The sequence below is a fragment of the Pipra filicauda genome, unplaced genomic scaffold (assembly GCF_003945595.2).
Source record: "Pipra filicauda isolate LSUMZ 115617 unplaced genomic scaffold, ASM394559v2 scaffold167_size3244652_pilon, whole genome shotgun sequence".
Taxonomy (NCBI): domain Eukaryota; kingdom Metazoa; phylum Chordata; class Aves; order Passeriformes; family Pipridae; genus Pipra; species Pipra filicauda.
The window spans coordinates 166,284-310,164 of record NW_024104184.1 but is presented as its reverse complement, the minus strand read 5'-3'; the positions used below and the strand labels follow the sequence as shown (position 1 = coordinate 310,164).

Genomic DNA, 143,881 nt, shown 5'->3' with positions numbered 1-143,881 from the left:
GAAACTTGTGTTACATCTATAAATAGTTCAGTGTTTTTCAACACTGGAAAAAAGAGTTCCACTGGGGTGGGGGAAATAATAATACTGTCATTTGTCACAGAAATACAAACTGGCAAAACTGAATTTAATTAGGTTTGAGATGTTCTTTGTTTTAAATGGACAACCACTGTGAACAAAGCTTTGAAGAACTGAGCCCCACATCAACTTACTCTGTACTTTGATTTATGCAATCTTTTGTCCAAATAGTCTTAAAAGAAGGAGCAGACAACAAGAAAGCCTATCATTCAGAAAAGACAGCAACACCATGCTTATTTCTTAAATGGCAAAGTAGATGTCAGAGTAGTTGGGAGTACTGTTTTACCTAAAAACATCATAATTCCCACAAAAATCAGGACAGAAAAACTGTAACATGGAAGATTGCCAAAGACTGTCATTAGATCTGATCTGAATACCTTCAGGTCTTCTAACCCTCCCACATTTCCTAAAGACTTCCCATAGATATTTTTGGAAATCCCAAAGGAAGCCAAGAGAGACGTTGCCCAAATCCTGCAACTTAGGTAATACTGAGGTAAGCAGGTAAGTTGTGATGTTACCTCAAGCACACAAACACAGTGAGTTTGTCCTCCTAGGGCTTACAAAAGAGAGGGTGCAGGGATGGAGAGCACAGATCTTGTGTCTTGATATTTGATCTTTCCCTTACTCATTCTCCATGCATGAGCATTACAGCTAGAGTTGCCTACGCTGCTAAATATTGTAAAGGTATTTGCATATAGGTTTGAAGAGGTTTCTGCTTCATATTTGCTTGTTTCCTGCCCCAACTTTCAGAGCAGTCACATTTCCAGGGTCTTTGTATCAGTGTCACCTGTCCTACGAGGGAATTGAGTGGCCCAGTGACATCGCAAGTTGAACCTGCACTACTTATATGTACTCTACAGCTCATTGCTGCCTGTACTCAAAATAACCAGATGAAAGTGAGCTCAACTATGCCAATGTATGTAGCAGCTACACATCTGGCTGAACTGGAACAGCTGCCTTAGGTGTGGCATGCTCTAACGTGCTCCTGGACCGATGTACCCTGAGCACCCAGCCAGCTCAAACACTGGAGACAACCTATCAGCTGCAGGGGTGTCTGACAGACCTGCTGCACACTCCAAGAAGGAGGCAGAAGATCGTGGATGAGTCACTCCAAAACTTTCTTGGAGATGCTGGGAGATCCCAGGATGCCAAGATGCTTTTACCAAGATGCTCTGACCAGACTGGTGGAAATGTGAGGATGCCTGGGTTCCCATCCAAGCATCTGCTAAGTGTCTCTCAGTCACCGTACAGAAGAGCAGTGAGCACAGTATCTACCTTCACCTAATGTTATACTTCAAAACCTAACATTACATTCCTCAGTTGTGGGATGTCTTAGAAAATCCATTCAGCTCACAGATGGGAGTCAACAACGGAAGGGAATTCCAAGGTATTAAGTATATATACTGAAGGAAAATGGACTATTCAATGATCAAATATAAAATGATAAGCTTTATCAGTAGCCAGCCACTTCCTCAGGTAGCGCTTTGGATGTTGGAGGTAATGAAGTATAAAATCCCCCTGCATTACATCACCTACTTTCCCCACCACTACTTCTACTGCAGGCTCACTATCATCCTAACAGCAAAACTTAGAAAACTTCCTGTATTCTAAACAAAGGGTTCTTTTGCCATTACCTTGACAACAATTCAATGTTTATTCTGTATTTGGCAGTTTGCAGCAGGTTCTGTAACCCCAGCCTAAATCAATTCTGAACTGCAAGGAAACATGTGACCAGAAAAACAGAAGAAGAGAGGATTCTTCTCAACCTGCAAGTGCAGGTCAGAAGTAAGAATACTTCAGTAACTTCTAAGAGTCCCACTTCTAAGAGGAAAGCAAATCACAAGGGAATACAGCAAGGAAATCAATTCTTTAATACACCCTGAAGCTGAAAAACTAATCAAAAAATATAAAACAATTACTAATCCAATTAAAAAGATGGTTATTACAACTATCTCCTCATTTGTAAATAATTTGAAAAATCAGGAAAAAAGTTTTCCAGGTAATCCCACCATCATACTTCTCTACATTTAATTTCTTTCTTGTGAGATTTGTTATCAAGTAAAGAACTTTCTCCCTCTCCCATCTCCAGTCTCATTTTTCTTATACCTTCTCCTTGCTACCCTTGTCTCTCTCTTTCCCAGAAATTGCTGAGAAAAGTATCAACGTTTTATTTATTTACAGACAGAAGATATGTTTTATCTCAGTAAAAAAATTACTTTGTAGTCAGCCATCCACTAAATATTTTCTCCTCATTGCCATAGATTTTTCCTGTTTTTTGAAACAAAAATACACCACTCCTATGAAATCCAGGGATGAAGCGGAAAGAAACCCATAGGAAAGGAACAAGGCTGTCACAGCTTTTTATCAGCTGGAACAGATCATCCAGCTAGAAAGGGAAAGTCACATTCCAGCAGGCTGGAGGGACACACATCTAAAATGCGTCTTGCTTATAGAACAGATTAGAATATAGAACTTTTATGGATGCAATAAAGGATACAGGTAGCCACTGCAGATCCAGGAGCTACCCTGACTTTAAATGATAGTCACTACTCTTGATTTGCTATTTTAGGAAAATAAATGCTAATGTTCAAAATCACTGCTACTAGCTATTATCAGTCATCCTTCACTTCTGCCCCACTTAACACGTCACATAAGGACTGGGGATACAATCCTGCAGCTTGCCGTATCATGCCATCTTTCTAAACAGGTCCCTCATCATTTTTTCCCAAGCCTCTGCAGCCTTTGAGCCACTGCTTTCTCTCCCCTCACTGTAGCATGGGATGCATGAGCGAAGTGCAAGTGCCCAAGGTCCCCAGGAATGCCAGTGTGCAAAAGCCCTGCAGCTACGGGACAGGCTGAAACACCTCCTTGTACAAGGAAGGAGGGAAGTGAGGATTATCCACCCATCCATTTTTATCATCTCCTAATTGTATAACCCACGGGGATCCCTACCACACTTGCCTGCAGGAAGGTGTTTCCCTGGGAAGGAGGCCATGAAGAGCAGTTTGGGTGCTAACTGACCCTTGTTGGTCCTAAGAGGAAGTCCTCAGAGGCAGCCAGAAGTACCACTCCCAAAAGAACCAGCCACCCTGCAGATCTGCCCCCCAAAGCATCATCTGCCCTGATGCCCAAAGGCAGGGGCACAAGGCTAGGGTGCACCCTGACGCTGCCAAGGTGCCCGGCCCACATCCTGAGTGGCCAGAGATGCCCCTGTGCTTACAAGGATGCCTTTCCACTCAGTTTTCCTTTTTCCCTTTAATCTCAAATCTTCACAAACATTAAGTAATCTCCCTAGTGCCTTGTATCTCAGGCACACCTGTGGCCTCACCTTCATCAGAAGGGCTGCACCAAAGTATTGCATCATCTGTTACACTTGTATGGAGAAGGCACAGACCTGGAGATTCAGGATCATTAGCATAATGACTTTTAAATTAGAATCATAATGAAGATCCTTTACCAAGCTCCGAAAAAAAATTCCCAAAGTTGATTGCAACACAAACGACCTCTATGTTAATTTCTATTTGCTGATAGTCAATAACCTCACTGAATGCCACTGGAGATTAAAAGCTAAAGAAATGTAAAAGACGATACTTGAGCTTGCACGCCCTCAAAAATGCTTGGGTGTCTATCCCTCACTGTCTGAGGTGCACCACCTTCCCAAAATTGTATATTGTATGTTGCATAATGATATTTTACATTTATCTGGACCACTCAAAAGGTGTAGCATCCAGTCAGGTTGGGCTTTGTCTGCACCGTTGATTTAGGCTGGGTTCCCAGAGGAGTTTGCACACACATCTATTGTATCCCACTGAGCTGTCACTGATGATAAGTGGGACTACTTGTGGCAGCACAGCCAAGCAGGTGCCAGCAGCGTTTGCAATGTGATACCCAGGAAAACTTGTGCAACATTTGTGCAAAGCTGAGGTTCCTACCAGCCTTTATCCCAGCCCTGGCGGGTACTGCAGTATAATTTGCACAAGCAAATGCAATGTGACTTGAGCAACGTTTTACTCATTTTTGATCAAATAAATCCCAACTTAACAGTCTCGTGAACAACAAGTAATCGTATTTAACCATCCTGTCAGTTTACGCCACGTATTTATTAATAACACTAAGAAATCGCAGACTGATTGACTCTCAACCACCTGTTTTAGAAGCCCAGCGTAAGATCTTGGAAAGCAAGGGCAGGATTTCAGTAGGGTCCAGATTTCACCCCAGCTGTTGAAACAATAACAATGACACAATGTGTAGGCATGGGAATATAAGGTCAAGCTCTGCCTTTCTGTAGGAAGGTCTTGAAGGTACACCAGAAAAACGAGAATGTGCCTTTTTAAGGAACGATTGGAGCACCTGTGGATTACTTTCATGCAAAAAGGGTCCGGTTTGTTCACTCAGACAGCTCTGCACAGACACTCAGAGAAATTCACTTCAAAAGAGACTGACTTCAAAAGCTCCTTCCCAACCCAAAGCAAAATGCTAATATACACACCACCCACACTCCTCCCTCCTCCGCCTAGGTTGTTTCCTGACTGGCTGTGGGGGCACAGCCGACAGGTATCCCAACGGGTACTGCAGCACCAGGGCAAGGGCAGAGCCACACACGCCTCGAGCCTGCCCCAGCAGCCCACCATCCCATGGAACTTCTGACAGTGCTGACATGAAACTTCTGATGGTTTTATGAAGCCTATTAGCTCCATTTGCTTGGTCTTCATGATTCTTAAATTTTGTTTATATGCAGAAGGACATGCTTATTTGAATAATCCCCAAGTCAGATGAAAGACTGCTGGATTTAGCCACGTATCAGTGTCTCAAATTCAACTGTGTAGCACTGCACACATTCACCTGCTTCTGCAGCACCACACATCGCTAGTTGGAAGTAAGATTTTTATAGCACCAGTGTTACTTCCGACTTATAGACAGATCAAATTCCCCAAGTTCATAAAGAGTTCTAGTCCTTCCCTGACCTAAGAGCAGCTGTGAGTAGGGGAGGACTTTGTGTTTGTCTGGGTTGAGAGGTTAATGGCTACTGCATAGACACATTTTTTTCAGTTAACTGGCAGGTCAGTTTAGCAGATGATTTGCAGGTGTTTTGCAACACTTAGAGATAACCCTGTGGAGTACTTCTGTCTGAGCTTCTTCTCTTTTTTTTTTAAACTGCATCAGATAAACCAGAGAAAGCAGACAGGTGAGACTTTCATGGACTAATCACACAACGCCAAACCCTGCCCCTTCAATTTCCACACAGCAAACTTCTCCAAAAAAAAGGTCAAATGTAGTTCAGTGTTTGTCAAAGTTATTTTAAAATCTTAGCCATAAAAAGCTTTTAACCTTACAAATATCTCAAGACACACAGCAGACAGTACCATTTCGATGAACATCACAGCAGAGTTTCAAAGTTCACACTTGCACAAAACATGAAAATTATGCTGGAATTACCAATCTTCTGCATAAGAAAACAGCTCTTCATTCCTACCTGAGACTTCACCCACTTCAATTGCATATATTATTACACTGAGAAAGGAATAGTTCATGTTACCAAGTTTTCTGTTCTAAACATATGCTTCACCTCATCTAATGAAACAACTTTTCCAAGCTTTGTGCTCCAAGATGAATTCTTATCTTCTGCTACTAGATAAAGAGCTACTGGTTCAAACAGACAGTGACCACACAATCACCTGTACCTTAATCCAAATGTTCTTCTTCAAGGTCACAAGCCTAACGTCTATTTTTCCTGCAAGTCCTCACAGAACATAGAAACAGCATTTATGAGCTACCTTACCACATAAGCTGCCCCCCAGCATTTTGGAAGAACCAGAAGTGGCTTGTCAGGAGATACAATGCAGCAAAATCAGTCAGCTCAGTCAATATCAGTTTTATTTTTCTGAAGCAAAAAGGACCTCAAGCCCGTAAGCACAAGGGAGAGTGCAGTTCACTCTTCCGAGGCCTTGCTGCACGCTGTGGCTACTCACAGTAAAACAAGCACTGCTGGGATTATGCCACAGTTTGATTATTATTTTTCTAAATAGAACCATCCAAAAAGAAGCATTTCCCCAAGTGTCATGTTATCTACCTAGTACTTCGAGCTTTTTTTTCTTTCCAAAAATAACACAAATATTAGTTTTAGTTTGCAGAGAGAGGCAGCAAGGAACATATCTGGTTAAACCTTTGAAAGTCAACAGAAATATGGGATCAAGTCCACAGTAAACTTTATAGAGTGTCACCTGCAGAGGAAATTACTCATTGCATGATTGATGCCACAATTAGAGGCATAAAAAGTAATTCCATGATAAACAAGCAACTGAGCAGAAAAGGAATAATATCCTAAGAGCATGTGCTCAGATAAAAGTATATACTGGATGATACCGAACAATCTTCACGCACACAGAAACACAAATTCTTCAACGAAATTAACAGCACAGTATCGCTCCCTCTCCCCTCCTCTCCCTCCCCGCAACAGCCCTGATTTTGGGGCTGCATTTGGCCAGTATCTGCCCCTAGTGCCACTAAAACAACTCCAGTGCAATTAGCCATGTTACACAGCTATCACACAGCCATAACTCATTGCTTTCAGAGCTGCCATTTCCCATAGGAGTGCGGGTCAGCAATGCAAACTAGCACAGCTCCACCAATGTCACATCCATCCAGGCCACACCAGATCTGGCCCGAGGTCTAAGGATCTTCCAGCCAAACCTCCGGGTACACACAAGGGAGTAAATGTGTTTTGTTGCTGAAAAAGCAAACATATCAAATGTCAACTTTTTTTTTAGATGCAAGAAAAGAGGGAGGGGAGATGGCATTAGAGATGGCATTCCCTACATCTCTGCAAGTTACATCATTTACTACCTTTATGGAACCACATCAGAAAAGCTGCAGCCAAGGTACCCCCTCAGCTGAGGGAGTATGTACCCTGCCATGCACACTTTTATTTATTTACCCTTGTGATCCATGTTTACTAAACAACTTCAATGAGCCACTTCAATCCACAGCACATGGGCTTGATACATTTTTGTGGTTCCCCTCCAAAACTTTCACATATTAACTGCTGCTTCAGGAAACCAAAAGCTGCACACTAATCTGCAAGTGGGTTATTTCTGCCCATGCCCCCATACTGGTCTGACGAGCAGAATAACGTGCTCAAACGCTTGCTTACCTGAGACTGACACTTTCATAAGGGCTTCCAGGGGTCTGTTGTTGTCCAGATCGCGACTGAGTTTGAGTTCCCCGGTGGCAGAGTCCAAAAGGAGCAAGTTTAATTCATTGCCTTGCACAAAGGTGTAAGCCAAGCTGTCAGACACATCGGGATCATGAGCTGGGATCTTGCCAATCACACCAGAGGGAAAGCTGTTGGACTTGTTGGTCACATAGTTATTGAAGAGGATCTGGAAGTCCTGCAGCATGGGTGGGTTATCATTCTGGTCCAGGAGGCGGATGTGCACTGTTGCTCGGCTCACAAGAGGGGCTGAAGTGGCCTGCACCACAATAACGTACTCTGTCCGGCTCTCATAATCCAGGTCCATTAGGGCTGTGAGGTCTCCATTGAGCAAGTCCAGTTGAAAGACCTCAGGGATGTTCCCCTCTACAATCTGGTACATGATTTGAGCATTGGTCCCCTCGTCAGGATCAGCTGCACTGATCCGTGCTACAATAGAGCCCACAGGGCTGTTCTCCTCCACAAAGATGTCAAATTCATCCTTCTCAAAGACAGGGGGGTTGTCGTTGATGTCCAGCACAGTCACCTGGATATCCACAGAGGCTTTCAGTGGTGGGCTGCCCCTGTCCACAGCAAAGGCCCGCAGGCTGTAGACAGCCACGTTCTCACGGTCCAGCTTGCGCAGTGTGCGTATCACTCCAGAAGTGGGTTCAATGTAGAAGTCTCCATCTCCATCATCACCACCTTGGAACGTGTAGAGGAGACGTCCATTGAGGCCTGAGTCACGGTCGGTGGCAGACAGCTGCAGGACACTGGTGGACAGTGGTACATCCTCAAAAACCGAGCCTTGGTAGCGGTCGCGCAGGAAGCGGGGTGCATTGTCATTGGCATCCAGGATGAGGATCTCAACGTACGTGGTGTCTGATTTCTGTGGGATGCCATTGTCATGGGCTGTAATGGCCAACGTGTAGGAGGCCTGGTCCTCATAGTCCAGCTCCATCAAGGTGGTGATGGTGCCTGTGTCAGGGTCAATGCGGAACTGGGGGATGTTATCGTCCAAAATATAAGTGATTCTTGCGTTCTCCCCCGTGTCTTCATCAGTGGCACTGATGGTGACAATGGAGGTGCCAATGGGCTTGTCCTCGCTGACACTCACTGTGTAGTGGGAGCTCTGGAAGACTGGGCGGTGTGTGTTGGCATCTGTGACATTGATGAAGACCTGGACAGTGTCAAAGCGAGTGCCATCAGAGGCAGTGACTGTGAGCACATACTGCCTTTCTTGCTTGTAATCCAGGGGCAAGGCCAGTGTGATCAGCCCCCCTCCACTCTGACTGGTGATGGCAAAACGGTTTCTGGTGTTGCCACTGGTGATCTGGTAAGTTACAACGCTGTTAACGTCTCTGTCCACTGCTGTCAGGGTCAAGACACTGCTGCCCACAGCTGCATCCTCGTTCAGTCTGAGGTGATACACCTTCTCAGTGAAGGTGGGGTTGTTGTCGTTCACATCCAGGACAGTGATGGACACACTGGCTGAGGAAGTCATGACTGGTATGCCATGGTCCCTGGCCTCCACCCCAAAGTGATAGTTCTCCACAGTCTCTCGGTCCAGCTCTGCAGCCACAGTGATCCACCCTGTGCTGTTGTTGATTTGAAAAGGGAACGCAGAGTCACCTGCTATGGGGGCACCTCCGGTGGATGGTGCCATCTCTATGAGTTTGTACTCCAAGCGGGCATTCTCTCCAGAGTCAGCATCCACAGCCTGGATGTGCAGCACCGAGTAGCCCAGCGGAACATTCTCCAGCACTGTAGCCTGGAATGGAGTGCTCACAAAGATGGGGGCATTGTCATTCACGTCCACAACCTGCACTGACACCATGCCACTGGAGTTAATCAAAGGAGGTCTGCCCCCATCCTGGGCTTTGATACGGAGTGTGTACTCCCGAATAGTCTCGTAATCCAGAGGGTTGATCAGGTCAATGGCGCCAGAGAAAGAGTGAATATAGAACTGGCCTTTCAGGTTGCCACTCACAATGCTATAGTGCACCTGGGCATTGCTGCCCCGGTCCCGATCTGTGGCCTGTACCTGCAGTATCTGGCTGTTCACTGGGGCATCCTCTGGCACCTGGACCAGATAGCGCTTCTCACTGAACTGAGGGTAGTTGTCATTCTCATCCTCTACAGTGATGTGCACCATAGCCGTGGCACTGCGTGGTCCTGGATCCTTGCCCTGGTCATTGGCTTCCACCACCAGGTGGTACTCAGAGACCTCCTCACGGTCCACTGGGGCTCGAGTCCTCACAACCCCAGAACGTGGGTCAATCTCAAAGACCCCATCACCAGCTCCTGGCTCCAGCAGGCGGTAAAGCATGTTGGCGTTGGCTGGGGCATCACCATCGGTGGCGCGAATGGTCAGCACCTCGTAACCCACCTCCAGGTTCTCTCGGATGCTTTCCCGGTACTCAGGCTGCTCAAACACTGGTTCATGGTCATTGGTGTCACTCACGGTCACTGTCAGGTAGGTGGTGGCCGAGCGGCGACGCGGGGAACCGTGGTCGGAGGCGGTCACCTTCAGCACGTGGGTGTCTTTCGTCTCCCGGTCCAGGCTGCGGGCAGTGACCACACTGCCTGTCTCGGTGTCGATGGAGAAGTAGTCGTTGGAGCGCTCGTCAAAGAGCGCCTCCATGGAGTACGCCAGCCTGCCGGCTTCCCCCTCGTCGGGGTCCTGGGCCCGCAGCACGATGACCGCCGTGCCGGCCGGCTCGTTCTCGGGGATGGAGACCTGGTAGCTGGGCAGCTGGAACTGCGGGGGGCTGTTAAGGCTCCGCACCCGCCGCGCTCCCCGCCGCCCGCCGCCCTCCTCGCCCGGCAGCGGGGCGCAGCCGGCGGCGGCCCCGCGGGGCTCGTTGGCCGCCCGGTGCCGGGCGCGGCGCGGGCAGGGGCCGCTGCCGCCGCGGGGCCCGCGGGGCTCGGCGGGCGGAGCGCGGCGCGGCGCGGTCCCCGCCGCCCTCAGGCGCCCGGCGGGCGGCAGCGCCGGAGGCTCGGCGGCGGCGGCGGGACGCCTCGCGGCCCCCGCGGGCAGGTGGAGCGGCGGGGCGGCGCGGGGCGGCCGCGGGTCCCTGCCGCCCGCTGACGCCAGGGCGCAGAGCAACGCGGCCCAGGACACGCAGGCGGCGGCGGACAGCAGCCGCGGCATCTCCGGAGCTCAGCGGGCAGCGGGGCCGGGCAGCGGGCTGCCGCACAATCCATCCACCCGCCGGGTCGCCCGCCCGCCCGCATCCATCAGCCGCCGCCCTGGCCCCCCCGCCGCCCTCGCCGTCCGGGCACCACCGGCCCCGAGCCCCGCGCCCCGTCCCGGTCCGTGGGCAGCAGGCTGGAGAGCTCCAACTTTTCCACCTTAAACTTTGAAGTGAGTTCAAAATGGCTCCTCTCCTCCTCCTCCTCCTCCCGCCGCCGCTCCCCAGAGAGCGATTAGCATAAACCTGCTGCTCCTCTCCTTCGCCAAAAAGGAAAAAAGAAAATCAAACACCGCGGTCCCCCCCGCGGCGGAGCCGGCCGGCGAGCTGCGCGGGCCCGCGTGGCTGCGCGACACGGCAGAGCCGCTGCGCCTCGTCCGTCCCGTCCCTTCCCGTCCTGTCCCGTCCCGTCCCGCTTCAGCCTCCCGGCTCAGCTCGGCTCCGCTGAGCAGCGCAGGCTGCGCGGAGCGCGGCGGGCGCTGCCCGGGGCGGGGTTTCCTGCCGGCCCCGCCCGGCCCCTCCCGGGCGGCGGCAGCGGGGGCCGGGCCGAGTTCGGCCCCGCGGGGCTCCGGCCCCGCCGCCCGGCGCCTCTCGGCGGCCGGGGGAGCCTCCCGCCCCGGCGGAGCAGGTATCGCCTCGGCGGCCCCGCTGTCCCCCGCGAACGGCGCTCCGCGGGATGGGAGCCGCGGGAAGGCGCGGGCGGCGACTCGCGGCCGCTTCCCCACGCAGCAGCCACCTGTCGTCTCCGACCCGTCGTCCAGAACAAAGTTAAACCGAATTTTATTTTACCTTACTTTCTTAAATTCTCGCTATGGAGGGCGGAGGGGGGAAGTGACACTACTTTCCAGGGCAAAGTGAGCATCATGTTGGGGCCTGAGGTGGGGCTGCTGGTACCCTGACGCAGAATCTGCTGCCGCGCTCACGCCTTGCTCTGAACCACGCAAAGCAGTCGGTAGGATCTGGAGCCCTGAGTTAAAGATTTCTTTGGGGCAATTGCAGATAACGATAAACACGATGCAAACTTCTGTGGGAAGAAGCAAAGCCTACCTCCGCGTGAAAATGTTGCACTGGTGATTATAATGTCAATTCTACGAATTTATGCTCAGTACTTGATGTCGTGCTGCTTTTCCCTGGACGATACCAGCACCTCAGCGATGCGCACGAGCTGCGTCCGCATCCCCGCGGCTGCAGTGGCCCCTGGTGGGTGCGGCGGGAAGGGCGCGGGCAACGCATCCCGTGCTCCTGGGCCAAGGCCGCGGGAGATGATGCGGAAAACCCGCTTTCGGTGCTCACCCTACCTACCGTCGGTGGCAAAGACCGATGCTAATCTACAGAGATCCCGTGTACAAGAGCTTTACGTAGGAAGAAAACCAGGGATGGCGAGCAATGAGGAGCCCAGGGTTGCCGACTGGGATTTTGCAAAACTTTGTTACTTGTAGGAGCTGGGAGGCAACTTTTAGAGCAATCTGTTACTGTCAGTTCAGGCTCTTCAGCACTTACAAGACTATGAACAAAACAGATTCTTTCATCGGCTGTCATCCCTGGAACTGCATTATTTCACGGGAAAGGAAAAAAAAAACAACCAACCACCTGGATTATTGCCAGTATGTCTGTCAGGAGGAAAAAGAGCTTTATAAATTGGAGTTTTGGAAGATGTTTAACTGATTCAGCTTTACTCAATTAGAGATTTTTTAAATGGAATTTAGAGGCTTACTTGGCTTTTCAAATCCTCTGATGAAAATGATCACTCATGAAAAGAAAGAGGAAAGAAATAAGTTAAAAAAATTAAACATAACCTTCCTTTTATCAAGTTTGAGTGGTGGTAGTGATCTGCTTTATGCTCCAGAAACCAAGCAACTCACTCGATATAATGTGGGATCTGCATAAGAAAACCCTACTTTAAGTCCACACTTTTCTTGTTTCACTCTACATTTTCTTGCTGCCATGCTTAATGCCCAGGATTTGAAAAATAAGCTCTTATTATAAAACAATTTTTTTTTGGCTTTCCAAAAGTGAGATCCAAGTACATGTTTCAAGAGGGTTTATTAGATAAAATAGATCTGCAAGAAAAGACAATTTAAACTTTTTTCTTTCCATTTTATTGCAATAAGAGGCAACACCTATGAGTTGAGAAGATATTGTAAAAGCTTCTGTATAAACTAGTTAAATGCATGATTAGACAAAATCCTCCATGTTTTCTCTGTTTGTATGACTTGCCTTCTGTTTTCAGTTAATTTTGTCTTGTGATGTTTCCCTGTTTTTTCATTAAATGTATAATCCCTATTGTTCCTCACATGCATTACACCATTTGTCATATTATTTTACCAAAAAAATAGATTTCAAATGCCAAATGGTGAATACCGTATTGAACCCTGACTTGTTGCCCTAGAGAGAAGAATGGCTTATTTAACACGTTGGCAACTCAAATCATTTTCAGTGGTGAAATGTCTCATGCCTGTTCCCAGATCACTCCATACAGAAATGGGGGTTGGTGCTAGATCAGAAGTCAGGGCTGGTGGGATCTGTTTCTGTTGCTGCTTCTGTGTGTCCAGAAGAGTTGGAGAAGGCAATAGTGAAACAGAACGTTTGGTAAAGGCAGCTCAAGGTGGGGAGAAAAAACAGAATTAGATCTTTCTCTTGTTTTAACTGGCAAGTTTTTAGTGAAGGCCGGTCCTTCTAAGAAAATCAGATGCTCCCTTTGCATCTGATTCTGCAGATTTTCTGATATAAGCTGCCCTTTTGTATAAAAGAAATCACACTGACATCACCATGATGAGCAACATCCATAAAAAAATGCAGTGGGTGAGGTTTTGCCTGACCCTTTGTTTCCTTAGAACCAATTGATGACATACTCATTTCACAGTTCAAAAAATGCTCTGTTTCAACTTGTCCAGGAGAGAAATATGTCAAGTTTCTTTACAAAGTGAATTTAAAACAAAACTGAGAAGCTAAACCAAAAAAGGATAGTGCTGTTGCCCAGGTCCATTCAGTGCTCAGCTTAAAAAAAAAAATAATTTAACTGTAAGGGATTTTCTTAAAACATGAAGTTTACCAGATCAGGGGAGAGATCAAGAATCATTCCTTAACTGGAACTCTTCTGAGAGATCCATAGCCCAGAGGAAGACAAATGCCAAGCTGGGGTTGCCTGCATCTAGATTCAATAATATTTTTAAGGTTGGGAATAAAGTGATTCAGTGTAAAATCCATCCCTGTGGAGGAGGTGGTTCTATGGAAGGATACAGAGCTTTGCTCATCTTGGCACACCAGTACTTTGAGGAAAGACTTGAAAATTCACATTCAGTAATGCTGTGTTACAAATAGTTGTGGTTTTTTGTTTGGTTGGTTTTGGTTTTGGTGTTTTGTTTTGTTGTTGTTTTTTTTTTGGTAAGAATAAGAATGGTGAAAAGTTTTTTGTCATTGGAATTGTGAACTGTATGCAGAAAGGTGATATGCAATGTGTGCCCCACCCCTCCAACCACACCCTTGCTTAGAGAGAGAAGGAGAAAGTGTATCCTCAAATTTAGGCACCCGTGTAACACAAACTGTATCTTGTGCAAGATCTCTATATAATAGGGTTAACATAAATTGATACATGTAACACATATTCATAACTGCGTGTATTTACTTCACAAAGGCACCAGTGATCTATTCCTGCTGAAGTAATGCTTTGAGCAAATAACCTGAGAAACCACAACACACAGCAGTAAAGCAGCCTTCAACCATACTTTATTCCTCAATCTTCCTATTTTCTAGCATCTGGAAAGAAAATGTATGTTTTGTGCCACATATTAGAAGTGAACATTAGGTTTTGGAGGGAAACATTGTTTATTACCCATGATTTCAAATAAACTGATAGCATATTAGACATGAAAAAAAAAAACAAACACCCACCCCCCCACCCCCCCACCCCAAAACCCAAACCAAAATCAAATAACAAACAACCTGTGCTGATTGCTTTTACATCCCACCCCCAAGGCTGAGCCTCTTCATTGTCTTGGACCGCCCATCAGCAGAGATCAGTCTTTCTTGATATCAGACAAAGCCTAATCAAAAAAGAAAAGGGCAAACTAAGAGAAATTCCTCACTTTTGAAGGTTCCCCCTGCCCATGGCAGGAGGCAGATGGGAGCCCTGGGCTGCCACCAGCTGAGTCACCCCTGGATCTCTGGGGAAGGGCACAACAGAGAGGACCTTCATCTGCCCAAAACCCCCGCAGGAGACCTCATCTCGCTACAATGTGCAAACTAGTCTGAGGACAGGAGATGAGAGTATCATTCTAGTGAATTTAAATTGGATAAGTCCAAGATTTTAAACACCTTCTCCAATCATTACAGAAAGGAAGCATGATAAGTTGCTCTGTGAACAGGCGTTTGGACTTCCAGTCCCCATACGAACCTGTTCCATGTCCAGCCCAAGAAAGGTCAAATAAGCAAAAGTAATTTATTTTTCTACATTTCATTTGAGTTTATTTTAGGAATAGAAGAATTAGTTCAAGCTCCATAAAGTGAAATTTGATCCTCCACCTATTGCAGGAACCACATGGGTTTGGAAGCATTTCAGAAAATACTTTTATTGCTAACATTCATATTCTTTAAGCCAAGAATGGGTTTCAAAATGCTGGGAACCTTATTGCAGGAATTATGTTCAAGGTTTCTTGGCTGTATGTAGCTTCTCTTTTCAGAAAGAGAAGAAACAATTTAGAGCTCTCTGTGATTTTGTTGTAGCGAATCATACTGTTGCTTCTTTTAAAATCCTCAGTGGAGACAGCAGCGATTCAGCGATTCAGTGTTGGAACTTGTTTATTTCCTTAGATTTCATACCATCCATTTATTATTTACCCTAAGGAGCTCAGCTCCACCCTACGCAAACACTGCCTGTGAATTTCCTCACTCTAAATTGGTTTGGATATTTTTTTCCCTCCTCACTTAAGTTAGCTAAAGGCTCCACTAGTTACAACATGCAAATAGACAAACCAATAGAAGAGCAAATTGCATGCCCAAAAATTGCACGGTGGCCAAGAGCAAATAAAAGCTGAATATGGCTTGATTGTTATTTATGAGAAAAGTGATGTAGAGACTAATGCATCAGAAATGTAGTTTTACAAAATAACAAGCTCTGTAACACACACTGTAACAAACTAGTATGAAAAATGTGAGACTAATGATCCAGTTCAAGTAAGCAGAGTAGAAAGCCAAGGTCTACAGATTCATATGATTTTCTTTACTTTTCATATCTCTACTATACATTAACAGAGGTACTGAGTGAAGAAAAAAACCTTGAAATTATCTTTTACTCTTTGTTTTACAGGACTTGCCCTTTCTCTCTCACAGGGTCTCACCTTGTGATGTATAGTCTCACCTTATGATGTACAAAAAAAAAAAAAAATCTGCTCTTGTGGCTTTGCCCAAGAGTTTTCTGAAAGTTTGCTGTCAGCCCATCAAAATAAAGGTGCAGTAGGATAGGTTTCATGCTTTGCCAGTTCCTGTTATTTTTTTCAGGGGATTAGGGGACTAAGTAATAAGGAGAAAGTACAAAATGGAAACACTAGCTTGGTAGACACTCTAGTTTGACTAAATGATTGGAGTGGGCTGGATTCTAACATGTTGCAAACACCCCAATGTAGTCACCACGGAGCAGTTACTGACGGTGCTACAAGAACCGCAAGGAGCAAGGAGATGACTCAGAGGATTAGCAGATTAAGTAGCAGAGTTCAAGTACTGATAGAGATGTTTCTGGCTGTGGAGAAGTCTTCTGCAGGACTGCACAGTACGTTCACGAGGTAGGCATGCTCTGCATTTACATGGGAGTATGGGGATAATGTTCTTGTAGCACCATCAATAACTGCTCCTTGGTGACTACATTGGGGTGTTTGCAACATGATATTAGCATCCAGCCTGCTCCAATTTCTCCCCTAGTAATTCCTTCACACTCTCTACTCTTTAGACACCCATTTCATATTGAAACATTGTTTTCCAGGGATTTTAATACCCCAAAATATTTTTTTTCTGCAATGAACTAATAGTTTCTGAATCTTTTATGGTTTACATGGAGACAGGATTAGGCTTTCTCTTCCAGTCACCATTACTTTGTCCTTATCAGCACCAAGCATCATTTGCCATTATATTGCCCTCTCTCTCAGGACCAAGAGATTCTTCTTCAGAAGCCGATTGGATTTGATGTCATTGGATTCAACAGTCCTGGCTATTTTTGTAACATCTGTGCACCCAGTCACCTTTCTGTTCAGCTCCTTCCTGGCAGTAGGGCCTTGTAGCCTGTTTCTCATGGGCTTGCCATGGGCTCCTTGGACACAACAACATTTGCAGAGGAAAAGCATTGAGGGAAAATCTTTCAACTGCTAATCAAAGAGTATTCAAAGAGCTTCTGATGGATGGGCATAAAGGTGTAGTGAAAGCAAAAATGCTGTGAGTTTGGTCTAAGCTGTTCCTTTTCTAGAAATTCAATTACATTCAAAGACAAGGTATTTCAGACTCCTATGGGAGGAAGCACACAGCTCTAATGAAACACTTGCAGGCAGGGGATTAGTTGACCTGTTGGAAAATACAGATATTAACTGAAATGCTTAATGGGGGAATATGAAGTCAGTGTAACAGGTTGTTCAGATAACGGTAGAGTTTGAGGCTTTTTGGCAGTCCAAGCAAAAGAAGGTGAAGTAGGTGTTCAGCATCTCTCTTAGTCACTGTATTTTTTGTATGTGAGGTATTATGGCTATCATTATTTCCTCCCCTTTCTTAGTTTTTTTCATACTGAGAGTTTGATGGAAAGATACAGGCATGGTTTCTAATCCTAGACTGGAGGCACACTGTACACCACAATCTTTTCATCTTTTTTCAAGAGGTCTAGGACTAGTAATTTTTTTTCTCACAGATGCATTTTATAGCATATTTCTAAGTGTTCATCAGCTTGGCACCTCTGAATGTGGAAAAATAGAAAGTGTTTGAAAACCCAATATACCAAACTACTTTAAAAAGCCTCACTAAGACTGTGATGGGCCCCAGTTTAGGCTCTCTCTGGCTCTGGGATGGGTACACAGAGACACCATGTCATCCTGCAAACACTCAGAGGGTTCAGGTCCAAGTGCTGTGCAGGACTGGTGCATTGCACCACTGTTGTGCTCCCAGGCTGAGCTTTGCCCTGTGCCAGCTCACCCCCTTGGTCAGCTCATGCCAGGCTGTGCTTAGCACAGCCCTTCGGACTAGGTCCAGGGAGAAATTTTGTTGGGATTTCCTTGTGTGTGTTGGGAAAGGTAGAAGAGCTGTTCTCTGGGAGCAAGACAAGGCCTTAGTGCCAAAGAATGGCCCCTGCCCTGATTTATTTCCCAGTCTAAACAAAGCGAAAGATAGAACATATTGCATTTTCAAAATCCAGTATTTTAAATGTTTGCTTTTCTGCTGCTCTTCTAGCTACTGAGCACCAAGGCTCTTCTGGGGAAAATCGTTGTCTTGCCTCTCCAGTAGCTTTCACCAGGCTCACTACTAATTAACAGAGTACATCTCTGGTTGCTGGATTTCTTCAGAGATCACTCAATGTTGTTTCATAAAAGAGAGGAAGAGCGTTTGCACTCTTAATGACTTTAGTTGTCATCACTTGTCAGCTTTGTGTGCTGAGGTCTCTGTTAGGTAGCGTAATTATCATTATATTTAAATAGAGGTAATTATAATCTGGGAAACAGTCCAAATTCTGCTTTTTAAGTAAAATTGGTGGAGCCTATTTGCAGCAACTGGAGCCCCTCAGCACACAGCAGCCTCACTGGCAGCACCACAGTGGCTGTGGGAGGATGTACCATGTCAATACGAGGGACCCACCTTCCTGCTCAGGTACAGCCACGGGTTATTTCTTGTTCTATCTGGCATTCCCAAGAACACCCTTATCTTCAGATATTCTAGTCTGAAAGCTGTATTCAGGAAAAGGGACAAAAATAATTGTTGGTTACACAGGCTGGGAAATGGGAAGCCCATTAGGCTGTCAGGCATATACTCTCTCTCTGCTGCTGCTGCCAGGCTGATTTTCCCTGTACCAACAGACATGGGTCTCACAATCCTCAGACGAACAAGAATCATACAAGGTGGTTTCCACAGAGTAGCTTTGGTTTCAAATCCCACCATCACTCATGCCACAGCAATGGTTCCACAGGGCTCTGCAGAGCCAAACAGCACCATGACCACCCTGCCTGCTTCTCCTCGGTAGTTTGGTAGTTTAGGGGTTACAGTGGTAGTGCTGGGTTGGCAGTTAGACTTGATGGTCTAAAAGGTCTCTTCCAACATTATTGATTCTATGAATCTATGATTCCAGACCTGAGCTACAGCTATAAATGTCATCTTGATGATTTTATTGTCCTCGGGGCACAAAAACATTTTCAGGTGAAAAAAATCCTCTGGGAATATCTCTAATCATAGCAGCATCAACCCTAGCTGCTGTCTCTACAGCTAGTTGCACCTTCTGCTGTGTCATGTTAGAGAAATGCAGGGTGTTCTTGAGTTTTGCAGACCGTGGGAGAAACACTGGGTCTCTCTTCTACTCGGAGAGCATTGCTCTAACATTAGAAAGTGCTGATCTCCATTTCCCCCCAATAGTGCAAAAAATGAAATATTTTCTGAACTATGAGGATGCTAAGAGACTTGGAAATAAAAGTATTCCCACACTTATCACTGAAGAAAAAGTTTGTCAAAATTAGCTTATTCTGAAAATTCTAACCAACAAACCATGCTGTCAGCACAGACCAGGGCAGAGAAGAGTCCTGGGTCCATGGGACCATAGTGCTGGGATGCTGGACTTCTCATGGGCAGATATCACTGGATGCTAATGGTTTGCTTCTTAGGAAAGGGGATGAAGGGAAGCCTTTTGTCTTCCTGTTTGGAAGAAGCAATTCTCATATTCTCTCTTGGCTTTCTTACCCAACCGCATGTTATATATACACTCTGCAGAAGCCAGAGATGTGTGAATAGTAAGGGTGCTGAAGGCATATAGCCCTGTACCTGTGTTTTACTATAATATAACCAAGACTGCTTCCTGTCCTAATCCATGATCTCCACCCGCTGTACGGATGGAGGCAAGGCTCTCTTGGAAAGGCCTTGCCTTTTTCATATGCTGTAGCTTTCGATCAGATGGTTTGTTCATCCCCAAGGCAGCATTTTTCTAAAACACAGAAGGGGCCAACCTTGCTGATGCATTGGGTAGGAACTTGGTGGCTATTAGGGTACATTCGATGAAATATCTCTCATCTCTACAACATTGTTCTCCTGGTTCTGTGCAGTGGAGGGATGTGCTCTTCATCAGGTTTTATGCTCATTACTTTGCAGAGTGTCTCTTTGCCTCATTTTCACTGCTACTTCTGGTGAATGACAATTTGGTTTGGATGAGGTTATGCAAGACTTTTTGTCCAAGCCACAATACCGATTGTGTCTGCCATGAATGTTGGAAGTAAAATCTCTACTTCTCTACCTGCCCTGTTATACTGACCTAGCTAATGGACCCAAATTCATTCTGATCCAGAAAATTCTCTCAAGTAATGGGAATAACTGAAAGTGGAATTTGGCCTACTGTGCACAGGATCTGCCTCAGGACAGGATTACTGGGCCAGTGATGTGCCCTCACTGCAAAGCAAGCTATTAGTGTCCCCCTGGGCTGCACTAGGCAAAGTATTGCCAGGAGGTGGATGGAGGGGATCCTTCCCCTCTGCTTAGCACTGGGGAGCCCACACCAGGAGTGCTGAGTCCAGTTCTGCACTCCCCAGTACAAGAGAGTTATGGACAACAGTGAAGGGCCATGGAGATGATGAAAGGGCTGGAGCATCTCTCCTCTGAAGAAAGGCTGAGAGATTTGGGACTGTTCAGCCTGGAGAAGAGAAAGCTCAGAGGGATCTTATCAGTGTATACAGATACCTGATGGGAGGGAGCAGGATGGAGCTGGGCTCTTCTCAGTGATGCCCAGTGACAGAACCAGAGGCAATGGGCACAAACTGAAGCAGGAGGTTCCCTCTGAACATAAAAAAAAAACATTTTCACTGTGAGAGTGAATGACCACTGGCACAGACTGCCCATGGAGGTTGTGGAGTCACCATCCCTGGAGATACTCAAAGGCTGTCTGGCCATGGGCCTGGGCAAACAGCTGTAGATGGCCCTTTTTGAGCAGGGGCTCGGACCAGATACCTCCGAGGTCCCTTCCAACCTCAACCATTCTGTGTTTCAAAACCGGACAGTGAACAGTAGAAAAAGAGCAGCATAAAACAGGGCAAGGAAGATAGAGTGAGGAAAATTACTGAGGCGGAACAGAGGAGAGGGATGGGACTGCCAGCAGGCATCACCAGTTAGCATTCCCTCTCTTCTGACCCCATTTGAAACTAATCTCTCTTAGGGCTTAATGAGATATATGCTGCAGTGGAAAGTGGCTGCAAAGTGGAAAATCACAATGCTCTCACAGCTTGGCAGGCTTCCTACCTGGTACTGAACCTCTCATGATGGTTGTAGTCAACCTGTGCCAAGCCATTCCCATCCACCTGCAACGCTGACCTAGTGAAACCTGGAAGTGCCAGAAGAGGCACCCAGTATCAGCCCTGTGCCCATATTTCATAACCTAGATACAGAGGTTTCCTTTGAATGTGCAGATATGATGGCAGAGTGATCCAAGAAACATGGCTCCTAATCAAGCATTTTTCTGTGGTTTTCTCTCTCCCCTGGAATCTGAATCCTGCAATTGGGACTGCTTTGGGGCAAGAGCTTGCAGCGCTGCAGTGGTTCATCAGAAGCAGATGGCACATCAGATGCACAGTTCTAAATGAACTAGTGGTGTTCATTTAGATCTTTGTATTATCTGTTGACAGTTTTGCTAATTGAGATATGCTGGGATGTGGTAGCCACAGCTGCCATGATGTCTGCCTGCAGGTCTGAACCCAGTTTCTTTGCTTGGGTTGGATTGCCTCTGTATTGCCATAAGTAGCAGTGTCATTGCAAGGGTTTATTTAATTCCCATCAGCTTATCTAAAAACCATACAGACTTGTCCTCTTTCTCTTGGTGCTACCAGAGGCTGGCCACGCAGTGAAGACCATGCCTGCAGCTCCCAAGGGTATTCCAGAATTAAGGTAAGATTTGCATGCTATACAGGCTTCTTAAGTACACATATTATGGGAATTTGTTGCAGTTTCTCAGTGTAGCACTTGTTGTACACTATGGACGTAATAATGGAAAAGATTTTAGCCTTCTTTCACATTTAGTTGAAGCTTTTCTGGCTAGCTGTCTCCATTCCTATTATAGAACCTGTAGATAAACAGCTCCTGCTCAGATTTGAAATGTCATCTAGTGGGAGATAATATGTGCTCCAGCAAATGCCTGGTAGCCTTTGATGTTTTTCCTCAAATGTGTTAGGTACTAGATATGAGGGATACATAAAAGCCAAGAACAGACAGACCAAAGGGCTTCCTGGCTGGTTACCCTGTCTGGCAGTGGCCAGTAACAGGCCCTGCAGGCAGAGTGAAAGGAGATGACATGCAGGTGCTGGTGCTTCATGAAAGTGCTTGCAGACTGCAACTATTTGTGGTCCAAAGACTTCCTATCCAGAAATAGCACCTTTGTTTTTAATAGTGCCAAATGGATTTTTCTTCCATAAATTTGGCTGATTGTTTTCTGAACTGTGTAAACTTTGGCATCCTCCCACAAACTGCTGTGAAGCTCCAGCACATGTTGTGTGAGAAACCTTCCCTGCAGAGTCTGCCACCTGCTTGGGGTCTCAAACATGCTCAGACAATGCACTCTACTCCCTTTCTTCATCCTGCTCAAAACTTCATTCGCAGCCATCACAGTCCCCCCTCAATTATTTGTTTTCCAGTTTAATGGCTGCAAATTTTTTTTCTGTAACTGATTTTCACATTATACATGCCTCGAAATGGAGGCTTAGAACTATGCATCATGTTTTGATTTGCAATAGTTTGTTCAGGTTTTATCTCTGCATTTTAGAAGTTAGAATTGGGTTTGCTAAGAGGTTTGACTTAAACTTCTCTCTCTTATCTGCAAATTTCACCTTTCATTTTACTGTCCAGCTTCTGTGTATTCTGAAACCCTTCTGCAACTGCTGAACTAACTTTCGTCCTTATTGCTTTGGACAGCTGCGTACAGTTGACCGGCTTCACCCATTGTCCCAGAAGGTCTATTATTCACCTTCTTTTGCAGATTTTATAGAAACTGGTTGCTCAGAGCAGTTGCAGCATATGTCAGTGTAGGACTCCAGCTGGGATTCTCCTTCCCTGTGAATAATGCTGGTGTATTCCTGTTTTTTGCCAATTGCTTGCTCACATGAAGATGTTCCCTCTTAATCCGTGGCAGCTACTTTACAAGCTGCTGTTGAAGGATTTCTCCAATGTCTTTTGAAAATGGAATTGATTGTATCTGTTGGATTTTGCTCATCTGTTGACACCAGCTTGCTGATGCTTTCGAAGAAATCAAACAGATATGTGAGTCATGACTGCTGACGCTAACTGTGATGAATATATCATATTCACATATCCACACGACCAATCCTTTCCAATAGTTTCTTGATGCGACTGTGGAATGGGGAAAAAAAGTGGAGTCCCTGGGTAGGAACAGCTTAGAGTGCTTTTTGTGTTTATACATATATTCTTATCCAAAAATACTGCCTGCCTCCCACCAAAGAAAAACTGGGAATCATGCAATTCATCTTCCAGCCACCAGGTAGAGGCAAAAGCCATTGCAAAACAGCTACCCTGGTGATAATACAACTATTTCCAAAATAGTGGTCTGATTGACATCAAAAGAAAGCTTCTGACCAATCTGTCTTCATGGTTCTTAAAATAGGTCTGGCCAAATTCAAATATAAAAATTAATTTTGAATCTTCTTAGCTCTATAGTCAATTAGTTAATTAGAAAGCTGTTGCAGACAATCAGTATGAAGCACACTCTAATTATCCTTTTCTACCTAACATATAAAAAATTAATAATGGTAGAGTTACTCTACCTTCTAAGACAATGGTAACAACAGTAGAGCAGTAGAGTAACCGGTCTCTCAAAGAGCATCCAGTGAAATTCTTTAGAAAGAGTTCCATTTTTTCTTTTTCTTTTCCTTTTTTTTTTTGGTAGGAAAATGTAATAATGTTAAGTGTTTTCTAAATCACAGATTTTTCAAGTCTGGCCTTGCAAAAAGAGTCATTAAAAAGGGGCCAAATACTAATGCCAATACTCAAAGGTATTAAACATTAAATATGCACAACAGTATCTATGTTGTATTCATGGTGTTTTCATGAGTTTTGATCAGTTTTACTTACACAGAGCAGAAACATAAACAAATGTAATTCAATGGACAACTGAGGACAAAATTTACACGTATCTTTTATTTTCTGTAGAGGAGCAGCATCAATCCTGGTCTTTCAAAGATATAAATCTTTTCTGAATCTTATACTGCAGCTGTGACTATTATTTACATTGCAACAGCTCACTGAAGCCCCTCATGTGGATCAGGACCCCATTACACCACAGACTATGCTTATAATTCATGTCTGTCTTGGTGGAGCAGGTCTGTAGATGTTCAGCTCTCCCCAGTAGTTTCAGCATAAAGAACTGCTTGTTCACCAGTCAAAAAAAACCCCAAAACAACAAAAAACCCCAACCAAAACCCAAAAGAAGCAGCAAAACAAAAACTCAAACCACAAAAAAACCCCCAAACCTAGAGGGTGTAAATGCAAGCCCAGTCTCACATCTGAAGGGTGCTGTAGGACAACCTGGGATGGGGATGTGGGTCATGGAGATGTGACTACGCCAGCCAGGTGCTGCTGTGGGAGATTCCAGCGTGGCTACACAACACCCTTCCTGCCAGCCAACACAGCAGGCGGCACTGGGAAATGTACAAGGCTTGACAGCACGCTGGTGGCACTCAGCAGGATGACACTGCTATTGAAAAGCAGTTTATGGGTTTCTTTTCACACCATTTCCCTGCCACCACAGATCCCTAAGAGCATGGGGTCTGGCACTTACTGACATCTGGTCACTTCTCTGAACCACGGTGTTTTGGTCGGAAGCCCTGGGGCTGTGCCTTTAAATACATCTTATTCCATTTGCTGATGATCACTCTGACCATGTCTTGCAGGGTGAGACCAGGGTCAGTCCTTCCAGTGTCCTCACTGTGATGTGTTACAACAGTGATTTACTCTGTTGAAACTGTTTTTTCTTAATCTGAGAGCTACACAAGAAGACCAGAAACTTCTTTTTTCTCTGATTACTTAACAGGAACAAACCAGAGAAGGGTAGGATGATCCAGCACTTTTAGGCTTTGATCAAAGAAGATACAGGCCTAATCTGTCTTCACAGAAGAAGGAGAGGGGTGAACACATGATGATGAGGAGGAGGACAAGGAGCAAGAGCTGCTGATGAGTAGAAGCCATTTTTGGGAGAGCCTGGGAGGCAGAGGAGAGTTCTCAAGGTCCTTGACAGCTGAGGAGTGAGGTGAAGCAGTGGGAGCCGGTGAGGTTGGTCCTGGCTCCCAGGGAATTTCAGCAATGAGGTTTTGAGGGATGGGGTCCTGGAGTAAGGGTGGTAGAATAATAGTGATGTACAGAAAAGGCAGACTGGAGGAAGGATCAGAATTTTTTTTTTTAGCTTTTCTGAAACTTTGAAATTTCAGCTAAGTGATAGAAAAGATTGATTGTGCACATAATCCTTTAGACATAAATCATTGACCAAGTCTGGTCAATGAAAACTCCTCTCAAAATAGAAGCTTAGAAGACAAGAGAGTCCTTTCTGAACCTCATGACTCAACAGAAGAGTCTCTTTGACTGTTTTTGTCCTCTATGCTGCAAATAATCAAGTGTACCTTGCCATCAAATCTTGTTAAACAATTGTCACATTTACTATCAAACTTTGTTAAATTGCTGTTTTATATCAAGAAAAATTTATAGCAATAAAACTTCTTTGTTACAAGTGAAGTGCATCACTCCATCTGCAACAAGGTGTGCCTAAGATCCTCACTGGTACTTATAAATAAAGTGCATGTTCTCACATTACAAGCCTGTGTTGCCCAGTCCAAAAATCAGCATGGATTTTATTTCTGTGCCCATTTTGCTGTAAGAGCAGGTGGTGTTGAAGATGTCAGAGTGATGGAGGAGGAAAGCTGAAGGGAACTGGGCTCTCCTCCCTTGGTACACACAATTAAAGAGAACAAATATTTGTCATTAACTTGTGACTCTTCCAACCTGTTTATAAAGAAGATTTATACTTCTTGAAGAACTGTGTAATTAAGTGCTACTAATCCTCCGAACTTCTACTGTAGTAGGATCACGTTAGTTTTGGGGAGAGATGCAGCATGTCAGATTCTGTTCCCACAAGTACCTTATGAAATGAGTTGCAAAGTATTTCATATGACTTGCAAGAAGCGTCAAAGGAACCCAGATCCCTGGAATTTAAATACAGTGTGATCTGCTGCCTAAGGAAAACACTGTGCTCTGCTAGCTAGATCCGAGCTCCTTCAGCATCAGAAAACTGACACAGGCTTCAAATAACTGTCCCTAATCCTCCTGCTGCCTCTGTGTGAGTGCCCAGGTTTGCCTGCCTTGGGACATCTCCGCATCATGGGTAGAGGAGAGAACCTGTGGTTCCACCTTCAAAATTATGGCACTGGGTGAAGCTAATACCCACCTCACAATGGAATCAAATCTGCTGCAGAATATGCCCATGGGAGATATGAGCATGGTGGGTTTGACCAGTGCTGCTAGGCAGAAGAAACACTGGAGGGAGATCGGGGATGGTTGAATACAATATTTGTCAGTCTGTGATGATATTTAACCACTCTCCATAAGCTTCAGGTACCTATGCTCTTCTTAACCCTTTTCTTACAGGAGGCAGGGTGAGAGGAAGGAAAATTTTCTAACCAAAAGATGAAAGGATGTGTGTAGGCCATTCCATGACCACTAACACTAGGTATGAGCTGAGTCTGTGAGAAGCTGTTGGCCCAGCTTCATGCTGTTCCTGCCATGGCTCAGGGCAAGACAAACACAGCCAGGTGGCTTAGTGATTTCCTTGTGGTGCCAGCCCTACGCAGTAAGCAGGTGAAGCTCCTGAAGTCTAAGACTGTTCTCAAGCTCCTGCCCATACCCACATTCTCCACACAGTAGAGAGACAACCTCTTCCAGGACAGGTGTGGGAATGGCAAAAAACTTCTGGCAGCAGCTGCAACTGATGCCAGGTGCCTGCAAAAGCTGTTTGCAAAACTTGCACACTCTATTTCTTCTTTTTTTCCTCCACAGATGGTTTTATCTTGCTCTCTATTGGATTTTGAAACAAGTCCTGAGTTTTTCCTTTCAGTAGAAAGGCTTTCTGTGGGGAAGGCAAGGCAGCTGTGCCGGCTGAGCGGGTGAGTAAGAGCAGAGCCACAGGCATGATCTTCTCAAGAGGCTCTCCACTTGCCCAAGAGGGCATGACCCGAGTCCCTGACATCCTGTTTTCAGATAAATCCTGCTGAGAGGTGACTCAGGCAGAGTTTCTGCCTTAAAACATGCAAAGATCACAAATGGAAGCCTGGAAGAGCTGTAGCTCTGGAAGGGCTTTTGGCTGAACTATGTCCCTGTGAGCATCGGGTCTGTGGAAACAACATATCTGTGCAAGCCTCTAGCATGCTGAGCTGGATCAGATGCTGTTCAGCATCTCTCAGCCCGGCAGCTTACCATGGCAAACAGTTAATAGCCTACATATGACAGCTGGTGGGAGGGTCAGGAACGTGACATCTTGGGGGATGCACAGCCACCAGACACTGCTGGATGGGCCCTCTGCGGATCTGTATTCCCCCTCTGCCACATCTTATCTACTATAGCCTTACCTAACTTCAGATATTGGTCTTCAAGGAAGGTTTTCAGGCCCCTTCCATTGTAAAATGAGGGAAGTGTTCACTCCCGGGGTATAGGTCACTTCATCCCAGTGCAGGTCAGCTGGCTTGCAGAAAGGAAATTGCTCTTAACTCCAGTGAGGAGAGATGCCAGCACATCAGGTACCAGTCATCCAGGCAGAGCTGAGTAAAGCAAAATGATGTTACTTCATCTATGCTGGGTTTTTGGAACTGCCAGCATGTGTGGGGACTACAACTCCCCCCTCAACTCCACCATAAACGGTTACCTCCTCCATTGTGGTGGCACAATGATTTGAGGTCTTTTCACCTGTACTTTGTGATGGTGGAGCTTTGAGATGGACAAAAGTCTCATTTCTTCAACTTTAATCTTCTCTGGAGATAGGAGCTCAGAGAGAGAGGAAATGGTACCTCTTTGCCTGTTAGGGAAGAGCTAGCTAAAGCCACCTGCAGTGAGGAGCAGAAAAAAGAGGAAACATTTCAGAAAGGATTTTGAGCCTGACATAGACCCAAATGAGGCCAGTGCTTGTCTGTAGAAGCTGAAAAACTGTGGGATATAGGTAGGACCTAAGAAGATATTGGAACTGTTGTTTTATGCTGACTGAACAGACTGGAACAAGAAATGCCATGCCTGTGTCTGGAAGCAATTACAGACACAGATAGAACAAAATAGAGGCTGTCACCCAGGTGTTCTCTGGAAATTTCCATGGCATGCTGGGATTGTCAGTGTTAAATCAGAGAGGACTATCTGTAAAGGCTAAGCTAGAGATAGCCAGGCTTAGACCCACAGTCCCTCTGGCTTTCTTGGTGAACAGAAACAGCCATCACCTCCTGCCTGCTGGGTCCTCCCTGAAGCCTGCTGCTGTGGCAGGCTGCAAAATATGGGAGTAGAAGTCTTGGACAACATCCTATAGGGCTAGTTTTGCCTAGAAAACCGCCATTTTCTATGCCAAGTAAACCAAAGCACTGGGCATAAATGTCCCACTATCCAAAGTCATCTACAAACGGCTGCACATGGTGGTGTCACAGCCTCTCACCATGAGCTCGGTGTACATGTCCAGTGGTGCACTGCTGGGACCTGCTGAAGACTGAGCAGGTTGCAAAGTGTTGATGAGGGGCAGGGCAGGGCAGGGACAGGCCCTCGCCTGCTGCTGCCCTGGTGCCTGGCAGGGTCCCTTGGCGCTCCTCCTCACTGGTCCTTGCCATCCTGCCAGCCTGTCATGTGCCTGTGAGCAGTCTCCCTGGAAGAAAATCTGTTTTCTTTGCTGTTGAGACCTGCTCTCATTTGAATTATTTTAGCACTGCCGGAATAAAAATAAAATAATTGGGATGGAAGACTTAATCTTTTCAGTTATATTTCAGCCCTGACACAAGTTGGCTGAGTTTCAGTGAACTGATTTATACCAAATACTGCTCTACCATATCCACAGTTTATCTACAAGAATGAAAATAACTGTCAGCAAGCAGGTTTAAGCTCATACAGGAGCTGCTGGAAGGAGCTCTGTGTGTGTTGCCCTTCAGGGTCAGGGCTTCAGACTGGACTGCAGGAGAGTGTGTTTGCTGTGTCCAAGGCCTCTCTTCCTGTGGTTGTCTCAGTGACTCATCTTGTCAGTACGTCACAGGCGCTGTTTCAGCTCAGGGTTCAAAACCCAGCTTATATCACATCCATTTCTGCAAGGACAAGGTGGTACCATCTTCAGTTGTGTGACTCAGCACCCTGGTGGAAGTACCTTATCTGGCTGACTTGAAGGAGAGAACTAAATCTCAACTGATGATGAAAAAAGACTTTCTCCACCTCGTTAAAAAGAATTTAAATTCTTAATGAACTCTCAGTTAATTATAACCTGAGAATCCAAGTAGCATCTCTCACTGGAGCTTACTGAGCACAGCAACTGAGCCTCTAGCAAGGCACATAGTATATAACACATACTATGGTTTAGACTGTGCATGTCCACATCTTAAATCTTGATTGTGAGGGCTCAGTGGCAGAGCCAGGAAGACGCCAGCACAAGAGAATGGCAGCCCTGCACAGTGAAACACAACCTGACATGTGCTGTGCCATGAAATCCCACAAATGATCAGAGATGTGAGCTCAGCCACGTCTTCCAATAAATCTTTTATAGTACTCAGTCAAACCTTATACCTGGCTGACTCTAGGGGACTGAGAAGACTGATATGGCTGCTACCTCTTCTGGGTCATCATCTGACAAGTGCAGGTAAGTGACATAACCAAGAAATGGAGACAACACTATTTTGAGGGCTGGAAACAGTTTCACTGCTGAACTGCCTTCAAGGACAGGCAAAAGACCTTTTATGAAGGTTGATAACAACAACAACAGATGCTACTATTGCTAGTGCTTGGACTGTCAGACCCAGCTTAGAAGAGCTGTTTTGAAACTAGAATGAGAAGCAGAGGTTGGATTTCCACCTATGTGCAGTCACTTAGCTGTGTTAAAGAGATGCGTGGGAGATTTAAATAATAGTACTGCTGTGTCTAATTTCTGAGGAGTCCTCACCCTTGGCCCTGTCCTAAGCAGACCCCTTGTCCAAAAGTCCAGAAATATTAGAAAGTGAAAATGCATTAGGTGTCCAGGTGAGCCTGGAGGATATGGCATTCACTGGGGAATGGATTCCTGCTCCAAGGTACACACACTTTTTCATTAATCATTTAGGTTATAAAAGCAAACACTTTCTAGAGTACTGATCTGTCATCCTTTGCTTCAGAAATGCTTGCTTCTTCCTTCGTGTATTTTCCCTGATTTCTTTTTTCCTATAGCAGCCCAGCCTCAGCAGCAGGGGTAGGAAGGCATGCCCCAGGTTAGGAATAGGAGTAATGGCAGGGCGAGGGGTCATGTGCTAGGAAGTAGTTTGCTGCAGCCAGCATTTCCTCTGCTTCTCTGAACAGGTAAGTGTCTTGTTTAAAGTCTCCTTTCCCGCTCATCCAAACAGATGGAGGAAAGAAATCAGGGTACTTTTTGTTAATTTTTTTTTTTCCTGAGCTGTAGCATTAAGCCAGCAAGCAGCGGCTCCATGCTCTTGCATTTCCTAAGACAGCTTGATAGAGACAGACTGGAAAAATATCAGGGTTAAGTATCAGTACAAAGTTGTTAAGCCTTGTATAGGCACAGATTCTTTGGCATCTTTGTGCCCAGAAGCAAAGCTGCCAATATGTAGGTTGCCTTTACATTTTTCCAAGTCACTTTCAGAGCTGTTGCCTGCTTATGCCTGCTGGGTGTCAAAGTTATCCACAGCCAGGTTAAGCCCTGAAGAAAACCTGAAGAATGTGATCCAAATGGTAAATTAGCAAAACAAAACAAATCAAACAAACAAAACCCACCACCACCAAAACCAAAACCAAACAAACAAAAAAAAAGAAAAACTTCCAAAATTTGAGTATTCCTTTCTGAACAGTCTGAACAGACTATTCATTCATGCAAATAGGGCACTTAGGGCATGATTTCTGTTCTACCTTCAATCTCAGGGAGGCTCCTTGCCTGGACCAGCAGACATGGGCTGTTTCTGAGGATGCTGTAAGCCCCACAGCAGCTGGCAGGGCAGGATAAGATTTCTTCCTGCTGTTCCTTTGTGTTTAGTATAACTTTCCTATAAAGCAGAGAGCTACTGTTGCTTGTAAACTTGCATCTATTTAGTCTTTTTTTATTAAAATTCTCCTTGACATCTATGTATTTCTAATCCCCTTAAAATATGGCTGACCTTTTGGTTGCTGTGATATCTACCCTTTGGCACGGAGGACCTCCTGCTCATCCTTCACGGCACACAGCTGTTTGCATCGGGCTCTCTGCTGCTGCTGCTCTGTGGTGTTCAGAGTCCTGCCCTAGTAATGCAGGGTATCACAAGTGGTGATTACCTGATTAGCTTATGCTGGGGAAGATGCTGGCTCTGAAGGGGAGATGGGTGAATGCAATGTCCCGTGATTCCTAAGAGCTCTATATTTTCCATTTAAAGATACTTAAATGCCAGAAAGAGCATTACAGGCATATGTTCAGGGAATTGACAGAATCAGGGGTTTGTAAGAACTTTTGTCCCCTTGTATTTAAAACCTGAGAAGAGGCGTGATGAGAAGAGGCGCGAGAAGCCTGCTGCTGAGCTATAAAGGCTTCTTTGTGCTGAATCATCTGGCCTAAAAAGAGCTCTGGCTCTCTCCTGCTAAGTGGCCAGTGGTGCTGGTGGACCCCACAGAAACAGCTTTTGTTAGCCAAGATTAGCTGCAGGGAGAGGTGTCTCAGTCCTTTCGCTATAACAGGCTGCAAAAGGCACTAAGGAATGAATCTGAATTTTCTTCTTTTGCTCTACCACGGAGTTTTCCACTTAAAGCTGCAGTTGTTTGGCTCTAGACCTGGGACAGAGTGCAAGTCGGTATGGGAGCAGCATGGACTTAATGTGAGTACATGTGGATGTGGCATTGTAGGGTGTTGTGGAATAGAGGGGAGGATGCTGCATCTCTGAAGTCTATACTCAGATATAACTTTTTATTACCTTGATGACAGGATAAATTAGCTGTGGGATAAATGTTCATCCCAAAAAAGTAACCTCCCAACAAAAGCAGCCATCTTCCTCTCAACATGCTCAGGCAGTCCTTGCTGTCATAGGCTTCCCACTTTGCTAGAACTTAGTCATGCCTCAGAAAGCTTTATGCAAGGGCAGGTTTTATTGGGATGGACCAGTTCAATAGCCTGTTTCTATCAGTGCCTGTAAGACCAGGCTTCCTGTGAGCCCCTGAATACTGCAGCACTCCAAAGAAACAAAAAGCCCAGGAAAAAAAGATGGTAAATTGCAGTACCCTCACATTTCCTTCACTTTAATGAAATTCAATGTGGTGCACTTACATTTGCTCCTTTGTTGTTTTTTCCAGGCAGTCTCAGGCAAAGATTGGAGACTGAGTGCTTATATCAACAGCACTCGTGGCTCTCCCACCTGAAGCTGTATTTTTCAGAGGCAGGCCTAGTATTCACCAGGATGTATCCTACCCTATAGGGCAGGTTAGGTCAGAAACATCTCCTAGTTTATTTAAAAAATTGTGCTGGACATTTTTCTGAATCTTGGTAAATACGGATGTACTTTGTATAAAGAATGTTTTCCACACCTGCTCAGGAGGAGGTTCTCTGGCCCATAAGTGGGAGCGGTGCCCAGAAGATGAGAGACTTCCTGCCCTAACACTGGATGTACCCGAAGGATTGATGAGCAGCCACAATGTAGCAAACTCAACGCAAGTCCCTCTAGGAGAGTGACTTTGTCCCCTCATAGGCAGGTGACTTCACTTTAAACCAGGACTGATTTGACTCAATCACGCTCATATTATCATACCTGCATACTCACGAGATGGATGTATCCAAGTGCCTGACCAACACGCACCAAGATGTGTGTGTCCATCTTTGCAATGACTCTGAGGATGAGGGACAGTGCCCTCATGCCCGCATCAAATTTCCTGTGTTTTTGTTAGATTGGTGACCTGTACTAGCACTGGATGTGCCGTTTGTACCCTTTAGCTTCTGGTAGAAGCTCAGAGGCCATGCCAAGCTCTGCTCCAGGGGTGGTCAGGACATGGAGCTATCTGCATGGATGCCTGTCACCAGAGCAGAAGGGTGCAAAGCCACATACTGTCCATCCTGCTCCACCTCTGGGAGTTACCAGGATTTACTCCCAGCCCTTCATTTCCTGTGTCCAGAGCAGCAGCATGCTCTGTGTGTGCTGGCATCTTGGTGAGCTTCTCATCGAGGTCCTATCAGCATCTGCCACTCCTGTAGCATCCACTTACAGTCTCCTGCCTTTGGTTCCTTCTGGTGCCTCACATGCAGCCATTGCCATTCCTTCCCCACTCCTACCAATCTTCCCATTGCTATTACTATTAGGATATTCTTCTGTCATTAGAAGACAGATAAATCTGTAAGAATCTTTTTTCTGAATGAATTGCTGTAACAGATTTTTTTTTTTTTGTGGGGGAATTTGCATTATGGACATTAAAATGCAGAAAATTGTGTACTTTTTTTTTTTAAATCAACTGCTTCAAGGGAGAAAATAAGAAATGTTTCTGAGAATAGCTTTCCATTATATGAGAAAACAGAAGCTCCATTCCTCATTCTCACACCATCTCTGTTTATTAACCCTAACTATTTTAGAAATAAAACATTTTTATATCTTTCATGTAAGCCAGGCTAACAGCATCCACATAACCATCAATGCAAGTGCAGAAGCCACATAGAAAAGGGAGGTAAAAAGCTTTTTTTTATGCTTTATTCTAAGCTCCAGAGGCCTAAGAAAACTGCCTGAAACTCTTCACAGTTCATGCATAGCACAAGGTAGACTGCATTTGAGTGTATGCAGACAACCTGGATCAGCCTCTTGGTGCATCCAACCCAAAATCTTGTTTCCAGTAGTGGCCATGACAGAATAGGCAAGAAAGACTGTAGGAATAAGACAGACACATACAGTAGCTTCCTCTTTGTATTCTCTCAGTCTATAATAATTTTCAGCGTAGTTTATATGTGTTTAGCAAGTCTTAAAGGATTTTTCTCCCAGTAGCTTGTCCTTGAACCAAATTCTAGCATCTCCAACATCCGTTGGCAAAAGCTCAATAGTGGACCTCTTGTTGCCTGAAGGGTTGCTCCTCTTATTTTAAACCTCGTCCTCATAGTTTCTTCTGATGTTCCTGAGTTCTCCCAATATCCAGAAGAAGCATGACCATAGGTTATGCTCTACCTTTTGTAACCTGGTTTGGGTCTTCCTGAGACCCAGGAGTCAGTTCTGTTATGAAAGTGCATTGTGGGTGTCTGCAAAGGGATATCAAAATGAAAATCAGTATTAGAGGCAGCATAATTTATTTCTTTGGAAATAAATACTTCAGATGATTTAGTTACAAGGTTTTTTCTCCAAATACTGATTTTCCCAATTATGCTAAGCTTGTGAGTCTGTCTTTAGAAAGACTACAAATATTTTTAGCTCTAATTTCTATCATATGGCATATCTCAAGTCTTAGCTTGTTTCTCCAGCAAACAATGTCTAGCACAGCATATTCATTTCCCACTCCACTGAGTGCATTATGATGCTGATGTCCAGCAGGTGAGTGTTTCACTGGAACGTATTTAGCAATCATTCTTTAAAGGGAAGGTATTTTTCATCCTGGATTTTTCAGACACTACATCTTATTCCATGTTTGTTGCCTATAAACTTCTCATACCCCAAGGAAAGATGTTTCTAGGGGAGCAATTGTTGATTCGGATGAACAGAAATTCTGAATGTGCATAAAACACTTCTCCAACCACAGTGTTCAGTCTGTGCAAGTCAAAACTGTTCCCACCCAGGGGTTAAGTGATGGGTGCCAGGGAGAGAACTCCCCAAGCACACAAGGAGTGTGGCAAGGACAGGTTGCAGGCTCAGCTCTGTCTGGGGCAAGCTCACTGTAAGGGCTTGAGAAAAAAAGATGTTTATGTTGCACCTGTGTTTGGGGTGAGTGATGCCCCATGAGGACTCACAGTGGCAGCCTGTGACATCCTTTCAGTGCAGGGCTCCTCTGGTTTTTCACTGGCCCTCTGCCAGGACCAGCTGGGCTCCATTTCTGTTGGAAGGGTGGTTGCTGTCACTCTGGGTCTGAAGGAAATACCATGGAGAAGGAGAAATGCAGGACCTGGGGCGACCTCGGTAATAAGGTAGCAAAGGTAATAAGGAAGCAAAGACACCCTGACAGCTGGGTCTCATTGATTTCCAACAGGTTGGCATTTATATTTTATTAATACATTTAACAGAAAACAGGTAATTAGCACTAAGATAGGTCATAAACCAGCAGCAATATAACATGGATCATACTTGATGTAACACTTACTGTCAGAAAAACTGTACATAAGCCCACAAGACACGATGCATGAAGTAAGCATGAAAGATTGCTCCCCAGGTACTGGTCCCAGGGAGCTCTCAAAACTCTGTCAGCAAATAATTTCTATGATTCAGTACACATTCTTCCTTTCCCTGTAAACAATTTGATCTGGATGTAAACCGTCAGGAAATGCTATGATGGGACAAATGCTCAGGGCTGCTCAGAGGCCATGCCAAGCTCTGCTCTAGGGGTGGTCAGGACATGGAGCTATCTGCATGGATGCCTGTCACCAGAGCAGAAGGGTGCACAGCCACATAGCTCTGCTGGGCAGGGCTCTGTAGTGTCCCTCCCTAGGACACACAGTGGTGTCCAGGACAAGCACTTTCCTCCACACTTGTTTTTATGCTTGTTTTCACCATGCTTGAATAAAAACCTCTCTGTCCTGAGCAGGAGCAAACCTCCATGCAGGTGGCCACTCAATTCCTCTGTAGGTTGAGCTGTGCTGTGAAGGGCAGGTGGACTTTAAGCCCTTCTAGTGAAGCAGGGTGGAAAATCAGATGTAGATCTATAGCAGCTTGTTTTATTTCTTTCGTACACAAAAATAAATAACTCAGTGCTGTGATGTCCTTGGGGTTAATATGAGGTTAATAGCAAGGCTGTATTACATTTTGCATCTTCCTTTCCAACTTTCAGTCTGTAGTTGATTTACTTTTTTAACTCACAAAACACAGGAGTGGCCTAGAGATACTCCTGGGACTGCAGTAGGAATCAGATAGGGACAGTGGGGCTTGGTATATTATCTCCAGTTTTAAACGATTTTATCAATTCCAGATCTGGAAATATGTATTATTTTAAAAGCATGAATCCTGGAGTGTAGAACCCCTCTTCTGCAGCCAATCTCCTTATCAGGGAACTGTGAAGTATGTCACACCTCAGATTACTTAGTAGACAATTGATCCTTGAACTTTTAGACCACCTTCTGTTTCCTCTAATATTAAGGCTCAGTCCAAGCTCATCACATTCAAAATAATTCCTGTTAAACTGCTGTGAGTGTGCTCCCGTACAGCAGCAGGCAGCTGTGGGAAGGGCAGGCTGCCTTGCAGGTTTGCCTGAACAAGGAGCCTCCAACTGCTACAGCTGGGTGGCTGCATGGCAGCAGAGTCCCCTTCCCAACCTGCTCCCTTTCACTTGTGAAACACTTGAGTCCTCTGGGACCTGCAGAAACAGGATGTACCTGATTTCCAGCATTGGGACTGCAAGAGAAACTGCTCGTGGGACACTGCGTGGGTAACACCCATAGTGGCATATTTAAAAGCCTCATCTTTGCTGCTAACTCAACCACTGCAGGAGACTCAGATTTCCTTTCTTCATTTTTCCTTGACACTAGGGCCATTAACTTCCCAACTGCTTTCTGTGTCAGTCCTAGTTTATACCAGCCTTGCCTTTCCTGGGTAATCCCTTCCTTTCACTGGCACAAGTGTCTGTACAACACTGACAGAACAGAGCAGCCACCAGAACTGGGTTAAAACGAAGCTTTCAAGAAGAGAAAAAACCATTTTTTTCATTTTAACATGGATCAGTTCCTCAATCCTGTACTTCACATTGTCAGGGGTGAGTAAAAAAAAATACAAAGGGAGACTTAAAGAGCAAATGATGTGTGCAAGGACAACCTAAACTATAAATGGATGGATGTGATCAGTCTCAGTCACTCAGCTTTAGACAATATAAAAATCCTCTTTAAGTCTTCAGGTATTTTTGTAGCCTTAAATCACTGTCTCTCTTCTCTCTGAAACAAGTTCCAAAAATGGAGAGTGGCAACAGTGGCAGAAGCAAATGGGACCAGTACTGTGAGTACGTGTATGGGGTGAGCAGCTCTTGCCCAAAAGACCAGCCTCATTCCTGGCTCCCTTAGCCAGGGACCCTGGAGGACTGACATGTCATTTTATTTTCCTGATTTCTTGCAGCTTGTGGAGACTGAAGCAGGACTCTGCTCTGCTCAAAAGAGTGAGGGTTTAGAGGCTGTGCCAAGTAATCCTAGGAGATGTGTGTCCTGGCTCGCACACATTGCTTGGACTGGAGTAAGTTTATTCCACTTTGAATTTCTACCTTCAAGATGACTCCCGAGGGGGATAAATTCTGACCTGCAGCTCATAGGGACAGAAGAAGAAAGCTCCAGCAATGTCAACCAGCCCTTCACTCCCTATATTCCCCTTATGCATCATCCACCGTCTGGATTTCTGATGGCCAAGGATGGTGGCTTTAGGCTCACTGCAGGTACATTTTAATCTTTGGCATCTGATTTTGACTCTTTGATTGGAAAACAAAAGTAAGTAGTAAGCTGTCACCTCCAAAGTGTCCTGGCCAAGTGGCCCAGGTTACCAATACTGCTAAGTACAGGTGCTGCTGCTGGGAGCAGCTCCCTGTGGGTCCTGGCAGCCAGCTAACCAGGTGCTGTTCTTTCTGAGAGGTATCACCAGACATTCCTGCTGGCATTAGGCTATGAAACACAGCCATGTGTTATCACTGAGCAGAGTGCGGTAGGAAAGTCCCTTTTCAGGTGTGGGGTGTTCAAACCAATGCAGGGGGCTGGGAGCAGCCCACAAACAACTTGACCTTCACTCCTGCACAGAGATCACACATCCAGGCTGCTCTTGGGTTTCTGAGGTGCTCTTGGTTGAGCAGGTCTATGCAGTCCTCTCCTCAGACCAATTGAAAAATGACTGCAATGTTATTATAAAACCAAGGAATAACTGAATCTTCTGGAGAGGCAGAGTCCTACAGCTCCAAAAGCAATCTAAATTTTTTAAAGGTTCCAATCACTCTCAAAGCATAAAGAAACATGATAGAGATAAATGCAGGGGAAAGTTAGAGATGTACTGCAAGGCTGCTATTTTGGAGTATGAATTTACTTTTCGATTAAAAACAAGGTCTTGGAGTTTAGGAAGAATCTGCACTTAGTTCTGGATCCTGTGCCTTTGCTGCTCCTTTTATTTACAGAATAAGTTGCAGAAAACTGTTGTTATTTTAGACATGCATATTTTTTATCTGAGCATTACTGCCTACCAGAGACTTTGATTTTTTTTTTAATGTTGGCTAATTTTGTGTTTTGAGTAGGAAGTTTCAACTTCACACCAGTGCTACACATGCTCTTCTGCTATCCAGCAGTCTGGGCAAGATAAACCTGTAACCAAGATATGCCTCCACTAATCTCTATGGCTTTTAACAAGATTCTATTATTGCTCACCTTACTGTGGATTTTGAGAAGATGTGGGGAGTAATCTTTAAAATACCTGGGATGCAGGAAAGTGTCCCTATACATCCACCCAGCCCCAGTTTTTGGTTTTGCTTTCTAACTGCTGAACAAAGCAGGGAAGGCAGAGCCAAGTGAGCTGCCTGCAGTGATCTCTGCAGGGAGCCAGCCTCTTTCCCCCCCAAAATGCATTACCCACCTCTGCTCCCATACCAGATGCCTTCCCAAATCCTCAGTCCCCTCCCAACGCTTCTCTAATGTTTGTCCTTGACCAGCCTAGAGCTCACAGGAGAGGGGACACTCATGGGCCCCACCCCTTCTCACCCACACTTACAGTGGGAGTGCCCAGGCAGCGTCAAGGCAGAAAAAGTCTGTAAAAAGCAGCAGAATTAGCAAAGTCTTGCACATCAAAGCAAGTCCTAAAGCAGGCAAAGCAGCAGCCAGGAAAGGTGGTGACCCAGTCCCAACATCTCGCCTTGTCCATCTCTCCACCTTGGCACAAGGTGGAGGCAGCGCCAGCACCCTCAGCCTGCTCCATGGCTCATCCATCGGGAGCAATGAGGAGGATTAGCACTTGGTATCAACTTGGGCATCTGCCTGCCTGCCAGGTTTGCTCTTTAAAACAGGCTGTCAAGCACAGATAGCTGTTGAATCAATGTGTGCCTGGTAGCTGTTGCTTCTGCCAGCACAGGGTGGGCTGAGCCACTGCACATCAGGAGGGATCCAGGCTATGAGAGAGAGGATGCCAGTGCTGACTCCTCAGTGCCCATATCAGATGACTGTGAGAAAGCAGTCAAACAGGAAGACTTCAGGGATGGTGTCTGCCACTGCCAGTCTCCCCTGCCAGTGCCAAACATGCGTGTTTGCTAAGCACAGAGGAGACTGGATACAGTATGGTTGGTCAGTTCTTTGAATGAGATGTGAAAGCAAGAGCCTCCTCCATGAGCCTTGACAAATCCTTTCCACGTCCTGAACAGACTATGAAAATCAGCTGACATCCAGATCACTGTCTCCTCTTCCACTGGGCAGCTTTTCATGCCCATCCCGAGGCTGCAAATTGCTGTGGATAATAGCTGTGACATTTATCCAGACCATGGCTGCTTACCCGTGCTTGCATGGAGGGCCTGGTGTTTGATGGTCCCGTTGCAGAGGTGATGTCTGGCTACTTGGAGCTCGTGTACTTGGTGACAGCCTTGGTGCCTTCAGAGACAGCATGCTTGGCCAGCTCTCCTGGGAGCAGCAGGCGCACGGCTGTCTGGATCTCCCGGGAGGTGATGGTAGAGCGCTTGTTGTAATGGGCCAGGCGGGAGGCTTCTCCAGCAATGCGCTCAAAGATGTCATTGACGAAGGAGTTCATGATGCCCATGGCCTTGGAGGAGATGCCAGTGTCAGGATGAACCTGCTTCAGCACTTTGTAGACATAGATGGAGTAGCTCTCTTTCCTGCTTTTGTGCCGCTTCTTATCGCCCTTCTTCTGGGTCTTTGTCACAGCTTTCTTGGAGCCCTTTTTGGGGGCTGAGGTTGACTTTGCTGGCTCTGGCATCCTGAGAAATCTTTCGCTGGGTGTCGGAGCTGCTTGGAGAAAACATGAAAAAAAATGGAATTCTTTTTTGATCTTCTACAGAATAATTGTATTGAAAGATGAGAGAGTCTGAGTCAGAGACAAGGAATAGCTCTGAATCTGAGACAAATACCCCATGATCCTGTGCAAGCATTTTTGAACTGCCAGCAAGAACTGCTCTGGTTTGTGTATGGCTTTCTGTTGTTCTCTGTTTAAATCCCTATAACATTGGCCTTGTCAATATTGCTGAACACAGGTCTAGTTGGTGTCTACTTAGTAAATATGAGATGGAGGGTGAACATCTTTCTGAGAAAAATATTGTAGTTCCAAAGAAAACACTGACTGCAGTATGGATTAAATTAAATCTTCCTGGAAGACTGTTCCAAGGTATCAGTGAAGCCACCTTTATATGAAACTGGTCAAAATAATTTTATGTGGTTATTACAATCTCTAATAAAACCTTTTCTCTTTGCATGTAGGTAGAAGTTTATTTTGAGGGTACTTGCATTTCTGTGGCTGTTGTTTGGCACCATGTATTCCAGTGGAACACAAAATTAATACACTTTTAAGCTAGCTAGCTGAGCTATAGAAATCTCTCATTATTCATATTAGCTAGCAAAAAATATCAGAGAGTAGAAAAGCTTAGAGGTGGTGTCAGGAATCACCTGAAAAAAACCCAGAAATGTGGATAGTAGTCAAACATCAAAGTGATTTGGGGCTACATGTTGATAGAAAGAATTGTTTCCTGCTATTTGGTTCTTTCTGCTTTTGAGTGAGCAGGTCTTCACTGGACAATTTACACCAAACGTGCCTGATCCTCGCTCTGAGTTTTTCTTCATTAGGCCACAACCTGCAGAGCCATGATCTGCAGCTGACTGCTTTCATCCAGAAGTGCAGTAACAAAAAGGTAGTATGTAAACCATCAAAAAACTGTGTGCCTCCACTACACTACAAATTTACATGTGCTTTACTACGTGGGTCAAGGGAATAACCGTGTTGCAACCTGGTAAGCTTTCAGCATCACCCCAGGGCTTGGGTTTTACCGCTCTGTGTCCCCTTTGAAGATGACCTAGGAATTTTAGTCTGCTGGCCAAGAGAGACTAGTAGAGAAAAAAGAGTTTCAGAGCTGATGGCATACAGGAAAATGGATAGAAGCAAACAGGAGAGAGAAAGCTGGGATGTAACATATGGTCTGCATGCTCAAGAGTATCAGAGAGGAACCAAAATGGTGCCTGTGCCAAAGCAACGGCTGCATGCTCAGCCCTGCCTCTCCTTCTTGGGAAGGAGTGAAACACCTGGTTTCTCCACTGTTGCCTGCATTTGCATTTAAAACTAGATGCAGCAGCACTGTTGCAACCAATCTATGCAAAGTTCCTGGTTGCTCCCTGTGGGAGCAGACATCTTTGATACCAAGGCTGGATTCATGTGCCCACATCTCAGTGGATACCACCTCCTGCTTCCAAATCATGCAAGAAACTTCCGTGGCTCCAAATCAGTATGTGAGATGATGCCTCCTGCACTGCTGGCTGCTCCGTGCCAAGAGGCACCAGTGCTGGGCTCTGGCAGCCTCATGGTCTGGCAGGCATTGGGCAAGGGGCAATGCTGAGCACTTGAAGTGGGGGTACACTCAGCTGCAAGGGCAGATTGGCATTGCTCGGGATGCCAGGGAGCAGGGAGGCAAGGCCTTCACCACAGCCCTCCAAAACACCCTCCTGTCTAGAAGCCAAAGCTGGCATCAGTGTCCTTAGCGCTGAGTTTCTGCTCCAGCAAAGCAGTTTCTTCTCCAAAGACATGATTTTCATGGGCAAAGTGTTTCACCATGCCACCTCATCCCCTTTCTTAAATTCCCCATGCATTCTTCTCAGTGGTGGCATTTGGAAGGGCTAGCGCTGGACTGCCCCAAAAGTTCTGGACAGCCTTCAAAACTCTGACACCTGCCCCCTTAAACATCACATTTTCTTCCTCTGGCGACATCACAAATTTTCTTCCTTTTTTCCTCTATTTGGGAAGCCCTACTGAGAAAAGAAATCCCCTACTGCTCTGTTTGTAGACTTGAAAATATGTCTTTTCAACGGAAAGGCATTTTTCCAAGAGAAGGGATAACTGTGCACAAGCCTCTTTTTCTTTTATGCTCATTTCCTGACAAAAACACCACAACTGAAAAATGCAAACAACTACTTCTTAGGCTTTTTAAAAAGTATGTCCTTCTAAAATATGCATTAATTCTTAAGTGCACTTGTACTGCAGCTTTTAAAAAATGAATATAGTGCCCAACAGTCACCAGAGTGATTTCATATGACTCCAGGAAAGGTCACACCTACAGGACATCTCTGTCCATTTGACTGGCTAACACCCACCCTTGGGCAGCACAGCCAGGATCTTACTCTTCTCCCATGTGCAGCCACAGTGATGCTGAAGTTCAGAAATTAGCACAAAAGCTTCGGTTTCCTTGCTTCTCTCTCCCCATTTCTTTGCAGCTGACTGTTTAACAGGTAAATAACACCTGCTTTGAAAACAGATTGTATTCCTTTTGATTTATTTGGGCAGTGTCTACCACAAAGAGCCTGAGTGCACTTACCAGGTAATAAATAAATAATGTTACAAATGATCAACGGTGTCACCAACCCTTCCGTCAACAGTGTAACGCAACCCAGAGGCAGGTGCTGCTCTGGTATGAAGACAGAAGTAGTGGAATTATTCCCAAAGTGTCCATGTGGAGAGTTTGTTGAGGAAAACACTAAGTGATCTTTAAAAAAAATGGTTTCTTTTTATGAAAATAGTTGCATCTCTTTCTTTTCCCTTAAAAAAAAAATCAAAAAAACCCCCAAAAAACAACAAAACCAAAGAAAGAGAGAGGGAGAGAGAAAGAATCTGGAGTTGTTAGGTTTTGTGTTAGGAAGTGCTGCCATCATGATTGACTTCTCTACTGTGAGGTTGACCAAGCACTGGCACAGGTTGCTCAGAGAGGTTGCAGGATATCAATCTTTGGAGATACTCAAAATCCAACTGGATGTGGCTCTGAGCAACTCACAGTCACTCACCCTGCTCTGAGCATGGACTGTACAAGATGTTTGCCTGAGGCACCCCCAACCTCATAATTTCTGTGACTTGGAGACTGCAGATGGGCAGAACACGTTTTATGGGCTGTGTTCTCTTGATGGGCGTTTCTCATGGGATACTGCAGCCAGAGACTTCCATAAGGATGCCTAAGGAGGGGAGGTGATGCTCATTTCCAGGTCCAAGCCACTGAGGTCCCTGGGACACAGGGTATGGCCATGCAAGAGAAGGCACTCTGAAGCATCATGGTGACATTTGGAAGGTTTCAGGTTTTTGAAGAAAATCTTTGGGCACATTTTTACTTTATGGCTTTGTATGCTCTGAGTCAATCAGTTATCAGTGCTGGCATTTTTTTCTTTCCTCAGAAAACCAACAACAAAACCAGTGACAGCAATTTTTCCAGCCAGTTCCAAGCAGCAGCCTGACTGCTGCCAGAAACCAGAGCAGTATGGAGCGACACATACATCTTCCTTTGTGTTGACACCCCTTTCTTCAGTATCATTAAAAGGAAAACGAACAGAAAAACATATTCAAAGATACAAATCACCACAGTCTCAGATCTGAAATGGAAAGGAGCCCTGCTGAGAAATCCCATGCTGTCTCTGTTTTCCTGAGGCCTGATATATAGTTGGAGAGAGACAGGCAGGGAAGCTCCTGCAGAATTTTTGTTCATTTTTTGCCTTGCTGCTGAGTCTGTAGGACCAATGCCAAGCTGGTGACAGCGGTGTGCATGGCTGACTATTAGCCTTCTGGACCTGTCCTCATGCAGGGGTAGAAAAAGCACTTGGATTTTCTTTCTTTCTTTGTCCTTTTGAAAGCTGTCCTTACTGTGATGAGCTCTGGGGCATCCACTGTAAATTCCTACGCCCACCAGGCTGTTCCCTTACTGTAATTTCCTAATCAACCATAAAAGATACATTTCTAAAATGAACACTTTGTTATTTTGTTTTGGTGGAAAATTAAACATTTGTAGGAAAATCTCAAGCTCTCATCTTTTGGGCATCTGATGTTCTGGTTTTTGCTAATCTTCTGATGTTCTATTTTAATCTTTGCCAGAGTAAATGAGAGCCAGTGGGTACCTGTCCCTTCAGTAGAAATGTCCAGTTCATTCTGTTCAGTTATTATCCCTTTCCTTAGTTTCTCCTATTGTATAAAAGAAAGAATACTTGGCTTTATTCCTACATGCCAAGAAATGTAGTGAAATTGGCTGATGCTTTTTTTTTTTTAATTTCTCTGAAACACAAAGAAGGGCAATTAATTAGGAAATGTTTCCACCAAAAGGAAAAGGCTTTCCAACAGATTCATCTGCTCTGAAATGCTCATAAGATCTGGTAAATACAGTTTACAAATTACAAATGACTGTTATTGGAACAGTATATTTCTGCAAACTGCAAATCCCCTCCCTCATATAATGTGTAGCCATCTACCTGGAAGTTATTAAACAAGAATTTGCTCATCTGACAGGTATAATTATATAGTAATAGTTGAGAAAATAAGCAATATTTCGTGATTATTTGGTACCAAGCTCTGCCTTACTGAAGCAGATCAGAAGCGTGATGAGTCGCCATGAGAATTTGGGGATGATGCCTCATGTGCAAAAACTGATAGTCATATTTTGGACTGGAAAGAATTTTTCTCTTGCTATGTTGTCTAGCATGTGATCATGAGGTAATATTTGCTTTGAAGGAAAGAAGAGGAGAATTTCCTAGAATAAGGTAAACTGTTCTGAAATGCCCAATTCCAATGATGGAGGGGCACAGATGACAGTTTTGGGATCCTAGGTCTCCTTCCAGGTAATCCAGTACCAATAATAAGGCCCCGTCCCCACTTCCACATGCTCTGCTACATTGTATATGATATGAATGATAAAGTTATCATTTAAATGGCTAACTTTTAACCTGGAATACACACATGCAGTGTTCTAGTGAAGAGATTCCTGCTTGCGTATAAGACCACGAAAAGAGGTTAAAACTGAAGATGTCCCTTACTCCTTTACATAGAAAGAAATGCTACAAATTCAGTCCCTGACATAGACACACTATGTTCAAAGAAATCTTTAAATTTCTTTAGAACAAATACAAGCAGAAAAGAGCAGTGCCATACACTGGTGTCCTAACTCTTTGACTGATCCTTATCTTGCTTGTGTTAACCCATTGCCTGGGAGTTCAGTACAGGGTACTCCCTACAATAATATTTTCCCTTCTTTTCTATAATTCCCATTTATTATTTTTAGAAAACACATTTTTAAACACCAGAAAGAGCTGTCATTTCTTGTGCTACTTCTGCCCAAGTTGTAAGTACTTCTCAGGGCTGTGGGGGTATCAATCAGAGATGCTTATGTACAAAGTAAGGAGCAGGACCCTAGATTTGAGCTCTCTGCAGAGAAGATACACTGAATTCTTAAGGAAAATAAAATCTTACCCATGAGTGAAGCAGAGCAACAGAGAGACAATGTTGCAAGAAGAATGACTGTCAGAAGGCTAAATATTCAGTCCTTAGGCTGATTAAAAGAGTGTCTGAAGTCAGTGGGGATTTAACCTGGGTCTGAAACCACAAATACAATGTTTAGAGATGCTTAGCACCAACAGCCGATGTTGATTTCCATTGGAATCCAGGAGGCTCAGTACTTTATAAAAATCAGACTTCATGTTTTATCAAGGTTTTGTTACTGTTAATGAGTACTTAAAAAAGCTTTATTATCTGCTCTTTATAAGAGCACTCATTATCTACCTGATTTGAGATATCTCTGATCTACACGCTTGACCAACAGCATCTAATAAATGCAAAATTATATTTTCTCTAGATCAATACCTGTTAAACGTTTATGAGAGTTCACCCAGTTCATCTGCTACAATTACACTCCAGGCAACCTTCACACAGAGTGCCAGGGTTTCAGAGAAACCTGTAGGAGCTGGATTTTGATGATCATTGTGGGTCCCTTCCTACTCAGAATATTCTGTGATTCTGTATTATCACAAACATCCTCAGAAAGTCTTCAGCACTAATACAGTGCAACAGAGAACACAACCAGGCTCACTTCCTTCCTAGGGTTTTATCAATAAGTCAGAACCTTATACAACATAAACTTCAGCACAAGCTTCCTCTTCAAGTTTCAGAGTCATCAGGATTTGCTGCTCCTGCCACAAATTCTTTTCTGAAGCAAAAGGCTTCTGTTCCATTCCTATCCCACTTCAACTCAGCTGGACCCGCAGGGGATCAACCTGTCACAACTCTGTGTCTGGGTGTGGGGTTTAGCTCCTGTCCCTAGACTAACTCAGCAAAGTCACTCGAAGGCAGGGAGAGGTCAGAGCCTGCTGACCATGCACAGGCAGCTGAGCTACAACCGATCTGGACCAATCCTGCTGGGCAGAAGCAGCAAGACATCACAGCAGCTCCACTACTCAGAAGCATCACAAGCTCTACGTAACTTCTTGGTGGTTTGCAAAGTAAAGACAATTGGAGATGGGTGTGAGAACAAAAATCATAGGTGACTAACAAAAGAAAGGTGTTTTACTTATTCCATTACACCCTATGCTATTGAAAATAAAAAGTGCAGATTTCAAATAAATTGCTCTGTGCCATATAAGAAATGAAAATCACTTGATCTTTAACCACATCATTTCAATTCCTCTGGAAAAGCAGAAGAGCACAAAATCACTTAGTCTGCTATATCTAAAGAACTCCTTCTAAAATGGAACCATGGTCTCTAAACTACTAATGATAATAAGCCTAAAGAACTGCTATGGCCTTTAAGCAAACTATTTTTATGCATTTTATGAAGTAATGGAGAATTATCAAAATTCTAGACCATCTTCATCAGTGCTGAAAAAGGCATCCACTAAAAATGTGCTAATTCAGCCATTCAGGCAAAAATATGAGAGAAGCTACAGCCCAGCACCTGCAGGCCGTAAGGGGAGAGTGGGTGGGAGAGGGAGAAGAAGCTGCCCCAGATGATAGCTGCTTCCAAGTTAAAGTAGGAGTTGTGTTGAAACCAATGCAGACATATGTGGCACCTCTTCCTCCCACACACCTCATATCCAGGTTTTAATAGGTTTCTGTGACCTTTTCCAACGCCACAGATCATTTATGTAGCAAAAAGAAACAAAAGCTCAGATAGTACCCCAAAATCTGTACTCTGGCCAAACTATATTGACTGGGAATAATATGTTCAGATATAAACCCATGATGAAGTGGAAAGCTACGTGCCCAAATTGGACTGAAGATCAGACTAAGGGCATTAAGGCTTTTGAGTGATGTGATAGGTACATCACAATGTAGGTGTTACCATGTATTCTCAATGGCATGGGTGAAATAAACCCAGCAAAGCTTTTTAACAACCTTCATGGGATATACATGGGTCTAATGCATGTCTGCTCAACAGACAGGGGCAATATCAACAGATCTCCCCCTACATGGGGAGAAAGTGCCACTTGAGGACATGATGTGTGCAGCGGTAATCAATCATGACCAACATTCCCTCAAAAAGAGTCTCTCACTTCAATCATCATTTTCCAGTTACTCACATTTCAGCAAGTCCAGAAAATTATGTAAGAAAAAATAGCAGAAATCACGCAATTACCAAAAAAGTCAGGAATATGTGAAAACTGCTTTGTCATGGCTATAAAGCCTGGGTGCCTAGGAACACAGAGTGTAAACACAGGAGGTGGGGGTACCACACAGGTACATTCAAAAGGACTGCATGCCATGCCACAAGCCAAAGGGCAGCAAGTGGCACAGCATCTGATTTCAATGCTACAGAATACTGAAAATATTGTAATGTATGTATTAATAATTAATTTGGCATTGTAAAAGCAATTTTACTGTAAAACAGAGATGTGTGACTATTACTGGAGCCTGCAGAGAAACAAAGATAAATGTCCTTCCCCAGACCTATCATCATCCAAAGACTGGATTGGGAACATGATCCAGGACTGCTGACACCTTTTTCTGCTGCTGTCACGAGATCACATTACCACAGGCAGAGAGTGCTCTGAGTGTTAGAGGTCATCTTCTGTAGGAAGCAGGAAAATGGAGAGCCTGCCAGATGCAAGGAGAGGATTGAAGTGTGGCTGGGACAGCACGGCAAAGCTTCCCTGGAAAGGCAAGCTGCCTTTTCTCCAGAAATAGACAGGAGTGAGCACTAAGGACACAAGAGTTATTGAAGGTAAAAGTAAACTCTGGAACAAGAACTGACAATAAGCCATTTTAAAATGTTCATGAATAAATTTACACTGGAGATGAGAGGGAACATTATTTATAATCTTACTCGGAAGTGGGAAGATAAAGGCAAGGGAGGGGGGGAGAAAGATGAAGAAACCGATACCTTTCATGGTTAAAAGACAAAACTTAATTTAAAAATAAAAAAAAAGATTTCTATGAGATGGCTCTGGCATAGCAAATAACTGCTCTACATTAACCAGACAATGTATTTCCATTCTATGTTGCTGTGCTACCGAAGAATTGTTATCAAAATGCACAGACGTCCTTCGCTTTCTACTTCTCTTTTCTTTATTCTTTTATTTATTGTTCCTTCCTTCATTTTCTCACACCCATTACAAGTGCCAGGAGGTTCAAAGCCCCAGCAGGTTTGCTACCACTTGGTCCCATCTCACATGTGTTATTTGTACAGAGACTAATGCATTACTTGGAACAGCCACAGGCTTGAAAAGCTGGCAGTTGTTCAGAAACATAAAAAAAAAAAGGCTTTCAGGTCCGAATTAACTCAGGCCCAAATTCCACATTGTACAAATTGATTGTGAATGGTGCTTTAATTTACCTCTAATTTGTGATAGCATCATTATCACATGGAGTTAGTGTGCTACTCACAAACGCCATCTCCCTTTCAGAGAAATCAAAACGTAATTGGGGATACATTGATATTTACATCAGGCGGGGTACAAAGAGCAATCTGCTGAAGACTTGGTTGCAACCATTAGACCTGCAGTGAAGAAAATGGGGGTTGCTGGACAAAATGATTGGCCCAAAATGCCAGCGGTCCTGGATGGTCAGTACCAATTAGAACAATTAAATGTAAGGTTTGCTTTTCAAAACTCAGAAGGGTTTTCAAAGGTAGCAGGTTTAAAATATCAGTGGAGTACCATACTGTTATTTTTAACCATCCATGGCTCCATCCTCCCACATTCACTTTCCTCCTGAGGCTTCCATGCCTTTAGTCTACCCACTGCAATAATCCTAGAGTCTCCTATAGTCTCCTAAGTCTGTTTCTTTCTCAGATAATGGGCTCTCTTTTTGCTCTTCTTTCTCCCTGCTGGTGCCTCTCCCAGCATGCTTCCTTCACAGAGCTCATTAGTGCCACTGCTTTGAGAAGCACATCTTTGCAGATGACTGCTAAGTCCTCATCTTGAGTTGTGCCCCAGTCGTGAAGCAGGTGCAATCGATAAGAAGGATGACTGGAGCTAGGCTGAGGACCCACAGTGCAGGAGAGGAGATAATATGGGGTTAATTCTGGCATGTGAGAAGGAGGAGGGGGTTACAGGAAGGTTGAGACAGCTACAGCTTCCATATCTTCAAGGCAGAGGTGCTGTATCTGTGGTGCATTTTAAGACTGAAACACATCAAGAATGGAAATAACCTATATTTATATTATGTATGGTCAGAGAGCTCATTCCTGACAGGATGCTCCCCGTCTCCTGTCTTGTAGCACACCCCTTGCTTCTCTGTCAATTTCCAGGTCCCACAGAGGACCTGGAAACTTTCTGCCAACACGGCAGCAGCTTCCTTTCTCTACCCTTCCTTCACTGACATCTGCCAATGGTTAACTTCTGTCCTTTTGGTTTTCCCCTTTCCTTCCTGTTCCTTGATTCTACCTGCCTTTGTGACAGAGAAATGAGGAGACTCTTACCAAATGATTTCCCTGGCTCTCCTTCACAGTAGGTGTTTTCCTTAAGTGCTGAGCTCCAGGAGGAAGCAGAGGAAGCAGTTCCTTCCTCTCCCTCGTTTCGAGAATTCCTTCTGCAAAAAGTCACATGCTTTTCTGTCTAAGCTTTCTCACACTTTCCAGGAGGAAGGGTAATTCATGTTCTCTCGTAACTCCCAATAACCTTCCAGGAGGTGCACTTTCTGTTCCTCCTCTCCCTTCCTCCACTGCCTTCTACACACATTGTATTGCCATTTCTGTGTTTTGTTCTCATTCCTACCTTCCAGTCTTCTTTCACGTAATTTTTTCTGCTTGACAAATATCAGTCTACTACATATGATCTCTCTGCCCACAAGAGACACAGGTTATACAAACAGGTTATAAAGAGAGATTTTATGTGCCCAAAGCATGTCTAGTTTTTCTGACAAATATAAGCAAAACTTTTCCCCCTTAAATCTCCGACCACCATGGCTAAAACCCCACAGTTTCCTCTTCAACACACACCATCTGCAATGGTGCAAATTCAGAAAAAAACCTCACCCTAAGTTATAAGGCTGGTTTGAAAGGTAAAGAATCCCCACTTCAATAGGGTGAAATAATATGACAAGGGTGGTGATTAACTCTCACCACAAAGGAAAATGTTGCGTTGATGTAGGTGGCATATAAAACCCCCCGCTCTCTTTATGAGTCAGGTAAGCTGCCAGAAAGCAGAGGTGGAGTCCGTGGGATAGAGCTGTTTTCATTCCAGCCAGTCAGTAGTATGCTCTCTGAACGACAAAAAAAAATTAGTTTAATTATTAAATGATTTTTTTAAAATGAAGATTCTTATTTAAATAACAAAATTTAACATTTGCCCTGGATCCTCGATGGTGCTTGTAGTCAGTGATAGTCAAGGGGAATAATTATTAAACAACTCCACCCCCCACCCTCTGAGGTTAATGTAGTATTTTTGGTTTATGTATCTATTCTTCCATCTCCCACCCAATGAATATGATCCTGCAGTCATAGCTCTCTCCTCTCCATTTGGCTCCAAAGAAAGGGGAAGTTGAAAAGCCAAGATTCCAGTCTCACCCCATACAGAGCCCTTTTCAGAGGCAGAGCTTAGAACTGATAAGGAAAAAACATTTCTCTCCCAATAACTGCAGAAAAGTGGCTTAATGAATGTATAAAACAAAACAATTGGGGGAAAAAAAAGAAAAGCATTTTGTGAGGTCTTATTTTGGGTCAGTCCAAGATCCAAGGGATAGTTCAAAGAGATGGTAGTGTCCCTTATCTAACATTATAATATTTTCATTAAAAAAACCCTGAAATTGAGAAATGTCATTAGGTCCTTGAATTCAAGGGACTTACAGTCCTCCTCTGGTATTGCCAGTGGGAGCACAACAACTGTTCTGTTCACAGTGCAGCCTGAGCAAGATGCTTTCCTACGTACACTTCTGAATTTAGGAACGTTTCCCACACACTTAATTCTTCAGTCTACCCAATATATGTGTTGGAGGATGGGTAGGAGCAGTGTATTTCAGGTGCTGAGAAAGGGATGCAATACAATCAGACTACCAGCATAAGTAATTTCTTTGTTTCAGCTGGAGAATGGAAGACATGGAGTAGAGGACAGGTATATATATACACATATATATGTAATATATTAGTATACATATTTATTACATTATTATTTTACATATATATGTAAATGCAAGGGATGAAAAGGACAATAACAAAAGGAACAGGGTGGAGAGAAAATGTCAAGAGGAAGGTAGAGTAAGACAGTGGATGGAAGTGGGATGTCAGAAAGGAGATAGCAGGAGAGGATATAAAAAGAAAGACAGAAAGAGAGGGGGGGAAAAAAAGTTGTAAGAAGAAGATATATGAAAGGGAAAAAAAATGAGAGAAAAGCCATGAGTGGACAAAAAGCAGAGAGAGGGGGAAGGTAAAGTAACTAGCACAACGTTTGCAAGGTAGAAATACTGAAGCATAAATAAGACACAGAGAGACTCAGAGGGTCATAAGAAGAAAAAAAGACTGCATAGCAGAGAAGATGTGAAATGAGTACTAGAAAGAAAAATCACCTGCTGGTACAGCACTTCTGAGAGTCACGGGTGAGAAGTGCTGCTGTCCCAACAAGGGACAGAGCCAAACCCTAGGAAGTGACAGGCTAAACCCAAGGAGAACAAAGGATGAGGCTGGGAGAAGACAAATGATAGCCTTGTACTAGGTTGCTGCCTTTTGTCTGAAATAGAAATCACAAAGGTCATTGAAATGGCTGCTTCAATTTTACATCTGATACTTTAAAAAGACTCTTATTTTTTCCTGATACAATCATTCTTCCTCTTTCTCTCTCAACATTGGATTAAATTAATTACTGTACACTCCACAGTTACACCTCCCAGCCAGAGAAGAAAACCCCAGACACCATTATGCTTAAAGCAGACTTGCTCTCTGGCTCCCTTTGCCTATAAAGGTAGAAATGTTTCAGTAGACAAAGCTAGATTTCCAGCAGCTCCAAAATCACCATGATGGAGTTGGCTATCATTAGCAAGATGAAGAAAGAAAGAGGAAGCAAACAGGGGGGCATGCTCAGGGAAAAAGCTTTTTTGTTTTCATAATTAGGAAATCTTACCGGTATAGAGGGAAACAAATTGCTGCTGGTATATAATCTGTCACTCCTTTGCACATCGAATAATAGGAACGACAGGGAGTGTGTGGGAAGTACATTCATATTATCAAATTCTTTCTGATATTAACATGTTCAATGTAATGAAAACATAATTGGGAAAATAATATACTGTAACACAAATACTATGGAGGCTATAAAGTAAAAATCCCATGAAAATCAGTGTTCCCAGGGCAGCTCCGGTCTGAGAAACCAGAGCTTTATTAGTAGTAACAGGAGCAACATTTGGAGATGAATGAATGAAACCATGTTTGTAAATGTGATATGCAATTGCACACTCTCACTTGGCTTTCCTTTTTCACAATCTGACTCAGCCTCCCCACTCCTCCATCTTTTGATTCATGAATTCTTGATCTCAAAAATTAAAGAGTTACAAAGCCAGCACATGAAGGGCACGAGATGACGTGAAATACGAGGATACTGGTGAGCACAAAATGTCACCACCCTGCAAATAGACAAATCTGCTAGAGGTAAGCAGCAGAGTCAGGGCCACCCTCTCCAGGGGCTCACTGGAGGATGCCATGCAGCAAACCACAGCTCATCTCCATTGCGCTAGAGACGCACGCTGAGGTAGACAAATTTATTACGAAATTGTATATTGTATAATATTGCTTATGCTGCACAGCAGCCACTCCGTTAGGCAGCCCCTGCATCACTGGACCCAGAAGACTGGACGTGAGAGGAGTGAGAAATAAAAGGGTTTCTTATGGCACATACTCCCTGTATTTCTTAAGCTATGAAAAAGAGATCAAGGGTTAACGACAAGCAGCACAAAATACAACAAACAGTGCATGAGCAATGGCGTACAGCCCTATACGCTTACTAAATAATTAACAAGCGCACGTAGTGTTGACACAGGGGGGGGGCTGTATATAGGATGATCCCTTCCTTCCCTGAAGGCCAGGGCTCCAGGTGCATTCAAGCTGCAGATGGCCAGCCCAGCCCAGCCCGTGGGCACCACCGGCTCACTGTAACCGGTGCCAGAGCGTCCCAGGGCTGGTGCCCAGGCTGGGCTGTGCTGGGCTGCAGCCCCAGCCCTGCCACCGCCGTGCCTCGTCTCGGGCACGGGCTTTGCCTTCAGCCCCTGTTTCACCAGAGCGCAGCGAGCTCCGGCCAAACGATTCCTACGCTCGCAGCAAAGCACCGGCAAGGCTGAGACCGTGTGTCCGTGCACTCGCCAAGCGCGGAGCACGACGGAGCCCCTGACTCTGCGGTGCTCAGGGTCTGGCACACGGCGGGGCAGCGCTGCCCGCACACCGCATCGCGGCACAGCAGCTCGCATGCTCGGGCAGCACAGCCCCGCTGCGGGCACTGCGGTGCCCGCCGCTGCCGCACCGCAGGCGGCCAGCGCAGTGGGGAGGGTCTTGCCTGCTGGGCGTCTGGACTCCTCCGCAGGCGAGCTCCGGGCAGGTGCGCACCGGGCGCGGCGCGGGGCTGCGGGACCTCTCGCTGCCGCTCCGCGCAGAGCCGGCGGGCGCCGCGCCGGGCGGGCCGCGGCACCGGGGACCCGCCTCCGCCGCCAGTCCCCACCAGGCTGCGACCGGCGAGGCGCCTCACTCTGCGTCGCCGCCGCCGCCGCCGCGGGCCGGGCCGCACCGCCCACCGCCCGCCCGCGGCCCCGCCCGCCCCCGCCTCTGCGGGCTCCCGCCGCGAGGCCGCCGGGGGCGGGGCGGGCGCGCGGCGCGGCCCCGGCGAGCGGCTCGGGCGCTGCGGCGGCGGCGGCTGCGCGGGCGCTCGGAACGGCCGCGGCGGCGCGGACGGACGGGCACCTGCTGCCGCCTCGCCCGCAGCGGCGCCGCGCTTTGTCCGGGCGGAGCGGAGCGGGCGCGCCCGGCCCCGGTGGCGCGCGGCCCGGCCCGGCCCGGCCCGGCTCAGCGACCGGCGGCTCTCGGGGCGTCGCCTGGCTCCGGCGGCCTGGGCACGGCGGGGAGCGTGAATGAGAGTTTGCTCCGATTTCCGAGCAGGGTGAGTGCCGCACCGGCCGCCTCGGGGGAATAATAATAATAATTATAGTAATAATAACGATAATAGTAATTTTTTTTCCTGTTTGTTCGCTCCTTTCTGTATCAGCCGGGCGCAGGTCCCCGGGCCGGGCAGCGGGACCTGCTTGCCCCGCGGGCTGGGGGGCCGACGCGCCCCCTCGCTCCGGAGCAGGGCTCCTGCGGGGCGCTGCCTCTGGCCGCCCCCGGACCGGGTCCTCGGGAGGGGGTTGCTGTCCGTTGGTCCTTTGTATGCCTTTTGTTCGGCTCACCCGGGTCCGACGGGGAGGGGGTGGACTGGGGCGCTGCGGGGGAGCCACTGGAGGTCTCGGCCGGTGGCCCAGCTCTCCGGGCCTTTGCGGGAATCGGGAGACTGTCCTCGTGGGCGCAGGGAGTGTCCGGCTGCCTCTCTCCCTGCTTCCCGGGCGGAGGAGCGGCCCTGCTCTCCTCCCCGCGCCCCTCCGGCACGGAGCAGCTGCCCTGGGCTGCGGGGACAGGCGGTGGCATCGCCGCCACCGGCTGTAGTTAACACAGCGCACGGGGCGGCGGAGAACCCGGTAAAGGCCACATCCCTGTGTGCACACGCAGCCCGTCCCAGGTGGGCTCCCCAGTTGTTGTCCTGGGGACCGTGTGGTGACTGCTGGTCCCTGTCCCCGCGGTGCCGTGCCACTCGCTCTGGGCACGGCGGTGTTTCCTACGGCTGCGTGCGGGGATCTCCCTTGGCGAGGGGGAAGCGGTGCGAGCTGCGTCGCCCCCTCCTTTACCTCCTGCCGCTGCCGGCCGGGTTTGCGCTGGGTGTCATCCTATTTGGCTTCCCATTTGGCAGTAAGAGCTGGGAACGCAGGTTATGTTGTGGGGTTTGTTTCATGAGCGGTAGCTGAGCCTAGCTGAGTTAGGGGCTAACCACATGTTAAATAGCAGCCGGCAATGTACTGATCCCTCAGAGCATGCAGTATCTGGATGCCTCTTAATGTGGGGCAAATGAAGCACGGGAGTGTTGGAGTAGGACCAGAGAAATGCTGCTGGAGAGCTTACTTTCAAGGAGACTGAGAGGATGGCAGAGCCGTGGTAAATGGCTGTTCGACAGTCAGGTCAATAGATGTGCACTTATTTTGTGGACCTCCTGCATGCTTCTGTGGGTCGTTGCTGAGCTTAAAAGCACGTATGGGGTGAATGGGAAATGACAGCTTTTTGTCATGTTTTTGTGTTGTGCTTCATTACTGGAGCGTTTCAGATTGAGTAGATGTGGTACTGTTAAGCTTGTGTGAATGTGGAATGAATGATGGACAAGTTTTTGGGTATCACATTTCCAGTGGCAGTTGAGATGTGGGTGGGGAGAGGAAATATTTAATAAAGACCTAGGGCTCCCAGGTCCCCGTGCTCTGACAGCATCCTGCCTTAGCTTTTAACATGTGATAAATAGTTTCATTCCTCAGAATTAGAAATTAAGCTTAACTTTTTATTTTTTAATGTCATATTTAGTTATCAAATACCATATCTAGTTGTTCAGAAAGGGAGGGCTTTTTTTAGTCCTAGTCTGTGTTCTTCTGAAGCTGACATTTGAGATACTAGCTCTGAAATGGATAAAATATAAAATTGGTGGTCTTATGACACCAAATTGTGCAAAGTTCCATGAAAGCCCAAGTTATGTTTCAGTGTTTCTCTTATGGTGGCCACAAGAATTTTTGGCTCATCCCTCTGCCCTAATAAAGGCAATTTTGGGCTGAGATGCCAGACTGAACTGAAGATGAACCATGTCGTGCTTCCTGCTCTACAGGTAAGCACTTTGGAGCTGGTTTTGTCTGGTAGTAGGTGGGACTAACCTGAGCTAAAGTATCAGACTGATGGGTTTGGTTTATTTTTTTCTCGTTTAACTGTGGCACTGTTGAGACCTGATCTACTCAGCATGTCCTTGGTCAGGAGTTGACTGTCAAGCGGCATGGGGTAGCCTGCTGTTGTTTGGATGTGTACGTGCCACTCCTTGGCATGGTATGTCTTCTGCTCCGAGTGAAGGCATCAGTCAGGCTTTGACCTCCTGCCTGATGCCTTGCGAACATCATCGCTGTGGCCTGGTGACCTGACGTCAGCGCCTGTAGGGGTGGGAGGAATTAAGGGCAGCAGCTGGGAAAAGCCTGTCCTGGCTCTGCTTTTCTGTGGGACGTGGTTTCAGAGAGATTCGTAGAAGGGAGTTCACAACTGAGAAGGCAAAATCAGGGGGCTGACTGGCAGCCCTGCTGTCTTCCTGGCTGGAAACTAATTCCTTGTGGTTTACAGAAGCAGAAGCTATTCCCTGGTCTTATGCCTTCTCTTCCCAGTGTGTGATATTCAAAGCTTATAGGAACAGAAGTTTATTATTAGAGTGAATGGCTGAGGCAATGTAGCATACCAAAGAGATTCAGTATTGTTTGAAACCTGGGAAAAAAACCCCAGCTGGATTATTTTATTTTGGTAGTGGAACCTTTGCAGTGTCTGAGAAGTGATCAGTGCTGCTGTTGAAGGTGGGGTACACATCTGGGGTATGAAACATTGTGGATACATGTGATACTACATAGTCTTCAGCATAATTCTAATACTGGAGCATTCAATCCTTAAAAAGGCAACTTCAAATCTAGGGAGAAGCATTAACTTTTTAACCCCAAAAGCGATGACAGATCTGTTGGAAGAATAACAAAGACCCTGTTTCTCCTCATTTTGCTTGCTGAAAAGTTATGTTTTGTATTTTGGCTGCATTACCACCAAATCCATAGGGATTCTTGAAGATACGAGTCTCTGTTTTGTGTAACATATGGTCCCATTAAAAGTTTTACAGGGAATATTTTTTTTATTTAAAGTGTAATAGATCACATTTCCTGATGTTTTGTTTTTTATTCACAAGTGTGGATAATAAATACTGTTCAGGAATGCTTGAGTCAAGGGCTACATATACCTCACTGAATTTTTTGGGTTAAAGCTATGTAGCTATTCAGTGGCTGGTCACGGTCTCTTCTTCCCTCTCGTTACCCCAGCATTTATCAGGCTTAGCAGTGATACCCTCTGATTTTGAAGTCTCCAAAGCGCTGGCTATTACCAAAATACTCCAGTATTATGTGCAGAGAATTCTGCCATCTCAAATTGAAGGCTCTCTTGTCCAAACGTGACTGTGTCAGGCCCAAATAAAGTACACAATTTTCTGCCTTTATCCTGTACACTGTTTCTGTTTCTTTCCTACATAGATTTTTCTCAGCCAAATAATATCTGCATGGCAGCATCCGTGCTGGGAGGAGAGATCACTTTCTCTAATGGGTTATTTTTATGACAGAGAGTTTGATCAGAGGGAAAGCTTTTGACAGTAAGTGCTTAATCAGAGTCTTTCAAAACAGATTCTTTCTCTGCCCTCTGCCCTTAACCTGGCAGGTTAATCCATGAATTAATCTGTTCACAGAAATATAGACATCAAATGTAGTGGATTGGCCATAGTGTTGGGTGCTTTGTGGTTTTATGTGTTCTGGTCTTTCAAGTTTCTTAACAAATACAGGTTTTCTCTTCGCATCTTTTGGCCATTGTCATTGCTACAGGGAACACACACACAAAACAAGGAAGTTAGGCCTTTTCCTTGGAGCTTAGGATTTACTAAAACAGTTTATTGGTGAACTCACCTTGAAATTTAATGAGTTAGTGCTGCTTTTTGTTATGACATAAGAAAATGAAGTAAGGAGTCTTTGAAGCTACTTCAGACTTCATAAATATTAACAGGCTCTGCAGTCTTCACAGAGAGTAAGTTCTGGATGTTTTTTCTTCACCTTAATAGTACGTTTTTGTTTGCGCAGTAAATCTTACCTTGACTAAACTGAAAGAGCAGTTATCAAATGCAAACCAGAAATACTGTATTTGTGGCTGGGAGTGCTCTTGCTGGTTTTCCCCTTTTCTCTTTACCACCCAATCCTTTCTCCTGGTGAATGCACTGGTAGCAGTAAATTTAATTCCATGGCTTATAAGACCAGATTTTGAAAGATGCTTGAATGATTTAAAATGCAGGTTTTTTGCTTCTGAGAATCATGGAAGGTAAAGATTCCCAACTTGTTCAGTTGCATTTGAAAAATCCTTTCTATTTGCTTCTTGGGTCTCCATATGTGTTTAATATTTGCCTGTGTTAATGAGGAAAAAAACCTCACTGGTAGTATTTTCTAAACATGTCTTGAGAATACTTAAAATTGTCTCTAAGTTTAAAAGCTACATCTACATCTTAATAGAAATTGAAATTCCATTTAGTTGCAAATCCCCTGTTAATGCAGAAAGTTTTTTGTGATAGCCCGTGAAGAACACTTGATCTGTTCTGGATACACGTTACAGGAAGTTTGATGCATTATTTTAGAACTTGTTCTAGATCTCTCATCAGTCGCTGAAGAGAACTAGTCTTTATTTCACAGAATCTCAGAATAGTTGAGATTGGAAGGTACCTCTGAAGGTACCTGGTCCAACCCCCTGCTCAAGCTGGGCCACCTAAAGCAGGTTGCCCAGGGACAAGTCCAGATGGCTTTTGAGTATCTCCAAGGATGGAGACTCCACAACCTCTGTGGGCAGCCCGTGCCAGTGCTCAGTCACCCTCACAGTGAAAAAGTGTTTCCTGATGCTCAGACGGGACTTCCTGTGTTTCAATTTGTGCCTGTTACCTCTGCTCCTGTCACTGGGCACCACTGAAAAGAGCCTGGCTCTGTCCTTTCTGCAGCCTCCCTTCAGGCGTTTATATACGGTTATAAGATTCTCCCCTTGAGCCTTCTCTTCTCTGGGCTGAACTGTCCCAGCTCTCTCAGCCTCTCCTCACAGGAGACATGCTCTGATCCCTTTGTTAGACTGTCTCCAGTATGTCCATGTATGTCTTGTAGTGGGGGCCCCAGAACTGGGCACATTACTCCAGCTGTGGCATCACATTTAAAGTAAATTGTGTTATGTTTTTTTAGGATGCAGATCCAAGAGGTCACTTTGGTGCTGTAAATCACTGATGCGGCTTCTCTGAGTGCTTTTGCTCTTCTGCAGGAGCTGATGTTCCTTGTTTAAAAGCCCCAAACACTTCAGTGTTTTCCTGATCCCATCAGTGCAGGCTTTGACAACTCTTTTGACCTGTGATTAAGGGATTTGTGGCTAGGTTTGCTGGCGACACATGCCTAATAAGCGTAATCATTGGATGCTGAGTCACATGGAGTGTTTCTGCTGTGTGTTGATACAGACTGCTGTCTGAAACAGAGCTCCTTGCAGCTTACAATGGATGCTTGCTTATGTTTGTGAGGGCACATCCTTGCTGTGGGTTTGGTTCTCCAGCAGCCTTCCAGTGCACTCCACTGGGGCCGACCAGCCTGCTCCGTGGGCACTTTATGCGTTACTGTTTTTCCCTTGTGACGTGCCTGAAGGTGAGCATCTGTCTATAGACTAAACCGAGTGACGTTTGGATGCTTCCTTGTTTTACCACATCTGTTTTGTACGCATATATGGGTAATACTGTAGTTGATGTTAAATACAGAATTCGTAAACAGGGGTTTTAAATTTTAGGTCAACATTTTCACGTGCAGAATAAAGCTGTTAGTGTAATGCTGCTAACACTGGTCATGGACAGGAGGGAGAGAGGAGAACAAGAAAAAGGCATAAGGCACAAAATGTCATTTTATCCTTGGGTTTTGCATCAAACTCCACGGCAGAGGACGCTCTCATTTCTTGACCATTGAGTGTCCCCTCCTGCATATGTAGGTATGTGTAGTTGATTAAGACCTTTTTTGGAGGTTCTTAAAGAATATGGCAAAATTATGTGGAAAAAGCAATTGGCAGTTGCTTGCCTTATCTATGTCCAAATACAATGGTTAATAGACACTTTTCAAATTTTCACAGTACCCCACAAGAGTAACCGTACAACATGAGAGGTCTATACTTACCTTAATTAGAAAGAGCAAAACGGTACACTTCATGCTGGCCTGACGTATGCAGTTAGTGACTGAGTGCAATTAATTTCCAGCTGCTAAAACTGTTTTATCAGACCTCTTGACAGGACTATCAGCAGTTTGTATTGATATCTGGCATTACTAATGCTTGGCATTTTACCATGTTGTAAAAAACACTTGTTCCTTCAATATTTATTTCAGGTATCAGGTTACTTATGTACAGAACACATCAAATTCACTGGTTTGGAAACCAACTAATTCTTAGAGACTGAAAATTAGTACCAGGTTTTTCAATGAAGGATACACAAGCATCTTTAGGTGCTCAAAGGGTTTAATTCATAACCTGAAGTTAATCGTTAGCTTAAATTTTGAAAAGTGGCTTCTTCAAGTTAGAAATGTATATGAAAAAGAGGACTCCTGAAGGGAATTTAAGCTCTCGAGGTACCTTCAGAAAGAAGTCCTCCAGCTTCTCACCATGTATTTTACTACCTGAGGCTCCACATTCCTTCTACACTTGGGAAGTGATTTGCCTGTTTTTCTTTCCTTCTCTCTGGATCTCTTCTTTGCATTCCCAGGTGTGCACAGTAACTGTGCCCTAAAATAACTTGCTGCACTTCTCAAGGTTAACAGCATGTTGTAATTCCTGAGGAAGTGTAGCAGGGCTGCAGAGAGGTGTGTGGATTTTTAACCATCAGCAGTTTTAAAACAGTGTCACAGCCATAGGGATGGGGAAATGAGAAGCATCTGGAGAAGGATCTCTTAAAAAAAGTGGTTTGAAGGCATAGTCCATGCTGCTGCCTGATAAGCCTGATGAGGTTGAGATATCTTTTTTTCCATCTTGCTTTTGGTACAGCCAGGTGATGTCTGTAGTTGTACAGCTTCAGGGCCCTGCCTAGTTATGTTAGGACTGAAGAGGGTGTCTAAACCCTGTAATTTACTGTAATTTGCTCCAGATCAGAGCCCAGGGAGCTGTATAGTTGTGTGCTTTGGGTACACACTCTTTCCCTAGACACTTCTGTAGTAGCGGGACCACTCCCAGTAGTAGATTTTGGACACTACCATTATAATTACCAGGTTTTGTTCCAGGAGTAACTGTTCCAGTTCCAGGACCTGGATGAGTTTATGCTTTCTAGGTTGTCTGGAGAGAGTGGCATGTCCATTTCAAGTCTTAGGGATTTGAGCAGTAGAGAAGAGACCAGTCTGAAAATATCTATAACCCCATTCTGGGAGTGAAGGTAACAGTAGCCTGGGCTCTGAGCATTTTGTAAGATGCACAACTATTGCAACAAGGTACCACATTGCAATAGGAAAAAAAATAGCACGTTAAGCACCCAAAGATGAAATGCTCTCTGAAGTTCCGTGCAGTTATATGGCCCTCAATGAATGTGGCTTTGGCTTCCTGATTCAAATCAAGCTGCAAGATGATCTGTAATCCATGATCCTATCTCTGAACTCATTTTTGTGTTAGGGGCTTACTTCATCTTTCCTCTTGATCACCTTTTCCCTTGTGAGACAGAGAGTAATGCTGAAGGAGTTGCCTGAATATATCATCCTTGAAGATCCTGGTTGCTTCCTCTTGCTGCATGTAGCCAAGAGGTTTGATTCCCAGCAGCTGCCATCCTGTTTGTGTGGAGCAAAGGTAGCTGTGAAGCGTGGAACCTGAGAGTAGCAAAACGTCCAAAGCATCCTCATGGAACTAATATTAAGGTGACTTTGGACTGCAGTCATTAGATAGTAGTAAAAACCATCTCTCTAGAATACTAAATTTTGCACCACCCTGCAAGGATCATGTCACTGGAAGGAGTAGGAAAACATAACATCTGTATAAATACACTCTTTATGTAGTCTGACTTTTCACAGCATTAAACCACTTGTAGGTGTTATTCCAGTTAGATTAACTTTATACAGTTTTGTACTTCTGCAGTGCTTTTATTCAAGATCTTTACACTCCTTTTAAAGGCTACAAAGTGACCCAAAAGGTACCTCCAAGTGTCGAGATCACTTTTTGTATGAAAATGTGGTTTGATTTTGTGTAAAATCCTGCATGGTCTCAGCAGCTCTGTGAGATCACCTGCACTTGTGCAGTGAGGAATGTCCTTCCCAACAAGCCATAAAGAGTGTGGCTGGACATGTTGATCTTTAAGGGAACTAACTGCCAGCTGCTAGAGCATGCTGTGCTTGCAAGGTTTTCTTCAGATGTAAGAGCTTCCTGGAAACTTGCAGTAATTAAAACTAACGTCAAGAGTTTGGAAAACACTGCAGAAGTGAGGACTGTGGTCTGTTCCAGATTATCTGGAGCTAGCTCTGTCCTGTTAAAGAGAAATGTTCTGAATACAAAAACTTTTCATGCTTATGAAAGGGTCTTGGCCTACCCTTCCTGAAGGAGTTGCTTATGGGACTGCATTCAACAGCTTTTCTTTTTACTTTCACTAATGGGAATAACCAGCCAAAAGTGGGATAGTTCTGACTTCCCCAGAAAACTGTATTAGCAAATATTTTTACAGGAAATACACTTTTTGTAAAGATACTTCTTCATCTTTCCTGTTTCTTCCAGTAGCAACTGTTCCCCAATTTGAGGGCTCTGCCAACAAAGATTTCCAGTAACGCTGGATCACTTATCCCTTTATGACAACACATTGAAATCAAATGAAGCACAAATACTGTTTCTTGGAATATTTTACAGGAGGAATGTGGAGCTCACTTTGCTTAGCAGTTTGAATTTGCCCAGTGAAGCTCTCTGGCCTTCACAGGCCTCTGTTAAAGCAGAGCAGGGACAGTAAACGCTTTTTGAACAAAAAACAATGTCCAGCAATTTTCAGTCCAGTTTTCCTGGTGGAATGCTAGCCTGGCTTGTGTCCAGTGTCTGCTTCTGATTTCACTTGGATGCATATGGCTATCCAGGTTTGAGACTATGGGATGTATTCAAAACTCATTTTGTGTTTTGTTATTAATACTTTGAAATTGCATAAGTATTCTTTTGTTGAGCAATAAGCTTTAAGTATTAAGCTGTTGCCTGTGACTCATTAGTCTGCTGTTGGTGACAATTTATTGTCTTTGTTAAATCATGGAAAATCTTTCCATGCAGTTTGCATTCCTTATTGTCTGAAGCAAAGTACATCTGTTTATTTTACCCTGAAGAAGACTTTCCTCTCAGCTGGCTGAAAGTTCATCATATCTGAGAGCTAATATGAAAGTACAGCAGACCTCACTCATTGAACAAAAATGTTGTGTGTATTTAACTGTTGAACAATTGTGTTAGGTGAGTTTTTGGGAAACTCGACATGGACTGACAGAAAAAAGAGTGTCTTGTTTGCTTTGTTTACTTTTTCTTCTCTTTTCTAAGGCTCCAGGAGAACCAAATGTTGGTAGTTACATACACTGGGTGTTTTCTAGGGTTTTTTTAATTCATTGATTAAATTGCTATGAAGCTAAGACTGCATTTTTGTAAAAGTCAGAAGAAAAGTCAGTTAAAGGCATATATACTTAGAGGAAACACTAGGAAGCGGTTGGACCTTGAAGATGGCTGTCTGACCACAGATTGCTCATTATCTGAAATGAGAGATGAGAAACTGTGTTTAGGAAGCAGATGCATGGCTGATGTTTCTGAACTGTGAAGGAAGCACCAGACACCACTCTTGATGTAGATTAGCTACAAGCATGCAGATTTTCTTTCTTTCAAGTTAATAATAATTTGAAATAACTTTTTTCTTTTTAAATAAAGACTAACTAGTAGATTCAAATCCTAAAGTAAAAGTTCTTTTGAAAAATGCAGTCTTAACTAGCAATGTGAATACTGTCCAGTATGTACCCTTGTGTAAGAACACCAGTATGAAGTGGTCTGACCTTTTCTGTAGCCTTGTTAACTGTATACCAAATCCAAAGACTTTTTTTCCCCGTACATATGTGAGCTCATGGTCAATTTTCTTAGTGCTGGTTATAGACAAATCAGACCCAGCTTTCTGATCCCACTGTCTGTTGTGATTCCTAGGCACTCAGAAATCTTCCCATTTACTGGAAAACAGTCTTCTAGTTCAGAAAAACATGTTTTCATGTCTCTAGGTTGTGTGGCTGCCTCTTCTGATGGAGAGGTTTTAGTAGGGAGTGGTTTTTATTCTGCTTGTTGCAGTACATCTGTTGAAAAGCCTGATGCCCTTGTTATGCTGTGGTGCATCAAGGCTGAGTGCAGCAATTAAAAGCCAGTACAGTCCTTGATTAACTGCTGTTTGGTTTCGGAAGCTTTTGTATTGTCCAATAAATAGGAGGGCTTGGCAGGAATATCATTAGGAGAGGAACTGTCCCTTCATTGTGTATTTACAGCTTTTCTTGTCACCCAAAAGACATCCTGTCCCTGTTTGTTGTCAAGTCAACTTCCATGACTTAGGTCTTGCTTAGAACAGACTCCCATTTACAGCCATCCAAATCCCTGCTCAAGTTGAGTCAACCTGCCTAGATCTGCAGCTGGATGGAGGCTCCAGATGCCTACAACAAAGAAATCCAAAGGTGTCCTCTTTCATTTTTTTTTTCCTTCGCCAAATTTGATGCTTTGTAGTTTGCTTTTGGGCACTTCTTGCTCTTGAAATCTCTGAAATATTCAAGAATAATGTAGTATAATTTTTTCTTTTTCTTTTTTTTTTTTTTAGCTTCTATGCCAATTATGTAAACAAATCAGAGGTTAGTGGGAGTTCAGTGCTAGCTGATGGTTCCATAATATTCCGCAGTCTTCAGTATGCTTCTGACATTAATGCAAAAAGTCTTGGAATTCCCAGTTTCTGTGACTTTGAGAGACTTTAGCTGTTAAAACATTTGTGTAGTGTAAACAAAAGGCTTGATATCCCAAACTGGAATTTGAGCCAGACTGGTAATTAACTTTTAGGATCCTTCTTGAAAAGTGAAATCTATGGTTTAGGTTTTAAAATTCCAAGATTTAAATATGTGACTATTATTGAAGTATTTGGGAATAAGTTAGAGCTGGAAGAAATCCTTGTTAGCAAACTGACAGAAGTGCCAAAAATGTCGCTCTCTGCCTTCGTTTATACTCCTTTCCCCAGATTCTTTAGGGAGTTTTCAAGAGGTGTGGTCTGTGAGTGATCTCTGGGCTTCAGCTGGTGATGTGGCCTCAGTTTCTCTGTGAGGCACCACTGCCTTCTCTCTGGCTTTGACTTGGAAAAACACACCATTTCTTAGGAGTGGTTGGATGACGAAAGGCGGGATCTCTCCAGAAATCTCCTTTGTGAACTTCAGAAGCTTTGAAATGGGCACAACTGTGAAGTGGTTTTCTGGTGGCAAGTGGGTGTGCGCAAGGACTAATGCTCCCTTCTCCTCTCTTCCCCATCCCAGCCGTAGCTGCTTGGAAAGATACACTGTGGTCTACATGGATCTCTGCCTTAAAGTACTTTGACCTTTGGACCTTTATCATTGCCAACTGAAGTGTCAGCATGGCATAAATAAATCAGCTCAAGTAGTGTAATTCTGGCCCTCATCCCAGCCTTAGAGGCAGACGTAAATGCCATCCTGTAGCTGGCTCTTGTTTGGTCTGATTGAAATGATGGCTGATAGAATCTTATTTCTTCTCTATTGGTTTCTTCACTTTGTTGCTAAACTCTCTTCTGATATCTTTGTGCTAATTAAATCTATTTTGAGTCCGAAGTCTCAGCCATGTACCAGGTTGCTCTTTGCTGTCATTGGGTTTGGATCATCTTAGCAGCCTGACAGGCTTCACAGTGTATTTGTGACATTTTGAGACAAGAAAATACTTTTTTTTGTTGTTATAGTGTAGGCAAAAAATACGGTAAATCAGGGTACTTGTACAGTTTTGGTTAATAAAGCAAAGAGCTGATCCATGAAGTGCAAATACCGTTGGATTCATAGGTTACCCCCCATGTTTGGGGTCAAAAAAACCAAACTGGCAGAGTTGTGGGTTGTTTGTTTTTTTTTTCCTTTTCCATGTGTCCAGTAAATTTCATGTTGAAACATGGTGGAAACCATACTAATATGGCTCTATCAAGAGAGGAGTTGACTTTTCTTAGGCGAAATGCTACTTAGAACATGTCTGTACTCTGGTGAGTACCAACAGCAGGCTCCCCCTTGGCAGAGGACAGGAGCCTGGTTAGTTAATATGCCCTGCTTTATTTAAAGACTTACTCTAAGATAATCTTGTTGCAGTTCTTTCAAGCAGCTTCAGAAATGTAGTTGTTAACTCCTGTGTATAACTTTTTGTCATCTGCAGTTACGAAGCAACAGGACTATTGCTAACAAGCAATAGGACTAACAAGCACTATTAAAATGTTAATTTTTCACACATATGATCAAAGTAGTAAGAACTGGGTAAGCTTATGGTGATAGCCTCAGCTGGCTTGTTTACTTGCTAGGAATAGGCTTTGTATCTTCCCTACAGATTTATGTAATGCTTAATTTCTGTGTTTTCTTAAAATGATGGAATTTTTTCTGTAGTTTTCCTCAACTCTATTCATTCCCTAAGGAAGCCTCAAAATTGCTCATAGAATGTGGATGCAAATCTCCATGTCTCCTTTCCATTCCTCTGTCAGCTATCTGTGCAGCCACATGTACTGAGCTGCTGAATGTGGAGAGCTGAGCTGCCCTGTATGTGTGATGAGTGGGTCACAATTCCTGGCCGGAGCTCATTTGCAGCAGTGTTCAGTATCTTGAGTCATGAGTTACTTCAGTTTTGTTTGCAAAATAAAATTGGTTTAGTAAACTCATAAAATGTGGGAGAAAATACAAGAATGCATGGGAAGCTTAACTAATTTTTTGTTTTAAATTTCCCTCTTGTATTTCTCTACAAGTGTCTGACTCACAGGCTCCATCATTCTTTCTATGGTTGTTCTACTTCCTGACACTCAGTTGTTCCTGACTGTATCTGCTGGTGGGGTGAAGGGATGCACTCTGCTCAGCCTCACCTTCATACTTCTCCACTAGTTGCCTATTTTAGCTGTAACTGCTGCAAAGCATGTACAGCAGCCTTTTCCTGGGCTGAACTGGTGTCTGCCTTCAGTCTTCTACTTAGAGCAATCAGCAGTATCACCAAAACTGGCTTTTTTTACAGCAGTTGATGCTATGTACAGAGGTTATTGGGAAAGACTGTGGAGGAGATGCCCACACTACATGTGCTTCTTGGAAGAATCAGATTTAATAGCAAAGATTTCCACTGAGTTTTGCTGTCCAAAGCATGTTAAAATCAACATGAGAGAGGAAAAATTTGCAGTTATAGCAGAATATCCAAGCAGTTTACTAAACAAAAGAGTTAATTTGCAGGATTGTGATTATATTCGCGAGGGCTCCTCCGGTTTCTCACAGGATTGTACCCTCTGCTGCCTAGTGTGGCTATATCAGCTTGAGGTTTGTTTTTTTTTGTTTGTTTTGTTTTGTTGTTGTTGTTGTTTCTTTAATTTAGGTTACTACTGTAAGCATGGTGACAAAAAGCAGATACTCTGCCTACTGTGGGAATGATGCAGTTTGAAATGTGACAGTGTAGGGGTTTGCTCCTGTAAGGGAGATGACCTTGAACAGTAGGGCCTTTCAATCCAGAGCCTGCCATTTCACTATGTTAATTATTCAAACAAGTAATTGCAGGTCAGATATCCAAACTGTCTTCCGGGTACAGTGATTTACTTCTTTTTATAGCACATGTACCAACAAGTGCAGTTGAACTTATGCAAAGGGATGCACTCTCAAGAAATGGAGGAGGGGTCTGCAATACTTAGAGGCCAAGTTTGGTGCTTGCCTGTGTCACGCAACTTCTGCTATTTCCAAACTCTTCTACGTGGAGTAAATTATCTCTCTCATCTTTTGACAGGCTGTATGGGTGAGATGAAGGAGGCTTTTCCAGAGTGCTGCTTTCCAGCAGAGCTGCTGTTCGTGTTTCTGTCAATCTGGTGGGAACTTGACCTTGAATTTTTACTCTGTGATAAGATTTCAAGGAATAGTTTACATGGCTTTTACAAGTGGCTGTGTAGTACAGACAGTGCCAGAAATTAAGCTGATGCCTGAAGCCAGACTTACTGTATGGAACATGCTGTTTCTCTGTTACTTTTTCATTTAACTTACTCATATAACTCCTTCCTTTGTGTATAGTGTCGTGTCCTTTTACGCATTATTTATGCAAGTTTTTACACAATATCTCATGCCCCTTCATATGGAAGTTGACATGATGAGTAATTATAACACTGCAAACTTGCATAATCTACAGAGTGGTTTTTTTTTCCTGCTCTCTCTTCTGTGCCTGTAGCACCAACTTCAGAAGCATTTTCAGGTTTTTGTTGGGAGAAAGGGAGAAGGAACAGAATGAGCAGCAACTCTGCTTCTTGGATGGCAGTGTATGTGATTTGGGGATTACACACATTCTTTGTAAGCTCAAGACCAGTATATAGGATTTATAATGGTGGTTGTAATTGGCATGTGCCAGCTGTAGCTTTGTAGTTCTTCACAGAACAGCAATGTTCAACTTATTTACCCATGAGGGGAGATTTTTTTGCAATATAGACATTTCAGAGGCTTAATGAATTCTCAGATCAGCAGTAGAATAGTTAAAACTCGCAGATGCGAGTTACAAAGTGTTGTACACAAAATCACTGCATCCTGGGAATCTTACTCTGAAAACTTGCATCCGGATGGTTTCATGTTAAGTGGATACTCACAAAGTTCTAATGCTGGCTTCTGCTAAATTGTCTGCCTAAATTGAGGGAAGCCCTTCAAAATAGACCATCTTGCTCTACTCTGGTTGTTAGTCTTGTTCTCAGTGAGGTGCCCTGATAGCTGAACAATTTGGAGAGCATGAACCCTGCCCTGTGGTTGCTTAGTGAACAAAAAGGTAAGGGAGTTATTTACATTGTATATGTAGCACAGCAGCTGTAGGTCTGTGGTCTTTGCCTGATAGTGATTCCTGCTGTATGGTCTAGCCATAAGTGAAACTGTAATGCAGAGGGAACTTGGCACTGTGGCACATGGAAAGTGTTACTCAAACCTGCAAGTTGCCTATGTGAGGTCCAGATGTTGGTGAGGGCTCAGACAGGCTTCTCATCAGCACTGGGTTGTGTGCTCTCAGCTGTGCTCAGTGGAGGTGCACGCACAGCAGAGATTTGTCAGGCTGCAGTCATTAACTGTGGCCTGCGTCCTGCTTCAAATGGGTACCTCTTTGTTTATAAACACAACAAAAAGGAATTCATAGTCATTCTTCAAAACTGGGCAATGCAATATACCTTTATTCTGTTTTCAAAGATTGCTGAGTGAGGTACGATGAGACACCCTGAGCAGATGCCTGCTTCCTAGAGTCCTCTCATTGAAACACCTGCTAGGTCCAAGCCATTCTTTGTAGACCTTGGAAGGTTGTTCTCAAATGACTTTTTCTAAGCCTGGATTACGGCTCATCTCCACAGTGTCACTTTTTCTTAGCAGTACCTCCATTCTCTGTTTTATCTGTAGTTACTATCTGAAGATGATGAACATGCAGTTGAGGTAATGAAAAACTTAGCGTCAAACAGGTCTCAATAACTTGCCCTTTTTTTACTTGAAGGGATAGAATTAAAACTCTTCAGGGCTGGCAGGACTCACACTTTCTAAACAGTTAGTGATTACCTTCTGTAATAAACCTGTTAGTCTGAATAAGATGTTCTATGCCAGTATATGTTCTTCTGACTTTAAATATTTACTTTAAAGTAGGTTGTGAAAGGCCAATTTTATTCTGAGTGCTTTGTCAAGCTAGGCTTCCTACATTTTCCATTTGAACAGTGGAAGAGAGATAAATGCAGTGATAGCCTAATTTTCACAGAATCAGCTAGGTTGGAAAAGACCTCTGCGATCATCTCACCCTCTGTTAGTTGTGTCCCGTCCTTCTCTCCCATCTGTCACCCCTTCGTCTTTGTTTTTATAGGCAGAATTGTGGTGCTTGCTTAGGGCAGCGCTTCCTCTGTGCCCCAGCTTTTTACCTCTTTGAAGCCCATCCAAACCTGAGCTGCCTGAGCCTCCTTGTATGCAGAGGCTCTTGCTGAGCTGGTGATGTTCATCTTCCTGTCTTCACCCTCAGCTCTACCCTTGACTAGTAGACAAAATTCAGAGCAAGGAAGCAGAAAAAAAGCTTTTGTGAATGCCAAGCTGTGACAAACTCTTCCCCTGTCTTTCAGAGTAGGGACTGAAGTTCTGGTGTCCAGTGTCTGAAATGTGCCTTATGGTAGCTTTGTAACCAATGTCTTTATGGTGAGACTTTGAAGTCGTTTCACCTCATTTAAGTGCAAGTGGTCGCTGTAAAGGGATGCTTTCTTCCTCTGCCCGCCACCACAAATATTTTCTGTGTGAGAGTCACGACAGCTCTAATAGCTTGTGCCACCCCAAGTGAGACTGCATCGTTGTCTGCTCTGATTAGACTGACCTTGCCAGAAAACAAACACAAAAATTAGTTGCATCAGCAGTGAGCTGATAAACTGCATGAATGGTCGAGTGACATAAAGGCTATGGCAGAAGTGAACGGGGTTACTCCCTTTGGTGTCAGCCTGTGATCAAGTCAGCTTCAGGGTTGGCTGGGCTCCTCTGGAATTGGGATGGGTACACAGCAGGGAGGATGAGGGCAGCAAAGGAGGACCCAGTGGGTGACTAGGAAGGGAGGGGTTCACCTCCACTGCGATAGGCTTTTATTACTATCATTACATGCTACCCCTTTCACAGAATATCTGTCATGGCTTGAACTGGTGACTCCTCCCTCCTCTGCAGGCAGTCTTTTTCATGCAGAGTTTTTGGTGTGGCTTTTATTTTCTCCCACACGCATGTCTTGAGGAAAAATTAGCTTTATCTTCCTTATTTGGGAGTTAACATTTCCAATTTACAGACAAATTAATTTAACAAAGCTTGCTAATTTTAGGTTCATGATGACCGACAGATGAGAGACAGAGATGTGTAGGGTGGCTATGAGTTTACGGAAGAGGTGTTACCTTAAGTGGGGAGCTAAGTGGGAAGTACAACTCCCACAGCTATTCAGTGGAAACAGTTACTGCCCTTTGTTTCTGCGCTGCTGTGTGACCTGGATAGATATGTGTGTGTGGTTTGGGATTTTTTGTTGTAACCCCCTCCACCCACAATTTTCCAGTGGTGGTCAAGCCAAGGCCTCCGGTTTCGGCTGGCTTGGGTACTGAGCAGCAACTCCTCTTTCTTTCTCTATCCTTCTGTGTAGGGTCACTGATACCACTGCCTATGTCTGACTGGAGGGCTGGTCTTTAGGTCCTTGAGGGGTTAAGGCTGATGCTTTGCACAGGTCTGCAACTTTGCGGGGATGGAACAGCGCATTTTGGGAACGTTTGCCTTAAAATGTTTGCCAAATATGTCTAAAGTGCCCTCTGTCTGAGGCAGGTATGGAAGAGAGCCCTACAGCCCCACGCCACTGTGCTCTGTGTCTCCCCTCTTCCCCCAGCCCTTTCTGTTTGCAGCAGTCAAGCTGAAGGTTTTGAAGACAAGTCACTTCTATTGTGCAACTCGGATTTGTCTCCCAGGCAGCATCATGTTGTGAGCTGAACGACACGTTAGTCTCTTTGGGGGAAAAAAATAGATTTTAGCGTAATGCATATTCATGAAGCTGCATTATGGTTGCTGTGACAACCTCACCAGTGGCAGTTGAGATCAGTATGTTGAACTTCTGTCTCCAGTCCCTGTGTTGTACCATAGCTCATGTTACATAGCTTTCCACTTTTTTCTTCTTCCTCTTCTCCCCCAGTCAGTGGACAATTTAAATTGTTTCAGAGTTGATGCTTAATTAATAGCTGCATCTAATTAAGCCTACAACACCAAAGCACAACTTCCTGCTGCTTCCCAACCCACATTAATCGAGTGTTGCTTCTGCCAGCAGAGGAATAAAGTAGAAGTGATTCGGGTGGGATTTTTTTTTCTTTTGTTCAACTCCCTTTAAGTTTAAAGGAAAAATAAACCTTAATTACTAAACATAATGTTTCTTCATAGGTAGCCTAACTAATAACTTCATCTCTCATGAGAAAAAACCCCAACAGAATCTATCCCCCTAACCTATCCCTATCTTGTCTAGCCTGTCTCTAGATTCCTAAGGACTCCTGACCCTGAAAGGAGCTTTTAGTAGGTGTTCCTCAAAACCAGCAAGCAGTCTGTTCTGGGTATATTATGGCCCTGAAGCCAAAAGTGATGTTACTGGAAGAAGACTTTACCAGACTGTGACTCCGAGGTAGTGACTAGTATTTCAGGATGAACCTGTTGTGTTGAGCGTGGGGAGAGCTCAGCTCTGAAGTTTTGTTTGCGTGTCTGTTGATGTCAGATATTGAGGGCACTTGTGCAATGCTTGTAACATTCACAAAGTGTTTGTAAGCTGCTCTTGGCCAATCCATCTGGATGTTTGACCCAAAGTATTGCTGTACCTTGGTTTCCAATGAGAAATGATGACATCATTCTATATAGAGAATTTAAAATGTTGCATTGTCCTGGGTGATCTCATGTGGGTGCTGCTCATGAACGAGCTGCATTGAGCAAGGTTTGTGACCCTTCTGTGTGCTGAACGACTCTTTGAGTTGAGCTTAATGTAAAGTTTTCTTGAAAGGTGCCAACTTCACCTTTACGAAACCACTTCCTGTTGTTCAAGGAGAGATGCTGTGGTTAAGGTTTAGCTTTTTTCACACATGTGAGCCTTCTGGAGAGCAATATGGGAGAAGTGTGTGCACAGGGAGAAGAAAAGTGTGCTTTTCTTCTTTTATCCTGTGCTCTAGGATAACCCTGCTTGAGTAGGGAGGTTGGCCCAGATGACCCACTGTGATCCCTTCCAACCTGACCCATTATGTGATTCTCTGAAAAGCTGGCAGACAAGGAGCTCTCAAGTGCAGTCAATTGATCTTTCTCTGGTGAGTTTCTTAAATATTAATAAGTACAAAATGTTCAGACAGTGACTTGAAATGAGATTCTGTTCATTAAAATGAGAAATTGGGGGGAAAAAATCACGTAGCAAGAGGGAACTTTTTGCACAGAGCAGTATATAGAGCTGGACTGTGAATCTGTTGTAGACTTAGATGTACTCACTGCGGCTTCCAGTTTTAGTCTGACATCCAGAAAAAAACATGCCAAGCTTTGTTTTCAGTATCAGTTGGTATGTGGATGGATTGGGTGTGTCTTGTTGGGTTCCTGCTCTCCTGTCAGCTGCTAGGATAATATGCAGGAGTGTAGAAGTAATGAATACCTCATGTAATCCCGATACCTTCCACTGCCTCAATTTGCGCACCATTCCCTCATGATAAGACCAAAACATCCCTGTGTTGACGACTATGTCTGTATTTGTTTGTCCACACACAGCCTGGCTTTTCTTGGATACCAGGGCTCTTACCTTGGACTTCTGCAGAAACATATTTTCACATTGAAAGGAGAATATGAAGGAGATATGAGGGAAATGTTAGATTTGCAGTGTCATATTCAGCTTTCTGAAAAGCTGTTTTTCTAGCAAAAAGAACATGGGTGCTTTGAAGGTTACCATACTGTGTCATAGTCTTGTAGGGTCTTTTTGACCTGGGATGAAATTCATCCATGATGTTTTAGTGGGTTTTTTGTTGTTTGTTTTTCCCGCAGGCTTCAGACTAACACTTTCTGGGGCAATGCTGTTTGACTTTGTGTAACAGGTTTGTGTTTTGTTAATAGCAGCTTTGTGTTTTGTTAACAGCTAAGGAAAACTGAACCCCGTGTTGGGAAGCAGAGCCCTTTATCTAACAAAGTGCACATGAAAATTTAGCTGTTCAATCTCTGCCTGGTCTACCAGGCCACATGCTCTGATTCAGTGTATTCATGTGTGAAAACTAAATGCAACAACAGAAAACCAAAACCCACAAGCCATTAGGGTTTGAGAGTAGGAGACTGGGGTGAGATTTTAGACATAGTGGTACACTGGGTGCTGCCCTTCCCTGAGTTCCCTTTTCCCTTGTGCATCCCAACCTCTTCCACGTTCATGCAAGAGCAGAGCATGGGGGAGCAGTGACTTGAAGGGGTGGAGAGGTTGTCCATAGGAAAAAGCCTCATAACCAAGTGCCTCCAGACTGCACAGGTGGGATGACTCATTCCCTGGAAGCTTGTTGTCTCCTTACTGAAGCCTCTCTGTAAAATAGGCAGAAAAAGCTGTTGTAGATCTCCGTATGATTTTTATGTGAAAGTTTGGGAAAACTTGATTTTTCTGTTCTTAGTATAAATTTGGAATGTGTGTATGTTGGTTTGGGTTTTTGGGTTTCATTTCATTTAAAATGAACATCTGACAGTTATTTGGGAGTTAATTGAGGGGTCACATATTAGGTCCAAATAGAGTTATTTCTTCCTTGGCCCTCTGTAAAAGGAATAAAACTTCAGGCTTGAAGGATTTGCTTTAGCAACTAGATATTAATGGCAAATAAAAAATATCTTTAAAGATTATTTTAGTTTGAGGTTTTTTTGAGTGTGGAAAATATAGACCTATAGGGCTAATCAAACCCTGTATACATAAACTGTTTCCTAGGGAGTTTTTTATGGTTTAGGACTTTGGGATCATTTTTACAGGCTGCTGCTTAATTTTGCTGGTTTGACATCTACTAGTAAAACAAGAGGAAAGCAAGCTGCTTTCTTAAAAATCTGGATGCCTGAATAGCCTGGTTTGTAAGCATGTTAATGTAAGATATCCTTACTGTATTATGATTGAGGACCTGCTACTATTATTAGATCTGGGTGAGTTGTAACAAAGTTGGCTGTAAATCACTCTTGCAGAGTCAGCGCCTGCCTTACTGTGCTCTGCAGCGCTTTCTGCTGTAGCATTGAGTGTGGGGAATGTCTTTTGTTGCTTGCATTAATGGTAGGGTGTTTGTATGCAGAAATAAGCTTGATTGGGGAGCATGGATTGGATTTTATTTTGCTCAAGTTGATTTGCAAGCATGATACCAGTCTTAATTCTCACTTATAGCTTGTTTGCTGTATGGTAGTGAGAGCAATTATTGTCACATGTATGAAAGTGTTGGGAAATGACAATTGAAAACACATGGAGTTAAAATATTTGTATTTTTATTAGAATTTTGTAATATTTATCAGTAGTTAGTTTGAAAGCAGAGGGAGATGTGGGTCTGCCTTTGCACTCTGAGCTCCACATGTGCAAAACTACAGGGTGGTTTTGATGCTGTGGGTATGGGGAGTTACTAGAAACAACCTGAAACTTACAGCTGAACCAGCTGAGTCCAGAAGGGGTGTTTGGGTAGGGATGAGTCAGGATGGAGAGATGGGAGAAGGTGAGGGATGAATAGCTATGATGGTGAAGCAAGTGTTTTGATATTTAGTTACTATATTTTACAATAAATCAAATTCTAGATCAGATTCTCGTCTTTCATTTTATAAAAACTCCCTCAAGCTTATCTAAATTTGATTCAAGTCACTTGGAATACAGAATCTCCAAGACTCATTTTACCTACGGAGCCTGAAACTGCTGAAATGTCGCCATATTTATTGATCTTTATCTAAAAAAAAGTTGCTAGTTGCAAGAACAGGCTGCTGACAAAAAAGAGTCTGTTTTAAATCCAGCATTTGGCTGGAGGCCAGATAATGAGTTTCTATAGGAGCTTATTGGCAAGCTTACTTTTTTGCTTAGGTTCGTGTAATGTAACTGTAGGTAATTTAGGAGCCTGGTACATACAAAACAATTTTTAGACAAAATGATCTTATTATTTTTAAATTTTAACAGAGAAGATATTTTTATATAACAGCTTTGTTATATAAAGCGCTTTAAAAGTGCCTTGGAATGTGATTCTTTACTATTTCCTCTTTTAATGGTCAACCTACTGAATAATCCTTTAAAAATATTGACCCTCATGGCATCTCTGTTTTGCTAGCCTCAGAATTAAGCTGACTCCATTCAGTGGAGTGATTTAAAGAAAGGTTTGCATTTCTAAAAGGCTGTGTGGTAACACACATAAGGGTAAGTACCTCAGTTTTGTGAGTAAAAAATACCATAAATGTGTTCATGGGTAATCTGTTGGCCAGGTTATTCTGTGACCTAGGGCTGAAATGTATGAACTATCCTAGGATGAGACTGGAGTGTATGATTTTAATTTCCCAGATGGTGTCCGTTCCAGGCAGTTATCTCGATGGGCTTTTTCACTGGCCTTGTGCGTTTTTCATTCTTGATTCAAAGCTTGATGGGAACGATTGGAGATTGCTCTGTCTCAAGATGTTTCTGACATTTCTCATTTCTTTTGTATAATAAGTGAATGTGAATCTATGCTAAGGGGAAAGAAAACTGAATTTGGATCTTGAAACATCCATTGAAGTGCTGTAAGAAGATGTCGAGATCCAGCTCTTGGCTTTGAGGAGTGATAGATAAATGTGATTTTAACAGGAGAATGCCAAGGACTCCTGATTCTATCCAGGACAACAATGCTTATCTGCAGCCTTGAGTAATGGCTCCATCCTTAAGAGGGATGGAGAGGGCATGGGATGCATACTCGTCCTTCATGTTGGTATGGGCTGATGGGTGCCAACCAGAAAAGGAATAACACTGTACCATGCTTTATTATTTCTTCGTGTAACAGTATTGTTAGCAGTGGCAGTGTGGATGATGAACAGACAGGGTTTGGTTTGCAGCTGCTTTGCTGTAGGTTTCTTACATGGTGTGTAAAACTGGTTGAATGTAGATGGAGATCATTGCAATGGGCAGGAGAGCAATACAGTTGTACCGGTGCCTATCAGAGGTTTGAACTTCCCTAATACGATTTGTTCCCTAGTTGCTATTAATAGAAGGGCCTAGAGATATTTCTGGATGTGATAGCTGAAATGTTTCTTCATCAAATAGTCAGTGAATGAGCAAGAAGTGTTTCTATTTTAAACTTAGCTTTGACAAGCAAAAGAACTTCAAAGAAAAGCTGTTCATAGAAAATAACCTTGGTGTGAGTTACCACAAGTGATTCTCTCTAAGTGATAGATTAAACACAGGGCTGCAACTTTAAGCATCTCTGATAAAGGAAGAATTTTATGGGGTTTTTTTTGTGAGCTATACTGTAGGGGATTTGTATTAGTTTAAAACTTCTGTATTTAATTGAAGGGTGCTAATAAACCTTGGCAGAGGTGCAAACTCAGGCAGATTTTGAAGTGAATGATCCAGTTTGAACTTGCTGTGAATAGTCACTGCCAAAGTGTTAGGGTAAGCAGAGAATTCATAAGGAAAGTTGAAGAGCTCTGTTGAAAAGAGGTTTGTGTAAGGAGGTGAGAATTGCCTCAGGTGCAAAGGCTGTGGTAGGGAAAGGCTCTTCTATTTTGCTCTTTATATTCCTGAAGTGACGTGTGTCTGAATCTGCCTTTGCTTTTTCATCTCACACCAGTGCCTGGGATGATGTGCCATGAAGCAAAACATGACTTTTAATGAAGAGGATGGTGGTGCTGACCACAGAGGACAAAAGGGTAGTAACAGGAACAAGTGCCTCAAAATTTTTAAAAATCCATTTATTAGAGCATTGAATCATTCTCCAAATGGAACTCTGTGAGCTGAGGAACAGTGTTTGTAGGAGAGAAGATTGTGGCTGATTTGTTATAAATGGCCAGAGTGTTAGATTGCTGAAGTGGCAGGAAAAAGGAACTAACTGTTGGGTTTTTTTTTTCTTTTTAAAGATGGAACTTGGGACCTTTAGTACCGAGTGTGATTCATTGAATGGGACCAGTTTGGCAGGTCTGGTTTAAATCAGAAATTATACAGTGCAGTGTCTTGGAAAGCTATCATTACAATGAGTTTACGTACATAAATTAAGCTTTCTTCTGTTGTCTTTTAAAAAGCAAAATGCTTCCCCCAGTAGTATTTAAGATTTAGAATTTAAGAATTGCTCACGTCAAATACTGTCACTGGAAGTGAAATGTCCTGGGCATTTCTCATTCCTCTGGATGTTGTGGCACCTGCAAAAATACTGACTATGGTGTTTCTCTTACAGTAAAATAAATTTTAGCCATCCTACTAGTCCTAAAAAATTGCGAAAACATCACTAATAAAGTGATTCTCGCTTGCACCTCGAAGAGAGTAATAAAAATCTAGCAAGGGATATACAAGATTTTCAGTTGTGGTAATTTGAAGGATTTTGACAGTGCATTTGAATGTTCATAGTCTGTTTCAAAAGTCTCTAGCATTTGGTGGGATCTTCTGCATGGATCTGTCTAGTGGCTTTCTTCAGTAAACCCTTGCTACTTTGTTTTCTTAGCCTGAAGCAGTAGGGAGATATCATAGCATCTTTACTATTTTGCTCCAGTTTGTCTGGGAATTTAAAGATTGTTTGTGAAGCTGAGTGGATTTTCATGTCTTTGATTAGAAACATCCCAAGTTCAAGAATGTGGACTTACCAACTAAACTATTTTTGTTTCATGTGACCTGTTAGGAACTGACTTCCTAAACTTTGGAGTGCAGGTTGTTACCTTGTGCCTATTCTGACTTGCTTTAAAAATAGCCAGGAGAAAGAGGCCATAATGGTCTGGGAAGAGGGTAAATCATCAACTACTGAAAAACAAACCATGCATTTGTTACACTGTGGAAAAAAATGCCTATTAAAAAGCTAAGCTGCACCACGTTTTTCATCCACTGGCCCTTGAAGGAAGGCCCTTGAAAGATGGTTGGGAGTAGTTAATGATGAGAATGTCTTTATTTAGGTTTATTGCAAGCTTTCTAAAATACTCTTGATGTCTTGATCTTGCAGAGACTCCAACCGTCATGTTAAGGTAAAGCAGAAAAGTGCAGTGCTGAACATGCTAAAGAAGTTGGACAAAATAAGGTTCAGAGGTCACAAGAGAGATGAGTTACTTGATTTAGCAGAGTCTCCAAATGCTTCAGACACTGAATGTGGAGATGAAATTCCGGTGAAAATACCTCGAACGTCAGCTCGAGACAATGAAGAGCTGAGAGACCCTGTAAGTACTTCATTTAAGTATATAATTATTTTTATAGTTTTTATAGTTCTGAGGCAGAAAATAACAGAAATTAATAATTCTTTATCCTTATATTTTGGATTTAACACTTGAGGATTTCTGGACTAGGAAGCAACCTTCCAATAATAGTCTTCCATTTTGTGGAAGGATAAATTAATTTCTTAGTATTACGGTTCCCTGTACCTACTTTTTATTTTAGATATTGTGGGTTGACAGGTTTGTTAACCTTGGGTGTGCTTCTGAATGTTCTCTGGTTTTATTTGTTTTGTTGAATTATGAATGAACACATGAAAAGGAAAGGCAACTGTTCAGTCTTAGGAGCTCAGGTCTGCTTAAATGGCAGTGTCCAGGACTGTACGGATAAGGCTTCTGTTGGCTTCACTGCAGGGTCACACCACATTGTTCTCCACTGCAGTGTTGTACCCAGTAATGCTTCCATGCTACTGAGTTGGTTTAAACCTATGCAGCAGGTTTAAACTAAACTTTTTGGTGCTTGTAAGTGGGAGCACCCAAACAGACCTACCTTTTTAAAAGACACTGTTTCAGGAAGAGTTAAATATTGGTTAAAAAGTAAAATAAAATCCTGCTTTAACTGTTAAAAAATGGCTAAGGATCCTTGAGCTTGGAATGCTACAATCTAAATTCAGATTTGTCTATTTAACTGTATTCTAGAATGTGACTTGGAAGTCAGGATTTATATCACCCTATTTGGAAATGTACTGTGCAGTTTCTGTCCCCAAAATGTGATCAGACTGTTGTCTGAAGGCTCGTTTCTAAGAGCACAGGGCTTGCTCACAGCAAATTCTAAACTAAAAGACTTCAAATCGTATATGCTTATGTATCTGCTTTGAGATTGGCAGCTTTTTCTGTATATATTAGCTTTTTAAATTTAAGTGGGCTTCTATGGTACCACATACAGTTCTGGTTATAAAGAGCCTTTTTGCCAGAATGTTTTTCCTGTGGTCATGGAACAAACAGGTGGTAATGACAGAGCATGTTTTGGTCACAGAAAGTCTGTTGTATGCAAATTCTCAAGCATCTGAGACAAGTAAGTCTGTTAAATGCCATTTAGTCTACTGAAGACATCTGTCGTTCGTTAAGATGTAAGTATTGTGTGTACTGGGAGTAATCTCTGCTACTGCCCTTCTAACGTTTTATCTTCTGAGGTTTTTATAGGTAAATACTTTTTTCATTAAACTTAAGGCATTATGTTTATATCTGGGTATATATTAGATGCCCTTTGTATCTAAACAGAAGTATCTGGATGGCAGAGCTAGAGGCTACAGAAAGATTACTTAAACTCTAGATACTATCTTCTATATTTCTTCAGGGGAATAGTAGCTTTAGGATGGTAAGGAGGGAACATCAAGGTAAAACCTACAGTTTTGAATAATTATAAAAGCCTTATGGCTACACATCTGCAGTGATGGTCTCTGATTTCTCAAAATGTTGAGCTCTGTGTGCTGAGAAGGGAATTTGAAGAGAAACACTTTGCTTTCTGGCTAATTTACATACTGTAGTAGGCTGTTGTGATCTAAGTCCTTGGGATACAGTTGAGTACAGTTCTTTAAAAAACAGGGAGAAAGGGAGAGAGGAAAGCAGCAACAGCATCAAACTTGTTTTGCCCCACTCCTGATATTTGGGAACTCCAAATGCAGTGGAGTAACAGCCTAGGAGCAGCAACTGTGTTAAAGATATGAGCAAAATAAGCAAATTGGTATGAGCAAAGAGGTCTGACGTTCAGGGATAAATTTCAGATGGGAAATTTGAGGGATTAGCAGTTGGCCTCACAGACCTCTGGGAACTGTCCGTCTGTAAAATGAAGGGAGAAGAAATAATCCCCTGTGCTGCAGAGGTGCCAAGAATAAAGAAAGTAATGCTTATGTATTTAAATCAGTATTAAAATACTGGTTGAGATCATGTGAACAGGGCAATTCTGAATTATGTCTCTCTTATTGAGATGATACGATTGAATTGTATCTGAATTGGTTTTAATTTTCAGTATCTAAAACTCAAATCTTAAATTGCATGTCTACAGATTTGTTTTCTTTTAAAGGTTCTGTTAGCAACTTAGTATTATAGTTCTATTGCACTGATCATAAGAAGACCAAGTCTTATTGGTTTCTTCCTGTTTAATACCTTAGGGAAATGTTGAAAGCACACAAAAGCTAATGCATATCTTTTCAGATAAATGTGAGCTGTACTGTGCTTTCACTTTTGTTGCTTCATTGTTTCTGTTGAAATCTGAGTACAGAACTTGTGATTTGGAAATTGGTGACTTATAACTGAACATATGCATGCAAAATTAAAGTCCTGGTCCCCTTATCTGCATCTGTCAACCATTCCCTTGACAAAGGCTTCATCTCTGCCCCTCTACTTCCCTGCCCCTGTCTGGTGTATTAATCGTTATGGAGTCATTAAAGAAAGATCTCTGTCTATTAGAACAGTACAGTGCAGTCATATGAATGAAGGGTCCTTCTTTGCCTCATGGGTTTGCAGTGCACTTAGAAATGTGCACATTAGGTGCCTCTTCTTTAGATATGTATCTGAACCTGACAAGCAGGAACTCGACCCAAATGGATCTTTTAGAGTAAAAAACCCTGTCATAAAAGCTTGTGATTGCAGAGCCCCGATCATCTGCCAAGAAGAGCATCATCCTCTGTTGTGCATCTCCTGCAAGTGAAGTGAATGTTCAGTCTCAGGCCACAGATACAGCAGTGGCACTTAGTCCCAACGTATCTTACCGAAGTTACACGTGCAAAATTTACACTGTGAAAAGACAGAAAAGATGGCCAGATGAGGTCATCTCGTATTCTTTATCTTAAAACTGTGAGCTTTACCTATTTAGTTCAATAATAAACATCCTAATCTGTGTTTGGGTAGAGCACACAGCTCCTGACAGGAGGGCCCTGGGTCTGGAAGGATTTATATTTTCCTTTCAATTCTTCTCAGTGATTTCTTCTGTTCAAAAAGTGTCTTACTCCAAATTTGAACTAGTTTGGACTCAGCTTACATGCTGGCTGCTAGCTTGTGTGGGTACTTTCCCCCCTCTCATTTAAGTGCCCCAACTACCAGATAATGCCTTGGATAGCAAATACTTTCTTAGATCTCTGTGAGTATTTGGGCACTGTGATCAGATCATTGCCAAGACAGCAATGTTGGTTAACAAATTTAACTCTTTGCTAAACATCTCTTTTAGTTCTTGAATGGCTTCCTGGATTTCTTCCTTCCTTCCCTTTTTACCATAGGTGATTGTTTGGTTTTTTTAAAGCAAGAACATTCAACACTGTAGGTATGTAGAAACACCACAAGTGCAAAATAGGTAGAGGCAGTAACTTGGTCCATTCTTACTTCCTAATTGTGAACATATTAGCATTTGACTTGTTGTGACATTGGAAATTGAGGTAATGTTGCTTTCTCAGTAATTAAAGTCCCCTTCATTCAGTGCCACCATGTCCCATTTTTACGAAAGCGGAGAAAAGATTCAGTTCTATGTACAGGTATATGAATGAACGTGGTGCAGAGGAGATACCATCCCATTTGCAGAGGAGTAAAAGAACAAATTGTGTCTAAACCTGTGGAGGCAGTGAGAATTACAAGTCAAATCTCTCTTGTACCTGGCATGTTGTACTGAAAGCAATCTAATCTACTTAACGCAAGTTCCCTGCCAGTATGCTAGGATTAAATCTGAGTTATTGTGGTACAGAAAACATTAATTTAATTGTAGTACAGCTTGGCTTTTCCTGACATGTCAGTTAAAACTTAAATGCTGCTGCATCGGTCACCTCATTTACAGTGATTGTAAGGTATAAAACATGATGCTCGGGAGGTATGAAGCATGATGCAAACATTACAGTTAAGATGTTCAAGTCTCTAAAACTGACTAGCACTAGATTTTTTTAAATTTATGTAGAATATAGCTGTGTTTTAGGAGACTTCCAATATGGGCAGGCTTCCAAGAATAGCTACTAAGCATTAACTACTCATGCAGATGCCTTCACTCTTAAACAGTGTTGTTGAGTTTTCCCTTTTCTTACAGCAGGTAAATGCAGCATTCATGGGGAACTCTTTCATAATTTGAAGTAAGAAAATGCACATGAAGTGTGAGCTGAGAAACTCAAGACAAGCTGTGAATGCAAGCTAAGATTCTGTATTTCAAACTACCTGTGTTGTGTTCCAGCCACTTTCTGGGCCCTGAGGAGTGACTTGGGTGGATGGTTATGCCCCTGGGGTTGCCATGCCTTGTCCTCATTGCTCCTTTTCCTCTGTGTTTGAGAACTATTCCTCTCCAGGCTAATTACAAACTTGGAAATGAGACAACTGTTTTGTTATATCTTCCTAGAGAAAAGTCATCCATGTACATATGATGTTGTGGAAGAAAATTAGGAGAGAGTTGGCCATTTTTATTTCTGTATGATGCTGAAACTTGCTGTGCTGCAGATGGAGAGGACAGATCCACATCTGCTTGGTTAAGTGACTTAGACCCTTTCTGTGGCTGTACAGTGGCAGTGGTGTCGGTGCTCAGCACACAGAACAAAATCCCAGGGCTCACAGGATAAAGGGAGTTTGGAGAGGGAAGGCAGAGAACTCTTGGGCTGGGAAGTGCTTTATGAAAAGCCTAAACTGCAGATGGTTTGAAAAACCTTGGTGAGGAGATGTGATTTTAGACCCGGAGCTGGGTGTGGCTTGGAGCAGCAGCCCTGAACTCTGATAATGGGTTACAGAGAGTCTGTCATCATCAGAAATGTTCCTTTAACCCCTCTGTCTCTGACTCCACGCTTACCTCAGGCATTTCTCTGGCTTCCTGGGCACTGCCAGGCCTTGTGCATGGTCTTGGCTAAGTAATAGCGATTGCCAGCATTTTAAAAGGGCTCCTGTGTCAAATACTGTCAAAGCTGGAGAGGAAGAAGAAAAAGCAGAAATCTGCAGAAGCCTTCAAGGCTTTTCCTGTGAATCAGAAACTAGAAAGGACATCTGTACAGTACAGTGTAGTTGTTTCAGCCTGAGTCCCAGTGCTGTCCTACAGAGGCAACAGATAGGAGAAACCTTTACCCAGATAAGGCTGGAATTAATACAAGGATTTTGTTAACTTGTGAATTGAGTCAGTTATGCTAACTTCAGACAGAAGGGCTTTTTGAATTCAGAGGTAGGCAGTAGACCGTCAGCAAATGTAGAGACTTTATTTCTTGTCATCTTAGGTGTGTTGGTGTGGGAAAAAATTTCTGAGACAAAAAGAAACATCTGCTTAAATATCTCTCATATCGCTGTCCCGGGTGTGCTTAGTTTTCTGAACACTTCTAAACAGTGTTCATAAAATATTATGGTGATGCCAGTTTTGGAAATTGGTGCTTTATTTACCACCAAACTTGTGTTACTGTGTATCTTACTACTCTGGTTAAACTATATTATTGTTACATGATAATTACATGATCTTGCTCCTAGTATTCTTAGCAAGCAGCCTTATGTTTTAATTTAGTGGATTTTTTTTCCTCTTTTTCTCTCTACGTTACAAGGTCATTCTAACCTTTTGTACTTAGTTTGAAGATCTGTACCTCCTGATTTTTAACCTATCAACGGATGTCAGGCTGCTTGAAAATCTAATGCTTAAGCAGATAAACACATTTGAAAACTTTCAGAATGAGTCATGTTAACTGATATCACTCTCCTGAGTGCTATTCACCTCTTGCTCTTTCCTTTCTTCTAAGAGGCACAGTCAAGGTGTGCTGGGCTTTAATTAATGACTTAACATCTCTGAAGAAGGAAAAGCAGAGTTGGTTCTCCAGATGGATTTCTGAAATGTAGCACAACTTTGGGTGAAATATCTTGAGTATCTTCAATGAGGATGAAAATTTGGATATGCTGAGATATTTTTTAGCCTGTTTCTTCTTTCTCCCCTCCCTCGCTTTCCTTGTGCCTGCCTGTGGAGTGTGTTGTAAGGGTGCTGCTGTTCGACTTTTGCCACACCATCCTCCTTGGGGCTCTCCAAGTGTCTGGCAAGTGATAGCACTAAACCTTGCAGTGTAAATAAATACAACCCAGTTCTATAGATAAGAAATCAACACAGAGGTTAATTGACATGCTCATCTGAAAACAGGCTCTGTTACTCTTCAGCAGTGTCTGGAGCTGTTGCACCTCTCTGGCTAAAGGCAGAGGTGAATGGGAAATGTGGAGCATGGGGAGGAGGATGCTGTGCTGCAGCTTTCTGTGTGAGGATTGCTTGCGGTCTGTCTGCCTCTGCTATGACATGGTTCGTGCTGGCTCCAAAATGGGAAGCAGCCTGGGCTGCTGCTGAGCTAACAGCTTCTGCTCCTCATCGTGGCCAGCAGCGTTGACTGACTGCTGTGTGGGTGGGTGCTGCTTTTGGCACTGGAAATAGCATCTCTGCTTGGCACTGTATTGAGCATGCCCAAGTGGGGAGTTGATACCAGGTAAATGCTGGGCAGTAACTGCCTACAGAGTGCTAATTTGCCTGTATAGACAAATTCTGAGGCTTAAACTCAACATCTGTTCAGCTCAAGCAAGAAAACAGATGTTTAATAGATATTTCCACACTGATTTATCTTAGAAGTGCAAATCATTCCCAACAGTGAAAGTACTTTGTAGTCAGTAAGCTTTCTGCACATTTTTCCTAAAACATAGAAGATATCTTTTAATTAACTCTCCTATAGATTACTTGAGTTTATATATATATATATATATGTAATTTAGGTGGTGTGGTTAAATGTAAGCAAGCTGGTGTTTGAAAGCAGTACAGTTCCTATGTGTTTTCAGGGTTCAAACAAGGAGTGGGGGAGTGATTAGAATGGGTAAATAAATCCCTTTCTGTCTTTGTTCTGAGATGTAGCCTTCTGTAATCTATCACTTTGATTTTGAGTATTAGTGGTTGAAGAAGCTCCTTTAATTCTCATTGACAGACTTTTTGTACCTTGTGGGGACTGCACACAAGTGCTGAACAACCATTACCCAGGAGATGCCGTCACCCACCCTTTTCCCTGCTGTTTGAAAATGCCCACTTAATGAGAGAAAGATGGCATCCCCTGCCTTCTGCTGTGTGGGCTTGGGGTTTTTCTGTGCTCACTTCATGGAGGTGGTGGTTGTCACTGCTCTTGCAAATTAATCAATTTGCTCTTTAATTCCTGCTTTCTGCAGTATTTCCAGTGCTGAGTTCACTTGAGGGGTGCTGGTAAATCTGTCAAGACACACAGTCTCCTGACTCCCCCCTCTCCTAGCCTGCCAGGGTGAACTCCTGGGCACCAGCAACATCCTTCTGCAGTAACGGGGCTGTGGGGGAGATGGAGGGAGTGGGGAACCCTTCCTTGCTGAGAGCCTGTGGTCTTCAGAATTACACATTCTATAAATGGATATTAAAATATAAAATATGTATTTTCTAATAGCTCAGCAGTTATCTAGGAAAGTATTACTTTTGATAGCTTCACAATTTTATAGGTAAAGTGTGTTGCATTGACTGTTCATTTAATGGGAAGAAGAGAGGGATAGTATAAATATGCCTTTTAAATCAGCAGAAGTAAGGCTTAAATGATGATGCAGCAGAACTTGTAAGGGTGGTGGTGATGGTGGTAAATCTTAGTTTTCTGTAACTCCCTGAGGTCTGTAGAAATGTATTCTGTAAACTCACATGGGAGAGATACCATGCATTTGATTAGCTTTCATTCATTTGTTTTGGTAATTTAATGCTGAGAGAGGCATGCAGAGTTGTCGATACTTGCATGTTTCTCACATGGTTGTTTCTTTACTGCCCCAGAAATAAGTTGATGTATTTAAATGAAAAAAAAAAAACCAGTGCTTCTGAGCTGTGAATATGTTCTGGCTTTCTTATAGGCTGGTCCAGGGACCATCATCATGGCTTCAGGAGTCCCGGATTTTAACAGAACAGAGTCTGACAGACTGAGTGAGATCAAAGGTCACCTGGAAATAGCCTTACTGGAAAAACACTTTTTACGTAAGTATAAAATGCTCTGTGGAAGAGGAATGGCTTAAGCTTGCTGAAATAAGGTTTCTCTAAGCTGTAGAAGTTGGCATCAGAATTTTGAGGTGCTGATGTGCGGATAGCACGTGGGCTGATGTTTCCCTAGGAAGACCTTAAAAGCATTCTCAGGGTTTCTGGGTCACTTGGATATTTTTTCTTCATTGCATTTCTCACAGCATACCTCACTACATGATTAAAGCTGCTTAGTTGAAATCTTGATGTTGACATCTGCAGGTTACCTTAGAACTAAGTCAACCTTAATGTGCTTGGAATAGGTGGAGTTTTTTTTCTAGTAGTAATTCATAAGAAGAGATTTCTGAAGGGGCAACCAGTGCATTTCCTTGGCAGCTGTTTCAACAAATAATATGTCTTAAAACACATGTCTCTTAACAGTATAAGGATTACTAGTAAGTGATGTAAGAAATACAGAGAAGAGTGTCTGTAGATTTCAGGTGTTACTTGTTTGGGATTCCTTGTATATATACGTGTATTTGTATATATGAGAAAAAATGTATATGAGTCATTCATGGCTAGAGGCAGCCACAAGATTTTGGGGATTTAATCTCAGGAGATCTGAACTGCTGATTTTTAAGACAGGATAGTTAAAAACGGAAAAATGGAAGACAAGCATTCCTGTGACTTAGTAGAAGTAGAGATCTCTGTAATAAATCAATGAGAATTCTTGGTCAGTTGCTTCCCAAAACGGTCATTTTAATGTTTTGGTTTTAACTTCAGAGTATGAGGGTTGTTTTTATGTGTTCAAAGCTTGTCAGGTATTTTCTAAGGGGTAGGAATAACAAGCCTATGGATTCTATTCAATTTCTATAATCCAGCAACAAGACTTGTGTTTTATCTTCAGCATGTTCTCAAGGATTTGCCATTAATTTCCCTAACTTGTTTTTCATTTGGCAATATTTCTTCGATATGTTTCCCCCCCCCCATGTATGTGAGGGAGGCCTGATAAAGGAAACTGGGAAAGAATTTATAACAAGCTACTATCAGCTTCCACAGATAGCTGGAAGAGGTATCACGGTTGGAATATCAGGCAAAAACTGAAAGATCTGTTTGACTTGCCTCATTAGTTTCAGTACTTTACTTGAATATTTAACTACAGAGTTACCATGTACTTCTTCCATCGCAAAGATGATATATTGCTTATGCTCCTGTTATCGAACTGTTTTTAAAGTAGATGGAACATGTATGATTTCCTGATGTAATCTAGTGTGTAACAGAAACAGTAGGACCTACCAGAACTGATTTCTGGTTTGAACTAGGACATGCTTTTTGATATAAAATAGGGTTCCCAGGGCACCTCCATTGCTGGTGAATCCATTCTCCTTTCTTAGCATGTTCTTACAGTAACTGAATGTTATTTTTGTAAACGTTTGTAATCTTCAGGTTCTTGCTGTAATTTCAAAACCTTCTGATAAACTATGTTACCACTTCTGGCTGAATCCTTTTTCCTTTTCACAGACCTTTGTAGCAAACTCCAAGGTAAAGGGTAATGAAGATCACCCTTTCATGTTGAGCAGATGGTTGGAGGTTCAGGCTGATGGGATAGTTTAGCTGGGTGGATTGAGTCAGGTCTGGATGTCTCCAGCCCTTACTGCTAGGTCAAGAGCTCCTCACCAAAGACTGAGGTTTGCTGTAGCTGAAATTATGGATTTCTCCTGGCAAGTTCGTTGTAACTCTGTACTGAAAAACAAGAATAAGAATCATAAACTGGTGGGGAAATAAGTGAGGTAAAGCTTACTCTTTATTCCCCTACACTCCATTCAAGATTTTAGGCTGAAATAGGTCACTGTGTTTGTCAGTTGGAGTGAAGTAGCAGTTCTCTTTTTGGGTACGGCTCCTGCGTTCTCCTTTCTTTTTCCTTCTCTTTGAGTTTGTGTTTCGCACTTTTTTAATACTAGAAGTGCTTCATTATTGTTTTCTTCCCAAAAATGAACTAATAGTATGCAGAAAAATATTCTTGAAATGTGCAGTTTGTTTACTTCAATTTTCCTTGGAAGAAAGCTTGATCATTATTTTTTTAAAATCCTATAGCTGCAGTCGGTGCTTTTTAAGAAAGCTAGTTTCTCTGCAGTAGGTGTTTTTTAAGAAGGCTAATTGCTCTGCACTATTTCCATACTATTTTTATTTATGGAATTCTTTAAGGATGTCTGGCTATAATTGTGTTTTTGCATAAACCGTTTACCACATCCACTTAACTCCATTTCCTCCAGCTAGATGTGCAAAAATCAAAGCAACTGCTAGTAAGTGAGGGAAATACTTAAAAGTTTCATGGATTTTCTTTTTAATGTGTTGAGTTTCTAATTGTTATCAGTTTGATTCTGACATTATTTTTGCCTCTTCTGTACTTTTATTTGTATTACTGTGCCATTAGCCAGGAGGTTTAAGGAGATTTCCTCTCAGCTAAACATTATGCATAATGTACATTACACAGCTACAAGTCAGCGTGGGTCTGTAGTTGCAGGTGCCTGGCTAAAGAAGAGCAAAGCACTAGTCTTCTTTAAACTCTATTCAGCCATTAGTAGGCACAAGTAATAGGTGCAGTTTGGCTGAGTAGTATATTCAGTGAAACACATCCCAAACCTAACTGTAGCCTCTACAAGCTGCAGAGGAAATCTGGATCAAATAGGTACTGGAGACAAGCTGTTGTCTGTAAAGGGAAAATATCTTCATCTAAGATGCCAGATGAATCTTTTCTTTAGCAAAGAGATAATCTAAACATCCAAAGATATGAAGATGGAGAGGAATTGCTTAGCATGTGCATAGCTGTAAATGCAAATAAAATGTGACTGGAAATGCAAGGGGTTTAAGCTGCAAACTGAGAGGAGGATGAGGCAGGCAGAGGAGGGGATCTTGGATAATGTCTTAAGCAAGAGGGAGTGAGTGATCATCTGACTCTTCCAGCCAAGTTGCTTTTTCTGTCTGTGTGGGAGTGGTCTTAATCTCTGTGATCTAATGGCTCCTTCTGAGCCTTATTACAGGAATCCTGAAAACTGTGTTTGTTGGGTCTGCGGTGTTGGGGATTCCTGCAGAAAAAGGCTTGAACACCAGCTGAATGAAAAGTGCAGAGAGCTTAGTCTGCTAGAGTTTTAAGTGCACGTGGATGGATAAAGCTTTTTCTTGGAACTGTGACAATCAGGATCGTTCATTTCTAAAGGATTTTGTGTTGTTATAACCTAGTTTTAAATGCACATGAACACTGCCTTGGGCTAGTTGAGGATTCAGTTTGGGAAGGCAACTACTGACCCAGGACAGTTTTGCTAAGATCAGTAGTGATTTTAGTGTTTCCATTTCAAAACCTAGTTGTATCTAAGCAAGAAATAAAATCATGCTTGCTGCTCTTGCATTTGCAAGACAAAAATTATGCAAACCCATGATCTTTCTGGGTTTGCACCTCATAAACACTCTGCTTTTCTTCCTGTTGCTTCCTGTGTCTGCTTATAGAGGGCAGTTTTGGAGATATCAGCACTCTGATCGTGGTTCCACAAGGTGCTTTGTAAGCACACATGCATCCTGTGGTTTACATGAAGTATTAGCTAATTCTTGGTCAAAGATGTTCAAGCCTTTTGCAGTGCTAAATTTAGCAGCTCAGAGAAGAGGAGTTGGTGGTAGCGGCAGCATATGAGAGTAAACAAACCAGGTGACTGTTAGAGAAGAGGGTTAGTCATGATTCAGTAAATCAAAGAAACACTACATGAGGGTGAAGAGGAAATAAAGTCCTCTCCCACAAGGGTTTTGCATTCCACTTGGTACAGCAGAGTGTGGCAGGAGTCTTCAGGGGCTTACCAAACCACTGTTTTCAGTTATGATTTTTATACTAGCATTACAAAATAACTTGGGATTATGCTGCTTTCCCATTGAAATTCTGCTCCAGCACAGTCTTCATCCTCATGTGCCTTTTTGAACCCTTTATGTGACTAACTCCACAGTATTTTCTCTGGCTTGTTCTTTCTGATATAAATGACCTGATGATTCTTTGAATGAAGAACAACCTAGCAAAATAGTGACTACATGGAAGTAGAGCTCTAGAAAAACATACATGATTCTCAGGCAGATCTGGGATGTTAGAAAGTGTTAAATCTTGAAGGCAAAGTGTGTGGTGGTGGTTGTAACCAACAGAAGACCTACACTGAAAAGTCCAGTTCTGCACAGCCCCAGTAATTGTATGCAACAAATTGACTATGAAGCTGAGTCAGAGTCCAATTACCAACTGTGTTAGAATACCTTTGGTGTAATTTCTCTTGACGTAAGGGTCAAACACCAGCTGCAGTAGCAGAGAGAGAGAAGAGCAGAAGAACAGATTCACTGCATTGGTTTTGCTGTCTTCTTACTGACCTGGCAGCCTTTAATCTGAACCATAGGTTTAGAAATCTGGAAGCAGAATCTAGAGCTGAAGCAGAATCTAGGGCAGGTGAAGACCCTGGCGAGAGAGTAAGTAGCTGCTGTGTATATCTGAGACACCCAAATACCAACTCTGGGCCATAGTAGCCGCTGCTTGCTACATGGTCAACCCTGGCCAAGGGATCCTGATGCTGCAGCTTGGGCTCCAAGCTTGCTGATGCTGGTGAGCACTGAGGCTGCTGTAGCAGTGGAGCTTACCCGGGGTTTCTCACATCCTTTACTCCTTCCCCTAAGCTTCTTTCAGTTTAAAATCCTGGACTCTCAGGCAGTAAAAAGATGTCCCTAGGAGATCTGCATGTGCCCCTTGAGATCGTGGAGCTTCTCTAATGAGGACTGTGGTTTGTGTATGGTGACTGGTGGGGAATCTTCTTAAGTATTTTGCCTGGGCACCCAGAAAAGACACAGTAGAAAGATGTGAGTTCAGGCTTTGCTATAGAGCTGCTCTCACTTGCTTTGTAGTAACAAATTTTAAAGTTTTTCTAGATCTGACTTCTGACTGGGAGACTTCTCAAAACCTACAGAAAGTTTCCTAAGAGGTGTAGGAAAGGTATTGCTTATACCCGGAGATGCTTACATGACATACTGTGTATATTGAGCTCATTTCTAGCCTTCCTGGACAAAAAAACCCACAAACCTCCAAAACTCTGGCTTCATTTTCCTGGAAACATTTGGGAACGTTGGACGAGGCAGTCACAAGCAGGTTAGAGCACTTCTCTGGGGTTTAAGAAGCCTCAATATAGACTAAGGAACATTCAGACCTTCCTTTCTCATCTGCAAGGACTCTGTTCTGAATGGTGGAGGAGATGGGTTGGGCTCTTGCTTGCTCTCGACTTGGCTTCCAAGAGCATGATATTTCTGAGAAGAGAGGAGAGGGAAAGGATGCGACTCCAGCCCAGTGCAGCAGCAGGCTGGAGTCCTGGACTGGTCTTTGTTCTAGTCCTGACTTGTGCAATGTGCTCAAGTCATTGGACAAAGCACATACATGGACATGTACATGATGATGCTGTACATGAAGATGCCAGAAAGCTGGAGGATCTCATATTGTCACACCATCTTTTTGGGACTGATGAACCAAAATGCAGCACTGTGCTGAGAGAGATGTATTGTTTGAGCTCCTCCAGAGGCTTGAACAGATGCCACCTACTCACTGCCTTATGTAGGTGGGCTGTGCTTTTGCTTCTGCCTTTTTTGCATGCCCAGCTCATGCCCTTCCTGAATTGCAGAGAGGGTGTGAAAATCCAGGCAGGGCAATGCTCAGCACTGTTGTTCCTCTGCCTGTTGTGTAACTGGGATGGAGAATTTGGGAGCCCCATGTGGAACTTGCCTTTCCCTGCTCAGCTTAGTAACACAAAAGCCTTGGAAGAGCCTGCTGCTATTTCTAAGCCAGACATTATTTCAACATTTGTAGACTGTTTCACTTCTGCCAAAACCAGTGAGTGAAAACCATTCTTGCAATAATGACAATATTTTTGCAGCTCCCTTCATTTTAGATGGATTCTGCAACTCTTCTGGCACTTTTATTCCCTGAAATTTCTAGAAATTCATATAGCAGCAGTACTTTTCATGACTTTTAAGCTGACTTTATAAGTGTATCTAGCAATAGAAAACTTCCCACTTGGTGTTTTGAGAAGGCGATCTGTCTCACTACGCTATATTTTCAGGAAGCATAATTTAAAATGAAGGGGAAATGATCCTGTCTGTGTCACTTATAACACAATAAAGCTCCATTGAAAGCACTGTATGTAAAGTTACTAATTGGTATTTAGCATAACTGTTTTGTACAAACCATAGCAATGACATCTTAGTTTTTTCTAACATCACCCACTCCAAGTAGGACATAATGAGAATGGCGAGAGAGACTAGAGCAGTTTGCACTGAGGAAGACTGTCAAATATGAGGTGCTTTGTAAATCAGTCTCCTTCATCTCACAAAAGAGAAGAACACTTCATATGAGACTCTGTTATTCAGGTGAGGAGAATAGTACCAGGGGATATTAATTGCACTGAGAGGCAGGTTGTTAGTTCACTCGGCCTTGCCTCCACTGCCTCTGGATCGGAGTTGGCTTATTTCCTATCTGCATAGCAAGAGCCCACGCTGCTCCCTGCCCTGTAGGCGTATGCAAAGAGACTCAAAAACTGGTCCTCAAAAGATATGCTTATTGTAAGTACTGGAGCAGGAGCTCTACCTTTGAAAGACCAAAGAGAAGAACAAAAGAACGATGGAAACAAAACAAAGTAAAAAGAGATTGTTTAACTGCCAAACCCGTGTTGAAGTTTTTAAAGTCATTGGGCATGACAGATCACTTCTTTGTTTTGATATGTGCAGACTTAGCTGGAGAACAGTCATAGTGAAAATACAGGATTTATATTTGATTGTTTCACTTCTCCACTCTACCAAAATCCCTATAGAAAACACAGGAGAGAGGAGGGAAGGATATGAACTCAATAAATATTCTTAATCTTTAATGATTCTCTCTGCTTTTTGGCTTTCTATGACACCAATATTCTTATTAGAAAATCTTTTTGCCTTGTTTTCTGGATGAAAGATTCATGCAAGATTCAAGCAAGAGGCCTGACCGCAAGGGAAAACCATTAAAGTGACAAAGCAAGGTGTTCACAAATGTAAAAAAAAAACCCCAAAACAAGGAAGAGTTCTTCCAGACTGCTTGTTGTCCACCTCTGGAAGAGCTCTGTAAAATAAGAATGCTAGTATCCATTTCAGAAGCAATCACCTAATCACAGAAGACAAAGGAGGGGGTTAGACAGTCAACCTGGAGTCTGGAGGTTTAGAAGGCACATTTTTTGGTTCTTCTTAAAGCGCCAAGACTAGTACTCCTAAGGAGGTGAGCTTTATGCTTCCCAATTGAAGCACTGAAGTCCAAGCATGAAAGGGGACATGAACTTAAGTGGTGACTTAAAGAAGAAAGGGCAGCTAATAAAGTGGAGCTGTTAGAGCGATAGCTTAAACAAGTACTTTTCTTCCCCAAGCATCTGGCATGCAAAGAAGTAAAATATCTTTCAATGTCTGGGATCAAAGGCTAATGTTTTATTTGAGGCCTTTTGGGTAGATTTGTGATAATTTTTTGGCGGTCTCTGTGGTTCTCGAGTCGCTGGTGGAAAGACATATGCCCTGGAGAAGGACAGTCATGGATTAGAAGAAGAACAGGTAACAAATAGTACAATTAAGCTGTATCCAGTTATAGCTGCAAATTGTGAATGTGTCTTCAGAGGAGTATATATAAATTGCAAAGTAACTGTAAGCAGGAAAAAAGCAGGCTAAGGAATTCGGTTGTGGGTCCTTCCTCCATCACTGCTTGTTGGTCAGACCTCATTCTCTGTATATCTTTGCTTTATCTTAAATGGTGAAGTCATTTCATGTCTTTTACAGGACTGCCATTTCCTGCTGTTTTTTAAGGTGAAGACTAAAAGCTCTTCAGTATCTATGACGATGAAAATAGATATGTTGTTAAGACTCCTAACATCTTGTTAGTAATGTCATATAGTTGGTTTACTTGGGACAAGTAAATATTAGCTTTATGTAGGGATTAGGAGTCTGGTAGTGGTAGAAACTGCCTGCGCTGGAGACAGTTCTGGCTTCATTAGTGTGGCTGATGAGATCCAATTTGAAGATGTGTGATTGGAATTTATTTTTTTTAGTACCAATTAAATAATGTGCACTCTGGTAATGTTCAAAGGGTTGTAGAGAGATTTGCCATGATTAACATAGACATAGAAGGGTTACTTTTGTCTTGTTAAGTACTGGTGTTTCCTCATGTAAGTATGATGGGGAGCATGTATGCTTTTTGGCATTTCTAGTTTTCAACTTGTTCTCCTTAGATTTAACACTAAACTGATTTGGTAGCTAGAAACAGCAGGTTGGCAGTCTGTAGTTGTGCTCTGAAAGAAATTTTTGATCACTTTGTCCCAGAGGGAGGTTTTGCAGTGTACCTGCAGGCCTAGGAAGGAATGTTGTTATGTAAAACAGCTACGAGGAAACTCCCTAATCTACCTTCAATCCTGGGATTAAGGGAAGCATCCGCTTTGCTGCATATGCAGTATTGGAATTAGAAATCCAACCTTCTGCCACGCCTTCCCAGCCTCATGTATCATCCTTCTTATCTAAATACTACTCAGAGTCTGTTCGGTCTCACCAGAACTAAATACTTTGGTGTTGAAGTGCTTTTTGTCAGAACATTTTTTACAAGTTTGTGTATTCTGAGGAGCAAACTGAAATTTTTCAGCTGCTCTAGTGGCTGATGCCAGACAGCGGTGCAGCACAACACTTGGTAGCTCATCTTGTAGCAGTTCCATTGTATCAACTAACTTTTTTGGAATGTTAATCTTTGAATTTGAGTGGTCGAATACTTAAGCGTTCAGGTGTGACAGTTACATTAGACCTCATAGAGGATAAAATGCTGTAGAAAAAAATGAAATAGATAAACTTTCTGGTAACCTGTGAGATGCATGGCTGATGACGTTCTTTACTATGGGCTCAGTTCTCCTAGGGTTTACAATGCAATAATACTTGGATTAATGTCATTGGAACACCAGTGTTGCCTTGTCTCACAGACATCTACAGCTCATTTTTAGAAGTGCAATAGCATCCAGATATTGTCCTGCTTTTCTACACAAGTTGACTTTTCTAGAGAGCTTTTAAAGCATTTTTTCAGGGTCACACCTGCTGTCACAGCCTAAAGGGTTACCCAATGTGTAGGTATATAAAGGTTATGACTGTAGGTTGGTAGGCTTCTGTAATACTCAAAGACACGGAGGCTTTTTACTTTAAATTTCTCTACTTAATATTACAGATTGCCACAAATACCACAAAAATCACCCCTAGCAACTCTACCTATGATTTATAAAGTGAATATATATATGAATGAAATAAATATATATAGAGAGCAAGCTATTATAAATTATTGGCAGCAATCAATAGTAGGTGTAAGCAATAGCAACCATGTAGGTGTATACTATTACAGGTTACTATAAAATGATCACTAATGAAGCAAACTTTTCAGTAATACAGCAGAAAATGTAATTATGATGGATTAATTTACGTACACATATACATATGTTTACATTAATACCAGTATCAAGCTAATTGGCCCATATTTGGCCCCTTATATGGGCCAAACCATCCAAGGTGTATGGGATGACAAACCAAACCCTTCTTGGCAAAGGTCCAAGATCTCTTAGAAAGTTTGTGCGGAGAGTTCAGCCCCTTTAGGAAAGGGATAGTGCATACAGCATGGGAAGTTCTTGGAGAGAGAAGCTTCATTTTGAATAAAAATTAAGCCATATTTATATAATAGAGAAATAGAGACGTATTGGACACCATCACTTCAGCAGCCAATAGATGCTGATAATTTCTGCTTTTCACTCAGAATAGCCAATAGATGCTGATGTTTTCTGTTCTCTTGTGCCAATTTTTATTTTTCTAGACTTTTCTTGTTCTTGCAGATAGAACAGCTAATGGCATTTACGAAGTCTTACTTTCCCAGGATGTTTTCCCTTTTTTTTCAGACTATTTTTCACCTTTTCAGATGATAAGTTGCTATTATAGTTCCTTATTTTCATGCCTTTCAGTGGTATCTCTGGTTTCTAGGTACCCGGCTGTGCACTTCAGAGAGGCCAGCTGCACTTCTTGACAATGCTTCTAGTTCCCAGGCCTAGTTCCCAGCCTTGCCAGCATTTTCTCTGTCAGTATTTCAGCAGACACTTTCTTCTGCTAATAATTTTCCACTTCTAACCAGGTCACCTTTATGGCTGCTTGCTTCACCTGCATGTCCAGCTAAGACATACACTGAGACTCTTGCAGTATTTTAACATTTCTTGCCCAGCAGAAGATAGTGAGCTGTGATTGATATGCCTGGGAGGGAAATTATGGAAGCTGATTAATCTTGAAGCTGAAGTGTGACCTTTTATGTTTTACCCTTTTGTGCGTGTGCTGAGGGGGGAGGATGTTTGAATTTTGACTGTCTGAAGATGGAATCCAAGCAGCACTCCTTTCTTGTCATCAAGAAGGATACTCATCTGTAAAGCTCAGTAGATAGATACCGTGGTGAAATGTTCTCAGGGATTCTTCTCAGGGGTCTGTGACCTCTGCTCTTTGTAGCCAACTTCACTCATTCTGCAAGAGGACCCCATAGGGATAGAGAAATATCCTTTGAAAGTGCAGCTCAGCTTGGCCAAATGGTAGATTATTTCAGGGGAGAGAGCAAGGAAGAACTTTGCCCCCTCCCCCTTCTGTTGCTTAGCAGAGTTAAGAGTATTTAACTAACCAAACACGGAAGTTTTACGGTGCCTGACCACACTGCTGCCAAAGTAGCAACAAATAGTACTTTAAGGACATAAATGGGCTAGAGCAGTTGCAATGGGGTGGATTTGAATTGCAGTCATGTATGGGAAAGTTAGGAAATGCTCTGAAATGTGAAGCTGTGACAAACCGTAATGATGGGATGTTGCATTTTTTTTGTTTTGTTTTGTTTTATAGGAGTTCTGCCTCATTCATTGTGAACCCTTTAACTCTGCCTCTTTCCTTAAAGAATCTTTGGCACTGCTTATCTTCTTAGTGGTTGAATTTCTGGGGGTTTTGTTTTGGTTTTAGTAGTACAAGATGTAGAGCAATCGGAACAACTGGAATTAGGGAAGGTGGAAGATCTGAGTAAACTTTCAAGGACATTGAAGTTAATTTATACTGCTTGTGGTTTTCTTATATACACAAAATGCATAGTCACTTCCTCTTAAAAAAAATAAATGTCCTTAATGGAGAATTTTTTTCCTTTAATGGTCTTGAGAAGATAACATCCCCGTCAAACTTTGGAACGTTCTGTGATATCTTCATGATATTGCACAAGCTCCAGTGCCTTTGAAGTGCAACAGATGTTTACCCTCAGCTGCGTGCAGGCCCGTGTTCTGGAACAAGGCAAGCCCTTGAAAGTAGGGTAAACTAATTATAAACTTAGTTTTCTTGTTGGATTTAAAATTCCTTGTGGACACGTAATTAGGAACAGCTCCATGTGTAAGTCTGCCCTTATGTCCATATCTTTCCATTTATTTACAGGAGAGACAATACCTGCTGCAACAGTGGCATTTCCCTACCATACTCTTGGGGATTCTCAGTTTTAGTTGCTTGGTTTTTGTGCTCCAGCTCTTCTTCCCAGGATCAGTAACCATCTGTCAGTGGGGAGATGAATGACAGCACTCCTTTCTCTTTGGTGGAGTTCAAGCTGTAGCTTCACAGTGGAAGCCATCATGTTGTCCTCTGGATTCATGTATCTTTTTCCCATTTCTCCTAATTCTGTGCTCTAAACCTCTTATTGCTGCAGGAGTGCAGATAATCTCCCACCAGCTAACTTGCACAGCGGATAAAGTGATTGGACATACTGCCCCAGGGCCTCCTGCAGAGGAGGGAGAGTGTGTAATTTCCTCTGTACATTTGCATTATGGCTTCAGACCTTCTCAAGATGCATGATGATTGGAGTCAGAGAGGCTCAGATATCAAAATTATCTGATTATCAAAGACTTACAAGGCAATATGTGAAAAGAAATAGAAGAGGTTGCTGGAGGTTATAACATAGTATACCCATTTTGTAAAACAACGTAAAGCCTGAACCCCTGTGTCTGCAGTGAAGTATTTTCTCTTCTGCTTTGTTGTAAACTTGAAATACACCCACTGCTCTACTATTTATTGTTGAGATTGAGCTAAAAAAACAGCCCAGAGAACAAAATGTGGAGTAAATTTTTTGTTTAAAAAGACTTAAAAAAAAGAATCTCACTCTTCGGTTTTTCATGTTTCTTGTATACCTGTTTGGGAAAAGTTATCAATAATAGTGACCCCGGTTTAGCGCTAGAGTTAAATAAGGTCATGAACAAGGACTCTGCCAGTGACAAAAAAGCAAGGCTAATTAGACACAAAAAAGCCTTATACATAGCTGATGCTAACTTCTTGTGAAAGAAGTTGTGAGTGTGTATGTTTATATATATAATTATTACATTGAGGTTTATAGGGCACAGTGTAACCTCAGAAGAGGGTAAAAATTTAAACTTAGTTCTTTGTTTCATAACCCCTTCTTAAAACTGTAAGATGCTCAGGCCCATAATGGGACCATCTGACTTAGATAAAATTACAAGGGTGCCAGAAACTGACAGGCAGGGGTTCACAGAATCATAGAATCAGCTGGGTTGGAAAAGACCTCTGAGATCATCAAGTCCAACCCTTGATCCAACATCGCTGTGGTTACTAGACCATGGCACTAAGTGCCACATCCAGTCTCATCTTAAAAACCTCCAGGGACAGTGAATCCACCACCTCCCTGGGCAGCCCATTCCAATGTCTGATTACCCTCTCTGTAAAGAATTTCTTCCTAATATCCAACCTAAACCTCCCCTGGTGGAGCTTAAGACCATGCCCTCTTGTCTTACTGATAGCTGCCTGGGAGAAGAGACCAACCCCCACCTGGCTACGACCTCCTGTCAGGGAGTTGTAGAGAGTGATGAGGTCTCCCCTGAGCCTCCTCTTTTCCAGGCTAAACAACCCCAGCTCCCTCAGCCTCTCCTCATAGGACTTGTGTTCAGGTCCCTTCACCAGCCTTGTTGCCTTTCTCTGAGAAATTTTCACAACAGCAAAATAATTAGGTTGCTCTTTTTAGCACAAAAAGAAAGGGCTCAGCCCTGCAGACGCTTTTCAAGTGCCTAATTTTATAAATGCTGACGGTCATATTTGTATACAGAAAATAAAGCTTGTGACAACATGTGTGGACAGTCAGTCCAGTATGGCACCATATAACTTCATGTGAATTTATTGTGTTTTCCTACCCAAAGATATGAGGGAAAAATGAGATACTTTTTTTTCTTGTTATGGCCACTGGATTTAGCAATAGACAGCCTTTCTTGCTGATTATTTCTTTGGAGAATGAAGAGTATGTCATGTTGTATTTAAATAAAGATAGCTTCTACCATGGGCTTATTTTGCATCTTGAAAAGAAAACTTCAGAGTTGTTTTTTCCTTTGCTTAATAATTGTAACTAAATATTTTGTATATCATACAGCTGTGTGCTTTTTATGAAGTCTGTCTAGCCCTTGATTACTTGTTTTTTTCTGGTGAACATATTTGGTATAGCACAGATTAAAAAAATCCCCCACACTTAATCTGTCATAATTAGATTTTAAATTTCTTACAGAAATACTTCAGGGTAACTAAATCTTTATCTTCTCCTTTAATTAACAGAGGAGGAGCTCAGGAAGCTGAGAGAAGAAACAAGCACTGAAACATTAAGGCAGGAACTAGAAAAGGAACGGCAGAGGAGAATAGAACTAGAACAAAAAATCAATGAAGCACCTAAAATAAGGTAAGAGAAATATTTTCACTGTAAAACTGAAAGCCACTTGAGATCTCTGACTGTCTATGAGAAGTTCTGGTAAAAGCATATGTTTCCAGCCTAGGTGCTCTTAAAACAACAGCTCACAGAGAGAGATGGTGCCTATGTTTTCCTGTACATCATTAACACCATGTACATATGAGTTACCATACATATTTCTATAGCTACAGAAGTGCTGTGACACTTTTCTAGTTGAGATATTCTTCATTTCACCTTTTCTGATGCTCTCCTTCTGGGATCTTGCCCAGCTGGAACTACTGAAAGCCAGAGCTTTTGCCATGCCATTGCATGTGCTTTGACTTTTCAAAACCTGTGTCTTTTCCAGACTGCCCAGTCCTTGTTGCTCCTGTTCTAGCAGCAGCATGGAAATCCCAGTACCACAGCATTAAATGTGTGGGAGTGACTGGAGTTTGAGCCTTCCTTGCCACTGCCATGACAAGTGGAAACATGCCTCCCTATGCCTCTAGTCCCTTTCAGCCTTGAAGACATCCATCTTGATGATGCAAAGCATTGTGTTTGACATCTCTCCTTAGTCTGCCTAGCTGCACAGACTTTGGATCTTAAGACCATAGCAGTTGCTTGGTGGTCTTGTTGCTCTAGACCACCTGCATACCTAGGTACCTGTGTTATCTTCCTCAGCAGTAGCCAAGATTACTTGGCTGAGCAGCAGGATCTGTGGTTCACTGCCAACTTCTGTCATTGGGAGATAGTGGGCTGAGTTCATAATCACACGCTATAAGCCAGTTACATAGAGGTGACAAGCAAGAGCAAGAAAGAAAAACTTTTGGCTTGGATATGAGGCTTCCCAATGCCATACAAACTCTTCCTGGTCTTCTGCTTCTTTCTGTACTCCATTCTGAGTAATGTAAAAATGCCTTTCTGCTCAGGCCAGCAGTTTGTGTCCAATGCCTTTCTGCTCAGGTCAGCAGTCTGTGTCCATTGGTATTCTGTAGCAATGGAAATCAGAGCCATTTATAGGAAACATGAGTCTAGTTGCTTTCTGTGGTCAATTTCTTCCTGCTCCTATAGAATCATTTAGTTTGGAAATGACCTTTAAGATCAAGTCCATCCATTAACCCAGCACTGCCAAGTCCACCTCTAAATTATGTCCCTAAGGGCCATATCTACACGTTTTAAAATATGATGGTGACTCAACCACTTCCCTGGGCAGCCTGTTCCAGTACTTGACAGCTCTTCTGGTGAAGAGATTTTTCCTAATATCAAATCTAAAACTCCCTAGCGCAACTTGAAGCTGTTTCCTCTTGTCCTGTCGCTTGTTACTTGGGAGAAGAGACTAACCCACACCTGGCTACAAACCCCTTTTCAGGTAGTTGTAGACAACAACAAGGCCTCCCCTGAGCCCCCTTTTCTGCAGGCTAAATGACCCAGGTGCCTCAGCTGCTCCTCGTAAACCCCCACAATCACTGTATTTAATGGTATCACAAGGTACATTGCTGCCTTTCGCTTCAGTCTCTGTTTGCAGGCCTGTTATCCGTGAATTTATTTAATAACATTGAAAGTGCTGGAGCTGTCTACCACTGGAAGCTATGGAGACAATACAAGTCCCCTTGACTCTAAAGACACAATTTTTTTTCTTTCCTTTTAAACAGATTTCTTAGTGGTTTCAATAAGTGCCCCATGATTACAGAATTGTGAGATTTGGTGAATAACTGTTCAGCGTCTGTTTATTTGCCACCCTTGATCAGTCCTTTCTTCACTTAGGCTTCTGTCCAGACTGAAGAATTCCAGCTTTTCCACTGTCTCCTTAAGAGTACTCCATCCCTTTCATCAATTCAGCTGCCATTCTTCAGCCATTTTGTCCTAAGATGAAGAGTGGGATTTTTTTTAGGTCATGTTTCACATCAATGGTTTTCCAAAATCACTAGTTCCATGCAAGGTTGGTCTATGTGTAGTTTTGACCTGTGCTGCCAAGTCATGTGCTTAGAAGGGGCTCTGGAAGGTCCTTGTGGAGGAGTCTGGTTCCCAAGGCAGCACCATGACCATGAAGTGGGAAGGTGGTCCAGAGTGCTCTGACCTGGGCTTTTTTTAGTGACCTAGAGTTGCTCTTACATTTGGGATGTGAGAGTGCATTTTTATTACCTATGCTGGTTGGTCTGGCTGTGTATGTAGGTTGATGTTGCCTAGTTGAGTGGACAGCGTAAGAGGAGACACTTGGACCCGTCCCCTTGCTGAGAGTAGCTCCCTAACAGCAGTAGAAAGCAATGAGTTTTGTGGTACATCGAAATGGCAACTATGGATACTGCCTTGCTTGAGGTGCAAATTCCACAGGCTTGTCTTTAACGCTTGCATGGGCCTTTGGCTTTCTCCCCAGAACAGGTATGCCTGGGCTCTATATCGTACATAGAGAAGGGGGAGAGTGATCTCCTCATTGCTGGGAATCCTGGAGGAGAATGAGGAGCCATCTTCCTCTGCATCATTCTGTCCTGTTTCAGAGTAATGAGGGCGGCTCAGAGTCTGATCTGGCCCACTGCAGCTTGTGAGTACACGTTTTACAGAGAAGAGAGATGGAAGATCTTTGTTTATCAGAGTTAATGGCAACATCTGTGCTTTGTTGGATTGTGGACAATAGTAAATCTCTAGCAGGCGTGTCATTGCTAAATTAAGGTAGGATGATGCTACTTCCTGAGTGTTGTGTTCCCATTTAGATATCCTGAGGATTACACTAGTCCTGTTAGCTTGGGTATTTCACTTGCGGATTACATTCAGCCAATTATCCCTCTTACCTGAGTCTTTAACTAGTCTTACTAATATTTCAACCTTTTTGGGACAGGCAGGATATGTAAGGTACAACAAAATAAGACTTTGAAAATTTTTCAGTTCCTACTCAGGATGAGAAAAATTGGTTTGTCTGTGATTTTTCATTAACTTGTGCTTCATTGTGTGAAATTCTTCTTCACTGCTTACTATCTTTTTACACTTCATTGTGGACATTTTAAAATACTTTTATTAGGACTACAGGTGAAATGTTGACATAGTCAAATAAGTAATAGGCCAAATTTATGCCTTATGGAAACTTAATTTTATTAAGCAAAGTAATGGCAGAAAGTTCTCTCTGCTTATGTCAACAAAACCAAATTCACCTTGCTTCTCAGGTAATTCTTTACACAATTTTAAAATAGATATCAGGGGATATCAGATATCCCCTGGCAGGGAGAGTGAGAAGCTGTATGGTACTTAGTTGGAGACTGGGGTTAAACAACGATAGTATATAAACATATTTGCATGTGCTTTTCTTTCTGCTTACAGAAGTGAATTGAAAACAAAAGCATGCTGTGATGTAAGAAGAAAGAAATAATTTTAAAAGTTGCAGTTTTAAAAGTATTTGTGAAACAGATCAATACAAGTAGCAATATAAAACATGATGCAAAATGTTTGCAAAGAGAAAACAACAAGCTCACAATCTATTTTTTTTTTTTTTGCTAGTGAAGAACATGGGCTTCTTTCATTGAGTTGTGAACAGAGAGGAGTGGAAGAAGAGGATTTTTAGTGGTTTTGTTTGTCATGGTGTTTATTGTCTGTGTGTGTCAGTATTCAGAAACGTGGTGGCCTCAGTTAAAGTTTTCCGTAGATGCACTTCAGGACATCCCCCCATTTGGAATGGCAGCTGAAGCTTATGACATTTTGCTGGTAGAGAAGTACATAAATAATCTGAAATGTGTGAGCTATTGCTGCTATATATTACAAATGGTGAGCTAGAATACAGAGGAAGAAAAAATAACAAGTTTTGCAACAACACCTACCAGCAGGCTGTGACTCATGCAAACATTTTTATTAGTATCATTGTGAATTATTTTTACAAGGACTAAATAGACAATGCTTCTGCATAAGACACTGTTCCTTCATTGTGGATGAGAATGGCAAAGGCTTCTGAAGTGCTTGGTGTATTTAATGGGAAGAAGATGCAAACCATGAAAATTATTTAACTTGGTTTTTTAAGAGCTCTTCAGGTTAAGAAGCTGTGCATACCTGAATGATATATCTTTAAACTAGGCTGTGAAAATACCTAATTTATGCTTATTTTTGCATGTACGACGTTGGAATGTGCTTTTGATGTACGTGCACACACATTCAGGTTGCTTTGAACAGTAGGAAATATATAACAGCCTTGACTGGCTTCCACAAGAGCTTTTGAAAGATCGATGGTTGGTTGCTTGTGAGCTTGGAGTTAGCCTGTAGGAAAATTGCTTTGAATATGTCTGAGAACATCCTGCCAGTGACTGGACCTGTTGTGTGCAGCAATTCTAGTCTTCACCCAGTTGTTGGAGGGAGTCTGTTGATTTGCATACATCTCAACTCGCGGCTGTGTTCAGGGCCTAATATGCACAAACCAAAAATGGTTTTTTAAGATAAATGGCCTTCAGTGTCAAGACTCCCTTAACTTTTGTGTCATACTTGCAGCTACAAAAATAATGCTTTGGTGATGTTCTCTGGGGCAGCAGTGAGTGGACACTGCATCAGTATGTGCTGGTTGTTTTTGAGTGGTACATGTGTACTGGTCATGAACAACTCTAATATTTATCAATATTCATGTTTCCCTGACTTCAGTATATTGAAGAAAAAAAAAGGGAAACAAAAGGTACATTTGTGTTTGTTTCCTCCACAGACTGAGATTCCTCTTACCTCTTTTAATCAGCCTGTGCTTTAAATGGGTACAATCTCTGGTTGTCTAAACGTGACCTCGCTTCAGGTTGGGGATGTGTTGGTGTTACCAGTTAAACCCTTTTTCTGTGTGAAAAGTGTGCTCCAAGAGGAAGTAATGCAGCTTGTTTTCTTTGGTGCAGGCTGCAGTTAGGAAGCCCACATAGGAATATAGCATTGTTCTGGGGACTCTTTATGTTTTTCAGCCTTTTAACTGGTCTCTGGCATGAAGAGTGGTGCAGAAACTGTAGCAAAGATGATTTCTCCCCTCTGTCAGTGGTCTTGATGAACCCATGGTTTGACGTGACCTGGTTTTGGGATTGAGCTTCCCAGTAGGTGTGCAAGCCTAAACAATGAATTCTGAGGTTCCTGGCCCAGATCTGTCTTAAGTGGCTAATTATAACCTGATTCACAGGTGCAGTAATGAGCTGTCATTAACCTGATGATTCGTAAAGGTCAGGTTCTTCATAGGGAAGGAGTAACAGGCAGATGGCAAGTAAGACATTGCCAAAAAAATGAAACAAAAGCATCAAGGAGGGCCAAAGCCAACTGTCACGTGCTCCTGATGTAGCCCAGTAAGGCTGCTATCCAGAGCTGCTTCTTGATGAGATTTTTTTTTGCCCAAGAAACATGGGGAGTAACGACACTGTGCTGCTTCTGAAAATACATCCCAGCATGTCAAAGGAACACCCAGTTTGAAGAGTCTGACAGCTGCCAGTGGTGGGATCCTGTCTTGGCTCTGTCACAGGAGTTGTTCAGGTGTGACACCACCCCGGTGCCTTCACATGACTGCAGTGGGTTGAGTTACTGGCTCCTGCTTGTGTGAACCTGCTTGTGAGTGACTGCCTCCTTTCCACCTAAATATGTCTTCAGCTTCAGTGAAACACAGTGACAGTGACAGATTGCAGATGAAAACACCCAGCTATATGGTGTAACCATCTAATGTGCTGATAGAGGAAAACAAGACAGTGCTCTATAATAGTTGGTGCAAATTTGATCATGTTTATTACTGTCTATTTTTTGAGAGCTTGAAATGGAGGAGATGCAAGGGTATGGGAGAAGAAGCAGGGAGAGGAGGAGTTTTTAGGTGACGAACCCAAGGTTTGTATAGAAACTGAGGGGAAATGGCACAGAAACCAAAGTTAAAGTTGAGCTAGAAAAAATTGGTGGAATTTCAGGTGGCTTTTGAAAAGAAGAGTTGCTGCAAATACTCTGGGGAGTATACTGGGGAAAAGTCCTGAAGAGTCATGAAAACAAGTGTCTTTAAAAGCAGGAACCATTTGAATTCATCATCTAAGCAGTTAAAATGTCCTGTTATAATTCATAAATCAGTAAATTATTTCTAAGTGTTCTTTTTAGAAATGAACAAGGGTGTTGTAAGCTCATTAAATCTGAGGAATGGTTAAGAAGGAAGGGAGGTAATTAGTTCTGAGGTTTCTCCATCATACCCATTGATGTATGGTGATGTTGAGACAGCACATATTAGTAACGGCCTTTTCCATGTGCAGACAGAACAGTGAGATGTTTTCCTAATGTCCTTCAGCAGGAGAGAGAACTGTATGTCTATATTTCTGCAATCTGCCCAATGCAGTGGGATCTCTCTTCCCACTCTTTGGTTTTTTGACCATGTTTCACTTGATTCCCTTCCTGAGAAGCAAAAGATGAAGGGCACATTTGAAAGTACCTATATTATCTGATAAATGAGTGATAATGAAATTTCTGTTTCAAGCAGTAATGTTTTCAATCATACAACTCCCTGTCAAGTGAAGCTTGCTGTGGCTGGTGTTGTGTTGTCAAAGCTGCTGCTTCATTAGAAAAATCTTTCTGTAGGATGGCTGTACATGGATGGCTGAAGACTTTGGGACTGAAGCCTGAAGTAATCTCAAGACAGGTTGGCAGTTGGAGGCTCTGGATAGTGCAAATATAATTTGAAGCCTTGCACATGTGCAGAATGGCAAAAGCATTTGTGTTTTCAAAAATCTGTTCACTTTTAATGGATGAGACTATTATTCTTGACTCATTTTGAAAGGTGAGACCAATGATGCCTGCTACTTGACATATAGTTTTAGAACATTTTTGTCTCAGTTTTTCAAGCTGTTATTTCGATTTTGGAAATTTTTAAAGATATTGTTAAATCAGTTGGTATCTCTGCATTTTTAGAGCTTATGACATTTTAAATCATTCTTGACACCTATTCCTCTTGTGAAGTTGAGTGGTGTTTGACTGTAGTAATGGCAGCAGAATTCAAGATTTATGCATTAAACTGTGGTTTTGCTCTACTGCTGTGGCTATCAACTTGTGATACGGAATCCCTTTTAATTTATTACTGTGAGAAAAATCGTGGCTCTGAAGTTTTCCTGGCAGGCATTGCAATGAATATACCATACAAACTAATGCAACGAATTTGATACTAAATGGATTAGTAGTTGTAAGATGAAATTGAGCTGTTGGTGACATGAAATGGCTAAACCCCACCTCTCCTTCCAGTGGATGGTATTTCCCTGGGTCCTAAGTGCAATGAATGTTTTGAACCTTGTGAAAGGGTGTATGTTTGGTTTTTTTTCTTGTTGTGATTTTATAATCTCAGCTATGGAAACCATAGAGGTTCTAGTGCTTCCTTTACCTAAAAGGGAATAAATTCTTCTTCTTTAACATTTCACACTGTTTCTGTTTTTTCTTTGTAGGACGGAAGAGGTGCCTGCAGCTCAGCAACCTGCAAAGCCACCAGTGCAAACGAATGGAACAGGTAAGCTTGGTCAGAGCATTTGTGGACATCTGCACTGTCATCTGCATTCCTCAAGCTGATGCTTATTATGAAATCAATAATGTAGTGATTTCTGAAAGAACTAAGGCAACAGTTAGATTCTCAGTCTTTCAGTACCCTTAAGCTTTCCTCCCCACACCTCCTGATTGAGACTTAAGGCTTTTAAATCTGTGTACTAAATTTGAAATTGCTCCTCCTGTACTCCTGTAATGTCAATGCTTTCTGTTATGTGAACTACAACCTGCTGTTTTTTAGTCTCGTACACTCAAAATTTCTTTCTCAGTACTTTCTGAAGTATTAGCATGTGGGAAGATACTTCATATTTTTATTTTCCAATGGAAGTATTCCAATTAAAGTATTATTCCAAATGGACAACAACTGTAAACTGTCACAATATTCCTTGTTTTTCTAGATATCATTGTCATTAATTAATAAATAATTTGATTCTATTTTCTGAGCACCAGTTGCTTTTTCTCACGAGCTTAAAAGTGTCATTTTGGCTGTCGTAGTTGGCTGGTTAATCTTTCCTGCCTCTTAATTTTATGGAGTTCTGTACTGAATTTACCTGGAATAATTTATGTCCTTTTTGCAACTTTGTATTGACCTACATTTCCAAAGAATAGTCTGTCTGTTCCTTCTAGACAACAATTTTGGGAGTTACAGGTGATTTTGTTCTCTCTTGCTCTGTCCGAAGGTTTTTACCCTTATATTATTTCTGTATACCCATATATTATGTTATATTTTTCCACTGAAACCAACATACAGAAAGTGTGCATTACTTCATTATTTTGCTGTATGAGACTTTCCAGGTAATGTGGTGCGTATATGTTCCATATGTAGAAAGTAGGATATGCAGCATAATTTCTGAAGCCTGACTTTATAAAGAAGAAATTATTTTACTTGTGTATAAATGTTTTATTTGTATAGATATATAGAGACACACACACACAATCTTTACAGACTATAAGTGGTTGGAAAGTGGTAGTAAAAATGCCTCTTGCAGAATCTTGCTTGAGCTTCCCTTTCCTGTCAAATTCACGTGGCTGCAAGGTGGTTGTCCAGCTTTCTGCTCAGGGGTGCTTTGCTTTGCACTTGCTTTTCTCAAGGTCACCCCTCAGCACAACAGGAGCACTGAGATTTACATCAGTCTTTTGTTTACAGAAGCCTCTTAACTAGAAAATGTTTTTACGGTGTTTGCTAAAAATTATTGTTTCTTAGGGTGTTTTACTCTCTGTACTTCTGGTAATAAGACTCTTCCATGTAGTGTCCTGAGAGCAATACAGGAGTCACCTTTAGTGAAGGACAGGAAATCTGTACAAAGTCTGCTTCCCAGCGAAGCATCGTGTGTGGGAACAGGAGCAGGCATTGGATAAAGAGGTCTTCTAGCATTATCCTAATACTTGCAACTTCTTTTTTATAGATAAGCAAAGTAACACGGTCTGTTCAAGACTTCAGAAGTGGCTCTGTGACAAATTTGGGGAGTATGTTGAGGACTTCAGATTTCAGCCAGAAGAGAGTACAGTGGAGACAGAAGAGCCACTCAGTGCTAGAAGGTAAATCCCCAACGTGATTTTGAGAAATTATTGGCTTCTTTGCAAGTTGCTTTTCTTCATCACTTAATTTTATTTTACAACTTCTTACACAGTTTGAGCAAGTGTTTACATAACAAGTAATAAAACTGAAAGCACAGAACCATCTCAAAAATTTTGTGAATGCTTTGGACAATACATGAAATTAAGTTTTTCTGCTGTCTGAGGTGAAGTAAGATTTATATTATTTACTAGGTTCCTTCATATGCCTCCCAAAAACTGTGAACCAAGTTGTAGGCTGGAGTGCTTTTACACTTCAGTTTTCGGTCTGATGCAAGATGGACTGTATTAGTTACTAGAAACACAATTTTTAACAGGCAAGAGTGAAGCTTTATGCACATATAATTTATAACTGTAAGGAGTATTTCAGGGATCAAATGTACACAACTGTGCACTGGTTACCTATTTAACACATTGCTTTTATCTGTTATTTTTTCAGGTTGACTGAAAATTTGAGAAGATTAAGTAAGTACTTAGCACTGTTTTGTTGTCTAGAAATAACAGTAGTTCTTAGTAACCCTATTGGCAGGATTGCTGCTTTTTAAAATACAGCGTTTTGAAATGCTCCTGCTAGTTCATAAGCAGAAAAGGTTCTGGAATCCTGAATTAGTGTTTGGAGTGTAAAGTAACTTAGAGGAGTAGGGATAGAAGCTGTGATTCTGTTTAATATTGAATTACATAGGGTATCTATCTCTGAACCAAACATATAATGTTAATTAAAATGTGTAAACATGCAATGAGTGAGAATAGGGTATTTGTTCACTGGCAGAAGTAAGAGTGTTCATTTGCTTATGTCTTAGCTGCTTGTAGTTTACTTGCTGGTTTATCAACTTTTGCTTTCAAAGAAGTGGGTCTCGGACAGTGCATACCCTGAGTGTGTCTTGCATGTCTTTCTCTTGGATTGCTGATAAATTTTTTTTTGGAAGGTGGAGGATGCAAGATGGCAGGTTAAGCAAAGCAGTTAAACCCTCCAAAAGTTTTGTTTTTCAAAGAATTGCTAGCCTGAAAAAAAAATATGTTGATACATGTTCCAAATTGGTAAATTATTGTAGAGAGGAAGGTAGAGTTGAAATAAGGGTCTATAATCTCCATGTAAGGTCAGTTTTTTTTCTCCTTAATACTGGTATTGGTTGTAGTTTTATTTGGGAGAATACTTGTGACTTGTTCTCAGTGGTGTATGTGCATTGCCTTCAGAATACCTTTCAAAAACCTGTATTAAGCTTTGAGTGGTTATTAACTTCCACTAGGTGAGCCATAAAATCTAGATCCCTGTTGTCCGAGGTGCCTGATGATCACTCAGAGCTCTCCAGAACCTTGTTGTCACCAGCAGTTTCCACTATGGGTTTTGTTTAGTGTGCTGGAGCAGAGCAGATGGAAGCAGTGTTTAAGTCCATGACCTCCTCCAGTGTGAGTTCTACTGCAAATGACGGTGAGGGCTTCTGGGGCTCCTTGTGCAAGAGGAGTTGTCACTCTGCTCAGCAGGGAGGGCAAAACTAGTGTGTTCCAATAAAGAAAGCAAAGGTCGTCTTGCAGCAGCCCTCTTCTGTTTCCTTGTGTCCCTAGCTAGTTTGTCTAAGTGGTAAAAGAGCTTAGAGGAAGAGAGTAAAGGACTAGTGGGTTTTAGGGAGCTGAGAAAGAGCCCCTCTTGCTGTTGCTGGCTGTGTGCATCTGTCTGTGGGCCTCTCACAGCACAGGTCAGTCTCCCATACAGTGACAGCAAGAGCAAAGGTCTGCAGAGGTGGGAGACAGACTTCTTCAGAAGCAGTGATGTGCTGTGTTGCTTGGCTAGGAAAGAGTAAGCAGCAAAGTGCTACTAATGGATAGAGTCCTGCAGAAACATAGCCAACACAGATTTAGCCTGGCTTTAAGATAGCTGAAGCAGCAGCAAGGGAGGGAAGGATGTTGTTGTCATGGTTTGAGAGCTCCAAAACCTGCTTTTAGCATCCAGGGTACCCTTGTAAAGGATGTTGTTGTTTTTTTTTTTCTTTGTCTATAGTGTGTGTTAAGAGTTTAGACATAACCTTTGTCTTGGATAATACTTTAGTTTTTGGAAATGCATTCTTTAACTAATTTCTCAGTTACATTGATGGATTTAATTTTTCTTTGGATAAACCTTTTGTCATTACATGTCTTGAATATTCTTAATAATTTTCTAATTTAGTTGTTTGTCATTTACAAGTGATTTAACTACTGCCAGCTAATTCTAACAGTTCTGTTTTTTCTCTGCTTCTCTTTAGAGAGAGGTGCCAAACCTGTTACTAATTTTGTGAAGAATCTTTCTGCCTTATCAGACTGGTATTCTATCTACACTTCTGCTATTGCCTTTATTGTAAGTTATCCTATTCTTCTGGGAGTACTAAGTACTTTAAAAAATCTATTATTTGCTGAAATTCATTGAAATTGCCATATCTGAGTAGGGGTTGTGCTACAGTTCAAGTCAAATCAAATAGTGTAATTTCATTTAACACAAAATACCAGTAGTTGTCACTTTAGTTATATTTCAAAACCATTTAAATTGTGTATCCTGGGTTTCTTGTAGCATAGCTTTGTCACTATTAAAATAACTTAAAACGATCTGGGCATTGTTCTCTTGTTTTTTGTCTCCCAGTCCTAGTAATTTGATGGTAACTTCAGCCTCTGCAAAGTCTCTTGTTGCCTAGGGCTGAAATGCTGATAGTGGTTGTTTGATGAGAAGCTATCGTTCCTCATCAGTGCTCTTTGCCACTTGTTAGGATCATAGTGAGGAGAGGCAAAATGCCTTGATTTCAGTATCATTTCATGTGCAAATATCAGATCTGTGAGCTAAATTCAAGCATTCCCATGCTATCTAAGGGGTTTTGGATGTCTCGAAGAGACATAAGTATTTAGTGGAGTTTTGATTTCTTTTCCTTCTGAATGTTAATTAAATGATCTAAATTCTTTTGGTCATAGTGTATATGAAATATTGTTCTATCAAAGGAATTACTAATAGTCGTAGCTGAATGAGCCTGTCTGGTGAAAATGTCACACACTTTTTCATTAAATGATCCCTTCCTGTAAGTTATAGAGCCTATGCTATTTTACATGGCACAACTGAAGGAATATTGAGGAGGAGACTTCCCTGTCCCAGTGCCCTGTGTCTGTCCCTTCTCTTAATCTACTGATTTTCCTCTTGCCTCTCCTGGTAAACCCATTTTTCAGATAAAAGCCAAAAGAAGAAACTTCAGCTGATTTTTTTTTTTTTTTTAGAAAGCTCTGGACCTGAGAGCCAGAGCAACGTTTCATTTTGGGGTTATCCATAAAAATCGTATCATCTCTCACAGAGAGACTGTAGTCTCTATTTTCAGAAGCTGGGAAGGGAACAGAATACCTTTGTGTTTGTACTTGTTATGTAAAATAAAACCTGTTTTCCTCCAATCTTTTTAGACTTGGTAGATATCTGGAATTTATTTACTTGAAATACTAGAGCAAGAGTTTATCCTGTTGCCCAGTATGGGGCTAATCATTATAATTCTTCTATACCATTAGTGACCATATCATGGTCATGTAGCAGATTCACAGACTTTAAAGTTTACTTCTTTTTTTTTCCTCCTACCCCTTTATGTAATTGTAGTGTTGGAAATACTCAATACTCTCTCTCAGGCAGCTGAAAACTAGTTAGGTGTAATCTCTGGAGATTTGGCTCATTTTCAGTTTTAACTTACATTGATAAGTGCAGGGCTGTTGTCAGTCATGGGGGCTAAAATTTATTAATTTTTTTAAAATTAATTGCATGATTCTGAGCCCTTCAGCATAGTGGGAAACGGTATTTCATGCAACTCAGTGTACCCCAGTTTGTAATCCACATCTGTCTTTGTTTGTTTTTTCTTCTTAATCTGCAGATTTACATGAATGCTGTATGGCATGGCTGGGCCATTCCTATGTTCTTATTTTTAGCGATTTTGAGGTTATCCCTAAATTACCTCATAGCCAGGTATTTACTTAAATACTAGCTTATTCTTTTGTAATGCTTTGCTTGAAAGATGTCTTATTGTTCTTGTATTGAGTTGTAAACTGTTACCTTTTCTAATGTTGTGGTTTATGTCTAACAAAGAGAAATTCAAACTCTAATATCCTTAGTGTCATTGCTCAGTTTCTAAAATCTTTTACTATTATAGGGAATTATCTTTGTATCCTGTGACTTGCTTCATCATAAATAATGTTGCATGCTCTCAAACAAAAAAATTTTAGTGTGCCCTCAGCATACTAAAATTCTAAACCAAAATTCTGCAGCATTTAGAGTACTTGGGGAACATCACCTTAAATATTGAAGTCAGCTGCTTTTCCCTGGAGAGAATTTTCACCTAAAATTGCAGTTTTGCCTTTTTCTGTAACTCTTGGCATGCTTTATCCAAAGTGTCTTCCATTTGTAAATTCATTTTTCCCCCTTAAAATGGTGCAGAGTACCTTAACGTGAATATGTTAAAATAAGTTTCTGACTTCTTAATTGATACTTACCATTTCCCTGAGAATTGCTGGTAGGAACAAGGCTCCTGAATAAGTTGATGTAATTTTGTTCACATAAAAAAAAAGAAAAAATATTTCTAATTGTTTATTCTGTGTCCACCATTAACTTTTGTTGTAAAACCCACAAGCAGTATTTCTGTGTAGTATCTACTTAGCTAATATTTTTAAGGCTGGCTGTTGTTGGCCACTTGTGCTTTTGTCATGTTGTGGGTTCTTTCTTAATTTGGGGATTATATATTAACTTTTAGGCTATAAGTCCTTGTTGCAGAAAACTACTTTTTAACCCTTTACAAATAATTCATGTTGGCAGGTGGAGAAGTTCTTGCTCTCTTTAACTGTTTCCATAATTTCTAGGGGTTGGAGAATACAGTGGAGCATTGTGCCTGAAGTTTCTGAACCCATGGTAGGTCTTTGATCAGCTTGGCCTGTACCCCTATGAAAAAAATTGCACCTTTAAACCTTCCTCTGCATTTGTGTGGGTTATTTGTGAAAGGAAGAGTGAGGCGCAAGTAAAGACATTACTTTTTTTTTTTTCTTTTTGTAATTTAGAAATCTTTACTAACAGCACTCTTAGAATCAGGTGCTTCACCTTAAAATACTCAAAACCTGAAATACGTTTATGAAATGAAACTTAAGATATCAGTTTGGGACAAGTTAGGTCCTGTGGGATCTTCAAGAAGCCTTGCATTCTGTTTTCTTTAAGATCATCAAGTCCAACTGTTAACCTAACATTGCAAGGTCCATCAATGAGTTCTGGTCCATGTCCCTAAGTGACACATAAAATGCCTTTAGGGTGGTGGCTCCACTTCCCTGAGCAGCCTATTTCAAGGCTGGACAACCCTTTTCGTGAACAAATTTCTCCGAATATCCAGTCTAAACCTCCCCTGGCACAAGTTAAGGCCGTTTCCTCTTGACCTGTCACTTGTTACCTGGGAGATGAGACTGACCCCCATGTTGCTACCACCTCCTTTCAGGTAACTGTAGAGAGCAATAAGGTCTAAAGATAACTAGCAATGAAAGACATGGAAAGTAGATCTGAAACAAGAGAGGATGTTGGTAAATTTAGAGACTATTTAAAGGGAGAGGACTGTTGCCAAGAATGTTGAGGGATCACCTTGTTTTGAGAAGTTTTGTAAAATACCTTTCATCTGAGCCGAAAATTAATGGATTGTCTCTTTCTTGCCTAAGGAACATGCAAAAGAGGACCTGACTGTGTCTGAAAAGTTTCAGCTTGTTCTAGACGTGGCTCAGAAGGCGCAGGTACTGTGCTGCTCTCCAACCTCTCTGGCTGCTCCCTTAGAAACAAGGAGGTTCATAGTCCAAGTGGTCAAAGGATGTTGTTATGCAGCATGTGAAAACAAACACTCAGAAATACTTTTCTTGCATAGGGATCTTTTTTACCTATGAGCAATGGAGATCTTGTTAAGATTCCTGGAGCTTCTGAAGTGGCATGATGCTTCAGAGAACTGGTTGAGGTTCTCTGGTCACATCTCTGAGTGAGCTCTGGAGCTTTCACAGTTTTCTTCCTTATATATTCATATAAGCTTCTGATAAGGTCGATTGGATGGTGAATTTACCAATGTACTGGAGGGTGGGTCCTTATCTCAAATCTGCTAGTCACAAAACTGATGTAGGAGGCTCTATTCCTTCAAGATTTAGCTGAAGGCTACTGTCTGTTTAGGTGTTAATTCAACAGTTTGCACTGCATCTCTAAAATAGCATGTTTTTAAAAACTCCACCCCCTTCAAGCCCTGAAATCTGCTTGTGTGGGAGAGGCTGAAGGAAGGTTTTCTCCTGGCTTCATCAGTTTGATGAGGTAGCAGCTGAGTGACTGCACCACCCAGTAAACTGCAGCCTTGTGCCATGTCAAATGATGTGCTGCTGTTGAACAGGGTTTACCTTTCCCTTGCCAGCTGCGTATGCTCAGCTCCTGCCTTCTGCTGGTGGCAGTGCATATGTTTATGGAAATTTATTGGGAGGGGGAAATTTTCAAGTGCTCTGACAGCAAGGATCGGTCAGAGAAGGTGGCTCTTAGTCCTAAGCAGTGGTCAGTTTGCATCAATAGTTGTTGGAATTATATGGAATCAAGTAACTCCATGGGCTTATTATAAAAACCTGATAGAGGCTGGCTTCTAGGAAGCAAATAGTCCTTTTGATGAACTCAGTAACCACTTTTCCAAATTTCAGTGCTCAAAATGTGTGAAGAAATTTCCCATTTTGTTACCTAATAGCAGAAGCTCTGAACTCTTAGATTGACAGCTGTATTTGCAGTAATGTAGATATGTTTCCGTTGTGACAGTGGGATCAAATAGTTTCTTCACTTCTAACTATCAATCACAAGGTCCAGAACAAGATGTTAAATTAGATAGAAGTCATTGCCTATTGCTATTCTGTTTTGTATTTCCTCAATTGTGAAGTATATAATGGCTAAAAATTAGTTAAAAAAACCCCACTTCTGGAAATTGCTTACCAACAGAGTAAGATAACTGTTGGTTTCCATTATGTGGACAAAACCACCCAAAACAATGCAGGACTTAGTTTTAATTCTCTTGCTTCTTATGCAGAACCTTTTTGGCAAGATGGCAGACATACTGGAAAAATTTAAGAAGTAAGTTATCTGACATGAGTATTTTTTCCCTTTAAAACAAGACTGGACCAGTATTTGGAACACTGGTAATAAAATTTTGTTTCTTTTTTTTGTGCAGCTTGTTTATGTGGGTCCAGCCAGAAATAACACAGAAGCTCTATGTTGCTCTGTGGGCAGCTTTTATTGCATCCTGCTTTTTGCCGTACAGGATTCTTGGCCTTGGACTGGGTAAACACAATAAATAATTGACCTGTTACAGTCTAGATTTAACGCGTTAAAATTTACATGATCTTTAGATGGAGAATTTTAGAGTTTAAGAAAGAAAACCTTCATTAATAAATAACGCAGTGTTTTAAAGTATCTTTGTTGTACTTGGCATCATTTGTCATGAGAGTTTCAAAAACCATCTCTGTATATAATAGAAAAGGACTGGTTAATGCTTTTGCTTCTTGAGGAGAAGTTTATGATGAGCTGTTAGCAGAGCTCTTCAGACTGTCAGATATAAGGCTTCTGGAAAGTCCTATATTTTGCTCATATATCTTTGTAAATATGTGGCAAGGCACAGAAGGCATGAAGATGACAGGGTAAGTTGGAATGGAAAAGTTAATGGGAATACTTGTAAAACTTGGCGGATAGGCTGGACAAAACGAACTGTGGGTGAAGTGGCAGGTAATTAGTCTCAACTGGGAGTTGGGAAAGGAGGGTTCTCACTACAGCATTAGACCATCATTTTTCTAAGGTATGAAACCCTGTACTGTGAACCAAGAACCCCTCTCTTTTTTTTTTATTCATTTAAGTAATGATATAATAAAATGAGTATTACTTTTAGTGACACTGAACTTCAAATTGTGTTAGCTTGACCATAAATGTAGGTTTGCTTAATGTGGCAGTTGAATTAGATGTGTGAGGAATTATTTTTTTACTCTGACTCTCGGGAGATCTGAATTGCACTCAGTAAAGTTTTGAGAGAGTATTTTAAGCCCTTTTTAATCTGGCAGAATGCAAGGAAATAACTTGGATAAGATAAGAGGAGGGACTGGAAGATAGACTTTTATGTAGTACGTGAGAGCCCTCTGTTGCCATTTAAATTCTTGCAGGAGCTGCAGAGTTGAATGCTTTGGTCTGTTTTCTGTTTTGGAAATATATCGTGTTTTCAGACTGGTTCTAGAACATATGTTTGGATTATTTTAATGTTATTCTGCATAATAGCAGCTATATAAGTGCTTTAAAAGAACTGAGGATGGCGAGGAAGTAATCTGGGCAGGGAGGAAAAGAAAAATAATTTTCTATCATTAGAAGAAGAATCAAAATATAAAACCAAGGGAATGGTTTAACACTATGATTGAAGATGCAGAATTTGGTTTCATTCATTAACTTGTTAAAACATTATTAAAACAGTGATGTTCTTAATGCCCTTCCAACATGCATACTGAAGTGAATTTTTTTCAGGACTCTATGTTGGAACAAAGTTTTTCCTTGTTGATTTTATCTTCAAACGATGCCCCAGACTAAGAGCTAAGTATGATACTCCATATATCATCTGGATAAGTCTTCTGACAGATCCTCAGCTCAAAGAAAGATCTAATGCTACAGTGTCGAGACGGGTAAGGGTAATAAATCTTTTTGTCCCTCTGTTCCCAACATCTGAAAATCAGATCCCTTTCTCCCTTTCCCTTTTCTCCAGTGACTAGAGCACATTAAAGATAAGCTTAATTAAATCCTAACAATCAACGTTAGTTCTATTTTTTTATTATTTTCAAGATTCACAGTTTTTCTATGAGTTCTGTTGTATAAAAAGAATCAATTATCAAAAATGTTTGTGCATATATATATCTGTGTATATATATATATACTGTGAATCATATGAAGCTAAACACAGAACTATAACATCTTCTGTATTCATATCAATTTCTCTAACATACATTCTGTGTGATTTCATTATCAAAATCTAGTGTTTATGCATCCACCTCTATACTTAGACATTCCTTTTCAGTGGAAATTTAGATGCTTAGGTAAACTGAAGAACAGTTAGTTAAAAAAAATAAATAAAGGCTTGATTATAATATGTGCCTTACTAATGGGATAAGCATTAGCAGAGGTAGTAAAGTAGTTTACAGATTTAGGTGTTATGTCTTACAGTTATTTTTATTAGGTGACCTTTTAGCATAGTGGTGATAAAGGACTTCTCACCATGTTGGTACTCCAACAGTACATTTTCTTTTTGTTAAAATGCCATAGTTAAATCTCAAGTGTTGTATTTTGTGCATCTTGGTAAATTGTTTTGGAGCCTGACATGATAACTGAAAAGCTAGTCATGCATTTCCTTGTCCCTGAATTTGTCAGTGTTTATTAGTTTAAAAATTAAAAGTAGTTGTAATAAATCTTCAGTCTAATTCCCACTTTAGCATTTGCTTAATGCCTCTTAGCACAATATCTGATTGCATTCATGGAGTATCAGTATTGTCTGAAATGTGCAGCACTGAGCAATAATTCAGGCTGGGTACACAACTGGAGAGCAAAAGGGATAAGCACATGAACCCTCAGTTGTTAAGTTGTGATGAAGAAGTCTTGGGTTCTGGGAGTGATGGAGCACTTGGTGGTAAAATAACTGAGTATTTCAGAAGGAAGTGGAAGAGAAGGACAGTCTGTGACAGAGAGTGAATCTTTTGCTCCTATTTTCCAAGGGATGAGAAGACACAGAGTGAATCTTTTGCTCCTGTTTCCAAGGGATGAGAAAAGTAAATGAACACTTAGATGAAGCCATCCATGGCCTGTATTTCTCCTGCTTGCAGAAGATGACCTTAAAAGTTTCTGTGCTTCTTGAGCTTACAGGTTGTTTTTCACATACTGTGGTGGTTGTGACAGCTTCTTGCTGGGTCTCTCTAATCTGCCTTAGAGGGGGAAAGGTTCTGAATTGCTAAGCTTGAATCCATAAGCTTAGAGAGTAATTATTCCTTCTGGGTTTTCTTCATGGCTTAAGTTTTGACAAGTAGACCAGGGATTTTGTACTGTCATGTCTGGCTTGGTGGCCTTGGCTTCTCTGCCTGGAAAGTATGTGCAGGAGTATAATATGTGCATCCAAATATCTTTGAAAACATTAACTTGATCTCAGTAATTTTACACCTCTTGAGAGATTTCTGCAAACCTCATAGTATGAAAAATAAATTTTTGTACAAAAAGATAAAAATCAGATGGGCTTTTCATTTTTTTCATAGAACAGACAGAGCCCAAACGCATGTAGTGCCAGCATGTGTGCATTGGCTTTGCTTCTTATCGTTAAACAGCATACGAGACACCGTAAACTTAAACACAATGCATTATTCATTGCCTGTACCACTACTCTGACCCTGTGTCCTTAGAGAACAGTCCTGACAACAATATCTGATCAGTAAAAGCTGTATGTCAAAAGCTGATGACAGATCAAGTGAAATGGAATACCTCCAGGTATTCCTACCTCTGGGTTGTTGGTGACATTTTTAGACAATCGGGACTCTTCAGCATTACAAATCCGATCACTTCCAGTTAGATTTAAGGCTTATCAAAGTTGGATGCAATGCTTTTCGCTTAGTAATTGACCATAGGTTGTCTCAAGCCTGAGTGGTTAGAGGAAACATTTGCATGTGTTAGGCAGGACTGGAAGTAAGGGCAGAACTTTCTCACATTTTCAGCCCCCAGATGGGATGTGGTGCTGAAGTTTAAACTCCTTTTTTTAATCTCTTTGTATAACAGGTAGGTATGAAGCAGTGTAGCAAAGAGCAGGAATAGCCCTTATTCCAGCGCAAAAAACATTAGACCTCTTGCCCTGATCTTTTTTTGTTTTGGGCCATGGAGCTTCACCTGGCTATGTGCATGTGCAGCCAAATAACTTGTCTAAGAAGGATTTCAAAAAGTTCTTCTCATCTGTACTTATACACAGATTGTTGGAGAAGCTGTTATTTTCCTTGGTTCCAGGGACTTGATCACTGCTAAGAGCACCGCAGAAGAGCAGTACCTGAGGCAGTATTGCAGTTACCATCAGCCATTTGCTTTCCATGTCAACTTTATTTTTTTCCCAAGGCATCATTGTACCCTAAAAGGTGGATGACAAAAACCCTCTGCTGTGCTTGTTTTGTCAGTCTGGTTTCTAGTTAACAATTGCAGTACACATTTTTTCATTTGCTTCGGATTTCTTTTGTTAGCTCTAAATCCTGCAAAGTGTCAAGTGCTGCCAACTTAGTGCAAAAAAAAAAAAAGCAGCTGGAGGCTGGTTGGCCTTCAACAGCATTGGGCCTTCACAGAGCTTAGTCCTGAGCTTCCATGTTGCCAGTTTTCCAGTTGTTTAATTGCATGTGTATGTTAGGGCTAAGAACAGAGCTGCTAATGCATCAATGACAAAAGCTAGCTTTTGGAAACATGTGGTGCCCCACCAAGATGAGAAGGCAAATGCAGGCAAGTTTTCCAAAAGAAACTGCCTGCTGTCCTTCCAGAAGCAAGGCTTGTTGCTAGCGCAGTCTCCAGTGCTTCAGGAGCTCTATTTAAAAGTAGATTTTACTCAAGTACTTTGGTTTTGGGAACTCAATGCTGCCTGTTTTCCCCACAAGGATGCTGACAGCCATTCAGATTTTATTTCATACGTCAACACTCAAAATTCAGTGTAACTTCAAAGCAAGGGAAAGATCAATGGCTGTAATGCAACCTTGAATAAATTTAACTGGTGTGCTCTAACCACGGATAACTCTTTTTTTAATTGCATTCATTGTGCGTAGTCTCTTGGTTTGTGAGCAAGATCTTGCAGTGTCACTCAGTTCATGTTTTATTCTATGTATTATACTGTTAAATAGATTTTACTTTTTTTCTTTTGTCACTGTCACATTTGTGTTGTTTGTTTCTTTTCCTGCCAGCTGTCAGGGCATGAAAAGGTATGGATCATAGCGTGGAAAACTTCCTTTCAATTTCAGCATTTGTATTTATAATGAGCTTATGCAGTTTTGTGTGGCTTTTTCTTTGCTCTTTTTTCTTTCTAAACTTCTTTTGTGCAGTAATATTTTGTCTAACTCTTGAAGACAAGCCAGTAGTAGTCCTGCTAGCTACAATCGTTGGAGCTGTGTGCAGTGACTTAGCTGTATCTAATCAGATATAGCCTTTACTGTAGAAAAATGGTATTTTAAGGTAGGTGTGTTTAGCACCACATACTTCACCCCTGCAAAGGGTGTCCATCAAAGGGCAGCACTTTGAAAGGTTATGTTCAGGTGCTGTATTAGAGATTGGTGTTATAGCAACAGTATAGTGCAGTAGTCCAAAGTTAACTTTATTGAAGTAATTAATGAAAATTGTTGCACTGTAGATTTTTTTTTTTTAAAGAATAGTTAGCCAAATTATTTTTAAGAGTGTAGCTTAAATATTGATGCTCAGATTTTGGAATCGTGGTTCTTTTTCTGCAGATTCAAACAACAGGATCCAGAATCTACGTGGGCTCAAGCGCCCCAACCGGAATAAGCAAAGATGAAGACACAAGTCGTTTGCATACCACCAAGAAGGGGAATTTCCATGAAGTTTTTAACCTGTCAGAGAATGAACGTCCTTTGACAGGTATGATGCCACAGGAAGGCCAATATTTTGTAAAAAGCCAAGGATAGTTTAAAGTTGAATTCCCTTTCTGTGCCTTGCATAGGTGTAAGCTTTTGATTAAAAGGTCTTGCTTTAAATTAGGATGAATGGAGACAGCTGCTTTCATTCCACATCCTTGCTCTTTAAAAAAGTGCACAGCCTGATGTGCCTTTTGTGGTTATGCAAATCCAATAGTCAAGTTAAAGGGAATAATTGTGTGGGTGGTTTTTGTTTTGGGTTTTTAAAACCAGTGTTAAAACAGATGTTGTGATGTCTAAAACACCTTATTTAGGCTTTTCTTTCTAAGCACTTTTAGTTTTAGGTATCTAAAGTTTAATATTCATTGTTTTCTGTTTTATAAGGAAACTGTTGGGGGTAGTGCCTGTCTATCTTTCTTTTTCTTAAACTAAGAATTCTTGTTATGATTTTTTCAGCGTCTGAAAATGGCTGGCGCTGTTGCTTGATTAACAGAGATAAGAAGATGCCTACAGACTACATCAGACATGGAATTCTTTATGTCACAGAAAAGTGAGTCATTGCACTCCACACATTTTTTAGGAGGGAAATGCAAGACATTAAAGAATTTGAATCTAAAAGTGATCCTTTAACAATGTTTTGAAACAAAAATGCCATTTCAAGGTGCTTTATAACCTCAAAAAAGCATCATAGGGAGAGCTGAATCTGGTATATGGCAACGCTTAACAAAAGTGATTTTGCCTTGGGAAGGCCTGCATAGGAATGCAGAGTAACTCTGTATAGATAGTTGTTGTTAGCTGGAGCTCTTAATGTGGATAACGTGCTAACAATATATATACTAGAAAACAAACCTAAAAGCTAAGTGTACTTTGAAAGTTGTGATCAACAGCAGATAGTCTTAGTTTTTGGATTTTAAAGCAAGCTGAATATATAGCTTCCTTGAAATGACATGCAACAAAAAGAAAACTGAAAATCAAGCCTTGGTTTCAAATCCAGTACTTGATTTTTATGGGTGTTTTTTTGTGACCAGTTTTTTTTTTTTTTTAGTTGGTTGGTTGGTTGGTTGGTTTGGGGTTTGTTTTCATTTTTTGTTTCTGTTTTTTGAGTGAGGTTCTTTTTGTTTGCTTTTAGGGTTTTTTTTTTAATGCATACTACCTTCCAGCCTCCCAGGGCTGAATAACTATGGTCATTACTGTTTGGGTCTTGCGCTGAAATTCCTTTGGAGTGTAATGAAAGGAAGTAAAGCTCATCTGTATGCAATGTCACCTAGTGATGGAGACCACTCTCCAGCATTTATAAATCTGAGCTTTGTCTGCATCACAATACCGTGAAACTAACACAGTGTTTTTCATTAATCTTCTTTTAGGGTGGTAAAAGATTTATAAGCTTTTGGAGATTTGGTATTTCAACTGTTTAAGGATATATGTCCCTCCTGTGTCTTTAAAATGCATGTCAGGTTTAACCATTAAATGCAATAATATAAATACAAGAATTTTTGGGTGTGTGTATGCATACCATATGTTCTGGGCTTTCAGACAGATCAGTCAGTTGCTAGAATTTATAAATGTTTTCTCTAAATTACAAACCATAACTGAACTGCAAATTGTGTGCCCCTTTCTTCGGTTTTGAAGCTGATTTTAACCTGTGAGATTTCAAACTTCAGAAGAGACAAGAGGAATATTTGAGAAATTCGTTTTAGAATACTGTAACTTAATGAACATTTTCTTTTCTCTTTTTCAGTTACTTGTGTTTTGAAAGCTCAAAATCTGGCTCATCTAAAAAAAATAAGGTTATAAAGCTAACGGATATAACAGATATCCAGAAGGTATGTCTGGTTGGTGTTGCAAATAGGGGAGAAAAATGGTTTTCTGTTCAGCTAGTCATGTTTTGCATTTTTCCTTATTATTTTGAAAAAGCATGCCATTGATAATTTTTATAAGTAAAATGTAATTCTTCCTGGAACTGCTTGTTTAGCCATTCAGACTCGCCACAAGCAAACTCACTATGAGCATGAAGACAAAGTAGTTTACTAAACCCTTACACTCCTGCATTAAAGATTAAAGTTGTGTTGTTTATTAACTCCAGTGTTGACTAGAGCTGCTGCATATGCTTTAATAAGGTTTATTATTAGCAGGAATAGTGTAATACTAACTTTATTTTGGGTGTGGATATCGGTAGATGCACCATCTTAAAAGTAGGTGCCTCAGAGGAAGGAAGGATTGTTGTCAGTGAAGAAAGGCAGATCATTAGAATAGCCAGACTGGTTTATCTAGTTGGGACCCGTCAGTAACACAGGCACAAAATGGATAGTTGGAAGCACGGCAAGTACAATGTCATCCTTCCTCACTTGTCTTCATCTTAAACACACCTGCTTTCTGCTACATCTTGTGGCCGTGAGTGCCACAGATTAAATAGTGTTGAGCAAAGAAACACAGCCTGGTGTCTGCTACTGTGTTAAGTACCTCCAGATTTCCAAATTAATTCCTTCTATTTATATCACATGTCTATAAAGCAGACAACTTACACTCAAATTGAACATTCCTATTGGAATTAATAATCCATATTAATGGATTTCAGACATCATAGTTGAGGTAATGCTGGCTCGTTTGTTGGTTGGTCTGTATGGCCATAAAAGTCCTTTTGCGTCTGTTCAGTTTTCTGTCTCAGGTGAGACAGGGATTGTGCAGCCAAGCATAAACATGTGCTGTGCCTGCTTTTATTTGGAGGTGGGAAACAAAGGTCTGATTTGGGGATCTCTTCCTCTGTGTGAATATTGGGAAGACATATATCAGTGATGAGCTATGTAACCTCCACAGCATCTTTTGCAATTGTTCAGTAAGTAAGGTATGTTTTGTGATTTTTTTCTTTTTAGTATAAAGTGCTCTCTGTTCTCCCAGGATCAGGGATGGGTATTGCTGTATCAACACCATCTACACAAAAAGTAAGTAGCTGGCTGTGTCAGTATTGCTGTGTTTGACTTCATACCCTTCTTTTCTTCCTTCTCTGGCTAGCACCAGCATAAAGGGGGTTTTGTCCACTTATAGCAGCGTTTGGCTTTTTCTGTTTGTTTGTTTTAAATTCACTTGTCTATTATTCAGTATGTTTGTCTTCAGAACTTTAATGAATTAGACATTCAGCTTGTTCTACTGCATCTGGACTATCTTACTATAACACTTCAGAAAGATTTTCCCCAGCATCCTTCTTGAGGAGCATGGGGGCTGCTCTGCTGCACAGTCTGAAACAAAAAGGTTACGGCTTGATAGTATCTGTGGATGAGGAGGCTTTGGAGTGGAAGGGCCTGATTCTCAGATAAAGGTTTCCTGTTTCAGTCTTTAGTACCATAAGATTTAAGATTCTGTAAGCCTCAAATACCTTTTGGGCAACTGAAGCATTTCTTAGCATCTGTCTGAACCCTATTTTAAATTAATCACTTACAAATAACTTTTTACCAAGTCACATGACTGTTGTACGAGTTTTTCGGCTTGTTGTTTGATATTGAGAAGTACTTCACAATTAGGAAGTTGAAAATGTTCATCTACCTAAATACATATTCTATGAGTGAAAATGAAGAGGCACTGATAAAGATTTTTAGAACTTTAATGAAGGCAGAGGTCAATCAGGAAAACATCATGCACCAAGGGGATGGAGACGAAAGTGGGTTACAATGTTCTTCATTCCTCATATTCAGTCCAGATGCATTTTATGCCATGGTTAGTTTAGGAAGAATATAAAAAAGTGGAAAATATTAGAAACTGTGCCATATAACCAAGGATTTAGTAGAGAAAAGTAATCTTATGACTTTATCAATGCACTTCTAGTGCAATTAATCTGTTCCTATTGACCTGACCAAAACTATACCTGGAGAAACAGTTTTCTTTCTAGACTAACATGATGTGTTTTTTTCCTGTTGTTTAGCCTTTGATTTTTGGTGCCATGGTACACAGAGATGAAGCTTTTGAGACAATTCTCAGCCAATATGTGAAAATAACATCTGCAACATCCAGCAATGAGAGCTAGTATCTTATCTTAGAAGAACTAAAGGAAACTTTCCTATTTTACAACTTGGTAGTGGAAAAAAATGAACATCCTCATCTATTTTGCAATAATTTTTCTTGTCTGGTGGTTTATATTCTGTCTGTTACATAAATCAAGTGTATTTTATATATGCCTTCATGTTTGTTTTTAAGGTTTTTGAAAAAAAAAAAAAAACCAAAATGAAACAAAACAGTGAAAGTGCTATCATCACTATTAGCCTTGCACATTAAGCACTTTTAATGTTTATTTACTGACATTAAAAGCTGGGAAGATACTTGGAGATCTGACTACATAATGAAGTGAAACAGAATGATCCCTTTAACTCCACTGATATCACTAGTTTGTCCCTTTATCTTAGTTGTTTTTCCCTGTGATGTGAGAAAAATGGATGCAGCAGCCTGAAGTCTCTCTTCAGCTCAGTTTTGAATTGGGTTCTTTATTAAAACTGATAGCAACACCAAGGAAGTATTGGCATTTCAGTATTTTCTTATTTACAACTGCACTTAAAATAACTCCTCCTTGCTAATTTTTGTGTCACAGAAGGATATTTTACTGGTTTGGTTAGGTTCAATTTTTCCTGCATACAGGTGTTTCAATTACTTGTACAGTGAATTGGAGTAGAAAGTTTGTAACTACATCTTCCTTTCCTAATAAACTAAAGTAAGAGGAAGGAAGGCAGGCAGATACTTTTTATAAAAGAGGGCACGAAAATGTTGTTCCTAAAATGTTAGGCATCATATATTTGTATTTCTGTAGATACTTGTCATAGAAGGGCTCAGCTGTTGTACATGTTGTATGTACAAGGCGTTTGTACGTTAATGCATTAAAGACTTGCAGGCTTTTTGCATTGGGGGAGGTGGGAGTAATTAAACTAAACTGAGACATGACTTTTTTAAATTTGGCTTTTCTCTTGGGTTACCTTCTAATGAGAAAAACCACTATAATATAGCAACTGAAAGCACTAGTTCCTCTCAAAGCATAATTTGAGGAGCATTGATATGCTGCTGTCTTCCCCCTTGCAGAATTAAATTTTAGTAACAATTAAACCCAACTACCAGGTAAAACAGGAAGGCTGTGCTCCTCTGAACTCTCTCAGGCCTATCTAGCAGCAAAGCACATATTGACCTTTGTCTTTAATATTAGAAAGCTTTTATACTCTATATAATGGCACCCATCTGAGAGGTTTAGAATTTTATTTGCATTTTCATGAAAGCACAGTAGGAGTTATGCCAGGCCTTCCAGTGTGTCTTTTCCTTTGCTATGTCTTTTCAATTGAGCAGTATGGATTCTCCAGACATTATATGAATGGCTGTAAAAAAAATGACAATGGAGATGCAAATTCTTGTGTAAAAATGGGACTTAATTTCATGGATTTTTTTTCTCTGTTTTTTTTTTTAAACAAGAATTTTTTTTATTTGTAGGGAAAGAGGTAAAATGAAGGGGGGAGAGAGGTAACAAACACCAAAGGGTGTTTAAGTCTTAGCACAGTTTTAAATTAAAGTGTGTCAACAAATGCAGCAGTAATGAAGAAGGTGGCAGTCAACATGTACAAACCTTTCTTTACTCTGGCCGTGAAGAGGTATGATATGAGAACTGAATATAAACTTAATATGAAGAAATATTGTTGAATATCATGATTTGATTGAGTATCGTAAAGTGAAACACTTATAGGGTAAAACTCTGTGCCCTGGGTGGAAATGTCAGCAAGAATGGCGGGGGGAGGCCACTGTAATGGCTAAGATGTAATTTTTGAGTTCTCCCTTTAGAGTAGCACTTGAACATGTCTTTACATGACCTGAAAAAGGGGTGTGTTTCTAACACCACCTTAGGTATGCTGTAACTCAGGGCCTGGAAACTTAAAATGTAAGTGAAGCAGGTGGGAAATCCATTTTGCCACCATCTAAAGAGGATGTGGCTTGACAGTTTATGCTTTCATCACTTCACACATTCAGGTTATATGTTTAAGTAAATATTCTTCATCTTAAATTTTTCTCTTCAAACCTACTTTAAAATCAGTTAGTCTCTTTTTTGTAATTTCTGTGTATTATAATTTGACTTTCCTTTCTAGAATCTTCCTTGAATAGTAAGTTTGGCTAACAAATAGGCATTAAAATGGCTTAATGTTATATAAATCTTAATCAGATCCATTCATTTTGTCTTAAGAAAAAAATCCCTTGGGTGTGTTTTAAGATTATCCTTTTTTTTTTTTTTTGAACAAACAGAAAACTATATTTTTTACAGAGAGCATGCTCTTTTTCTTATTTTTGTATCATTTTTCAAGTGTAATTTATACCTTCACTCTGATCACAACAGCAGTTTCAGTAGGAAATCAGTTGACTCGTACTTATTACCTCCTCCTCCTCCCACCCTCCTCCTCACTGGTTGACCCTTGTAAACAAGGTTGTCCTAGATTCTGGTTCCTGAAGGAGCTATAGGATCTATACTGATGGTGCCAGGACAATTAACCATATCTAGGCTTCAGAGAAAAGATATCATTATCTTTTTCCCAGACTGAAATGCCTCATGTGTACAATATGCTCTTAAAATTTATTTTCTGATGTTTGAAAGAGTCCACACTTTTAACAGTGTGAACTTAAAAGTTAGTGATTCTTACAGCAGTAAACCTAGTGCAAACTGCAATGCAACATTGATTCACTCTAATGTATAGGAAACAGACTGGATTTCTCTTTTTTTTTTAATAGAGTTGTAATATAATTGATAAACATCTGTGTACATATTTTGCAAATTTCAATTTACATTTTCTGGGTTCCTGCTGCATAACTGTGGTGTATGTGACTTCAAAGATGCCAGAAGGTACCCTTAGTGTGTTTACTCATGCTTTTCGTGCTGCTACACCCTCCCAGGTTTGGAGGGCAGGAGAGGACGGGCAGCGAGTAAATATGTACTTGACCTGTACAATTACACTGAAGTCCTCACCTTAAATTCCAATCTTCCTGTCTAGTTTTGCAGTACAGCCTGGTGTTCTACAGTAACAGGCTGGGTTGGAACACTTAATGTAAAGTGCTTCTAAATAGCAGAAAGTGATGTTCTTGTCATTCTGTCTGTCTGATTGCTGTTTATATTTGCAGTTCTGTTGATGTCTGTAGATGTCTGGATCATTCACGTGTAATTGGATTTAACTTCTAAAGAAGTTCACTGGTTAGTTTGAGTCCCTTTTAAAGACAATAAAAAAAGGGAGATGAAAACTGACTGCTTTAATTATCAGCGACCACTTAAATTCAAAAGGCTGAACAAGCTGAAATATGAAATCATGCCTTTCTGTGCACTGTAGCTTTTGTGAGGCAAGATTGAATAAAACAGACTATTTATTAGTAGCAACATCACACAGGATGCCAGCAGCAAAACCCTACCCTTGTTCTGCAGACAAAGAGAAAGGGGATTTTACCCAACCATGAAGAGATGAAAGGATGTACCTTTTTTTTTGGCTACTTAAACCTGTTTAAAAACATTGTTAGTTTTTATTGAACTCTGTACATTTTGGCAGATGTTTAATTTCTACTAATCATTGAAATATAATGGATGTTAAAATTTTTATGTCTGAGGTTTGAGTCTATATTTTGAAATTGTAAATAATTCATTATCAGTGTAACTTTTGTTTGACAAAAGACTTATACTGTATGGATAATTGAAATAATGAAATTATTTGCCCTGTACATTTTTTAAGAAAATCTTGTTTGTTTAAAAAGTCTTGTATAAATTATAATTTTTATTTAAATAAACCTAAAAATGCTTTGTGCTAATGCTTCTTGCAAACTTTCATTACTTATCTTTCAAAACTACACCTGATTTCTTGCAATGAGGTGAGTTAGTGCTTTTTGGCAGATTCGTAGCCACAGGTCCATCACTGGTGGGGGAAGCAGGTGGGTTTGGTTCCTCACTGCTTTTGAAGGAACAAGGAACAAGTGTTTTATTTTAAATAATCCTGTAATTGTATTGTAGAGTGTATGTATATTTTTGATTAGATCTTTTCTGTAAGTCTGTCACTTTGTAGTTATATGGTTAATTTTAAAAAAAGGAGGGGACCAGTGAGTTCTAAGATGCTGCCACTGCAGGAGGGCATGGATGACACGAGGCTGTTCAGAGGAGTACAGACTGATATCTGCCAGAGCTCCACCACGAAACAGGTAACTGCACACTGTGCTACAGGTGGGCACTGGAGGTAAGGATAAGCCCTTTTCCACTCCAGAGGTTTCAGGTGTGCTCAGCAGAAGCATTCCATAACCACAAGTGGCTGTTCTGCAGCATCCACAGTCCCTTCAGCTCTCCGGTCACACCAGCCCACACTGCACTGCTGAACCCATGGCTGTGCTTCTGTGTAATCTGTCACCCTGATCCATGGCGTGTGCTAGGGATGCTCCCTGCCCAGCACTGACTTTCACTGTGTTCTCAGGCCTTTGTCTGCAGTTAGGAAGGTAACACCAGGAGTGAGCTGCCTGGTTATCTAATCCAGACCTGTTTGTTTGTCTCTTCAGTACTCCTGTCTGTGTTTTGCTGGGCTGAAGTAGATCAGCCTGGGATGGATCCTCCAGTTGTGAGTCTGTGCTGCTCCATTTATTTCAATATTTAGTTTTCTCATGGTGGCAGCAATGCCGCTGGTGATATAATGGCGCTTGTTGTGACAATACTTAACTCGTTCAGAGAATACTTAACTTCCCTCTTGTATTGCTTTAAAGCATTTTTCATTAAATATTTGTACAAGATGAGTTGCATCTGCAGCAGTACTCACAAAGATTGGATTCAATCCTGCCTGCCTAAAGGCTCGTGAAAGGAGCATGTGGAGCCTGGAAGTCTGGTTTTGGCTGTAGACTCTATGGCACTTGTGGGGGGGACACAGTCTACCTGAAAACAGTGCTTGCTTTTTCAAGGTCACTTTAGCAACCCATGAAAATTATAGAATTGAGTTGAATGAGCCGTTTACCTGCTCTCTCTGGACTCTAATGACTACAAGCCTCTAATGCCCGGCAAGCTCCTTTCAGGTGGTTTGCAGTGGCACCCATACACGCTGGCTTAATGCACATGAGCAAGGCATGGCCTTATGTAGTAACTGCATTAATGGTAAAGAACAATTAAAGCGTTCAGTTTGGAGAAGCTGAGGGCTTTTTTTGCTGTTACTTTCAAATAATTTTTGAGTTAAGTCTGAGTTCCTCTGCTGAATCCCTGGATTCCCTAAATTCCTCTCTTTAGACTGTTTTAATATGAGCCAAACGTCTTATATATGAATTATTTGCTCATCTTAGACTTTTAAATGTTTTTATTTAAAAAGTACTAAAAATGTGAGAAGTTAATTTTCTGCCTTAGAGAAGCTGAGACATTGCAAAGGGATCAGTCCCTTGCAGCAAGAATGTCCTCACTGAGCTGTGGATGCTCTAGAAGTTAGATGGGCTTCATGCAGTGCTTGAAGGATGTAGTTGTTGTGAACATGTCTTTGATATAATATTTAGCCTGAATGATGCTGTCAGGTTGGATTTGGTTGGGAGGTAGAGAGAGAGGAGGGGACAATAAATACCTTTTTCTGTGCCTTGTGAGCTTCACGGTCTAATTGAGATAAGCATTAGGCAAAATTGCTGCTTTTGCATCCTCTACTGAAGTTCCATCTGCTGATTTCCATGAAAAATAGTTGCATGTGGATAACAATCTCCTTCAGTCTTCCTTTTTCACTATGCTTTCCTATAAAACACCAAATTTGTTTATTCCATAGCTTCTGCCTTATGTTTCACTCTCTACTAGTTCTCTATATATGGGTTTTTTTTTCTTCTTTGCTTCTTCTCATGTACATATAAAAACCTTCTTCAAAAACCACTTGGCCCATTTAACCTACTGCATCCCTTTTCTTATGCCCTGCCCTTTATTTCATCTCTGGATGGTCTCATGTGAATGGGTATACTAGCACATGCATGCCTAAACCAGAAATTTCTCTTCATCCTCACTTTGCTTAGTAATTTGTGGCTGGCTTTAACCTTATAGTCTAACTGAAAGTTCAAGGTGAATTATGTCCAAAGGGAAAGTTGCTCCTTTTTTTTCATTCCCAAATTGCCCAAATTTCTGCTTTGCTATCTCTGATTACTGAAGTTTTGAATTGAGAACTTTTCCATGGTTTCCTCTTACCTGTGTTTTTCTGCTTCAGCGTTGTTCCAGCTTTCTTCCTCTGACAAAAATAACCTCTTAGACTTTCAGTCCTGATTATTTAGAAATACTGACTGACCATGTGTCACAAGTTCACTAAAGCTGCCTCCACTTGTTATATCTTCCATTTTGTATAAATTGGAGCTAAATTGCTGCCTCTGCTGTTCGGATTACTCAGTGGCTTCCATTTTCTCTATTAAATTTGTCATGTCTTTGCTCCTGATGATCTGCATGACTGAGGGAGAAGATGCTTCTGTTGAGTGAACTCTTTAAAGCAGGCAATTTCTTCTTGGCAAAGCCAGTTTTACTGGTGCAAGCCTTTGTAGAGCAAAATATGTATTTTCTGAGGAGTAAGTGTAGATGTGGCTGCCCGCTGCAAAATGGTGTTTGGGAAGCTGAGCTGGTATTTGCTCAGGCATCTCCATGCTAGTCTCTTTAGCACAGGGCGTACAGTTTTAACCTCTCATGGCTAAGTCAGTAAGAACTTCTGAAAATCCTCTCCCTATTTTTTTTAGGTCAGATAAATATTTGGGAAGGACTGCTCCTAGTATAAAGTCTGCAAACAAAGCAACTGTATTCAGTGTTGGTTTTTGTTTGTGAAAAATTGTGTCCTCTGACCAGAAATGTCGTTAACCAGCCACACAACAGGAATGTGAGTCACAAGTTGTTTCTAAACCTAACAATCCTTAGCAATATCACGCAGTTCTATACATTTGCAGAAACGGAATCTGTAGAAGTATTTGGAGCCAAAAGAAGCTCTTTGCAAAAAAACAGGTCAGAGAAAAAGATTAAATGTTCTAGATGTTATTTGGGAAAAACTGAGGTTGGGTCCTGGAGTATGAGCTAACAGCAACCTCCATTAGACATTTCTTGTGGAGTGTGTGTATATATATATCTATATGTATGTATGTATATATATATAATGGTAGCATTTACTTTTCTTTACTCTCTTAATGCAATGCTTTCCTGTGTTTCAGATGGGTTTTTCTTGCAATACCCTATGCTTTGAATGCTTGCAGGAAGTGTATCAGTGGTGTTGGTTAGTGGACATGCTCTAGGAAAGCTACACAGGATGTCATCATTACTCACAGCACTCACCTGGACAGGGGACATGCCTTAGAAAGCCATCTTGCTGCTCATAGGTGGAGCTTCCCATTGTTCTCATGATGTGTTGACCCCTATGACTTAATAAAATAAGCACCTCTGACTGCATAGCTCATAGAGTAGTGGCAGCTCTGTCCGTGCTCAAATCCTACTTTAAGATGAATGGCACTGGGCACTGTCCAAGGAAAGCAAAGCACAGTGGAGGGGAGTTAAGCCCTGAACTTTATCTAGGTGGTGCAGGACTGAAATGGTGAAGGGAAGACAGATGGGATGTGGGAGACAGGCAGCTTTTGAGTCCAAAACTGGACTTGTGATAGCTGTGGGTGCTCCTTACACCATCTGTGGCTGAGCAGGGATTATAAGGGCTTTTGGAAAAGGAGGGGAGGTACTGTCTTCAAAGATGTGTAAATACATCGAGACTCTGCTTTTAAATATGCCAAAAGGTGTATAAAGAATGTCTATATGAAGAATGTGGATTTATTCTATTGCCCTAATACAGCCATTTTCAAATATGACCACTTTGGTCATCACGCAAGGTCACTGTGTGACAAATACCAATTGTATTTGGTGACTTCTGGGGAAAATAGGAAAAGATCATATATGACCTCAGCAAACAGCTTGGACTTGCTACTCTACTAATGCATGCTTGAGATTTATTTCTACTATTTGAGTAGTTTTATTGTTTTATATTCCTGACAAAGTGGATGGCTTAGTGAAGACTTTCTGTGCATCTCCTAACTTGGAGATGACAGGAGCCTGTTAGCACCTGCTTCTACAGGTGTGCTGTCTCCAGGTCCAACTGGATGAACACCTTGAAAAACTTGAACTCTGGCCTCTGCTCAAGCAAACATTTTAGGGTGACTATGGTTTCATGCCAAACTAAGAGCTCCCTGCCTCCTGCCACCTACCTTATGCCGATGCTAGGGCTCACCACACCTTCCTAAAATGGCAGGAACTCAGCAGAGGACATGAGAGCAGTGAGAAGAGCAGTGCATGTCCCCCTTTGCAGAAAGCAGAGGAAGCTGTTACAGGCTGTCTTATCTGCCTTTGGATCTGCAGCCCAGGTATCGTTTTGGTGGCCATAAGGGAGCTGACATAAACAATTGCCTCTGTGTTCCCCTTTTCAGTTTTGCAATGTCTATCAGATTTCAGAGGTAACTTTTGAATATAACTTGGATAAACATTAAAAGCTGGTCCTGAGTATATAATGTTACAGAATAATCAAAAAACCTGTGCTAAAATGAATGTCCACGTGTGCATGTTAACTCTGCACAAAACCTGATGGTGCAAATATTTAAAGAGTTGGAATGCTGCTGTTAGAGGTATGTTTAATCTTCTAAATCCACTTCCTTCAAGCACTGACTTTAGCCCAGCTCCTCCTCTCAAAATTTCAACCAGAGCTGGCAAAAAAAAAAAAAAAGGGTGAGGGGGTGGAAATTGCTCATCAGATTTTGGGACCATTGCAATCAGAGCAGGGATGGTTTGAGAGAAGGCAGGAAGCACAGCCAGGAGAGGTTGTGGGCTTTCTGTTTGAACATGTTGTCTCGAGGGCTGTACTGGATTGGACTTATCCCTCTTGGAAGCAGGAGTGAAGTGGGGATGGCTGTCTCAGCGACCCTATGCAGAAGAAGCAGAAGACATGTTATCTGTGGTGTGGTATGTTCTTCTCCTAAAAATCATGAGTAAGGGTCTTGGATAATGTAACATTTTAAAGAAAAGAAGGTTTTGTTTTGGGTTTTTTTAATCCATGTTACCTCTTCAGTTTTACCTTCTTTCTGCATGCGTGCCTGTGGACATGTAGCTGTGTGCACTGACAAACAGGCCAAAAACTTACAGATACATTTGCAGGAAGGTTGGCTCTCTTTTTCCAGGCCCTTAGCCCCTGTCCAGCCATCATGCTCCTGCAGCTCTCCCATTTCAGCTCCCAAAGCTGCTTCCAGCCACCTCATGCTCCCACAGGGGCCAAGGGCCACTGCATGGCTTGGTAGGTGGTGGCACTGCTCAGGTGGTATAAAATGCAAGTAGATACAGGATTGAGTTGTGAGCCCATGTGAAAAGGAAGGTGCTGGTGTCCTGAATCTTTGGAAAAGATCTTATCCTTGACTCGTAAGATGTGCCACAGGGTGTACCAGCAGCAGAAGCTGCCAGGAGAAAGCTCAGGCTTCCCAGCTCCCTGTCAACAAACACCCAAGTGAGAATTTTTTGCGGGTAGACACAATTTCTAACATTTGATGTTTTTAAAACCTAGATAGGAGTAACTCACATTAGATGTGGGGTATCCTGCTCCTGTTAGCCCCATATCCTTAACCTGCAAAGAAAACACTGTCTCACACTTAAACACCCAGATCTGTGTCCTTGCACTGATGCCAGAGATCCCAGCATTTGCTGTATTTATCTCTGTCTTTATGATTTTTTCCCCTTGCTTTTTGAAAGCATCAGCTGTCTGAGTCATGGAGCCCAGCAGCACCAGACCAGGGTGGGGAATGTTAGGTTGGCTTGTCTCTCAGTGTTGCTGAGGTTGAGGGGGTCCTGTGACAGCTCTGGGAACCTGACCTGCAAGCTCTACATAGAAACACATCACTCTAGGTCCTTTATAAGCTATTTATGTTATTCTAGGGCTGAGATACTTTATAACGTCGTATTATAATCCTCCTTGCTGCTAACAATTTTGATGGAGAATATATTATCAAGATATAGGTGCCAGGTTTCAGTTACTTCTAAGTCTTTGTTCTTGTTTTTAGGAATTAGGGTACTGGGTTTCTTTATTACTGTCAAGACAGCCCTGATGAGAGACACTTTTCCCCTGCTTTCAGGAGTGTCATTTCGGCAGTTGCGCCAGGTTGCTCAGGGACAGGTTAGCTGATGAGAGAAGACCTGAGCATGTGGCAGGAGTTGCCTCACACTGTGACAGGGGGACACGGGGGTGACAAACTTCCTCAGACTTCTGATTTCTGGCAAACCTGGATCTCCAAGAGGTATTAAATCCCAAATATAGGCACTCTAAAGCTCTTATAGTGGGTACCGAGCCCTGCAGTTGTCCAAATTGACAGATCTCCTGAAACATTTTGGCCAGGAGGACCCTCACAGTGACTGTCAGCTTGATGCCCCCTCCAAGCCCAGTCTGTGCTGCTCTGCTGGCCTTGGCAGCTGCTCAGAAGCGCCTGCCCTGAGCTCCTGGCTATCACACAGCTGCAGGGGCAGGTGGAATGCAGCAGCTCCCATACTCTCCCAGCACAGAGAGCAATTGGAGCAAGGCACTGTCCCTCTGCAGCTCCTGGCTGGGTACAAGTCACCGCTCTGTTCTCTTGGCCAGGAGGGTCATCACTCCTCGCCACAGAAATACCTGGGCTTTGTGCCTCTGGCAGTGGAGGTGTTGGCACTGATGGGTGGGCAGAGGCGGAAGAGGTCCTGCTCTCCTCTCCTGCATCTATAGCCAGAAATATTTCAGACAAAGCCTGAATTTTCTTTTAGCAAAACAGTGTTCTTGTTTAGGCTGTTATCCTCATTTCCACCCATTGTTCCACATTTTATGGTGTCCAATATGTTTTAATCATCAAGCTCCGTGTGGGAAGGACTGTACTGCTTGCATTGTGCCTTGTGTCAAGGTGATGAGAGTAGCCATAGTGAGGAGAAAGGGACACCATTACAAAGGAGGGTCTTGCCTGTCCCACATAATTTACCCTCTCTTATTAGGTTAACTTTCTGTCTGGTTTTATACTGTTTTGTGTAGTTCCTGAAGTGCAGGAACTACCTAGTCTCTCCTTTTGAAATCTAAATTTGTAGATCAGAACCACCTCTGGCAGAGCCAGGGCACGTGTGCTATGCTGGACCAGACAGGGCTCAGGGACTCTTGGTCTCCATTTCCTCTTGCTTTTGATGTGCCTAAGGTGACCTAGAAGCCCTTTCCATTTGTTAATTCTTTTGCTGAAATACATTCTTTTGCCGAATGAGACTTCTAACCAACTTATAGGGAAGCCCTTGCAGGGGATGAAGTTGAAGTGTGTTTTTCAGATGTTGTTTCTGATGCTCTCTTTAGGAAAAGCAACACTGTAGTCTGTTTATATGGTTTTAGTAAGCAGCAGGCACTACTGGCTGCTGCAGTGGGTAACATGCAGGAGCCTGTTGAGCTGTGAGGGGGATGTGCTCTGTGCAAAGGATGGGTAAGAGCTGCTGATCCCCATGGGGTATAAGGATTGCTGTGCTCTGCTGAAGCTGGTGGTCTCCATCCCCCAGAGCATTGCTCAGCTGGGCACCTCTCAGATCTATGGGGTGTTTTTTTTAATCAATGTGTTTTCCTCTGAGCTCTCTCCTGGTGGGTCCTTCTGCATTCAGCTCACGGTTGAAGACAACCTGCATCCTACCTGAGCTTGGAGCATGGCTAGGGGAAGTCTGCAACTGGTTCCATCTGCTAGTTTTTAATGATGAAGGGACTTGGAGTAAGTGTACTGCTCATCAGCAGTTTCTACATGCTCATCAGCAATGAGGTGAAAATAGCATCTGGCTACAGACCAGTGTGCAGGTCTTGGAAAAGGTCCCCATACCTAGTGATGGCATTGAGATGCAAGTTTTTGGCATGAACCTAAGCCTTTTATAAAAAGAAAATTGTATTTGCACAATCCTAGAAGAGAAGAAATGTGGTTAATCCAAGTGCTCTGTAATACTGAAATGATTTTGTACAAGGTGAAGGCTAAAGGCCAAAGTAATGTACTTTCTCACACCTCCTGATGCAGCAGTCTGCAGCTGTGGGCATGGTGGGGAGGGATGGGGAGACCTTAGCTCCAGCAGGATGTGTATAGCTTCCTCAGGCTCCAACAAGGTAAAACAGACAGGAAATATCTGGGAAAAGGTCTTTGCCTTCAAGAGTGCAATGTCTGCTGTCTTTAATAGGTAATTTGATCAGCCCAGGGCAGGTCAGCATGTCTGGGGGTAACTGGTTACTGCTTCCCCAGCCGTCTTCCACCCACAGCTCACTCCTGGGCTCCAAACGCCATAGGGTACTTCTGCCTTGTGCTTTGGCTGTCAGGACAAAAAAAAAATAAATTACATCTCTTCTCTAATATAATTAGCTGTGGCTGCCAGTATCTAAGGAACAACTAAAATAACCATGTTAGACTGTGCTGTATACCGTGACAAGTAATTTTAAGGGTCTGTGAGTGTTTAACAATGGAAGGTGGAGGCAGAAGCAGGAAAAATTATTATAAAAAAAGTCCCTGAAGCCTGAGGTACAGCAAGACACTGTGGTCTTCTTGCAGACCTCAGTTATTTGCTTTCTCAGGTACAACATTACCTTCTTTGCTACTGGAATGCATTTTTTACCCCAATGCATACTTAAATGCTTCCCGATGAACTAATTCTTACTTGCTTCTCCATTCATGCCCCTTTAATTTTGCGTCAATAAATAAGAAGTGTAGATTTGGGGGTATTCAGTGCTTTTATGAGAATGTTCATATTTTCTTCCTGGTTATTTCAGGTCTCTTATCTGGTTCAAAGTCAGAAAAAAAACAAGGTTTCATTGAAAAGATGTAAAAAACCCATATTCCCTTTTAAGACACCAAATTCTCTTGATAGTACTCCTCCTGACTGCTGCTTTGTTGCTATGGTGATTGTTAGTCCATTTAAGCCACTTTAAAATGGTAATGATGAACAAAAAAAACAGATTCATAACAATGTCATTAGTATAGCTATTTTGGTGTGTTCCATGAGATTAGGAAATGACCAAAGTCTGGGGAGTAGTAACCTGATTTATTTTCAATTTTTATGGACTGCTACTGATTTAATGGCAAACAGAACTGATGCAAGCTGCTATCAAATTCATCAGCTCAAAACTCTGTGATGATAAAGCTACTGGGCTTTTGTGATCCCCTGTGGTAGAATAAGCCAGCCTGAACTAATTAAAATACCTTCAGGGACACCCTCCATCACTGGTGCAACATGAGACTTGTGCTCTGTGAGGAATCTGGTACTTTTGCGGCGGTACCAGGGAAGGGAAACCTCTGAAGATGTTAACCTGGATCTCAAACTTTTTGGGCCCTCAAGTCCTCACAGCCATAAAGCTGGGTGTTGAGATTCCGTGAGCCACCACCGTCAGCACTTCAACTGCAGAACTGCAGAGGTGATGCTGTGCCTGGGGGCCAGTAGCTTTGGATTAGGAAGTTATCTGGTGGCTCTGAAGAGGGCTGAAGGAGACCTCAATTGCCATGCTGAAGGGGAACAGGCAGGAAGAAAACCCCAGCACCCACAACAGGGTACCTCTCTGCCTGTCAGGACACATGCTTTAGCTAGAGGACTTTAAATGGATGAAAGGTATCACTAATGCTGGCATGCAAAGTGCCTGGTGAGCTCCACAGGGCCAGTGGTTATGGAGGAGGGCATGGAGAATGGCCCACTGGGCAGGTAGCTAGGGCAGAAGCAGGAAAGGAGCCTTCAAACAGCACCAGTGGGTTGGGGCTGTCCAGGCACATTTACATTTCTTTTAGTCTTTTGGAGACTGTTTCAAAGTATGATTATGTATTTAACCCTTTGGTGAATAAAATAAATTTGTTTCTTATCCATAAGTATCATTGCGCAGGGAAGTTTTGGTTATAGATGCCAGCGGGAGTTGTGATGCCCTCCAGCATTTGGAAGGATACTCCCACCCTGCTGACAGGCCTTGTATGAGGACAAAGGATAACGGATGCCATACCAGAGAGACACAGTTGGCACGGGAAGGCGACGTCAGCCCTTGGGCAGTGGCAAGGTCAGATCCAGGGATGGGGGCACCCTGCAATGCCATTTCCCTGCAAACTGGGTCCGTTAAAAATCCATCCTCAGTAAGGTCATACAACAATGATATGGCTCCAAAATATCTTGTTTAATGAAATATGTATTACATAAAAGATATTTTAGTAACCAAAAATCTTAAAAGTATTGACCAACTGGAGGGAGGGAGAAGGGGAAAAATTAAGGTAAAAAAGTAAAATACGTGAAGTGGCAGACTATGCTGCTGGTGCCACCGATGTTACTCTGGCTTGAGGAGTATGAGTGAGAGGAGTCCAAAATACCAGATATGACAGATAGGAATCAGTAAAGTGACTATGAGTATTTTTATGAGGCTCCTGGAAAATTAAAAGCTCCTCTAATTTCCCTGTTAAGAAAAAAAATAGAGTTAAAATTCAAAAATATCACCCGCTGTTCAAGGCCAAATTCTTTTTCACTTCTGAAAATATGGATCTTGTTATATCCTGAGTCACCTAACAAGTGAGGAAACTCTAGTTTCAGAGGCAAGAGGCTGCTGCTTACAGCAGCCTTTGCAGGGCAGGAGGCAAAACTGAAAATAATTTTGTCCTAGTACCTGGCTTTAGGGTCTGTCTGCCACTGATTCCAACTATAATAAATGGTAAAAATAAAAGAGGTAGATATTGATTTTATGATATTTTTGCCTGACCTTCTTCCTTTTACCTAGGGGTAAATGTGTTAGTTGTTCATGTACATGCAGTGCTGACAGCCTGGTTGGCAGCATGTGATGTGTAGTGAGAAGTCCCTCTCCAGAAAACTGGCTTCGAAAAGCTGGGAGTGGGCAGCATGTTCCTGAAAAACCCTCCTGGTGTAATCATGGCCCAGCACTGCCTCATTAATGTGAGACTTGCTCCTGGGTCCACCTTCTGTAGGAAAGATGCTTGAAGTGAATCCAAAATGTTAGTAAATCCAAAATTGAGACTGCCACCCTTTCCTTATGATGTCTCAGAATATACATATGTGTGATAGACTTTCCCATATATTAAATGAATGGATCTTTTCAAAAAAACTACAATGGATTTTAGGTTTGCCTTCCACAACCCTAAGAGCATGAGTGTCCCCAAGTGTCTCAGAAGTTCATGTCTTTGCAAGCCTCGCAGACTGGTTTGAAGGGAAGTCAAGATACGGTAAAAATGCTGAGCCTAATAAATCCTTATAATTTAATACCAATATGGGCCTACACCAGCAGAGTGCTGATGATCCTTATGAACTAGAGTGCTGTCTTCTGCACTGGGAGCCTAGAGACACACACCGGTGTTTTGGCTCCCACTTGTCAGTGTCAAGGAGATGCCCATTGCTGTGGCTCGTGCAGCACAGAGGATCTGGAGCTGCCATTTGGAAATCACCGTAACCAGGGACACAGTGGTAGGCTTGTGGGGAGGAGGTGTATTTGGATGAGGAGTTTGCTTTCTAGACAACAAGATATACTAAAATCATCCCACCTGTTCCACTCTGAAATTGTTACTGCTTTCACTGGCAAAGATAAAATGACCAAGTAATTCCTCTTGGAAAAGTGGATGAAGTGCAGGATCTTTTATGTGTTTTGCTACATGATGCAAGGACTTTATTTTAATTCAAAGCCTGTGCAACGTGACATTTTCCTTTATCTCCTGCATCCATATGTGGCTTCTGTGTGAATAGAAATGTAAGAAAAACAACATCAAAATTAAAAAGAAAACCATAATATCTTTGGCCTGCAGAAATTTCATCAAACACTTCATCACAGGAGGGACTGAGTGAAGGCAGACTCAGATTGTCATTCTCGTTGCAGGCAAATGTAAGGTAAAGGAAAGGTGAAAAATGAACCTGTTGGGTCACTGTCCGTAATAACACATCTAATTCTGTTGTTGTTCCATCTCCAGGTTGATCTGGGGAATTTGTTGAACTGTGAATTTCTGTATGCGTATAAGGTTCATGCTTCAGTGCACAGTGCTGATTGCTCATCAGAGGCCTGTGAGCAAAGGCAGCTACTGCAGAAATTCAGTTTTCCTTCTGTAATGAGCTTGTCCAAAAGAAAGAAGAAAAAGGATTAAAGTTGTTTATAAACTGTGTGCATTTTATTTTCCATTATGTTTCTTTGCAAACACCTTAGGTGTCCCCCATATGACTTCAGTACAAATGAACTATATATACATTTTCCTTAATTTAAACATAACACCAGATGAATTCTCTGTCATAGACATGGAATAGTGAGGAGAACAAACTGAATGGTTATTTATTGCCTGTGATGTTTCAGTGAGGAAAGCTTTCCTGTTACCAAATTAACCAGCTTCCCTCTCTGTTTATTTGACTAACAGATGAACAAGCCAGCAAGGCTGAAAGAATTTGCTATTGCATCTTCTCTCTAGTAATGAATCAGTGTGGAATGAACTTCATGGCAAGCCAGAATGTAGCAGCAAGGAGCTCTGTGCTTGCAGGGGATCTCTAGCTGCAGCACTACTATTAATGTGAACTGTGGCTCTCTGTCTAGGATGGAGATTCAGCACAGCACAAATGGAGTTTTAAACAAATGGGCTATTTAGAAACCATTCACACAAGTGGGATGAGTGCTGGAATGTGTTTTAGAGCAGCAGCAAGGGTGAGAGTTTTGCAAGAACTGTTTTCTGTTCATCTGCTATCCTGTTCAAGGCTATTAATTACTTTTTCTTATTGGAATGTGTATTGAGGACAGCTGAATCCTATTCAGCTCTGCAGTGATGGCTTTCATTTCACTTGTGAGCCAGCCGTTGAGCAAGCAAGGGCCTTTCTTAGAAGGTTCACAATAAATGTTCCTTTAAAAAAACCCTAAACTTTGCAGGCTTTACTGTAATTTCTTTAAAATCCTGCCTGTGTGACCTCTGCTGAGTGTTACTGTATTTCCCACAAGGTGTCCAGCTGCCTCACTGCACAGCAGCTCCCAGTCTGCACAGCAAGTGCTGGAGAACTGCCTCAGATCCCTTTGCCATTCAACCAACGGTGGCAATAAATTTTGTTTCCACCATCTCAAAAGCACTTCTATTTCTGTTTTTCATGAGCTCTTAGTTGCAACCTGGTGGTAAAAACATACAGCTCTATAAAAT

At 42.2% G+C, this 143,881-nt stretch overlaps 3 protein-coding genes across 9 annotated transcripts in view; 1 reads left to right on the top strand and 2 right to left on the bottom strand.

The window, feature by feature from the left end:
- CELSR1 (cadherin EGF LAG seven-pass G-type receptor 1) overlaps positions 1–10,938 on the bottom strand; it is a 172,021-nt gene extending 161,083 nt beyond the window's left edge. For 4 of the 5 annotated variants that reach the window (XM_027731909.2, XM_027731908.2, XM_027731907.2 and 1 more), the window contains exon 1: positions 7,226–9,971. In XM_027731909.2, the coding sequence (XP_027587710.2) occupies positions 7,226–9,908 (2,683 nt within the window). In that variant the 5' untranslated portion in view covers positions 9,909–9,971. Of the gene's footprint in view, positions 1–7,225 lie in introns of all 5 variants that reach the window. The other variant, XM_027731911.2, reaches the window with a different exon arrangement.
- A 24,073-nt stretch (positions 10,939–35,011) lies between these two features.
- LOC113993610 (histone H2B 5-like) lies at positions 35,012–54,097 on the bottom strand. 3 transcript variants are annotated; one of them, XM_027731913.2, is made up of 2 exons: positions 53,921–54,097; positions 35,012–39,958 (listed from the first exon to the last, which is right to left on the bottom strand). In XM_027731913.2, the coding sequence occupies exon 2, from the start codon at positions 39,927–39,929 to the stop codon at positions 39,549–39,551; it is 381 nt and encodes a 126-aa protein (XP_027587714.1). In that variant the 5' UTR covers positions 39,930–39,958; positions 53,921–54,097; the 3' UTR covers positions 35,012–39,548. The 3 variants fall into 3 exon arrangements, with proteins under 3 accessions (XP_027587714.1, XP_039235344.1, XP_027587717.1); XM_039379410.1 differs by lacking the exon at positions 53,921–54,097 and adding an exon at positions 51,948–52,098 and having other exon boundaries at positions 35,012–50,648; XM_027731916.2 differs by lacking the exon at positions 53,921–54,097 and adding an exon at positions 51,948–52,098.
- A 270-nt stretch (positions 54,098–54,367) lies between these two features.
- On the top strand, positions 54,368–130,561 carry GRAMD4 (GRAM domain containing 4). Its single transcript, XM_027731933.2, has 19 exons — positions 54,368–54,517; positions 79,112–79,322; positions 87,180–87,300; positions 100,969–101,089; positions 108,463–108,524; positions 109,963–110,095; positions 110,571–110,596; positions 112,369–112,460; positions 113,992–114,083; positions 114,971–115,019; positions 115,805–115,876; positions 117,181–117,224; positions 117,322–117,431; positions 118,653–118,807; positions 122,624–122,771; positions 123,224–123,317; positions 124,506–124,590; positions 125,638–125,706; positions 126,681–130,561. The coding sequence occupies exons 1-19, from the start codon at positions 54,489–54,491 to the stop codon at positions 126,780–126,782; spliced, it is 1,815 nt and encodes a 604-aa protein (XP_027587734.1). The 5' UTR covers positions 54,368–54,488; the 3' UTR covers positions 126,783–130,561.
- The last annotated feature ends 13,320 nt before the right edge of the window (positions 130,562–143,881 follow it).

What these genes read in the sequence shown, in the direction of transcription:
- GRAMD4 (XM_027731933.2), top strand. Translation starts at nt 54,489, where the DNA reads ATGAGAGTTTGCTCCGATTTCCGAGCAGG. An exon ending in TGAAAATTTGAGAAGATTAA is followed by an intron (nt 110,597 to 112,368) that starts GTAAGTACTTAG and finishes GCTTCTCTTTAG; the next exon opens with AGAGAGGTGCCAAACCTGTT. An exon ending in CTAAATTACCTCATAGCCAG is followed by an intron (nt 114,084 to 114,970) that starts GTATTTACTTAA and finishes CATAATTTCTAG; the next exon opens with GGGTTGGAGAATACAGTGGA.
- LOC113993610 (XM_027731913.2), bottom strand. Translation starts at nt 39,929, where the DNA reads ATGCCAGAGCCAGCAAAGTCAACCTCAGCCCCCAAAAAGGGCTCCAAG.